General features: G+C 43.0%; 1 protein-coding gene across 3 annotated transcripts; it reads right to left on the bottom strand.

Annotated features, from left to right (window-relative positions):
* Positions 1 to 3592: 3592 nt before the first annotated feature.
* Positions 3593 to 97218, bottom strand: BASP1 (brain abundant membrane attached signal protein 1). Of its 3 annotated transcripts, none has more exons than XM_070056613.1 (2): positions 97081 to 97218; positions 3593 to 5256 (listed from the first exon to the last, which is right to left on the bottom strand). In XM_070056613.1, the coding sequence occupies exon 2, from the start codon at positions 5245 to 5247 to the stop codon at positions 4546 to 4548; it is 702 nt and encodes a 233-aa protein (XP_069912714.1). In that variant the 5' UTR covers positions 5248 to 5256; positions 97081 to 97218; the 3' UTR covers positions 3593 to 4545. The 3 variants fall into 3 exon arrangements, with proteins under 3 accessions (XP_069912714.1, XP_017200147.2, XP_069912713.1); XM_017344658.3 differs by lacking the exon at positions 97081 to 97218 and adding an exon at positions 96565 to 96924; XM_070056612.1 differs by lacking the exon at positions 97081 to 97218 and adding an exon at positions 60567 to 60770.
* Positions 97219 to 109325: the final 12107 nt, after the last annotated feature.

Genomic DNA, 109325 nt, shown 5'->3' with positions numbered 1-109325 from the left:
ATTGGATCTTAAGACTACTTTTGTTCATCCAGTTTCCATTATTGTGTAAATTAAAGCTCAAAATAACTGTACTCTTGCCCTCCAAAATCAACAGATGGATACAACTCTGAGTCTAGAGGTTACATAACAACCAAAATAGTAAAATCTAATCAACTTAATGGACTTTTTCCCCATAAATGAAACGGGACTGAAGTTTGCTATATATAAAAGTGTCGGCCGGCGCCGCGGCTCACTAGGCTAATCCTCCGCCTAGCGGTGCCAGCATACCGGGTTCTAGTCCCGGTCGGGGCGCCGGATTCTGTCCTGGTTGCCCCTCTTCCAGGCCAGCTCTCTGCTGTGGCCAGGGAGTGCAGTGGAGGATGGCCCAAGTGCTTGGGTCCTGCACTCCATGGGAGACCAGGAGAAGCACCTGGCTCCTGGCTTCGGATCAGTGCGATGTGCCAGCTGCAACGCGCCAGCTGTGGCAGCCATTGGAGGGTGAACCAACGGCAAAAGGAAGACCTTTCTCTCTGTCTCTCTCTCACTGTCCACTCTGCCTGTCAAAAATAAAATAAATAAATTAAAAAAAAAAAAAAGCGTCAGCTCTATAAGAATAAGGTAAGACTGGTACCCCAAGAGCTAGCTCAGATAATGAACTGTTACTCTGTCTTAGTGAAGACACTGTTTCAATACTCTGTGTTTCACATAATGAAAATTAAACTTCCAAGATATTTTATGAAAAAAACTGTGTAGCAATGGATTGCTGTGCTGGCAGCAAACGATCTGGATCTTGTCAGTGATGGAGAGTGGACAGCCAAGTCATTACTGCCCACCATGCATGGGTCTTGACCCTAAGGAAAGCCAATGACTTTGTTGGTGCTTGCCTGTGGGGCCATCCTGGGATGCACAGCACACCCAGCTCTTGGGACCAGGTTTCAGTGACCACCCCACACTGGCAGCATCAGCTACTGGACAGAACCTTCAAAGTCCTGGTTAAGAACTCATAACCCTGGTAACCTTGGAAAAATTCATTTGGATTGCTTTAAACTCTTCCTTGCAGTGGGCACAGAGGTACCCAAACAAAATTTCAGCATGGGACCCTTCTTTCTTCATAGTTATGTTGCACATGCCTGAGTTAGGGAAGCAAATATGTGGTAAGTTCCCAAACAGTTCAGACTTATGAGGTTAGCACAGCCTGTGCTTTGTCGTCCCTTCCTTGTAAATCATTCACAAGGAAGGAACAATCTAGGTGAATTCAAAATTAACCTGGGTGCCCACTATTGTTCACTTCCTGGCTGAGCCCATTATGCCTACACCTACTACATTTTCTGATGAACGTAAAAACTACATCTTAAGTTTCTTTCTTAACTATGATAAATTAAAATATCACACACACCATGGTTAAATTAAGATTCCATTTAAGTATTTTGGTGAACACACTTCAGATATTCTTTAATTGTCTGAATACCTAATAAAGTTAAAAAAGAAAATATATATATATATGTATACACATTCATATTTTAATTCTCCCTTACCTGTCCCAACAGCTATGAATATAAATAAACTGGGCAAAATGTCTTTCATTTGTCCTTAAACAGCAACTTAGAGTAATAAATGCTAACCCAGGAAGCATATTTGATTATTCTAATAACCAAAGGCCAGTGAAATGTTTAATTGGGTGCAGAGGAAACAGTGAATATACCACATATTGCTTGCACCATGCAAGAAATGCATGGCATTTGCTGTCAGTAACTAAATAAATGTCCCCCGTGGTTCTAATTTAATCTGTTTTCTCCTCTCCCAACCCCAGGTGGTTTTAGATGTGCTAAGACACATCAGTAGTAAAATGAGCACTCCCCTGCTGCTTTTCTTACCTAAAAGAGTTGCTCTGTGGTTACTATGTTTACATATTTCTCACCCACTGTGCTTTCAAGCATTAAGAGTTCAAATTTATTTCACTATAGAAACAGGAAGCTAAAGTGCCAAAAGATGATCATAGACATGAATTGAACCCAACAGGTGTAACACCGGCTTACTACTCAGTTTCGCCCTTCCTCCTTTAACCAGTGACATCTTGGCTGTGGGGCAGGCTACAGACCACTAGGAAGATATTTGCAAAGGACACTTTTCCTGTATTATGTAACTGTGCATGACGTAACCCATAAGAATGGAACCAGGGTCATGTGCATCCACTGTTATCACTGAGGACCCTCGGAGAGTCGATTCCACTTTAGCAGCTTTCACAAATCCCATGGAAAATTTTGTCATAGTTTTTCAAATAAGAAATGTTTTTTTATTCTGGGTAATTAACTATCACCCTCTGACATTTCATTGATTCTAGAATGAGAAATCTTTGGAGTGGCTAAGGTCAAATTCTTTTTAAAAAACACTTAATATTTTGAAATATGGTTTCTAATATACAATTGGAAAAGGCCCAAATTACTACCAAGAGAGCTGAAAGATGACTGTGTCTTTTGTTAAAGAACTGATATTTATGTCTGGTCATTCCATAAAAGTCACTACCAGAGCTGAATGTTTGGCTTAGCAGTCTAGGTCCTGCTTGGTACGCCTTCATCCCATACAGGAGGGCCTTCCAGTCCTAGCTCTGCATCCATTTCCAGTTTCCTGTTAATGTGCACCCTGGAAGGCAGCTGGTGATGGCTCCAGTAGTTGGGTCCCTACCACCCACATGGGAGATCTGGATTGAATCCCCAGTTCCTGGCTTAGGCCTGACCCAGCCCGGGCTGTTGGGGAGTAAACCTGAAAAAGGGAGGTCTCTGTATCTCTGTCTTGTCTCTACTTCTCTGCCTTTCAAATAAATGAAAAAGAAAACTCACAGCTCACACCAGTTCTTCATCTACAGCACAGATGGAACCTGAGCACATGGGTAATCACTCTTCAAGCTTTGGAAGAGAAATCAATAGTTGGAGGTGACGTCACATGTGTGGGCACATACCTTACCCATCGTTAATAGTATCACTAGGCATTTACACTAAATAGTTCAGAAGTTAAAGGGGCCTTCACTCAGAGTTCATGAAGTCTATGCCCTCTTGTAGGTCTGGAGAGGTTAAAAGTACTTCAGAGCCAGACAACTCATCAGTAGCAAGACCAGGACAGAAATTCAGGCACCATAAAGGCCAGTTCTGTGCTTGCTTTCACAATCGGCTGGCTCACTGTCCACTTCAAAACACACAGGTTCCCTTTTGTGGTTCTATTCTGGATAGGATAAAAATCTAAAGGGTGAGGGAGAGAGGTTAGAAGAATGACCATCAGGGGTTTTACAATTTGCAATCATATGATGTTTCCATAAGATCCTGTCTTTCTTCTCTCCAGCCTTCCCAATCAGATCTGTTTGTTGTCTTTTAATGCATTTTTATTAAGGAAATCAGTTACACCCACACTTTTATAGGATGTGTATCCACAGTAATAAGTTTTCAGCTGAGCCTCTTCCAAGTATTTTACTCACACTGATGCAGCTCTTTTGATAAATAAGGTTCAGAAAAAATTTGAGGACCCTGCAGTATACTTCTACAGCAAGTACGCCATACAGAGTTCTGCTCTCTAATGGGTTGGTTACCAAGGGGAATGGAGGAATCAAAGAAAACCAAGAGGCTTTAGTACTTTTTAATTGTTTAACTTTATTACTGTTGCACCATTTATACAATTACATATAATTTCAATGCATCCATTGTACTTTTTTTTTGTTTTTTTTTTATTTTTTTTTTCCATTTTCCAATGAGTGGAGTGTTGGTGTCTGTGACACAAGAATGGAAGAGAAACTGGAACTGCAATGAACGCAGACTTTTTTTTTTTTTTTCATTTCCACTGACCAATAAACAGAACTACAGGTGCACCCAACCACGGACATGCATTAATTCGTCATGAGAAATCTAGGTAGGCTAAGTAGGATGAGAGGATGTTTGTTACTCCCAAAAATATCTGGAGAGGCAGAATGGAGGCTTGGCATCGAGATACATGTGGACAGCTAGGTGGGCTCTGTCTGAAAGTTGGCATTCATCCACAACGTTAAAAAAATATCAAAATAAGAAAGGCTGTAAATCAAAAAGAAACACAGAAAATACTGCTTTCATAAAGATCTGATTGCCTTGGCACAGGCCCTGCGGGCAAAACCAAACGCATCACTCGCAACTCCCACTGTAGAGGAACAGACACTCGGGTCTCAGGGCGGAGTGCCTGTAAGAGCAGTTCAGCTACAAAGGATGGACTGTACTTTCAGACACTGATCTTTAGCTCCAGGACTTACTGGTAAAGTTGACTGAAGGTATAGTAGATATTTCCCCACAAAAATACTATTTGGATTCTCCCTACCCCTCCCTCCCTTGATGGGACATCCTTATTTTTAATTTTTCCCTTGGGCAATACATATCCTTACTTCCAATTTGAAACAAGTTAGTATAGGACAGAGAGAGAGAGACAGCAAGTGAGAGAGAGGAGAGGGAGGGTGGAGAGGGGGAGAGCGGGGAAGAGAGAGTGAGAGAGACAGAGAGAAAAGAGAGAGATTGTTTCGTTAAGCAGAATTATCTTTCCCATAGGCTGTCCTTGTTCCTACTCCTTCACGGCTACGGTTTGATCCGAATTAGCAGCCGGGCCCTCGGCAGGTTTTAGCTCCTCTGCCGGGGCTGCAGGTGCCTGGGCCTTCGGTGTAGAACTAGGTGCTTCCGTGGCTGCTGGCGTCTCCTGGCTTGAGGCAGCAGCCTCAGTGCTGCTAGGTTTTGAGTCTGAAGCTGGGGCCCCGTCACTTTTCGTTTCCTGGGCGGCGGGAGCTGCGGGAGCCTCAGTCTTTTTGGGGTCCCCTTCCTCCTTGCCTGCGTCGTCCCCGGCAGGGGGCGCCGTGCCTTCCGCCGGCGCCGCCGCCCCGGCCTCGGCAGCTTTGGCGGCCTCGCCGCCGGCAGCGGGGCCGGGGCCGGCCGCGGGCTCCTGCTCGGCGGCCGGGGCGGGCTCGGGCTGCTCGTCGGCGGCCCCCTCCGTCTTCTCGGGCTCGGCCTTGGGCGCTTCCTCCGCGGCCACCGACGCATCTTTGTCGCCTTCCTTGTCTTCGGCCTTGCCCTCGGCCTCCTGGGCATCCTTGTCCGGCTTCTCCTCCTTGGTCTCCGTGGTCTCTGTGGGCTCGCCAGCAGCCTGGGGCTCGCTCTCCTTGGGGGTCCCCTCCTCTTCGGTCCCCGTGCCCTCGGCCTTCTTGTCTTTGTCCTTGGCCTTCTCGTCATTCACATTGTAGCCCTTCTTCTTCTTGCTCAGTTTGCCTCCCATCTTGGAGTTCTGTGGACAAACACAAGACAAGACACAGCGGGTTACTGGTGGAGTGGAAGACCGCAGGCAGGAGACCTGTACCCCAAAAATGAGTAACGAGGGGCACTCTGGGAAACAAGCAGGCTGAGTACCTCTGGCCAGAAATGCTTCCGTTAGTGTTTCAGATATTGTTGAATTCTGGAATATCCTCATAAACCTAATGGGGTATCTTGGTGGTGAGACCCAAATATCCAAAATGAAATTCATGTATGTTTTCATACACCTTATACTCCTGAGGTGTATAAACTCACTGTACACAGTATTTCCAATAACTGTGTGCCCCACACACTACAGATGCAAGCCCCCAGCTCGGCAGCCATATTAGGTCTGTGGCATAGCCAGTTCAGGACTTGATCATTTTAAACACTGCTTGAACAGAAAGCTATAAACTGAAAATGACCTCAAACTTCAAATCTTTTCCAATTCAGTTATGCATAAATATATCTGCATAAGCAAACATGTCTTCAAAGACCCCTGGCAAGTAGGATGCAGTCTGTTTTGATATGAAGAAGGGGCAACTCTAGAAAGCATAGCTTTTGCACTTATATAGTTTGTTAGCTATGTCTGACATATTAATTTTGCTTTTCAAGATATTTTTGGTTTAAAAAGTATTTTCCCAGTAATATAATAGAATTCAAACTACATATGCCAGGTCGGTGAGCACTACAGCCTTTTCCTTTCAAAGTAAAATCTCAGCGCTCTTGAGGCTGCTACTTTCATTCTAGCGGAAGAATCTCAGACTGTTGAATCCTGAATTTTCCTCCTCTGGTACCAAAGTATTAATCCAGATAAATAATAAATACTGAATGTATAAATAATGCATCTAATCCACAATCAATGCCAGACAGGCTCTGTTTTTTCTTCTCTTCAACTGTATTTTCATGGTATCATATATCAGTGAAACCCACTGAAATGCTCTTTTGAGAGAAACTGGGTGTTTTTACTTGATGACGCATAAGAGAAATCACATTTACTGTCCCCTTCCTTCCCACACATAAGAAAGTTCAGTTGCGGGAGACAGCCTTGTCCTGGGCCCCAGAAGAGATTGCAATGTCCTTTCATTTCATGTCAGAAGCAAAGAACTCCCATCTGCTGGCTCACCACTCAGCCCAGGGACAGCCAGGGCTGGCCCAGCTCAGAGCATCCTCCTGGTAGAGCTGTCGAGAACTCCTGGACCAGCCATCTTTCCTTTCTCTTCTCTCTCTCAAAAACATGACTATCCATTCAGAAGAGAAAATGCACTCTTCATTCACTCTTCACTACCTCCCTGAGATCATGAATCATGATAGTGAAATTACACTCATTTGTCTTACTCAACAATCAGATAGAAGAGTACTATTCTTCAGTAAAAATTTATCTCACCACTTGATATGCTAATTCCTTGTCTCAAAAACAGCAAAAAACTGAAATCTGACTAAAATACTGTTCCTATTCTCAAGGAAGGTCTTTATTGTGTTACCCAAGGAAGAATTTCTCTTACATGTCTCTTTTTTAAAAAAACAGAGGCTTTCGGTGATAACCTACTTCAAACAACAGGTTCTACTTGACTCAATATTTCTCTATTTCTCCCTCAGAAGTTGAAGCCAACATATATGAAAAATATACAACTCAATATGATTCTTTCATATAAGCAATCACAAAGCAATAAGTGAAAATATAAAGAAAGGAATTAGACCAATATTTTAAAATGTAATATATAACTCTTTCCTTGAATCCTTCCATTGAATTAGCCAGTATACATGATTGGTCTCTATCAAACATAATTTCAGCTTTGATATTTCAAGAAATGTCATGGCACATTAGGCTGAACTAAGTAATAAAGGACACTTAGCACGTCTGCCTTTAAGAGCTTCTCCCAATTCTATAATAGAAACCCATACACCAACTTAGAAATTCAAGACCATAAGACAAAATGCAAATGTAGTATGCCCTGTGAGCCTAACATAGTGGTGCCACTTTCTAACGCCCACAGCATGAAATTCTATATAGCTATCCCCAGAGGTTACAAGTCATGTTGGCTTACAAAGCTACAATCTGAATTGCTAAAATTGATTTTCTGAAACACAGTTAATACCGCGTTCTATACTTTAAGTGCAGCTGGGATCCCTTTCTGGGTAGGAAGTAAACACACATAATCAAGTTATAAGTAGAAAATGTGTCTCAATCCTGCTTGTTTTGCAAACACAAGGTAAACAGCCCTTGCTTTTTTGCTAATTGACCTGGGTTAGTTACACTGAGGCATCATAGGGAGGTTAATAGAATCCAACAGAACCTTTGAAAAGCTGGGTTGTCTGATTATTTCCCAAGACCTTGCCTATACCCAGAGGTAAATTAAAATTGCAATTTAAAATCTATTAACTGTTTCTTAGGCATCAGGCACAATCTTAATCCTGAACATATTACAAAAGTATTTAACCTCATCCACAGCACCAGGTGGTAGAATACCAATGGTATCCTTCCTCTTCCCATAAGGAAAGTGCAACCAACTGAATTCATGGAGTTGTACCATAAGCAAAAGGCTAAATCCAAAAAATTCAGCGAGGCACCATCTAGGAAGTCAAAGAGAATGCCACTAGGGAACTGGCAACAGGCAAAGCGCCCAGCCCAGCAACATTACCCACCCTGAGTTACAGTTACACTTGGGGTAAGACGTTGAGGGGATAAGGAAGAAATTCAGGAGTCTGGCCCTCTCTACCCTTAAACATTTCATCCTTTATTTGCGAAAGAAACTTTGTATGAAGAACCTTAAGAAACAAGAGAGCAAGGGGCATAGAGTTTCAAGATTTCTCTCATTTGCATTACTTTTAATTTTGAAAGAAATCATTTGGCGTAGAAGATTAGGACTTTTAAGTTACACACACATAGTTTGTAGAAAATGCATACAATGAAAAAATAATGCATAGATTTCAATTTTCTTACACAAAAAGAAATTCATCCTTTAATTCCATTTTTCCACAAACTTTCAGAGGTGCCTTCATACATGTGCATATATATTTATGTTTGGGGTGTGTGTATTTTATATATATACACATATATATGTATATCAACTAATCAACAAGTAATCTATCCTGGAAATCATTTAAAACTAAACCAAAGTGACAATGAAAGGGCTAAGGCTGCCTTTGCACCTCTACATTTATGCACAATTAGGAAATTCACCAACCATTGAGTGGCACAGCAAGAAAACTGAGACCAATGCTGAATGCGCTGACCTAAGCTTTATGTGTTTATATTACAATCAAACTCAAAATTGATCTCTTAGTCATGATATCTTAAAGTAAATTGGGAGTTGTATGCTACAGGTTGAATATGACTTCGTCTCTGGATTCACACAGAACTTTAAACCTGTCAAGTTAAGAGGTACTAAGAGGGTAGAAACAATCCAATTATGGTGTTTGGAGGTAGGGGCCCACTGGCAGGTCCTTAGGTCACTGGGTATGTGCCTTCAGAAGACTGGTTTCACAGAGGTACTGTAAAAGCCAGAGGTCAGGCCCAGTCATTTTCTCTGCTTCCTGATGCACTCCTCCACACACACTGATCCTCCAGCCACACTCTACCATTGCCACCTATCAATTTCATAGAGGGAAACCGAAGTTGTCACCTGATCTTGGATGTGAACCTCCAAAACTGTGAGATAAATAAGCCTTTTCTCTTTATGAAGTTAGCTGCCTCAGGTATTCCATTCTAGTATCCTAAAGCAGTATCCTTCAAAATTTCAAGAAAATTCTATGTGATAAGGCAAAAATATGGCTTGAAATTGAATAGAAATAACTAATAATAAGCAACAGCAAACAGAGATACATTTCACTGAATTTGATATGGTATGTGTTGAAAGAGACTTTGGACTCTGGGTCATGGTTGACTCATAAGATATTGATATGAACCCCAGCTCCACCCCACACCAACCCTGAATCCTTGGACAAGTTATTTAATTCTTCCATGTGTGTGGCAGGAACTCAAGAACTTGAGCCATTATCTGTTGCTCTTGGACTTACCAAAAGAAAGCTAGAAGTAGAGGTGGGACTTGATCCCAGACACTCTGATACAGGGTTTTGAGCAACCGCAGTTGAGATCTAACCCACCGTGCTACCAATCCCTATCTGTATGTCATTAATCCCACTTGGCTATAAAAACTTCTAAAGAAATGTATTTAAAGTTCTGCTTTTGTGCTCCCTTCGGCAGATATATACTAAAGTTCTGCTTTTATTAAAGAGAGGAGAGAAAGTGCTACTCTAGCACTCTGAGATGATCAAAGCAATCTTAGAAGGAAAGTGAGAAGGTAAAAGTTTAGAGGGAGGCTCTGAGGTGGTTATTGATCAAAACTGCCTAGCTCTTTTTTGCATACACCTGTATGTGATCTTACATATTGTCACCACAGCAAACATTAAAAGCAAAGGTTCTTACTACTGAGAACCTAAATTTTATATGAAAATTTCTTTGGGAGACTAAAGGCAAGAAATAATTTTAAATATTGTAATCAAGAAACTCTTAATTGGGATGAGCTCTCTACAGAGTTCTTTCAATTGTTCCTTTCACTTCAGGAGGACTGTCAGGGAACATGGAAGATGTCCCAGTGCCAGCACTGCAGTATAGTGGGTAAAGCCACAGCCTACAGTAGTACTGGTATCCTGTGTGGGCACCAGTCTCAGCTGCTCCACTTCCAATCCAGCTCCCTGTTAATGTGCCTGGGAAAGCAGTAGAAGATGGCCCAAGTCCTTGGGCCTCTGCACCCATGTAGGAAACCCGGAAGAAGCTTCTGGCTCCTGGCTCCTGGCTCTGAACCACACCACCTCTGGCCATTGCTACGTCTAGGGAATCACTGGCCAGAAGATCTCTCTCTCTCTCTCTTTCTCTCTTTCTCTCTGCCTTTCAATAAATACATAAATATTAAAAAAAAAAAAAAAAGATGTTCCTTAGTCTTTCAAATCATCCACACTGTGATTTTGTACACACAATCCCCAGGATATATGGAGCCAAAATCACCTCTGTGCATGCTTAATTATCATGACACTGCATTAAACAATCACAATTCTCACAAACTAGAACATGATCTGGCTGCTTATAGGATCGGCTCATCTACAACCTTCCTAATATGCACTTAAAATTTCTTCTTAACTTAAAATGAACCAATCTATCAGGATACCCAAAAGAATTCAAATGTAGGCTTTCAGTTTGAGAAAATAAAGAAGGAAGGGCAGATGACAAAATGCCATGTAGGAGCAAATCAAACAAATTAGATGATCTTTTACATTGGTATCTAAAACAAGCCATCTAGCCTTCTGCATGAAGTTTGCTAAAAGTGGCAACCACGCTGGTGCTGGTGTCTGCAGTCAACAATTTGTTCTGAGTCTCCAAGTAAGTCACCTACCCTTCCAGGTCTCCAATTCCCTAAAATTTCAGTAAAATGAAGATATTTAAAGTTCATCCTATCTTTTGGATGAAAGTCAATTTTATAAATGTTTACAGCACTAAACAAAATGCTCAGCATGAGAAAAGTGTATTACCAATAAAGTTCTAGTCTTCTGTTAATTATCATCATAAAAATGTTTACCATCTTACACCCTCTATTGACAACAGCTGCTTTATGACTGGATGTTTTTGTATGTGATACCAACATAGGCAAACCTTTCTTAAAGATAGAAACAAATTTTTAAAAATTAGAATAAAACTTTGTAGAACATCCAGATCATTACCAAAGAGTACATTTTGTAAGTTTTCTATTACATTTAGGAAATGTTTTGAGAATAACATGTCAGCCTGTATGTAGTGAGTCAAGATGGAACTGCATGCTTAAAGCACTGCAGATAAAGTCATAACTGTCTCAGAAGTTTCATTAGCTTTCCTCAGACAGAACTGTGTCTTTTTTTAAAGACTTATTTTATTTATTTGAAAGACAGAGTTACAGAGAGGTAGAGCCAGAGAAAGATATCTTTCATTCCACCATTTCACTCCCCAAATGACCGCAACAGCCGGAGCTGAGCCAGTCCAAAGCCAGGAGCCAGGAGCTTCCTGTGGTTTCCCACACAGGTGCAGGAACCCAAGCACTTGGGCCACCTTCTACTGCTTTCCCAGACCACAGCAGAGAGCTGGATCAGAAGAGGAGCAGCCAGGATTCTAGCCAGAGCCCATACGGGATGCCAGCACTGCAGGCTGGGGCTTTAACCCGCTGCACCACAGCATTGGCCCCACCCTTTATTTAGTTTTGATAGGTTGTACACCAACCACTGGTGGTCCTGTTCAGCAAGTCCTGCTCTATGCCCAATCTCTTTGAGCAATGGTGTTTCCTAAAATCTAAACCACTGTTTCCTTTTATACGATGTTAAGAGTAACAGCCTATAGGCATTTTTACATTATCATTTCAGTTTATGAATGTTACATGCTCGAGAAGAAAGATATATAGTACCCTGATTAGAACATTATACAATGTATACATGGGATCCCATAAACATGTGCATGTGCGATTTTTAAGTATCAACTAAGATACTTTTTAATTGGGTGCAAAAAATGATCCTTTCAAATACCGTGTAAGCCCACCCAATGAAGGCTAATTACAATTCTCACCAAAGTAACAAAGAGTTAACATTTTGTGTTATGTAGAAATGGTCAGAAAAAGTGAAGTGAGAAAGGTTCTTAGGCCCAAATTTCTAGAACAATATATCCATCTAACACTTTAAAAAAAAATGTCAGTAACTTCTAACTTAAAATGGAAAGATAACATGAAACAACTGCCAAACCTGAAAAGCTAAATTAAAACTATTTCCTTTTTCTGCTCTATATTGTAAGAAATCCACTTAAATACAAGTATATAAATTCAATTCTTAGTAATTTGGGATAAATTAAGTAATGTCTCCTATCATTAAAATCCACTTACAAAACATAACAAAAAAAACCCTCATAAAACGTGGAAATGATCTTGCTACTGCCACCACTTTCACTACTTCACCCAGAATTAGTTCATATGGTGGACAGTGTTTCCAAGCCCTTCAGGGACACATTCAGTGAAGTAAGATTGTGCTGTTTCACAAGACACTGATACTGAAAGCTTAGCTACATGTGGCCCTCTAACACGTATTTTTGTCTCCCAGAAACCTGCTCTCACCCACGTGCTTCTGGTGAGTAACATCATCTAAGTGATTTCTAGATTTGTTTCTTTTTGAGTCAGTGCTAAAAGTCTCAAGTACCTAACCACAGACTTCTTCGTCACCAAGAGTCTGCAAGAGATATTAAAATATTCAAGGCAGTTTAATTTGCACCTACATTAATTTTCCCAGTGGAAAAAATATATCTTGGGTTTCAAGAAAGGAGATTAAATTCCTGACATAAAATAAATATTAAGATAGGGCATGGTCACAAAAAGGATCTAAATGTTGACCAAAACTGAACGTTTTAATTGTTGACTCATGTCCTTTACTTTGCTTCCACAGGTCACCAATGCTATCACGTACTCTGGGAGGAACCATTTTTTTCCCCTTTGTTTTTAACTGAACCCATGCAGAGAGAGCAATTTCTTCTAAGGAAAAAAAATGTAATTGTTCATAAAGGCCCAAATGCATCTTGCCAAAGATTCTCTAATATATTCAGAATCTTACTAAATAAGCCTTTTTAAAGAAATTCCTATGGATTACTTTTTGTCAAAAATAAAAGGTTAATTCATTTTAGGGTTTACTGTAATGGAAAAGCTACACAAACAAAACAGGACATGTCACTACATTCACAAAGCTGTCAGATGCAACAGTCTTTAAGATTTTGTTTGAAGCTCAGAGGTTTGGAAAGAGTTCCAAGCCAGTTATAGCTTTTAGTGCCAACAGTTTTTGCTTTGGGAATATCAACATGAGGTCATAGTGATTCTGAATACAGTAAGAGTGAAGTACAGTGCCCTCACAAGAAAGAGAACAAGAACAAGAAAGAGAGCGAAAGTCAGCTTCTCATTTTGAGTACATCTCTCTTCACCCTCCTCACACTGCTTTGAAAAATCTCCACCAGACACACTCTCTTCCTGGACTCTTAGCTTAGGAAACTGGAGCCACATCTTCTATCCCTTTAGCTTCCCTTACAGGGTACCATCAGAGACACACACAGTGAAAGCACCCAGCAGCACAGGATTTAAACCTTAACTCCATTCTACCGCAATGCAAAAGCAATGATGATATAAATTAGCAAGCCCAATGGGACTGTTTCCCTTGATCTCCAATGATACAGGAGGGGCCCAATGCTAATAGTGAGTGAAGCCAGGGAGCTGACCTCAGTAGTTAAAAAAACACACCCACTGTGTCCTTACTGAGAACATAAGACATCTCCATCCCTGTAGAAACTGAGTTTCTAGTCCCATTTCTGGTACAAGGTGTAACCTAGGGCCCAGCCCTGTTGTCTGTGCATTCAAGATACAGAATGACATAGTCCTACACATCAGAATAGTATCTAATCAGCATGTGAGCTACCATGGTTGCTGTTCCTATAATTTCCCATTGAATGTAGGGTTTCTAAGAGCTATCTTTTCTTTCCCTTTAAATGAGAACCATATTAAATAGTATGGTTGGGTACAGCTGATGCAGTGAGGGAGAAATGTTGGATCAAAAGAAGTACTGAACAGGAGAAACAACAGCATTGTCATCAACAATTTTAAGAAGATTCCAGTCCCTGGAGGCCATGAGTCTTCCAAGAAGAAGCTCTCTAAAGACCCGGGTCACCCAAACAGCTTTCCAGAGCCCTTCTGCTCGTCAGTAACAAGAAAAATCATTGGCAATTAAATGTTAATGCTTATCCCAGACCATTTGGTGAATCTTAGGTGTTCTCATCTCAAATGATCACAATCATAATTGTTCAATCATCATTTCAGGAGCACTTTGTGATTAAGTCCTTTATTGACTACTGGCCAAATCTTTGGATAAAGAAAAGCATCACCAATTACTGCATTGCACCTCTTCAGAAAACATAACTTTGCATAATGACCCAGCTTCCAGGCATCAACTACCTCAAAATCGTGTGCATTATATGCATTGTGTTCTTGCTATAATCACTAAACACTTCATAACATCCAATTCCATTTCTTGTTAGCATGTTTTCACTTGTAAACGACACAGACCTGTGACAATGAAAATCCATGGTATGCACTATAATTGGAGTATAAAATAAGACAAGGAAATGACATCACATGTCTCCAAATGATCTGATGGTTACTATATCCACTATTCCACATGCTGAACCATTTATGTTATCTTTCTCTGCACTAATATCTAGGCACTTCCTACACAGGACAGTTTGAGTCACACAGAAGTCCCATCCACTGCCAAATTTCTCTTTTGAAAATGCAAATTTGGATTAATTCACTTGCAGGGTACCATCAGAGACACACACAGTGAAAGCACCCAGCAGCACAGGATTTAAACCTTAACTCCATTCTACCGCAATGCAAAAGCAATGATGATATATATTAGCAAGCCCAATGGGACTTCATCTAGCACCAGCAGAACAGTTCTTAAAGAGGGTATCAAATCGATTCAATGAAAAAGATGACTCCAAATCTACAGCAAATTCAATATGAATATGCAATATGAATATGCAGTTTTATGGCCAGCACTGTGGTGTTTTGGGTAAAGCCACTGCCTGCACTCCTGGCATCCCTTATGGGTGCTGGTTCTAGTCCCGGCTGCTCCCAATCCAGCTCTCTGCTATGGCCTGGGAAAGCAGTAGAAGACGGCCCAAAGCCTTGGGCCCCTGCACCCGCTTGGGAGACCCGGGGGAAGCTCCTGGCTCCTGGCTTCGGATCCACACAGTTCCAGCCATTGCGGCCATCTGGGGAGTGAACCAGTGGATGGAAGACCTCTCTCTCTGTCTCTGCCTCTCTTTGTAATTCTTTCAAATAAATAAAATAAATCTTAAAAAAAAGAGAGAGAGAGAAAGAAAAAGAAAGAAAGAAAAAGTTAAAAAAAAAAAAGGAACTACAGTATTATTTCTGGTTTGACTGCAGTTTCAAAATGTGATCAAGATAAGTAATCTTTTGGTTCTGTTTCAATATGTCTGCCTTATAAGAATGCTGCCGGCCGGCGCCGCGGCTCAATAGGCTAATCCTCCGCCTATCGGCGCCGGCACACCGGGTTCTAGTCCCGGTCGGGGCGCCGGATTCTGTCCCGGTTGCCCCTCTTCCAGGCCAGCTCTCTGCTGTGGCCAGGGAGTGCAGTGGAGGATGGCCCAAGTGCTTGGGCCCTGCACCCCATGGGAGACCAGGAAAAGCACCTGGCTCCTGGCTCCTGCCATCGGATCAGCGCGGTGCGCCGGCCGCAGCGCGCCGGCCGCGGCGGCCATTGGAGGGTGAACCAACGGCAAAAGGAAGACCTTTCTCTCTGTCTCTCTCTCTCTCACTGTCCACTCTGCCTGTCAAAAAAAAAAAAAAAAAAAAAAGAATGCTGCCAATGAATCAAAATTTCTCAACCAAGTTTGCTGCAGTATATTAACCATGAATCCTTGGCTAAACCTTTATACAACTAATTCTGGCTGCAAAGCTTCAACAGTTCCATATGTCAGGCAAGCCATACTGATTTTTTCAAAGTAATTTAAAGTTACAATTGACTCATGAGTTGCATCTGCAGGCAGATTCATCACCAGACAAGTTGGGTTTATAATTACTCTGGCTCAAAGAAGCCACACTATTGGTCAAATCTAGCTGAAAGCAAATTCTGGGATAAGGGAAAGACAGAAAAGAAAAAAAATTTATCTTAAGGAAAAAAAATTACAAAGAAACACAATACATACAAAAAGTATTTTCAATAAGAACAAAGAGAAGAAACCTAAAATATTTGGTTATTTCAACAATCTCCATTTTCAACAAATGACTGACTCCTTTCTTTCAAATGGGCAAAATTGTATTCAAAAAAGAACAAATGAAATAAAGATTGTGGAGCCTATGTGTGGTTTTGGTACTCCTACCAGCATGTCACGATGATTTGCTGTCAGGTATTGTCAAGGCTTGGTGATAATTTCCATTGTTAGACCTACTAACTGCTATTAAAGTGTCTAATTCACTCAAAGCCTCAATTCCACAATTCTACCAATACCAGCATCCAGGGGATGGGAATGTCCTCTGGGATGAAAAGTATAATAAGAGTTGTCAACTCATGTATAAGTTTCTTAGGTGAATCTTCTAAAACTGGTGAGTAAAAAAATTTAGGTAAAACAATTTAAAGACAGTTTATTCCCTTGTCACAATAAAAATGTTCAGCATTATAAAAAAAAAAAGGTACCATTAAACATGTATAAGACATTTTAGAGGGAAAGTATACAAAGATACACACACTCATATTTTCTGCAACCCAATTTTCCCAAAGAGGTGACTGAGTTGGATCTACAAAGTCAGGAAGCTCTACAACACAAAAGAAGAGTAGTCACAAGTCACCCTTCCACTTCTTCTTTATGAAGCCCATGCTACCTCTACAGTCTTTGGGGACCTCTCATCAAAAATCTAACACACAAAGTGTCCTTAATAACTTCAGATGTTGATTAGTTAGGCTGGAATAGACTTGATTTTAGTAGTGAGAGATCTTTTGCAAAGGTGTACGAAGAGTAAGACATGTGAGGGGGCCTAAGTGATGAAAATCCCTACTCTAGACTAGCAGGAAGAGACAGACAGACAACTGAAATATAAATAAAAGTAAGTTAAGTGTCAGAAGAAAGGGAAAAATAAGATTTTTTCAGAGATGATTGGTTAGTTGAAGTCAAGGATTCAAGAAACACAGAAGGTAGAGTTTGAGACAGTAAAAAAAAAAATCAATAGTATTTATACATATTGCTCTGCCTAGAATTATTTATCCTGCAAAAACTAAAATACATAAAAGGTCAATACTTACCCAATATCAAACAACTAACCATTCATGGAGTTATGGTATGAACCGAGGCATGAGATCTCTTAAACTTTATGATAAATGTTTTAAAGAGTGGATGACCATTCTACAGAGGAAGATGGGCAAGTGCAAAGTGCCTGAATCAGAGAGAGCAAAGATGTGCTCAGTAGAAATTACCAAAAAGCTCTGTACACATTTAGGAGGTAGGTAACAACTCTCATTTGCCTGGAGTGATGGATGTTGAAACAGAAATCTATTAAGGTTGCTAGATGATGAAAATACCTGTTTTTAGATGGCAGAAAAGCAGCTCTTGAAGGAGAAAGGAACATTACATTTCAGAAATCAAGAGAGACTTTTAGGAAGTACTCTCGAGAAGTCAAATTCTGCTGCAGAAAGGTTAAGAAAGATAACAACAGAGATTGTGCAATTTGACCTCGTGATGAGCTGTCAAAAATTGCCTCTGCACCTTTCTCTGAAGGAGGAAGGAACCTCCACTATGGAAGGCCTTGACTAAATAAGTTCAGAGTTGGTGAACTCAAGAGGCTTCCATAGCCTTGACAGCTCATGGCAAGAGCCTTGGGTGATTACTGACATCATAAATAAGAGTGTCAATTGTTAAATCAACAACGAGAGTCACTGTGCACCTGCTCCCCACGTAGGATCTCTGTCCTTAATGTGTTTTACTATGAGAATTAATGGTAAAACTACTACTCGAACAGTACTCTATATCTTGTGCGGTTGTGTAGATGCAGTCTGTTGAAATCTTTGCTTAGTATATACTATGTTGATCTTCTATATATAAAGATAATTGAAAATGAATCCTGATGAAGAGTGGGATAGGAGAGGGAGTGGGAGATGGGAGGGCTGCAGGTGGGAGGGAGGTTATGGGGGGAAAAAGCCACAACAATGCAAAAGTTGTAGTATTTCATAAATTTACATTTATTAAATAAAAAAAAATTGCCTCTGATGCCTTCCTAAGTTCAGTATAAGGGCAGCAGCCAGAAGAGATCTCCATAATGGTCAGCACCAAAGGATGCAGGTGAACAAAAGATAAAAGTCAAGGCAGGAACCTGAAATTTAGGAAAGATTGGGTTTTATTTGTTTTTAAGAATCTGGAAGAATGAATACACACACATACACAGTGGGGAGTGGGCATTGGGGAGTGGGGAGAGAATAGCACACAAAGAGTAAGAGGGGAAAATAAAGTGGAAAGGTGAAGAAGAAATAATGAAAAAGGTTATGGATTCAGAAAAGTACATTAAGATCAAGATTGATAAAGAAGGACCAAAAGAGAGAGAAAGAAGGAAATGAAGCAAATGTCAACTCCAGTGGTTGTACCTGTCAGCAACATTATTCTCTTTTAAATGCATACACTAAACCTGGATTATTCCAGACCAAAGACTCAATAAGATCTCTATATAGCAAATGTTAATCATGTGCCTTTGAAATTATCATTTACCTTTTAGTAATTTTGGTCTTTGTCCAATTATTTATCTTCTCAGTTCTTTCATGTTATAGGATTTCTTAATTACTGGAAGGAAAGGGACACTTACTAACTAAAATGTTGAAGAACTCATCTAGTAACCACTAACCCCAAGAGCTGTTATTGTGAAACATTTTTTTTAAAAGATTTTATTCATGGCCGGCACCACGCTCAATAGGCTAATCCTCCACCTGCGGTGCCGGCACACCAGGTTCTAGTCCCAGTCGGGGCGCCGGATTCTGTCCCGGTTGCCCCTCTTCCAGGCCAGCTCTCTGCTGTGGCCCGGGAGTGCAGTGGAGGATGGCCCAAGTCCTTGGGCCCTGCACCTGCATGGGAGACCAGGAAAAGCACCTGGCTCCTGGCTTCAGATTGGCGTGGTACGCCGGCCACAGCGCGCTGGCCGCAGCAGCCATTGGAGGGTGAACCAACGGTAAAGGAAGACCTTTCTGTCTCTCTCTCTCACTGTCCACTCTGTCAAAAAATAAAAAAATTAAAAATATTTTATTCATTCATTTGAGAGGTAGAGTTAGACAGGGAGGGAGAGGCAGAGAGAAAGGTCTTCCACCACTGGTTCACTCCCAAATGCAGCCAATCCAAGGAGCCAGGAGTTTCTACTGGGTCCCCCACGATAGTGCAGGGGCCTTTGGCCATCTTCCACTTGTGCAATCGTCTACTTGGACCATCTTCTACTGTTTTCCTAGACCATAAGCAGAGATCTGGATGGGAAAAGGAGCAGCCAGGACACAAATCGGCACCCATATGGGATGCTGGTGCTGCAAGCAGAGGCTAAGCCTACTAAGCCACAGTGCTGGCCCAGATTGTGAAACAAATTGAGGCACAAAAGTAAAGCAAACAGGCTTACTGCATTACCAAACAAAGGGTTTTATGAACTTCTTAGATAAAGATATGCAAGTCAGCATCTAGGCATATATTCTCAACATAAATATAGAAAAGGACTTCAATTTTTCAGAACTTCTTATTCCTTAGCTTGCAATGTTGTCTTGGTCTTTTAGATAAACCATCCATTTTGGTCATTTATCTGTGTCATCATTGTTTGACCATTTTATATTCTGTTGTACTGTGTTAGAAATTCTAGCAGTAAAACTGCTATGACCTCACTTGAATATTGACCTAAAGCCATTCTTCAATATTTATTCAATATCTGCCTGATATCTCCAGAAACAAAGATTTTGTTTTATGGTTGTTCATGTATGATGGGTACTTGATAAATATTGCAAACACCACACACACTCACCACACCATACAATTTTCAAATTACAAACCTATAAAATAAGAGTTAATACAACCATGACTATCAATTCAGTTACGTAAACTTATCTTTCAGTTAGCTACATTATACTAAATTATTAAATTTAATAAAATCAATATTAAATTAAATTATTAAATAATTGGACAAAGACCAAAATTACTAAAAGGTAAATGATAATTTCAAAGGCACATGATTAACATTTGCTATATAGAGATCTTATTGAGTCTTTGGTCTGGAATAATCCAGGTTTAGTGTATGCATTTAAAAGAGAATAATGTTGCTGACAGGTACAGTATTATTAAATTATGCTGCATTAGAACTGAAATTCCCATTACAATCTATAAGAGATGGCCAAGTTATGAGGCATCATCCACAATAGCAATCTCAACTCAGGAGCTATCTCACAATTAAAGTCTAGAATGCACAAATGACTGCAGTAACATTGTCAATTAACATTACTATGAACACACTGTAGAGACCAATTTTTCAAAGTGTACCTCCTAAGTGATTCTGTAAGTTTTAACCAAGAAATCCTGAACCAATGGCAATGATGCCATCCTGAACACGGCAGATGACAGCAAAGCTTCTCTTTGAATATGAAGGTTGACTGATTGTAGACATTAGGCAGACATCTGTTCTCCTTTAATATATCCTGCCACATGCAGCAAACACAATCAGAGACCATGTATTATTCATTCTCATCAATAGTCTAATATGCTTTTAAAGTCCACTGTACATTCACATCATTATTTATTTGCACTTAACTGGTGGTCCTTTCAAAAGCATTGGTTGCAGCATCCTGACATGACTATATGAATCACCTGCTCTTTTAGTCAGTAAAGTGAGTACGTGAACCACAACCAGCACAGGAAACACAGCTGCTGAGATCATTTCTAAACCATTCTCTTTTCCACATACCCAGGAAAGTAATAGGTATGATGACTGCAACTAATATAGAACACTCAAAACAGAATTCAAAATGAAGCCCAGGGAGGGAACTTGCAGCAGTTGAGATATTTTTGCCACTTATTAATGGACTAGAGAGACCATGATGGGCATGAAGCCATAACGGGCTCCCTCAACACTTCCACAAAGACAGCACAGTGACTAAAGACAGGAAACCACACATCCCAGGAAGATCTGCAATTTTATTTCTAGAACTTTCTATCTCCAAATATAAAAGGCAGGTTCACCCTTTTGATGACAACCTAATTTTTTTTTTTGCTGGCATCAACAGCAAATGTAGCATTATATCCAGTCCTAACACCAGCTCTTTAATAATTTCCAATGAAAACCATTCTAAAATTCTTAATATATGCCCTTGATGTTTTAAAGAATGTACTTTTTCCCTTTGAGTCATACTTATTACAAATAGGACTTCAGGGGCTGGATCTGTGGCATAGTGGGTAAAGCCACCGCCTGCAGTGTCAGCATCTCAAATGGGCACCAATTCGAGTCCTGACTGCTGCACTTCCAATCCGTTCATTGCTATGGCCTGGGAAAGCAGTGGAAGATGGCCCAAATCTTTGGGCCCCTACACCCATGTGGGAGACCGGAGGAAGCTCCTGTCTCCTGTCTTCAGATGGGCGCAGCTCCAGCCATTGTGGCCAACTGGGGAGTGAACCAATGGATGGAAGACCTCTCTCTCTCTCTCTGCCTCTCTTTCTCTGTGTAACTCTTTCAAATAAATAATAAATAAATCTTTAAAAAAAAATAGGATTTCAGGAAATGTTGAATAAACAAAATTCATTAAGTCCACAGATGAACACTATTTGTATGCGGTGTATCCATCATCAGAACTCCACCACACTGCTGAGTTCCAGCAACACAGTATAACACTTGGTGCCATTTGACATCAACCTCTCCTTAGAAATGCAAGTGTATCTTTCCCAAACTTTTTTCTTTTTTTTTTTTTTTTTTTTTTGGACAGGCAGAGTGGACAGTGAGAGAGAGAGAGACAGAGAGAAAGGTCTTCCTTTGCCATTGGTTCACCCTCCAATGGCCGCTGCGGCCAGCATACCGCGCCGATCCAATGGCAGGAGCCAGGTACTTCTCCTGGTCTCCCATGGGGTGCAGGGCCCAAGCACTTGGGACATCCTCCACTGCACTCCCTGGCCACAGCAGAGAGCTGGCCTGGAAGAGGGGCAACCGGGACAGAATCCGGCACCCCAACCAGGACTAGAACCCGGTGTGCCGGCGCCTCAAGGCGGAGGATTAGCCTAATGAGCCGCGGTGCCGGCCTCCCAAACTTCTTGACCAATGCTGTACCCCACTCTGTCCATGCCCACATTGCCCCCCTAGTTTTGCTTTCTTCAAATCCAAGCCTCTTGGCCATGTAATGAGGCTCTGAGCAATGAGGAAAAACCCAAGATTAGAGTCCCAGAGTGCTGTGAGATTTAACCACACAACTGAGGATATTTCTTCTCCCTAATCGAACTCCTATATCTTTCATCCCTAGACCTCACACACAATATGAACTCAATACAAATCTTTTTAATGAAAAAATGGGAATTAATAGTAATTTGAGCAACTAGAATTCAATACCAGCTGCCCCTTACTCATGATGTGACTCGGGGCAAGATCACTTCAACTTCTCTTATTTGTCAATATCATGCTAGCAAAATTTGTGTACTTAGGAATCATGTGAGGAGCAGGTAAAAAATGCAGATTGGGAAAGACTTTCCTTCCAGAAATGAATGAGCAGGCTAGATTGGGTCCCAAGAACCTCTGTTTTTTGTCAAGCTGACCAAGGAAAGCTGAAACAGTTTTTACAGGTGCTACTCATAGACGAATTCAGACATATGGAATCTGCAGTGACTTTGAATCAGCTAATGCTTTTGCATCACCTGTAAGACCTAAAACATGAACAGCCTGAAGACCAGTGTGATAACTGAGTCACAAAGCTAAAAAGAAGCATAAGAGAAAATCTAGCCAAGTCTAACCTGGAGGTCAGAGTACACAGATCAGTTCTAGGGAAATCGAACTAAGACACACTGCCTTTGCCGTTTATTTCATCCACAGCCACAAGTAAATTGCAATGATCAGGGCTTATTTTTCCAACCAGAAGAAATTCCCCGGTGACCAACTGCCTTCCCACCCCAACTACCACTCCCCTGCCAACCCCTTCCCCCATAGTGCCCCAGCGTAGCCAGAGAGGTGGACTGTTCTCAGTGGTGGAGAACCCCACTCCTGCCTACACCAGGCCTTGGGTGGCCTCTTCTTCCCCCGAGCTACTTTCATCCCTGGTAGAGAAAACACAGGACAGGCATTACATGGTCTGTAAGCCCCCTTCTTACATAATGTGAGGCTTCCATTGTTCAAGGTTTGTAGCCAGCCCTCCGGGACAATGCTGTTTTCAGAAGCATCCATTTTATGTAAGTAGAGCTCACCTTTCAGAAAACAGGTTTTTCTGTTTTCATTCAAATGGAACTTTGACGGCTTGCCAATAAGTTTTGAACCCTGATCAAATACACTCCGCAAAAAAGGCATATGGGTCACAGGGTCAGCAGACCACGTTCAACTACATAAACTGGGGTAGGGAAGTTCACTTCAGGCAACTTAGCCCACGGAAGAAAAGAGAGGGGCAGAGGCTGTTAACAGCATCCAAGGGAATATCTGCAGTTAAGTTCAGCTCCACACATGATAGGCACTCTGGAAATTTTTTTAAGATTTATTTATTTATTTGAAAGTCAGAGCCACAAAGAGAAAGGAAGAGACAGAGATCTTCCACACACTGGTTCACTTCCCAAATGACCCCAATAGCCGGGGCTGGGCCACATGGAAGCCAGAAGTCAGGAGTTTCTTCCAGGTTTCCCACGTGGATGCAGGGGACCAGGCACTTGGGCCATCTTTTACTGCTTTCCCAGGTACATTAGCAGGGAGCTGGACCAGAAGTGGAGCAGCCCAATCTCAAACCTGTGCCCATAAGTGATGCCAGTGTCACAGGCAGCAGCTTCACCAGCTATGCCACAATGCCCGCTCAGGGAATTTTCACTTACCTTCCATACCTTAGGCCATCTAAGAGCCTATAGTAAATAACACTGAATTTCAAGAGTAAGTAAAATAAGGTGGAACAAATTACTGTACTCACAACTAGAAAACATACAGGAATTGACTTGTTTATAATAATTACCTTCTTTAGCATTTAATTCCTAAGTTAGAAATTGCAGTACCTATTACATAATCTGTAGGGTTTAAGAGCAAGTAAAGGTTACAAAATCAAATTGATAAAAAAAATAATAATAATAAATACCAATCAAAGAACTGAAAAGACTGAGTAAGCACAGCAAATACAGGCAAAGGCTGCAAGGGAAATCAAAAGGGAGAACGTGGCTTAAATATATGTGAAGTCCAAGAGAGATTTCATTGGCCAACCTTGGAAGAGTCTTTTCCAAATTATATTTCCATTTTATTTGTTGTAGGTTGGACTGAGAGACTCTGGCAGAGACCTATGCACCATGCTCTCTTTGGCCTAGTTCAGCTGTTTCGGGGGAAGAAGATGGTCAATAACCATTTTTCAACTGACCTCTCAGTAATATTTTCCTAGGAATATTTTATTTTACATTCACAGCTAGACGTGTACAATTATATACTCAAACACAAAGTAAAATAAATAGTATCAGATAGTCTTCCTCAACTTTAGCATAAAACTGAGGCCAGAAATCAGCCATCACTTTTTTTTTTCCTGCAGGGTTAGAGAAAGCAATTCAAAAAAATCAGATGCCACATCCAGAAGCAGTTTTCTGGGAATTAGGGATGCACTAGGGAATATGCGATGCATGCCAAGCCAGACTGTTATCACGTGGTATTCAGCCTGCCAACCACATGCTAAATGCCAACCCAACATGAAGAATGTAAAATCAGGGCACACAGTAACACCCGTCACTCTCTGTGGAAAATGAGCCAACACCATCCATTGGACATTAATTTTTCAATTTTTATTTGAAAGACTGTTCTTATCTGCTCGCTCATCCCCAAATGCCTAGAATTTTGGATAAGAAAGTTGTTAAAGCCAAGAACTGGAACTCAATCTAAGTCTCCCATGTGGGTAGCAGGGACTCAACTACTTGAAACATCATCTGCTGCCTTCCAAGGTGCTCACTAGCCACAAGCTAGAGTCAGGAGTGGGGCCAGGACTGGAACCCAGGCACATGATATGGGACCTGGGTATCTTAACCAGAGTCTTAATGATTGGGCCTAACACACCCTGAGCTGTGCATGTTAAATAAGCCCCTTTTGTCTCCTCATGTTTGTTATTTCATTTGTAATGTAAATGACTAGAATTATATCCATTAGGTTTATAATAATTAGTCTTTACATAAACATGCAGTAATAATATATATTTAATTAGACTGCATGCAACATTCAAATCCATTTTTTTTATTATTTCAGAAATGACACAACATCCGGCACTGTGTTAGAGGCAGGGCACCCAAATGGAAATGGTTTGACTAGGACTTCCCATAGAACTTTCCACTCTAGACCATAGGAAAAATATGTCTCTTAAAATGGTCAAAGGTAATAGAGCAAATGTTAGCCTGTGAACAGAATTCTGATGGCATGGCTGAAACAAACTTAAGAAGTCAACTACCAACTGTAATTCAATGCATTTTCCAAGAGTCAGCAGAGAAAATACATAGGCAGGGTCCCAAATCCTAATGCAACTTTCTGGGATCTTCTAAAAATGTGTTTTGCGTACTGTCTTTGAATCCAGCCAAGACCAGATCTGCTAAAAGTGGGGTGCTAGAAGTCTTGCAGATAACAAATGAGGAACAAGTGAAGCCCCAGATATCAACAACGGCATGCCTCCAGATTCACTCAGTCAGACACAAATACCTTCAGATTAACTGACCAAGCGTCCTACCAATGGCACTCCACCTAGGCCTCTCCCATGTGGCTCTCTGTAGTGCCCATCTATAAATCCACTCTGCCCCACACAATGTTGCCAAATGGAATATACCTGTGATAGCATAGGTCTTAGGCAACGCTGATGTTGCAACAGATATGTCTGAGGAGCACCGTACTATCTTAATAAGAAAGTCAGAGGTAAACATGTAATTAAGTTAAAACAGGGTGGACATGTTAGAGAAGTATTTAACATGAAACCACTTATCTGACTTACCCAAGCTGCAAAACTCAGCCTCAGGGAAGACTCTGAACACCCACCCCCACCCCCTTCACACCCAGAATGAACTTTGTACCCTATGACTTCTTATGCTATAACACAGTCAAGAGTGGTGGGTTACAAATTACAACATTTCCTGATTGACAGCAGACATCCAACATGGGGCAATGTGTTTGAAAACTTAGAGTGCCCAAGTGCCCAACTCTCAGACGTCAAGGAAAGTACAGAATAGAAGTTTAGCAGGTCATAGTAAGTAATGACTCAGGAGTCTGGTTTAATGGGGAAAACACTAGTGAAGTTTTTAATAGTATGAAGTGGGTAGATTATTTTACTATGTCATTCATGAGACAAAAGGCCCTAAAATAGATTAAGTTGAACCAAAAGGAAGGGGAATCTTTGTTAGAATAAAGGGACCTCTTGTGAGCAGCCTATAGTCCTTGTGTCCCTATACCTGTCCCTCACATCTCTGCATCCACAAGATTTATTCTCCAAAATAAAGGGTTTGGGCTACTTCACCTCTAAAACTTCAAGTATCTAAACCACTAATACAATAAATCAGTACAGGAAAATTTCTATGTCCAACTTTACATATTTGGAACAATGGATCCAAAATAAATAAATAAAATGCTGCTAGTAAGAATGCATTACTATATAACATGAAGGGGAAGAACTCAAAGCCATACCCCTCAGTAAGGTGGAAGACAGCAGAAGGTGAAATAAAGCTACCTAAGACCACCCATAAAAGAAGGAACATTTACCAAGATAAAGATCAGTATGAGATAGTGCTATTTCCTGTGGTGTCAACGGATGCAGGCTGTCCAGCACGGTTTCTATCAAAATAAGGACAGCCAAGAGAAATGGGCTGTAAGCTTTACTCTCTCCATTTTCATACTGGGCCTCTTTTTTCTCACTGAAACCTGAAAGATCTCAGGATCAGAACCAGGGATTGTACAAAGTAAAATCCAAGTATTCTAGGCCATGTGATAGCCATGTGGTGATGACCCAAACACAGGTTTTACAGCTGTTATCAAACTAAAATCTGAAAAGTGTGGCTTTTTGAAAATTCATTGAACATTTCATGGCATATTAAAGAATGATAACACATTAACTGTTTTTATCAACTTATCTCTTCACTTTCTTCACACAGACGGATTCCACTTTTCAGTGCAGCTTCAAAGTTCACAGAAATGCACTTAACAAAAACAAAACAAACAAAAAAACTACACTGAAATCTAAGCCAGGCAAAATTGCCTCTCTCTACTTGGAATCAGTGAAACTTAATTATCGTAGGACATCTTAATAGATCCGTAAGGATTCCTAAGGTCTAGTCTTCTTAATTATTTTAATCAGTCTGACATCAAGAGATTGTTTGCAACAGGAAAAAAATTTTATTCCTTGTCACCAGGATACCCAACAGCAGCATGAAGGCCCACCTGTTTAATGTGCACTCCTGCAGCACTGCAATACACCTAGCCTGCGCAGGAAGGAAAATGCACTTTTTCAAAGAACACAAAGGATGAATTACAATTTTTCTAGCAGAAATTTGCTGTTTCAATTATAAGTAAAGAACTACCAGCTAAAGGAACAGAGAACCTGTCTATGATTCACTTACAAATTAATTATGCTCATCTCACAATCAGCAATGATTACACATAAAACACTAAAGTCCAGCTAGTTTGTTCTCCATTAGGAGAAACAAAAAAATCCTCACAGATGCAGTCAAGTTCAAATTACTAACAATTCTCAAGTATGGTACAAATGAATATTTGCAATTTAAACACAACATAAAACTACCAATTGGCAAATTTTAGTTATAATGCTTTTCTATGATAACCATTCACATATTCTGCATAACACAAACAAAAAAGAGTAGTTAATGTTGAAAGAGTTTCCTGTTCCATAAAGGCCCCTGAATGTGTCAGTCATCCTCTCATCACTGGTGAATAAAACACATCTAAATGCACTAATTCTGTGGCTAGCCAAGTTTTCTATCAACCATAGATTCCAGATTTTGGAGTCCACATACATGGTGAGCAATGTGATCTTCTCAGCTTGGTAATCAACGGTCTCTGAGATTCAGAGGGTAGATGGTAAATTATTTTGAGAGACTAAGAAAGGTCTGATTACTCAGAACTCCATCAAAACTACATCTGTTCATCTGTTCTCCTAAGAAATATCATTATCTTTACAAAAAGATCACTTTAGAAATCCATGTTTTAAATGACTCAATACTTTTAATTCTGGATATCAGAAACAGTTAACTACTTTCACAATTTTGTTGGATGGCTCTACTTGCTAGATTAAAGCCAGAAATTCTAGTAAGCAAACTGGGCAGTCTGCTTGTTATTGAAAATAAAGTTTTATTGGCACACAGCCATGGCCATTCAGTAACATACTGCCCATAAGGGTTTCCACACTGCAAAAGCCAAGATGAGCACTGCCAAGAGAAACCACAGCTGGCAAAGTCCAAAACAGTTGGTCCTTTAAGCAAAAGTTTCTTGACCCTTGTCTAGAGTCTTAGATGAATACTTAACCAGTGACTCAGTTCCTGTGAACAGATGAGAGTGTGATTCAAATCTAAAGGATGCTGCAAAGATTAATCAAACTTTTTTTGGTCTGAAACAATATTACCAGTGAAGAGGAATGTCACATAGGCAGACTTTCAGATTGAGAAAGAAGATAGTCTCTCTTTTTTTTCCACTCTCTAGTCACTTTGTGCATTATGCCTATCTGAGAGCAAAGACACTTGGATTCTAGTAGGAACACACCATTTGAAAGGTCAAAACTCTGTACAAGCTATTCCCCAGGAGGCAATGGTGCTAACAGCACAGAATTCACAAAGACCAAGCCAAAAACCTTGCTTGGCTTCCAAACAAGGGCTCCATCCCTGTCTGTTCTGTGGCACAGAGAGAGATCCCTAACTTATTTCTGTGAATGTTTTTTCATGAGCACAAAATGAAGGTCGTACATGAAACAGAATACAACCAAATAAGACAATAAAGACTTAATGTGCCGCTTGACAAGACCACCAGGTGCTGCCGAGCCCTTGCAATTGTATCACTCCAGCCTTCTCCAAAGTTACAATATTCATCTTTGTGATGCTTTCATAGCAGTACTGTCAAGCCCCCACCTGAGCTCCCCTCCTCTATACACTACCAGAAATGTTCATGGGGTCACCACCTTGTGCCTTCTCCCTGTGGATCATCTTGCTGTTCCCAGGAGATCCACTCACTCGCAGTTTCTCAAGCCCTATGGGATCTGCAGCCCACTGACTATCGTTTTCTGGGTGTCAGTGTTATATACACAATGGTACATGACTGACTGAATATAGATGTCCCTTGGGTATCCCAAACGCAAGATCTCCCCAGGTGAGTGCATCATTACCTTTCCAGCCTACTTGAACCCACTCCTTTTCCTAAGTTTCCATTCAGGAAGCTACAGTCATTACCCACTGCCTGGCAAGAAACATGGGGGAGTCTCTCTGAACCCACCTGCACCACCACCAAGGCTACTCGCACATTCAAGTGCTTATGTTCTTTGCTACTCAAAAATTGTTTATAGAGCTGGCATTGTGGTGCAGCGGGTTAAGCCACCTTTTTTTTTTTTTTTTTTTTTGACAGGCAGAGTTAGACAATGAGAGGGAAAGACAGAGAGGAAGGTCTTCCTTCTGTTGGTTCACCCCCAAATGGCCACTACAGCCGGCGCACTGCACTGATCCGAAGCCAGGAGCCAGCTGCTTCCTCTTGGTCTCCCATGTGGGTGCAGGGCCCAAGCACTTGGGCCTTTCTCCACTGCCTTCCTGGGCCATAGCAAAGAGTTGGACTGAAAGAGGAGCAACAGGGACTAGAATTCTGCACTCCAATCGGGACTAGAACCCGGGGTACCGGCGCCACAGGCAGAGGATTAGCCTAGTGAGCTACAGCGCCGGCCAAGCCACCATTTGACACCAGCATCCCATATCAAAGTGCTGGTTCAGTACTGGCTACTCTGCTTCTGGTCTTGCTTCCTGTTAACGAGCCTCAGAAGGCAGTGAAAGATGGCCCAATTGTTTGGTCCCCCACCACCCACATGGGAAATCAGGATGCAGTTCCTGGTTCCTGGCTTTGGCCTAGCCCAGACCTGACTGTTGTGGCCACTCAGGGAGTGAATCAATGAATGGAAGATTTCTCTCTCTCTCTCTCTTTCTCTCTCTCTCCCTTTCTCCTCCCCTCTCTGCATTTCAAATAATTTTTTTTTAAAAAAAGCAAAAATTTGTTTATGATTCCACTCTAGATGCCAGAAAACAGATGAACTAAAATGTCTCCTGAGTGGATCTCTTTCTGCACAAGTCCTGTTTTTCTTTGCTAAGATGGCTGGAGTTTCAGCAGCTACTTTGGACCATAGGGATAAAATCCAACCCTGAAGATGGAACTGCCACATCAGCCCTGGAACCCATGTCTGGAGTTGGAATTTTATGTAAGAGATAATTAGACTTGTTGCTCATTCAAGCTATTTCAGAATTCTGTTCTACAGAGCAAAATCCAGTTCTAACAGAGAGTAGATTTTTTAAACATCAAAAATCAAATTGAAACATGTTGATACATTTGGTCATGAATGATTCCTATGAACCATCTTCCAAACACAAAACTTTCTGAATTATTAGTGTTCAGAATATAATATACCTTGAAAATATCAAGTCTGCTAAATGAATTCTCCATATAAAATATGTACTGATGCTGTAAAATGAATAGGTTAATATTTAATAATTACTGTAAGGTCAATGCAGAAAATGCAGGAGAAGAACAGACAGAGAAAACACTTTTTATGGAGTACAAAGTTGTTACAAGGAACAAAGTGACCTTTTACAGTTAGGTAGAACATACCCCACTCCACATTAAAACAGAAGATGTATCTTTGTACAGGTAGACAAAACAGCACCAGCTAGAGTCTCAGCAAGACGTAAACGCAGAGAGGATCATAAAAGCACATAACAATGAAAAATTCTTAGGGATGGTCAAGCTGTGGGTTTAAGAAAAAATAATCAAGTAGAAAGGTAGAAAGCAAGCAAAAAGCATGACTGGAAATCGAATGGAGTCTAAACTGAACATTTAACAAGGTAAAGGGCTGCATGCAGCAAGTGACTTTAAGTTAAAAAATACTTATGCTGGGAAACCATGTTTGCATTAACTAAATCTAACTGAGAACATCTCATGGAAGTAGCAACTGCATTTGGCTTTTCAAATTCTCATTGGTTAATCACATCTATTTAGGCTTTTCCAGCCCTACGGCTAAGGGGGAAAATTCAGTGTAGAGGCCCTGAATGCCACAATTCAAAGAGAGAAAAATTCTGACTGCAGGCATGCACAAGAGAGCAGGAGATGCTGTGTCGCAGTTGACCACATTTTCTTCTGAGTAAAAGCCAGAGAAAACCTAACGTTGCAGGAAGACTGAACTCCATACAGGTCAGCCAGAGGGAAGGTTCCTGTAGGCACTGGGTAAAGCTGTCTCAGCTCACAAGGACCCTGGAAAGTACAAAAGTTCAAGACTTCAAAAATAAAACACAACTTCCAAAATACAACAAAGACCTCCAGATTTTAATGAATAAGTGTTTGTCTTCAGTAACAGCTATCCCAATTACCTTCAGCAACTCAGCATATTTATAATTATGCAAGTTATACGGAATTTAGGAAGCAAGTATGTGTTAATATTTAATATGACATGGGCAATGTATCTCCATAATTAAGAGATACTGGAAACCTAAGAATAGTGGTGTATGGGGGTTTGCAAAAGGAAAGCAAGGAGATCTACAAAGATGCACCCGATATGTATAAGTACTAGCTACATGAAAGCACAGTTGGAACCTGGTATTTTTCAAGACATAATGGATTGAAGGGTCATTCTGGGGGTGGATATTTGCCCTAGGCAGTTAAGATTTACACATCCCATGTCCAGTATGGGCTCTAGACCCAACTCCTGTCCTGATTCCAGTTTCTCCCTACTGTAGACCTTAGGAGGCAACAATGATGGCTCAGATAAAGTCCCTACCATTCACCTGGGAGACTTGCACTGAGTTCCTGATTTCAGCCTGGCTCACCCCCAGCAATTGCAAGCATTTGGGGAGTGAACCAGTGGGTGGGAGAGCACTCTGGCACACATACTCATAATTCTCTCTCGTCTCTCTCTCATGCAATTACAATGAAAATGACTGGTGTAAAGCCAAGTCTGTGCCTGAAACAAAAACAATCATTAAAAAAAAATCATCCTGTGCCATCTTGTTTAATGTGGGCGCCCACAGCCTTGCTTGTTTGAGGACGTGGTGCCATGACGACTGTGGGCCGGTCCTTCACATTCTACAATGGGACACAATGGCTTCCATCTGAACCTGAAAGAACACTGCCGTGTTTAAACTCGATTCTATAAATCCTCAAGTTTATGCACTGAGAATGTTCAAAGAATAAACACTGAACTTCTAATGATAATGATTATTAAACATCATCATACCCCAGAGTAATGCATGCCCATCCAACTTGAACCAACACAGATCCTTCTTCCTGGTCCTGCTGCAGTGGCCTCTGCATCTAAATCAATCCAACCTAGCCCACTACAGAAACAATACTGAACATGTATCAACATTCAGGAAAAATTTTAATTACAAAAGCCTTGTCCTGCACACAGCAACAGCCTATTATGCAAAAACAATCTCTAATGCATGACATAATTGCTTTCACATCAGACGAATAGACTGAGCTCATGACAGAGGCCGCCCAGCTAACAGGCATTGGATGTGAACTGGGTCCTTTAATTGCAACAGTTTATAGGCACTGGGCTAAGGGTAGGTGCGAGCCAAAGGGACTGCTGCATTTGTAGCGAAAGTGAGAATTCCGACAAGATACGACTGCCAGCAACCAGCTAAAATATATTCACTGGGATTATGACGAACATGAAGCCATCTGTCCACTACCCCATATCTGAAAGATTCAAGAGTTTTGAACTCAAGTAATCATAAGCAACTGAGAATAAGACAGAAGGTTGATGGGCCTGGAGCTATGCCTAAAACAGTTTCATGGAGGCCTGGCATGCAGATTCGCTCTGTCTCTGATCACCAATACCCTCTTCCAGGAAAGAGGGCCACAATGCTGAAGCCACCACAACAATGTAAATATTTCCAAAGCCCTTGCAGTACTTTTATCCCGTGTGCCTCATAACATGAAGTCTACATAAGTGAAATTACAGATGAGGTGCCAGACATAAGGACACATCCATACTTCATTCCTGCCACAGTCTTATACTGAAAGATGCACAATTTCCTAAATCCAAGTGAGCTGGGCCATGACAGATAGGCTTAAGCACTGGCCCAAGAAGTTCATGGCACACCAAAGACCAACTCCTAAATACCTGCACCTTTAAAAACACAAAGCATTTTTTTTTACAAAGCATTTTTTAAAATAATTTATTTGAAAGGCAGAGCAACAAAAAGAGAGAGACAGAGAGAGACCTTCTATTCACAGTTCATTCCTCAAATGGCCACCACCACCAAGTCTAGGCCAGGCTGAAGTCAGGAGCCAAGAACTCCATCTGGATCCCCCTCATGGATGGCAGGGGTCCAAGCACTTGGACCATCTTCTGCTGCCTTCCCAGGTGCATTAGCAGGAAGCCATGGGGTGCCAGCGTTGGAAGTAGTAGCTTAACCTGTTGTGGCACGATGCCGGCCCCATACCTTCAGACGAATCTCAAGGCCAGAAAGTAGAGTATACAGGAAAGACATCCATGGGCAGGCTGGTAGTCAACCGATTTCTTCCACAACTGAATGAAGACATAACAGCATTTACCATTTTTAAGTCCTCAAGCCCAAATGAGAACACAGTAATGCAGCTGATATTTCCCAAATCAGGATGCACATCCTTAATGCAGCCTTTGGGCACTTTCTCATACTCTGGGCACCTGGATCAAATGCCCAGAGCAGCGGCCAGCAGTCTGTATGTTCAGAACCTTAATGTAAGTATGAATCCGACATTTTGAAATTTGATTATTATTTATAGCTCTCGTCTCTACTCCTGAGGAGCGGTGAGTTTTCTACTTACAACTCTGTTAAATTCTGTATTTAGTGGAGGGCTAAGGTTGTGACTAGAAAGTAAACTGAAAGTACGTCAATGCAAAAATTAAAAAAAAATTTAAAAAGGAGGAGGGAGAGAAATATATGATTCCAACAATTAGAAACCTAAAGGGCTTTTGAAAAATGAACCCTGCTTTCAGAAATCCAAACCACTTTTAGAAGGTGATACAGGAACACTGACAGGAGACAGAGTGATTTGTCGTGTTCACAGCCCCAGAGGCCAGAGGGAGCAAAAACACAATTTCTAAAAAAACATTTTACAGAAAGGCTTCTAAAACAAATTAGGAAAATAAACAGTTGGAAAACAAGCACCTCCTACCTTCAAATTTTGCCAAGTTACACATGGTGTTCTAAGTCTGGACCTTGTCACAAAGCACAGCACTATTTCATTTCTCTAACAATGAATTCACTTAACAAATTTTGAATTAAATAGCAATAACTGAAAAAATAAACAAGATTCCATTTTAAATTGAAAGGCCCCCTCTCAAGTGTGATAGCTTGTATGGGGTTAACCCCTGGCATGTTTCATTCTCCTCTTCCACTGAAAAAAAATACAATTTTAGAGGCTGCAGGTTTGGGAACCTTGCTTCTGCTCTACTAAGTATTCATGCTTTGATGAAATCCCAGCCCCTCTGGCTTACCACTGTCACCATGCAGGCTCAGTTTCCAAGCTGGTTTCTAAAATCTCTACTTTTCCAGAGTCTTCTACAGGGAATATTCTATTCTTGGCAGAACAGTTCCAACTGTCCTCCACAGTCAACTCCATCCCATGGCTGGGACAAGTGGTAGCCATTGCTTCCAGCCAAAAGACCTCCAAATACCATGGAGTATGGGGCACCAGTTCATATGCTGGCTGCTCCTCTTCCAGTCCAGCTCTCTGCTTTGGCCTGAGAAAGCAGTGGAAGATGGCCCAAGTGCTTGAGCCCCTGTACCTGCGTGGGAAAACCAGAAGAAGCTCCTGGGATCAGCCTAGCTCTGGCCATTGCCACCTTTTGGAGAGTGAATAAGCTGGTAGAAGGTCTTTTTGTCTCTCCCTCTCTGTCTCTGTAACTCTCTCTCTCAAATAAATAATAAAAATCTTTTGAAAAATTAAAAATAGTAGTGAACCTGTCAGTACTGATGGACTAACTCTACTGGAACAAACTGGTATCAATAATAGTAACATAAAATCCATCTGCAAACGGGAGAAAAAAATAATTTAACATAATTGATTTGATAACCATGGAAAACATTCTATTTTATCACTGATATTTAAATACATTTTTAAAACTATAATTATAATATTTTCAATGTAAAATAAACAACAAATACACATTTAACACTTATACTTCTATCCTGTCCCACTTTGGTTAAAACATCCTCTAGGATCTGACAGTACACATGATGCCATTGTGCTTGTGGGTAACTCTTAGACCCTTCCGTCTTGGGTTCTCTCATATCCACACTGGGGAGTTAGTGGATGACTCCCAGGGCTCCCCCTGGGCTTGCCCATGGAGTTGCCAACTAGAATGCAGGTCCCCAGACACTCATGGGGAATATATCCTTGGGCTCAAATGTATTTTTTCTGAGTATAGACAACACTATTATGTTTTATTCATGTTTAAGATTCAGTATAATTTTTAACCTGGACATACAAACCCAACAAAAAGTGACACCACACAAAAGCCAGTCTGCAGTTCAAGCAGATCACTCATAAGCACAAATTCAATTACATTGGCATGGGCTAAACTCCTTGTTTGGAAAAAACAAATGATGTTGGGCCAATCTTTTGCCTAATTATTCTGTCCTCAAGACTTTGGGAAGGTATAATGCAGGTATTCTTATGAAGAAGGTGTAGACTGGAAAATTTTGAAGGACAGATTATTACTAAATTGCCTTCCAATCTTTAAGAAACTAAAATATTAGTGATATCTTTAATCCCAGTTTATAGTTTACAAGGTAAAGCTGTATGTGCAAAGCATTACCTTTACCCAACTTCCTACGGTACCCACAACTTATTGCACTTAAAAAGTAGTGCCTGATGAACATCTTGGCAAGAGCTATAGTCTCTATGTTCTCCTTGACGGGAACAAATATCCACTGAGGACCAAGGTGTAGCATGTTGGAGATACAGCCATGCACAAGTAGACATGGAGCCTGGTAGCATAAAGCTTACACTGGAGGCTATTAAAGGAGATGGACAGATTCACCCACAAATAAGACAAGTTCACCAACAGAAGCACATGGTAAGATAGTTCACAAACAAGTAAGACAAATTCACAAAGAAAATAATGACAATTATAAAGGGAAAAGGAATCTAGATTAGAGCGGGGAGGGGAATGGCAGGACAACCACACCTTTTTCAGGGGTTACTGTGTGAATTGCTGATCTTTACAGTAGCACGAGGTGGACATCATCAGTGTCTACTTAGATACAAGGTAAATAAAGCCAAGAAGGTTGGAGGAAGAACTGAAGTCCAGCTGGGTTTATTATCACAGCCTTTCATCATCTAAAAGGTGGGCCTATCTAAGGCAGTATATTATAGATGTTCCAGAACGTTCCCTGTCCCTTGACATGCATCATCTGCTCTGAAATCCAGAGTTTAAGAAAGGGGATGGACAGGCTTATAAAAACATCATTTACAAGCATGTTTTCACTCAAAGATATTTCCTCCCTGCCCCCCAAAAAATCATTTCAAAAGAGAAAAACGCTTACCTTTTTATAATGGAGTTCATTTCTTTTTCTAGATTTGCCTCTACTTTCTAAGGATATTAGCAAGCTGAGCAAGCATGGACCATTACGAATGACATTAACTATGTTTTGTCTTTAATAATGCGAAGCATTACAACTCCTTTAAAAAGATTATAGATTATTAATAGGCATAATGACATAACAAAAGCAGTTACAACCACTTAATCCCCCTTTCATTAAATGAAGTTCTGACTTGGGCATCTACTGAGACAAAGTTGTAACACTATAATGGTAACAGGTCATTATAAATTCATCCAAATGCATAGATGGCAAAATATCAAGAAAGAACTCTCATGTAAGGATGGACTTTAGGTGACAATGATGTGTCAGTGTCAATCATTAATTTTAACAAATATACTACTCTGGTGGGATATGTGGACAAAGGGGGAGGCAGAGGGTATATGGGCAGTCTCTACCTTCTGCTTAATTCTGCTATGAACCTAAAACTTCCCTAAAAATAAAATCTGTTTAAAAAGAGAGACAGAATTCACAGGGACATGCTCACTCCCACTCATTGCAGAAACGGATATGCACGAAAATTCTTATCATTCCTTTTTTTTTTTTTTGACAGGCAGAGTGGACAGTGAGAGAGAAAGACAGAGAGAAAGGTTTTCCTTTGCCGTTGGTTCACCCTCCAATGGCTGCCACTGCTGGCACACCACGCTGATCTGAAGCCAGGAGCAAGGTGCTTCTCCTGGTCTCCCATGCGGGTGCAGGGCCCAAGCACTTGGGCCATCCTCCACTGCACTCCCGGGCCACAGCAGAAAGCTGGCCTGGAAGAGGGGCAACCGGGACTGAATCCAGCGCCCCAACTGGGACTAGAACCCAGTGTGCCGGCGCCGCAGGCAGAGGATTAGCCTACTGAGCCACAGCGCCGGCCACATGTCTTTTTATTAACAACTGAGTCACTGATAAAATTTATAAGAAAAAAGGGAACAATGCATTCACTGTAGTTGATAGTAATTGCTAAAAATACTAATGGAAGGTATCAAAGAATGCCTTCTTAGTCTAAGACACTGCTTAGTACAATAGCAGGATTTATTTCTTTCTTGATCACTCAAGAAGCATACAGTATGGCAGTGAAAGGACAAAGGTGTTTTCTTTAACAGATTTCCACTTAAAACATCACCCAGTTTGCATTCTATACAGACACAGGATGGTTCGGTATCCCAGTTAAGAGTCCTCCCACCCCAATTTAAATTAAAAAAAAAAAAAGTTTAAGTTTGCATCTCTGAAAACCCCAAGTTTGGTTGCTGGTACCAGGCACTAGTTTGGCAGCCTAGATTCAAATCCTCCAGCCCTTGCTTGGCCCTCCATTTTGCTTTTGTGAACTGTCCCATAAGCCTGACTCCTGCCCAGAATAGTCCAAGAGAACAGAGGAGAAGGCATCACATCATGAAACACCGTGACGGTTCACACTGGCTCCACGCCAGCTTCTTCCCAGATCTGTGAAAGCTTCAGGGCTGCCTTCATTTCCCGCAAGTGCATCTAAGTCCATAAAAAGGTACTCAAACTGAAAGCAACAAATTTAAGTTTTATTGACTGGAATGCAAAACCATGAATGAGACTAAGATATCTTGGGTCACTCTGGCTCTAATATCTGTCATTTATTTCTTTATGTCCCAGTTCCCTCATTTGTTCAATGTGGTAACAATTATACGTACCTCATCAAGTTGCTATTATTTTAAAATGCCAATCTCTGCACTGCCTGTGGGCACACAGCAAGTGGATGTGAGTCTGTGTTCAGGAGACTAAAAGGTTCTGTTTTGCAGTCACCTTTCCCTATCTGCAAGTTCCACGTCCACAGATTCAGCCGAGGGAGGGCTGAGTTACAAATTTACAAGATCATGACATGCATTAAAGTGCCATTTAAAAAGTAAATCTTTGTCTATTTCATGTTCCCTATAATGATGGCTTTATGTTATCAATTTAGAATTGAAATTACATCAATCCGGTCTTCTTCTTCAGTAGGTTATCTCTGTGCATTCCTTCTGCTACAACATATAACTTACACTAGATAATTTATAGATAATAGAAATTTGTTTTTCACAGTTCTGGGGGATGAAAACCCAAGACTAAGGACAAAGTGGGACTACGACATCCCCATCAACCTGTTTTACAAGAGTACTAACCCCATTCATGAAGGTGCAGCTCTTGATGTAATCACCCATATCTTTTTTTTTTTCTTAAGATTTTTTATTTATTTATTTGAGAGGTAGAGTTACAGAGAGAGAGAGAGACAGAGAGAAAGGTCCTCCCTCTGGTGGTTCATTCCCCAAATGGCCACCACTGCCAGCACTGCGCCGATCTGAAGCCAGGAGCCAGGTGCTTCCTCCTGGTCTCCCATGGGGGACCCACATCTTAATACTATCACATTGGGTATCAGGTAACAACACAGGAGTTTTGGAAAAACACACAAAACCAAACACATTCATTCAAATGGATTTTAAAGTTACATCTCTAGAATCAGTTCTAACTACAGAAGCATAGACCAATGAAGAGAAACAGTAAACTTTACCACATTTCCAAACACTATACTATGGTGGTGACCAATAAACAGGATCTTCACCTAATAAAACTTCACTGATTTTAGGGGGAATCCACACTAGCAGTTTCACTAAGACAAGTCTGTACTTTTAATGATGAAAGGATGTTATCATATGCAAATATGCCTTACATCTTAACTCCTCATTGGGTCCTAATTAGAATCAGTTTTACTTGGTAAGGCCCTGGAAGAAAGAGAACCCAAGATGTCCTACAGGATTGGTGACCTTGGCTACCTGAACACAGTCTTCAGGACCCCAGGGGGAAGGTCAACAGCTATTATCAAAGACATAACCTTCTGCTACAGGTATAACACTGACCCATTTTATTTGGACCTTGAGTTCAGTGGTCTCAGAAATGATTTACCACAGTGAATGAGAGGACTTTTCATATTGGCCAAACTTTGTTTCAGAAAGAGCTAAAGGGTAGCATTTACTGAAGTGCTGACTGACTTCAGGCAAAGGAAAGAGGTGTGCTGCTGTATTTTCCAGTTCAATTGCACTTTCTATTAGATGAACCAAGCTAACCACGCTTCATACCTGACTAAAAGGAGCACTAAACCAACTCTCCTATCCACCTATCAGAAACCTCAGGAGTTCTCACTTGAGTGCAAAAGCATTAATGTGAAAAGTTTACCAAAGATAACCAACAGAAAATAGACAACGAATAAATGACACTCAAAAAGAAATTTCCATGTGCTTTTTGATAAGTCATGAATACTCAAATACAAATCAAAATGAGTCATAACATTTCTGATATACATCAGATAATTATCAGAAATTATGAACAGTTCATGGTGCTGGAAAGGACGACACACTGGGGACAGAGAGGTGGCGGGAGGTGAAGAGGAAAAGGTGTGCAGGCTCAATTTGCACTGCTGTGGCTGCATGTCGGGACATCCAGGTGTGACTATGCGGGGGCCAGGTAAGCATTTTGATCCCCGCTTTCCTGGGTTCAAACAAGCACTTGTATCAAACACTCAATACAGAATATTAAAGGTTTCTCTGCATTGTTCTGAAGCTTGACATTAGTCTCCATTAACACTTAACTACATGTCTCATCAAATAAACATAAAATTATTTCCATGATAAACATCAGTAGGTGTTACTTGAAAGGAGGAGGAGGGAAGCCCAGGCTTCTTCCGTTCCTTTGAAGTTTTATTTTGGTTTCAATAAAAACTCGGGTAGCCAGCTGTGCAGACAGGGATGTCTCAAGACACTGACCATATTTCCTGCATAGTAAGAGGGCCAATAGGATGAGAAGAACCAAACGAATCTGTAAAAAGTTTAAGGAGTCCAGTGCTGCACTGAAAATGGGAAGCAGTTTAAACAGAGGAAAAAGAATAGCAAGGCAGTCAGGGAATAGAACAAGTACCATTCACGAAAATACCTGGGGGTGCAACCAAGCTGAAGGGTGAGCACATGTACACCAACTCAGATGAGAAAGTGTGACTGCAAACAGGGAGAAACAAGAACCCCTCAAATAAACACTGATATAAGGCCTCCTATGGCACACACTCTGCTTCACTCTGGCTTCGTGACATAAGGGACTACAAGTAGCCTGACTTTAGACAGCAGTGTCAGAAGATACCCACCTGCACTGGGTTAGAGAACTTGCTTAAGCACTGCATTGCCAAAGACCAACATCTGCAAGGTTTGCAAATCCAGCCACCAATCTCAGCAGTTTGTCTTCTTCACAGCGAAGCTGTTCAAGTCATTCAGGCTGTGAGGAGCCCCCTGGGCTGCGTGTTGATTCAGACAAGCTCCCCAGATGAGCTCAAGGAGGTTCCTCAGGACCCTAACTGCACAGCCTTATCAGTTTTCCTTCCAACACCTCCAGAAGGGATTCTCGGTTATTTACTGCAGTGTGGGCTGAAGGATTCCATTAGCAAGCTTTCAGGGTACACAGAAAAATTCCAGAGGAATTACACAGTAGTACAAGTAGCTCTTTTTGATGTGCAGAATTAACTTTTATTTCAATCAAGACTACCGACTAAGAATTCTTAAGCTATGAATCTAATTAGAAGAGAACGTGATTCGCCACATTTGAACCATTCAACTTGTAGACATGAAGGCCTTGATATAAATCTTCCATTCCTATTAGTATTTTGGCAACAATCACATATTAAGTAAACCCTTAGGACTTACTCTCAGGAAATCGCCAGAAGAGAATACCCAGAGTGAACACTTCATTCCCATTTGTCCACCAGGAAAATATATCTCTGACGATCTACTGGAGATCCCCACAATTCACCACTGATGTTAATAGATGGAGTAATAAATCGTTTTTGCTGTCCTTCCTCCAAAGCATAATAATCTCTAAGATTAATGCACTAATTCATATTGAGCAAATACCCTATTACCAGTTACTGACTGAGGTTCTAAGGAAACAAAAATCAGGCAGGCAGGAATCCTACACGCAAAGAATTTCCTTGTGAGGTCAATCATCCTTGGACAACAGTAGGTTAAGCCACTACCTGTGACACCACCATCCCATTTGGGCGCCGCTTCATATCCCAGCTGCTCTGCTTCTGATCCAGCTCCCTGATAATGTACCTGGGAAACTAGCAAAAGATGGTCCAAGTACATGGGCCCCTGAACCTGTGTGGAAGACCCAGATAAAGCTCCTGGCTCCTGGCTTCAGTCTAGCCCAGCCCTAGCTGTTAGGAAGTGAGCCAGCAGATGGAAGAACTCTCTCTCTCTCTCTCTCCCTAATTCTGACTTTCAAGTAAATAAATGAATTAAAAAAAAAAAAAAAAAGATTTGGGCCGGCGTCGCGGCTCACTAGGCTAATCCTCCGCCTTGCGGCGCCGGCACACTGGGTTCTAGTCCTGGTCGGGGCGCCGGATTCTGTCCCGGTTGCCCTCTTCCAGGCCAGCTCTCTGCTGTGGCCAGGGAGTGCAGTGGAGGATGGCCCAAGCGCTTGGGCACTGCACCCCTTGGGAGACCAGGAGAAGTACCTGGCTCCTGCCATTGGATCAGCATGGTGCGCCGGCCGCAGCATGCCGGCCGCAGTGCGCCAGCCGCAGCGGCCATTGGAGGGTGAACCAACGGCAAAGGAAGACCTTTCTGTTTCTCTCTCTCACTGTCCACTCTGCCTGTCAAAAAATAAAAATAAATCAATCAATAAATAAATAAATAAATAAAGATTTGAAGGATCTTGCAAACTAACCCTGAAGGCGGGAGGCCTAGCAAATCTTCCCGTTTCTCAAACTTTAGGGTTTGCCTGACCACAGTTAAGACTGTCTGGAGGGAACACCAGATGAAGCCATTGTACCGAGTAGTGGTTCATGGAAGACCTGGGATTCAAAGCCCATTCTTACCATGTTTTAAGAACCAGCTCCTTTTGAGTTTCTCTTCATTTATAATCCCAAATCACTGGGTTTAAAGAAAAGCTTAAGATATGTAAATATATTTTCTTCCATCTAGTAATTAAAACCTTTGGATTAAACATACTGGCTCCTGAATTCTCCCATATTCTCTAAAGTGGTATTTACATAAAACTCTTTAAATAACAGGCAATTGCATTGTATATCCCTGGCTTAGACAGTGAAAAGAAGTGAGTCTACTGACAGAGCAGCAGAAAAGTGAGAAGAGTTGATGACTGAGCCAAGCAGTTCATGTGATGACTTTGCCAGCTGACGTCTCTACCCATGTACTTACAGCCCAACGCATGCCTCACTGTAAGTACGGCTGGACTTGATTGCCTTCGCCAACTCTAAGATGCTTAAAGGAAGTTAACAGGTCCTTGCACCTCCCAGCTCCATCAGTAACAAATATTAATTCTGCAATATTGTGATGTAGTTTGTATCATCCTAGCTCTAATTTAATTAAATAGATACAGCTCATGTCAGCTGCTCCTTCATGTAAAATAAAAACACTTTTTGGGATGAGCATTGTAGTGCAGCAGATAAAGCCACTGTCTGCAATACCAGCATCTCATAAGGGCACCAGTTCATGTCCTGGCTGCTCCACTTCTGATCCAGCTTCCTGTTAATGGCCTAGGTGTTTGGGTCCCTGCCACCCATGTGGAAGGCCCAGATGAAGCTTCTGGCTGCTGGTTTTGGCTTGGCCCAGCTGCAGCCATTGTGGCCATCTGAGGAGTGAACCAGCAGATAGAAGCTCTCTTTAAATTAATTAATCAATTGAAAAAAAAAACACTTCTCAAATTAATAAGAAAGCATCCTAGTGCTACTTGAAGATTTTTTAAAAGCTTAGAAATATGCTTACAAACAATGGAATTATCACAAAACCAATACTTGCATCTTTCTAAACAAATATTTAAAGCAGATATATATGTACGTGTGTGTGTGTGTGTGTGTGTGTGTAAAGAGAGAGAGAGAGAGAGAGAGAGATCTTCCATCTGCTGGTTCACTCTCCAAATGACAGCAATGGCCAGGGCTGAGCCAGGCTAAAGCCAGGAGGCAGCAGCTTCTCCCATGTGGGTGCAGGGGCCCAAGGGCTTGGGCCATCTTCTTTCTGCTGCTTTCTCAGGCACATTAGCAGGGAGCTGGATTGGAAGTGAAGCAGCCAGGACTCCAACCAACACTATGGGATACCAACACTGCAGATGGAAGCTTAGCCTTCAATGTCACAGCACCAGCACCAATAAGTTGTTTGTTTTTTTTTTTTTTAATTTATAGTGCCAAATGTTAAGTGAGCATGGTGTTCATCCAACCCAACAACATACTGAGAGAGCAGACACAGAAAACTCTTCACACCACTGGAGATCAGGGAAATATGCACCTGTGATTGCAGAGGACTCAGGCTGTTTTCTCAGAATGTTTTCTCGAGTTGGAAGACACGGAACTAAACATGGATTCCAATCATGCCTTGGGCTTCCTCATTGTGGTCATAGTAGATTTTCTGTTTGTATTCCCCTATTTTAAAACCAAAATGACATCATCACCATCATCAGCAAGTCAAGTCACATCTGAAGGTTAAAAAAAGGAAGAAAATCAGGGCCAGCATTGCAGCACAGTGAGTAAAGCTGCCACCTGCAATGCTGGCCTCCAATATGGGCTCCAGTTTGTGTCCTGGCTGCTCCACTTCCAATCCAGCTCCCTGCTAATGGCCTGGGAAAGCAGCAGAGGATGGCCCAAGTACGTGGACCTCAGCCAGCCACCCATGTGGGAGACCCAGACGAAGCACTTGGCTCCTGGATCCTGCCTTCAGCCTGGCCCAGCCCTGGTGGCTGCAATGGAAGATCTGTCTCTCCTCTCTCTCTCCCTCTGTGTAACTTTGACTTTCAAATAAACAAATAAATCTTAAAAAGGGGGGAAAAGTGGGAGGGAATCATCTGCACGGAAACACATGTCAAATGTGTATCAATCACCCAGGTACTCATCTGTGCTATAAACTATTGCTCAGTCATCGACACCATGTCATTCCAGCTAATCACATATTACAAGGATGTAATCTACAACATGACCCCAGGCTTCCACATAAGGCACGAAGCTCAATATGTGAGAAATCAGGAGGCAGCATAATGAGTCTGGGATGCTAAACAATGCTTAAGATAAAAATTTAATTGCAAAGAGCTCTCACTGCCCTTTCTATTCAACCACTCAGTGAAATCAAACTGATTTGACCCAGTGGATTAGGTGATCCATACCTGTGCTCTTTCACTTTTTTTTTTTTAACATTTATTTGTTTGTTTGAAAGTCAGAATAACAGGAGGGGGAGGGGGACAGAGATCTTCCATCTGCGGGTTCACTCCCCTGATGGCTGCAACGGCCAGAGTTGGGCCAGGCCTAAGTCAAGCCAAAGCAGAAGCCAGGAGCTTTATGCAGGTCTCCCTGTAGATGGCAGGGATCCAAGCACTTGGGCCACTTTCTGCCACTTTCTCAGGCCATTAGCAGAGAGCTGAATCGGAAATGGAGCAGCTGGGACCCAAACCAGCAGTCACAGGCAGTGGCTTTACTAGCTATACCACAAAGCTGCTTCCCTATGGATTACTTTAGAAATCAATTTCATCTTTGGAACAAAGACACAATTTGAATTTAATAAGCATTTCATCAATAGGAATCGTCTTAGGAAAACGAGGCCTGGGGCAGGCATGTTGGTACAGCTAGGACACTCTTTGGGATGCTTGCATCTCACATCAGAGTGCCTGATTCAGATCCCAGATAGCCCTCACTTCCAACCCAGCTTCCTGGTAATGCACCCGAGAGGCTGTAGATGTGCCTGGATTCCTGCCACCTATGTGGGAGACATGGAGTTCCTGGATGCTGGTTTTGGCCTGGTCCAGCCTTGTCTGTTGTGGATATTTGGGGAGTGAACCAGCAGATAGAAGATAACTCCCTCTCTTTCTGCACTGTTCCTTCAGTCATTCAAATAAATAAACAAATCTTTATTTTTGAAAAGAAAGAAGAAATGAGGCGCTGACTTGATGAGAGATCTTAGGAGGACAAAACATTTATCTCTGAGAATCTTGGTTAGAACTAAGACCAATGACACTAGGAGTGAGATTGGAAGGTGAATGCTGACCACTCATCCAGGAGTATGTGAAAACGGAGAAGAAGGGGGAGAAAGTCACAAACGTCTTAACTGGGCTCTCTCCCACCAAAACAAAAACAAAAACACTGTGATGTTCATTGAAGGTTCATTACAAGCCAGTTCTTGGAAGTGGAAGTAAAGCAAAAGACACCATTCTAAAATGCACCCTGTTGGTCCAGCAGGAGGTCACTTGACCATGACACATGCTCTTCAGTGCATCCAGTCCTTTACTGGACTGCAGGCTCGGTGCTAGAAAGGGTCATCCAAAAATTAACAAAGCAAGGTCCTGGCCTCACAGAACTCAGAACACAGAATCAGAGGTAAATTATTTCTTAATTCATTAGGTTTATAATTGATTAATCTGAAAAGATTTCAAATCACATGCTCCTCTAGCATATGATACTCCTGACTTCACAAAGGCTGTAAGGCTGTTACTAAAATATATTGGTTAAGTGGCTCAATAATGATTGATCTGAGGCAGACCAACAACATTCAATGATTTGGAAGAGCAAATCACTGGGAGGTGGGAGGGCTGGCAAGAACTACCATCAGCCCCAGCTTTGACTCACTGTGTTGTATTTCTGAGAAGTTTCCACAGTGTAACACCATGTGCTTCCCACAAGTAATATAAAATTTCATTCTTCCATTTGAGATTCTACCTTAGGAGGCCCAGATGCATGAGCCATCAGTTCTAATTACCTGTAATGTCTCAGGGCTTTAGAACAATTACTACTAAGGTTACTGCCTGGAAACAGAATAATCACACTAATTGGAATTCATCAGCTATTCATCTTCATAGTAAGCAGAACTGATGTGGTGAAACTTGGTGTCCATATATGGAAGTCACGTCAGCTGCCAAAGGCAACTGTTAGAAGTCATGTGCTCCCCAAGAATATGATATACTGTGCACCAACAGAGCACTTGGTATACATCAAAAACTGTTACAAAGCACTGCTATTGGTCAACAAAACCCCCACATCCCTGCCTTCTAGGGGATTTAACCTAAGAATAGAGGCAGTAAATAATCATCAGCTTATTAAGTGCAGAAACAAAACTGCCCATGCCATGACATGGGCCCTCTTTGGGAAAGAGTAACTTCCACAGTAGGGAGAAAAATATTCCAGCCTGAGGAGTGAACTGGGAGTAACTCTGACAGGAGGCATGAGCTTGGGACATGGGAGCACAGAAAAGTCGCCGGTGTGACTGTGACTGAATAAGACCGAGCAGATGAGAAAACAAGTAAGAAAGGAGGGTGGAGAGGAAAACGCAGAATCAATGTGCAGGACGCCTTACAGATCAGCCAAGGACCCTGAACTTCATTCTAGATGGAACAGAGAGGAATGGCATGCTTGGACTTAGGAGAGTGTTAAGGCAGTGATGCAGGAGAAGGACAGAAGCTTCAGTTAAATTCATGACTTAGAACACAGGGAAACAGACATACGTGAGACAGTCAAACTCTGTGGCCCAGGAAGAGTCAGGGAGGACACTTTGGGGAGAAACGTGCAGTTTTCTGGACTTATAGAAGAAAATGCACAGAGAGACCATTTTCAACACCAGGTTGAAAACAGGTGTTGTATAAAGACAATAGTTCATAATTCTGTAATAACTCATATCACATGTTTTATGCAGATTCATAAGTAAAAATTTTTTTATGAAACATATTAAACAATATCAATAATTTTAGGGCCAGTGGTTTGTCTATCTGGTTAAATTAAATTTTTACATTCGGGGCCAACACTGTGGCATTGGGGATTGAGCCTCTGCCTGTAGTGCCAGCATTCCATTTGGGCACAGGTTCAAGTCCTGGCAGTTCCACTTCTGATCCAGCTCCCTGCTAATGGCCTGAGAAAGCAGCAGCAGATGGCCCAAGTGCTTGGGTCCCTGTACTTATGTGGGAGACCCAGAAGAAGTTCCTGGATCCTGGCTTCAGATTCCCCCCAGCTCCAGCCATTGTGGCCATTTGGGGAGTGGACCAGCAGATGGAAGACCTCTCTCTCTGTCTCTCCCTATCTGTAACTCTGCCTCTCAAATAAATAAATAAATAAATCTTTAAAAATAAATAAATTTTTATATTCAATTTCACTGTGGAGTAATGCAGTAACAGTTCTACAAGTACTACCATAGTTAGCACAGCATGAAGAAACTTGAAATCTGAAGCAACAACTGAATTGCTTCAGAGCATCCCCAAAAGTTGTAATTTGCTTTTTCAAAAGATCCCCGCAAACGTGTTAAATGTCAGTTTCCCCACAGCCACATGTGTTGAGAATGTCCCTCCAGGAAAAACCCTGTGAGTATTATTACCTACTTTGTTGCCTGGAAAGGCCCCAAACCTCATTAGTCTTGATTTTTGTGGTCATTAAGCATCTCACGGTTCCTGGCACCCTTACTTCCTGTCCTCAGTGTTGCACTACATCATAAACCTCTGCAAGGGCCAACCACTCTTGCTATTATTAAAGTCCCTGTCTTCTAATGGCTTGAGCCCCAAGTTTCTATCCAATAAAACTGGCCTCTCAATAAAATTTTGTCTGGTGAATCCTTACCAATAAGCAGAGATGCTAGGATAGGATTTAAAACAGGCGTGCACATCTAGTCAGCTCTTCCCTCTAATTAGAAGGATTCTATCAGCACCACTGTTGGCAGATTTTAAAATTCATTTCCCCAGAGTTAATTCCATTCTAATTTAGAATATCTCTTTATATGATATGCACTAAGCATATCCAACTCTCTTTCTCTAATCACTCTCTTAAAATAGTTGAACATGTAGATAGCCAAACGGGAAAGTCTTCAGGCAGAAGGAAAGCATCATAGCACTCATACAGTGTCCAAGTGAAAAACAGCCTCACTGTGCAACAGTCTCACCAAGGTGGCAGGTACCTAGGGCACTGCACTGAGGATTCTGATGTCTCTTTCATGTGCTCTTGTTCATGCTGAGTACAAGGGAACTGGACCTTCCCTTGCCATCCTCGGGAGGATAGAGACACAAAAACCTGACTTTTGGATCCTGTGCCAGGCTCTGTCTCCCAGTGATGCGGATTTTACAGAAATTAACATCTTTGTATCACACGTATCAAAGAGGAGCCTATGGTTGCCTCACCTGGCTTCATGACGGCTAAACCAAAGCTCTGAAGTTGTCAACTCTGCCTTCTCTCTGCTTCTTGAGAGCAGGGGCCAGTGAAGCAGCATTTTGTTGAGTTTGACTTTGTTTCCTAATATTTAACAGGGATTATCATGTGCTCAACTGCATCCCCCAAAATTCTTATGTTGAAGCCCTAACCCCTAGTACCCCAGAATGTGACTGCATTTACAGATGGGATCTTAAAACAGAAAGTTAAAAAATGAGGCTGACTGGTGTCCCAATAGGAAGACACCAGAGATTCACACACACACACACACACACACACACACACACATATGGGGCGTGGAGGCTTCAAAGAAACAAAATCTGCTGAACTTCATCCTGGACCTCAGCCTTCAGAACCATAAAAATCTATTTCTGGGGTGGGTTTTTAGCCTAGGAATTAAGACACCAGTTAAGATGTCACATCCAACATCGAGGGTCTGGGTTCAAAGCCGGGCTCTGTTCCGAACTCCAGCTTCCTGCTAATACAGACTGTAAGAGGCAACAAGGACATCTTAAGTGATTGTGTCCCTGCAACCCCCACAGGCAACCTGGAAGGAGTTCCTGGACCCCACGTTTGGGCCAGGCCACAGCCAGAGGATATGTGGAGTGAAGAGCAGACGGGAGCACACATGCGCAGGCTTGTTCTCTCAAAATTTAAAAAAAGAAAGCAAGCAGGTACCTATTATTTAAGGCATGGAAGCTGGAATCTCTCCCACTTCCATGCCTGCAAGTGCGTCTCCCACCTTCCCTTCCCTGCCTCCCATGGCTCCTTGTCCTCCTCCCGCGTAAACGAGGTCACTGCCGATCTAAAACCATGCAACTCTGCTTCTGGTACGGTACTTACCAGGAACAGTGACCACACGGGGGAATCTAGACGCTCCCAGGAACAGAAAGGAAGGGAAGTCCCAGGAACACAGCAGCAAAGGCACCAACCTCGACCTCCCCTTAAGGCCAGCCATTTCCCTCTTTACAGAATGACTTCACAAATGTCAAATTTTAACAGGAAACGCAACTGTTCACACAGAGCTCTTCTCTCCAGACTGGAATTGTGGAATTAGCTAAGGAGGTAGTTCAATGCGTTATCAGAGCTAGACTTAAATGGAAACGCATCCCCAACCAACTTAACCTCACACTAACCAGGGTGCCTCTAAGTGTTCTGAAGCGTGGGTCGGTCTCTTGCCTATTTCTCCACCAGGTGAAGTATGCAAACTGTTGACATGCCAGGGCCTGCTGGTTTGCCTGGCTGTGTGTTGCTAACATTAACTACTGTCTTAACACCAAAGGGTGTTTTTTTAAAGCTCTATCTCCTCCATTTCTCACCCTCTTCCTACAGGAATTGCACCCAACTCAAAACTGCCTTCAGTTTTTTTTCCTTGCCTTAGAAGCAGCGGTTAACATTTTTGCAGTATTACATCATGCCGGACTCCTTTGCCCTTTATCTGGGGTTCCTGCCTGGCTCATTCCAGAAGTGACAGAGGCTCCTCTTTTGGTGGTGTGCCTAGCCCATGGGATTAACACACAGACAAGGACCCCAACTAGTGGCTCCTATCCTAATTTGCCCATTGTCCCTTCTGGCCACCAATTTCTTCTCTCCTTAACAGGGAAGTTGTTGCTGGAAACAAAGGTACAATCAAAGAATCTGTTGCTTACCAACAGCATTGAGGTTGAAATTTCAGCAAAGCTATTAGTGTGAAGTGATCATTAATATGACTTTTGGTGAGGTAGGGAGATGTGAAACCTGTTGACTTTTACATTTGCCTTTTTGTTAAATTTTCGGCATTCAGAGCTGGCATTAAATTAAACAATGTATCTTAGAAGCATTGACAAAACTCCTTTCTCACAAGAGTCCATTCCATGTAAAACCGTGAGTCTTACCTTGATGAAATCTCTTGTTAAAATCCCACTGTATAGCTACTTTTCTGCATGTGCAGGAGGTTGAGTTCTAGAATGTGCTTCCTCCCTGCCACCCACATAGAAGGGTTTGGTACAGACAAACTCAGAGCTAAGCTCTGGATGGTAGAAACAAAACCAGTTAGAACAGAAAGACAGAGGTGAATGGTGTGCACTATGAACATTGTGCTTTTCTATTTTTATCTCTTCCACCAATGTGAATGAGATTTTTCATCAGTTAACCACTGAGGTTGGATGAGGGAAAACCCTAACATTAAGTTGCAAGCCTGAGGAGGAAACACACACCTGAAAAGCCAACACCCACCTGGTCTTGACAGCTTTTTGCAGTGAACGGGTGCAGACACTTGTTGCTATTTGTCTGAACAAATACTAACGTTTCTGAAACCAGGCTTCTAAAGTCCGATTGGACAGCCTCTGCTGTCAATAGAGTGGCACTTCCCACCCCTTTCACCCAAGGCCCACAAGCCTTTGTCACCAATTGTCAATGGAGATTCTTTCCTTTATCCTTAGGAAAATGAGTCAGAGAAGATTCCAGGAACCTTATCTAATCAGAGGAAAGCCTTTAGAAATTACCTAACTGGTCCCTAGCTCCCCCTGTCTTTTCCCTGAACAGTAGGATGAAGAAGGAGCCATGTCAGATCCGCCCACTTGGAAATCAGATTCGTCCAGGTTTTCCTTTTCTCCAATAATCTGAAATATGCCTAAGAAAACACAGTTGAGCTTGTCCACTACTGAAATGGCTGAGAGCATTTGTGAAAGTCAAAGTCAGTCAATGTTCCTACAGCCCCTGCATTCTCCAGGGCAAGCTCAAAGCAGCTGAGGGACAGAACTCAATCAAGATTCAAGAGTTGAGGGTTTCTTCTTAATATCTTTAGGAAACAGTGCCATTCCCTCTGTTAGTACATGGTTACAGTTATTCTCTTTTGATACATTATTTCCCCAATTAGTTCCTGTTACTATTTAAGTTGGCTCTTGTATTAGTCTATGTGGTAATAGTGTTTTGAATGGACTGCCAATGGCAAAATAAAGTGGGTCTTTTCAAAAATCACCATACCCAGCAAACCAGGAAACTTGTAATTCAGGAAGTTCAACCAGGAGAAGCTTTTCTCTAGCATCTATTTCCTCAAAAACATAAAAAGTAGCTTTCATTTGGGTTTATTTTAAAATATATCCACTTCTGAATTTATCTATCTAATAGTCAAAACCATTATAAAAATTGGGAAGTCATTTGTTACAGATTTTCTGGGAAAAAAATATAAATTCATCAAAGCTCCACTTCACTGAAGCTTCTAAATAGATCATTTTAAATACATTTTAAATAGATCATTTTAAAACTGCATCCAACCTAAAACTAAACTCAACAGAGTTTACCCACAAACAAATGCTTATAAACAGTTTCGATTGCGAACATCAGTTTCAAACATTCCAATACCGAGCTTTACGAAGTGTGTCAGTAACTAAGTACGGAAGTTCCCTAGTTTAGGGACTACTTTGGAAACTGACAGCTCTTTTAAGTGCTCTAAACCAGCCCAAATACTGTAAATGGTAACTCTAAAGAAAAGGGATTAAACTCCTGTTTCATACAGCTCTCAAGCCAGTAAGCCAGATGACACTAGTACTCAGCACAGAAGTCCTCTGCAGCCATCACCTGCCCACAACAGTGGGCACAGGGACCTCCCAAGAGGCTCCTGAGCATTTCTGGGGCAGGATTTTGACTGTCCCACTTGCTTTGCAGCCCCAAAGTCTCAAGTTCTTTTCAATCCTGCACCCACCATCACATGCTCCTAACCCTGCACCACCACCGCTCATTATGGAACAAAGACACAACACTAAAATGTAGTTTTTTGAGGAAAGTCACTTGAGTGCCTGCCATGTATTCTTCAGCATTTGAAGGAAATCATGTGCATATAATGTAATTTCAAAGCGAAGGCTGGCAGGTGGAGAGAGCAGTGGCAGGCAGTAACTGGGGACTTCCCACGAGAACATGGATGAAAAGGCAGAACAGGTTCCCTTCAAGGGGGATGGCAAGACAGGCATAAGATTGGACTGGATTTTCAAAAACTGATACCAGGGGAAAGACTGGGGGGAATTTTTAAAAATGTCCAGGCTTCTCTCTGCCCCCCTCCGAAGGGAGGGGGTAGCAGGAACAAGGTTTTCTTGAAAAATAACCTGGGTTTCTGCTCAGCCACTAAGCCAGCTCTTAGGGCCTGCAGCAAACCACTAACTGATCTAAGACCCTTTTGTGTTCCCAAATAAGTATCTTAGCTCTGGGCTTTGAAACATCTTGCTACAATGACACAACTATTCAAAGGGACCTAGACTGCAGTTAGGATAGATGTTAACAAACTTACAACTCAGTTTATTTCTACACAGGCAACTCTAACTACATAGCTGGAAATGGATCTACCTAGTACCTGAGTAGTATCTCAAAAGCTGAAATACAGGTGAGGCATTTGGGATATGATTTCCAACACTGAAGTATAAGGAGGAACCAAAAAAGAGGCCAAACAAGTCCACATCCACGGACAGTCCTTAATCGCAGAAAATCATCATCATCATCATCATCAACTAGAGAAGGTGCCACTTAAGGATGCTGCCCACGTTCACTATGACAAAAAGCACGTCTGACCCATACATAACCTAGTATGCTTTTAATTATTATATATTCAAATTGTACACTGTATCTTTTCCATAATTTTTATTGAATAACTACCACCTTCTCTAAATAAATATTAAAGATATTAATATGCTAAAAGATCACCATGTTATCCTCAAGGCTTATAGAATGTACATGAATGCAGCATTAGTGAATGGGATAGGTTGAAAGCTAGCATACATGAATTCAAATGTTACCACTTCCTATTAGCTCTAAGATCTTAGGTACATTATTTAACCCTCTCTTTTCCATTTACTTATAGGTAAAATATATTTCACAATTTAATTGAGACAATAAAGTTCAATAATAACCTTTATAAGACATAAAGGTCAATAGTGTCCATTTTCATCCTTTAATTCTCCCAAATTAAATTATAACTTCCCTTCTGAATCTATAAGATTTAAAAACTTATTTTAAGAAATTATTTAAAATAATTTTTCTATAATAAGAATGACTTTACCTTTGCTAAAGAGCAAAATCAATTGTCCAGAGGACAAAATTAAATCATTTGGGCAAATCCTTGAATTAAATACCTGAAATGTTAAGACCAATTCCAGGACTGATCCACCCCAAATATCTGAAATTCCAAAGAACTTTCTTTTTGTTTTGAAAAGGCCCTGTGACTAAGGTCTCCTTGGGGATAATTACTTCCAAAAATTTATCAACTGGTGACAACACCTTTGCATTCCTAAAGACTACAAGCAGCAAGTTTATTCCTAATACGGAGTTAAGTAAGAATGTGGGAAAGAGAAAACAACAACACCGTGTGTATATGTGTGTGTGGGTGGGTGTGGGTGTGTGTATGGCCAAGTTGGAATGTCACTAGATAACACATAACACAGAATTTGAAATATCTAAATCGGTTTATCACTCTTAGTACTAATGACTAAGAGATTTCTCTCAAATGCTAATGAATGCACCTCCATTCAGGACACAAGAAAGCCAAGTATTTTCAAGAATCTTAATGAGTTTTGCCTATTCCCAAGGTCATACAACTAATCAAGTTGAGTCCAGGGCTCAACAGATCAGAACAGTGAGCCTTTCTTTCTCTAAAGGTCTCTGAAGTTCCAAGGACTTTTCACCTTTTTTTTCTTTTCATTTAAAACAATAGTCACAGGGCTGGCGCTGTGGCATGGTGGGCTAAGCCCCAGTCTGCATTGCCAGCTTCCCCTATGGGTACCAATTCAAGTCCCAGCTGCTCCTCTTCTGATCGGTTCTATGGTATGGCCTGGGAAACCAAGTGCTTGGGCCCCAGCATCCACGTGGGTGACCCAGAAGAAGCTCCTGGCTCCAGATTGGCTCTGCTCCGGCCGGCCGTTTGGGGAGTGAACCAGCAGATGGAAGACCTTTCTGTCTCTACCTCTCTGTGTTTGTAACTCTCTCTCTCAAATAAATAAATAAATAAATCTTAAAAAAAAAAATAAAATAAAACAATAGTCATTTAAGAGGCAGACTGAGAATGTTAACCTTCTACTCACTGTGGGCTTATGAAAAATAGTACAAGTGTTCTGACAACATAGTCAAGGTATCACAGCTACACCTGGAGGATTTTTCTAAATAACAGAACTCAAAATTCCAACCAACCACTGTGTAAGGCACCACCATTGGTCTGTCTTGCAATAATCATTTGGTTGAAACAAGCTTGTGAAAAGCTGTAGACATACCGGAGTAGAGGAAACTGGAATTCTTATCACTTTAATGGTGAATGTGATTTATAAAGATACACTGAGTATGTATGAAGCATTATCCTAAGTGCTTGACAATTTCACTTAATTCTTAGAATAACCTTGTATTACATTCCTTATTTTATAGGTAAGGATCGGAGCACAGAAGAACTAAGAAATTTGCCATGTCTTATACAGTTAGCAAATGGCTGAAACAGGATTCCACTTGTGAATCTGACTCCAAAATCCGATCAACCAACCTAACCCTACAAAGTTGGCTTCCTAAATACCATACTCCCTACGGAATAGACGAACAATTGCCAAAATATACATTCCAAATAGATGCTATATGAAATACGAAATTGAGTCCTTGCTTCCTCATCCAAAATGAGTCAATAAAGTTTTTAAAATGTTCAACCGATAAGGGGGAGATCTTGTGAATGTTTTGCCTTCCCCACCGAACACCATTTTCCAATATTATCCTGAAATGTTTCCTTATGCCCTGGGCCCCTGTTGTGCTTACAGATGGTTTCTATTTCTAAATCTCTAAAGCTTTCAGGAATGTCTTCCTGGACTTTCAAGCCAGCTCAGTTGCAACTTCTCAGCACTGAGGGCCCTGGCTAGTTGAACAAAAACCTCTGCTTCCCCAGGATTTGTACTTAAATCCTTAAGGTGCAGAGAAATAAACAGTCTGGTGTTCTCTGCCACCCATTTCATCCCATTTCTGACTTGCGCAGGGAAAAAGAGAATTCTGTTTTAATCATAGCTTCTTAGGCTTGTGTCTCCTCAGGATCACTCAACTATGTTCTGTTGAGAATGACTCTGCATGGCCATCTTTTCTCTTGAGAGAGCACACCAGACCATTCTTCTCGGTGACACTTACCTAGAGGTCTGCCTTCATAGCTGTGAAGGGAATGGCACGTAACAAAAGCCTTCCTTGGACAGGCTGGCAAAGGCTGTGGTTTTAAAAGATTACCCCTGTATTTTCTTAAAAGAATTTAAACGCCACCTCTTGAGTTAGTAAGCAGCCCTGGGAAACTCAAGGAGGGTGGCCATGCTGACATCACATAACCCCCTTCTGGGCAAATTCCCACACAGCACCTCCCAGAATTTCAAACGCGTTTATACAAAAGGACAAATGTGGGGAATTATGACATTTGGGCACCTCTGAAATTAAGATCTGCCTGAATATCCCTGAAGTTCTCAGATCTGTATTAATTATCCTGGCATAAAAATACAGCTGCACATCCACAAATTAGTGATGTCAATCACACTGACCCTGCTGAAAAACACAGGCTGAGAGGCTGAGCTGCCCTTAAGAACCAGCCATGGTACTTGTTCAATTTCAGACAGTATGTGTGGTCCTTATTATAACCTGAAAATAGGAATTACTATCCCATTTTACAAGCGGGAGAAATGGAATTCAGCAAGAATTGATGTCATTCCCCCATGATGCCCTGGGAAATCTCCCTCCACCACAAACCTCCCCAACACATAAAGAATATTTTTTCTTTGAAAAATTTCTAACTATTGAAACGTCACAGTTATTTCCTGATATTTGTCCACCATCATTAAGTTAAAGGGTAAAACTCATATTGAATGGATTATCTAACACCTTAATAGCATAAATTGTAAAGGATTATATGAATTTTTAAAAACTAGGAAAAAATGACAAAGATTAGGCACATATTCCTCAGGAATGTTCCATTTGTCTCTATACCTAGGGCTTTTCCTTTAGCAGTTGCCTGGGTTCCACTTTACCAGCTAAGACACTCACTGAGAAGATAAAGAAGGTGTGAAATGAGTAGGTAAAAACTACTTAAGCAGGATAAACACTTAAACAAATCAAAGCATTTTTTTCAACAGAATCAGATACCAGAGGATTTGGTAAATCATAGTTTACAAGTCTTTTATGGGTATTTTTAAAAATAATTTACAAGAAAAATAAGACAGAAAAATTTTATTAATTCTTTATTTAGTAAGCATTGTTTATCCCAGCCTTTAAAGCTGAGTAATGCTTAAAATACGTGAACAACTTAGCTTAAGATACTCAATGCAGTTCGTTTATCTTGGGGAAACAGTGGGAGAAGTTGAAAATGAAATTATCAGTAAACTAGGTAGGCTTTCTCTTTTCAGTACATATTTAGAACAGAAATTGCTTATTTTTCAAAGATCAACTAGGTTAATGTCATGAATAAGATTTTATTTTATGGCATATGTGTGTATAGGTATATGAATGTCTTAATTGCTTTTAGAAATTATTTTTTTATTCTGCTAATTTTTTTTTACAAAACTATCATTAATAACACAATCATCCATTTCACAGTAATCAAATCATAAGTTTTTCTCCGATGTCACAATTCTCTTATCTTGACCATGGAATGTTTGAAATAATTGTCCTTAATGTGAAACTTAAAACTAAAGAGACAGCAAATAGCACATATTAGATCACAATATGGCTTGTTCTGATATATCCAGGTGGTTTCTAAAGAGGTCTCCAACGTTAAGAAGCCTAACCGCTTAGGGCTTTTCTATTGGATATTTACAATAGGGTGAGATGAGGCGAGCAAAGATTCTCTTCTACACGTCACAATGGCTGCCTGAACACCAGTTAAAGAAGAGAAATGACTGTCCATATAATCACTGTTGGTGCACTGCATCCAAAGCTTAATTAGAAGTCTTTGGCGAAAGACCAGCAGGCCAAAGGAATAAGGCAAGTCACAATAATTTTGTAATTCAACTTAAAAATTATCTTGTTCAAAACCCTAAGAGTCATTGAAATGTGTGTGTGTGTGTGTGTATATATGCTATTGATATTGGGCTATATTCCAACATATCCCCCCCAAAAAAAGACCACCACCTAAAGGAAAAGAGAAAAGAAAAAAACTATAAGTATACAGATAGCCTTTTAAACCAAAGTAAGCCACTCAACACCGAGTAGAGGGTATAACCTACATAAGCTAGAAGGCAGCCACACACAGCGGCCTTAACAAGAATAGGCCCTGATACACAAAACATGGTCATTGTCAATATCGAATTTTTATGAGAAGGGATAAGAGATGATTTCCATCTGCTGCCATGTGTTCTTCCACAAGGATGTACCTGAGGACAAATTCTTTTCAACAAAAACAACCAGTGCAAAAATAAAACATTTAGCTGGTATTTCATAAATGTGGTTAAATCCCCATATGAGTGGTAAAAATAAAGTAGCCCTCCCTCCCCCCAAAAAATCTCAAGGACTATCACTTGGAAAATCAATCATTTGAAAGAAAATTATACTTCAAAGGTATTTCGTGGCTTTTGCCAGGTTTGGGGGTGGAGGGAGAAGAGGAAGGCAGTGTGAACTCTATCTGCCTACCACCTCCTCCTTCCCCTTGCCTGCATGGCTGTCCCCCCAGGCTGAATGAGGTAAGGAGTGAAAAGAAAAGAGAAAGGGATCCTGGCCAGGTAACCATTTTCTAGCTCTGGATTTTGTAGGCCATCTTGTTCACACGAATGCCAAGATGTCTTCATTTTTCCCAAGGAGTGTCACCAGGGGCAACACCCACTGTCAGTCTGAGACCAATGCCCCTTCATCAAATGACCAACAACAAAGATGTGCCAGGCAAACGGTGGATTGATGCAAATGAAGAAAGCCAACATCCCCGCAGAGGTGTGTTACAAGAAAAAGAACAATGGACAGTATCAGAAAGAAAGAAAGAAAAAAAAAAAGCAGTGTGCGGCTAAAAAAAATTATTGAATCCACAATTCGTCCTCATCAGAAAAAAGCTACTCTTATTTTTGGTCAATTGAAATCTATCAGAAAGCAAAAGATGAACCCCTAGAAATGAAGAAACGGACACACAGGGGAGACACTGTCATTTGTGGGCAGGGTTTCTCTCCACATTTAGGGCAAACGCCTTTGTTCCTCAGCTCGCGAGGGGAGCGGGTGGGTGGATGATGGGGAGATCAGACCGGGCGGCTGGGCCTTCCACACCCTGCTCTGCGGCGCATGCGCGAGGCCAAGACAAAGGAATAGGTAATTACAGACCCGATTCATTCATTTTGCCCGCAGTACTGGGGATGTGTGCGCCCAGGCTGGAATCCTGGGGTCTTGGAGAGGGGAGGCAGGTTCCACACCCCCGTAGTAGAAGACGACCTCGAGGCCAGTGTTTGCTCCTCGCCGCCCCCACCCCTGCACAAGTGCCAATGCGGGGACAGAGGTGTGTCAACCCCGCACCGCGTATGCCAAAAAAGCACCCATGTGCGCTGCGCTCATTTCTGCACAGCGAAAACCACTGGGGCCAGCGCTGTCCACCCAGCTCCCTTCGAGGCGGAAATGTCTCTGGGGAAGCAGATAAGGAGCCCTGCCAAGCGTTCGATGAATATTCATGAAAAGAATGCGGTTCCAACCACGCAATATGTGTGCAAGCGGATCCGTGGGTTCTGCAATTTTTATTTTTCTGAGCGGTGGGGGTGGGGCTGAAGGGGCTGGGGAGAGGACCAGGGAGGGGCAGTAGGGACTGGACGTCGGGTTTCAGCCTTGAAGCTGGAGGCACAATCTGTTGACCCCCGCCCCCCACCCCCAAGCCCGGGCTCCAGGCGGGGCTGGGTGCGCACTCCGCCGCGCGCGCTGTCAGGGTCAAGCTCACTCCCCCAGGAGGGGCAGCGGCTGGAGGCGCCCTGCGCCTTCTCCCAAACGAAGGCTCGAAACCAGAAAACGCTGCGGGGCAGCTCGCAGGGGAGCAGGCGGGCGATTCGGACACGTACTTGCGGCCAGGCTGGATCTGCTCGGGATGTGCTGCTGGACGCACGTTGTCTCGTGTGCCTCGTGGCCGAGGGCTGCCCCATCCAGGACCCAGGAGGCCCGCGGGGAAAGGGAACCCAACCCCCATCCTCCGGATCGGGCCAGGCTTGCCGTCTTCTTTCTCCCCTCATCCTCGCCCCGCCCCGGCCCCTCCATCTTCTGCCGCTGCGCCCCTCGCGCCGGGCGCTTTCTTCCCGGCCGTAGATGGCCCCGGGGACGACCACGCTCCCTCCAGCCCTCAAAGCCGAGTTTGCTGGACTCCCACGCGCTCCAAGGAGTTCGCATTGGGCGGTTTCCTCCCTCCACCAGCAGCCACCCCCTCCCCCCAAAAACTTCGCTCCCCCACCCCACCGGCCCCCTCGGCCTCCCCACCCGACGAGTGCACCCCGTTCCTTAAGTGCGACCTGGCCCCAGACTTGGGGGGGGGCTGCAGCCCGCCGCGCCGCCGTCTAACCCGGCCCCCTCGTCCCAGCTGCTCGCCGCGCGGGGAGAGCCCAGGGAGCTCCGGGGTGGGGCGCGCAGGCCCCGGGGCCGCGGTGGTGAGGGCTCACCAGGCGCGCCTCCTTACCGGCTCTGGGTGTCTGTGCCGCCCCTGGTGAGCGCGGTGCCGCCGAGGGCCCGGTCGCTGGCTTCGTCCGCCCGGTGCCTGGCCGCTGGCAGAGGCTCTCTCCCGGCTCGACGGCGCAGCCCGGAGCGAGGAGCGAGCTTGGAGCGCTGCCGCCGCCGCCTCGCCGCTGCTGCTACTGCCGCCGCCGCCGCCGCCGCAGCCTCTGCACCGCTCGCGCTCCCCCTCCCCTTCCGCCCAGCGCCCTCCCCCGCGCCCGCCCAGCCTCCCCGCGCTCGCCGACCCCGCCCGCCGCTCGCCCCTCCCCTGCGACCGCGCCCCGCCCGTCGCCCCCAGCCCCGCGGTCCGCGCGCCGGCGCCCCGCGTCTCGCCCTGCCCGCCCCTCCTGCGGGCGTCTCCCCTCGCTGCCCTCAGACCAGGACCTTGCGCTCTCCCGGACCCCCTTCCCTGTCCCCTCCCCCACTCTCTCTCGCCCCTCTCTCTCTCTGACTTGGAGCTGTGATGAGGAGCGCTGGAGCTCTCGCTCCCGCTACTTCAGGGGCTGCGACGAACGACGCCCCCCAGCTCCGGCTGCGGTGACAGCAGCCGCCTTCGACGGAGGAGAGAGTCCGAGAGCAGGGCAGGCAGCGCCCTGGGCGCGTCGGGACAGAAGCCTGTGGGGTTCGGGCTGCGCTCTGAGGACCACACGCGTACCTCGGGCGGCGCCTGCAAGCGCGGGGCTGAGCCCCTGGGGCGGCCGGCTGGACGCGCGGCGCCGCCCCTCCGAGGATGCTAAGGAGACTTCAGAGAGGAAGGAGGGCAGAGAAGAGCCCGAGGAATGGGGCCGTCGACCCTCTGATGTCTGCGTTCGCACGCAGGCCACCAGGTCTCTCGGAAGCGCATGGCTCCAGGCTGCGCCACCGCCGAGCCCGGGGCCCTGGGGAACAGCGAGGCGCAAAGTCGCCGCCGGGGTTGGGAGATAAGTTCCCTGACGCACCTGTTGGCAGGAGGGAAATGGAAAATAAAATAAATAGTAATAATTAATAACGTGACATCGATGACAACCGTGGCTCTTTCATTAGACAAAAGCCAGTTTTACCTTCCCGCAAAAACCCCATGCGGACCAAGGGAAGTTTTATTTGCTGCACTTGGGCGCCCTCTGGCTGTGCCCGCCTTGCCCGTCTGCACCACAGCACAGAAAAACGAGTGCCTTTCAGATCATTCTCCAGGAGGGTCTGCACCCTGCAGACCCGAGCGCGGATGTGGGGCAGGGCTGCCCCCCGGATTCGGGGGACGAAATGTAACCTTAGGAGGGCGGCAGCCGCCTACCGTAAGCGCGTCGTATTCAACGGCGGAAAGGTAAGTGCATTTTCGCTTCACAGGAAAATAAACTTACCAGAACTTCACTCCATTTAAATTGTGAGGTGACAACGGCAACCCAGTAGCTACACCCACAGTTCTGCAGTGGGACACGAAGGGCAAGCTGAACACGTTTTGCAGTTTATCAGAGGCTGTGTCGTTACATCAAGGCATGCAAGCTGGGCATCTCCCATTGTAACCAAAGAGGGCTCAGAGAAAGGGGAGGGGGAATTGTTTGTTTTCCCTTTTGGCCATTGAGATGAAGTAAGAAATAAGCATAATGTCAGAACAGGGAAGCCAGTTATGAATAAGGTTGTCGCCAAAGCATTTTGTTAGTTGCAGCATTTCCCCCCCTCTCATAACCAGGACAACATCAGTGAACCTGCATATTGGGGGTGGGATAATTCTTTTCCATAGGGTGCTGTCCTGTGCGTTGTAGGATGTTTGGTGTCATTGCTAACCTCCACTAGTGACTAGTAGCATGCTACACACACACACACACACACAGCATTGCCACCACCACCAGCAGCAGCATGGCCACCAGTTCTAACAACCAAAAATGTCTCCAGTTATGCCAAATATCACCTGGGAGGCAAAATCTCTCCAAGTCGAAATGACAGGACTGTAAAAGATTAACCTTTACGAGTGAGCCTCTAGGTTTTTATTCTCTGGAAATAAATGAATATTTGTCATTTTCTGCTCAAGACATTCATGAAGTCTGTTAGAGGAGTTGAACAGTTAATCATTTAGCCTTAGAGTTTTGTTCTCTGTGATCTTCCAGACATGTAAATAATCTTAAAACTATTAAATATATGCTCCCATTGTGTTTGCACAGTAAACCTGTGGGTGCTCTCCTCTTTGTATATTCACTTTTTCTAGAAAAAAAAATCAAAATTTATGTTCAATATCTTCAGTGCTTCTGGGTAAATTTTCATGATGGAGAAAACCAGCCTTTCAAAGGTGTGGTTGGAATACAGATCACAGGTTACTATAGAAACTGGAGGCAAAAGCTTGCTGGTCCACTCATTTGCGTCTTCCATCAAATTTAGTTGTTCTCTTAAAAGGTTTTCAAAAAATGAAATTCTTTAATGAAATAATAATGCAACTGACTGGCAGTACTCTTAACTCCTAAAAATAGAAGCTTTTCCAGAATTTGTAGACATGTAGTAAATGGTAGCCAAAATGTTACATCCTGCAGTGCAACTGCAAGACTATATAAAATTCAATTGGATGATGCTTTTAGACTCATTTTTAATTGTTCATCTAACATGTCACACTCTCAGAGGGCATGCTCCTAGAAAAAAAAATCTAACACACATCCTTAGGGAATTAGTGAATAAGCATGTGAAGCTCTGGAGTTTAGAGAACTGTTAACATTGACCATTGTGGATGTCATGTAGTTGTTTGGATTATAGACTAATGAACTCGGGAGCATATGTTAGGGTACAATTTCTCACAAATTTAATTAGCTTTCACCATCACTTTCATGAGAAGGAGAGAGCTTCACTCACCAAAGGAAATGAATATTATCAGTAAACAAAGCTGGACTTTGTGGTTTATAATCTGAATTCCATTGTCATGTTTAATTGCCTGCATAATTTATGAATATATTTATCAAAAAGATAAATTATCTTATGGTTTAATTCTTGCTAAACGACTTACCATGGAATTACTTGAAATATAATGGATTCATTGTCAGTTGACAAAAGCTTCCATGTGTGTGCTGCTCTTCAAAATACACCTGCTGTGTCAGCACAGACCTCGTGTCACCGCCAACCTCACTGAGGTCGCCCCTCCTCCCACTAAGGCCTAGCATCTTCCTCATCTCCCCATCCTTTCCTCCTAAATGGTTAAACGAGGGTTAATATCTCAAATAAAGGGCAGGTACGGTGGGAAGAATCACTATGTTCCTAAAGTTATATTTATGAAATGCATGAAGTTTGTATACCCTAAATAAAGGGTGTCTGGGGAAAAAGAATAACGTGGAAAGAAAACTTAAAAAAAAATGTAGAGCAACATGGATAAAGCAAAAGCCTGGTGACAGTGGTGTCCCCAGTGTTACCCCAGCCACCTTTGCTGGACAGTTTTTTGGATGGTTGCCACTGATTGATGCCTACCGAATTAGCCCAAACCCTCAGAGACCCATTTAGAGAAGTTAAAAGTAAATTCTGCTCCACTGTTAAGTTTTGGGTGCAGGATTTGTTTGCCAATCTCTTCCACAAACCAAAAGCAAAAAAGGCCATACAGCCAGGAATAAAAACATATGTTTTTTTTCCCCTTGAATAGGAACATTCCAGAAAGATGGCGAGTAAGGGTCGCTGGGTGACATGGTCACAGGCTTTTGCAGTAATGGCATGGCAGGGGAAGGATGAAAGATGAAGGAAAATACACAGAAGTCAGTATTTTCCTCCCCCCACCCCCACCAATGCCATCATTACAATCTCACCTTGCACATAGTGAAAGGACTCCCTTTGTTTAAATCAGGGGTCCCCAATGGGTTGGGGACTGTCTTGCTCCCCAGAAGACATCTGGCAATTCCTGGAGCTAGTCTTGGCTGTTCTGCTAGAGGGATGGGGTGGGGAAGTGTTGTGAGCATTTAATGGGTAGCTGCCAGGGATGCTGCTGAACCACCTGCTATGCAGAGGACACAGACCCGCAGCAGATCATTATCCACTCCACCATGTCGGGGACGAGGAGGCCGCGACACCCTGCTAAAGGAGCATGACATTGTGACCAGTTGGAAAAGACTTGGTTTTTTAAGAGCCTGGCTGTGGGGGAAGCTGCCCCGCTGAGGTTCAGGGTGTCTTCAGCAGGACAGCAGGTGTGGTTTCTGGCAGACTTCCCTTTTAACAGGGGCCTGCAGGGTACATCACCTTTGCTGACTCCCTCATCCCCTGGAACAGGAAAGCCACGGCAGCTGCAAGAGCGATGCCAAAGACTAAAATCCAGGATTTTGAATCCCATTCCCCATTCCTATCCACTGAGTAGCCGGAAGAAGAAGGCTTAAGCTCAGTTCCCCTTTTCCCCTTCCTCTTCATGCACTGTAAAAGGATACCTGGGAAGCCTGAGCAAACTGCTGTTTGTATGAAGCACTAGACTTGAAACAGAAGGCCGGCCTGGCCTTGGTGCCACACTAGGAACATCTGCCCACGATGGAAGCAGACTAAACAAACTTTCGGCTGCCTGCATGGTCCTCTCTCCTGACTCCCTTCTCCCTTGCTGAGCCTATATCTGTCCTCTGGGTCCAAAGCACTTTTCTACTCCCCAGCATTTTCTACTGAGAAAATGCATAAAACTATGGTAAAAAGTATATGTGCCTCCTTAGACATCGAGGGCTTTTTCTAGAGTACCTTTCTGTAGAGACACCAGGCAAAGTTCAAGTTCAGGGACCTCAGTATTTCTTTTTTTTTAACTTTTATTTAGTAAATATAAATTTCCAAAGTACAGTTTATGGATTGCAATGGCTTCCCCCCCCCCAATAACTTCCCTCCCACTTGCACCCCTCCCATCTCCTGCTCCCTCTCCCATTCCATTCACATCAAGATTCATTTTCAATTATCTTTATATACAGAAGATCGATTTACTATATATTAAGTAAAGATTTCATCAGTTTGCACCCACACAGAAACACAAAGTATAAACTACTGTTTCAGTACTAGTTATAGCATTACCTCACATTGGACAACACATTAAGGACAGATCCCACATGAGAAGTAAGTACACAGTGACTCCTGTTGTTGACTTAACAATAATAATAATAATAATAATAAATAAACTCTTGTTTATGGCGTCAGTAATCTCCCTAGGCTCTAGTCATGAGTTGCCAAGGCTATGGAAGCCTTTTGAGTTCTCTGACTTCGATCTTATTCAGACAGGGTCATAGTCAAAGTGGAAGTTCTCTCTTCCCTTCAGAGAAAGGTACCTTCTTCTTTGATGGCCCCGTTCTTTCCACTGGGATCTCACTTGCAGAGATCTTTCATTTAGGTCTTCTTTTTTTTTCCCAGAGTGTCTTGGCTTTCCATGCCTAAAATACTCTCATGGGCTCTTCAGCCAGACCTGAATGCCTTAAGGGCTGATTCTGAGGCCAGAGTGCTATTTAGGACATCTGCCATTCTATGAGTATGCTGTGTATCCCACTTCCCACATTGGATAGGGACCTCAGTATTTCTTTGGTTAGATCACCCACTAAACCTATCAGTGCACAAGTTACTTTACTATGGTGTAAACAATGTGCAATAAGTCACGTGACCCTGCTTTTGAATAAATGAGACTGCCAGGCTCCAGTGTTGAATTGTGTGAGCATTAAATCTTGCTCTCACTAACTGCATCTACTCTTAGTTCAGCCTCTACCAGTAAGTAAAATATTTTATTTTAAAAAAAGATTTATTTAAAAGGCACAGTGACAGATCTCCCATTCTCTGGTTCACTCCCCATGGCCGGCAACAGCCAGGGCTGGGTCAGGCTAAAGCCAGGAGCCAGGAACTCTATCTGTGTCTGCATGTGGGTGGCAGGGGCCCAAGCAGTTGGATTGTCATCTTCTGCCTTCCTTAGTGCATTAGCAGGGAGCTGGATTGGAAGTGGAGCAGCCAGGACACAAACCAGTACTCAGATATGCGATACCAGGGTTGCAAGCAGTAACTTAACCCACTGCACCAAAATGCTGGCCCTAAAATATTTTACTTTAACTCCAATGCAAGGAATGGTGCCTAAAATAAATCAGCGAATGTGAGAACTAGTTGCTGAGCAGACTACAATGGATGCATTTGTTATCATTTAGATGCTGCTTCGTCTGCTGCAAGTGCATGTCCTGTCCAAATTCCAGCATCTACCTAAACCTGTGCTTCTGATAGAAAGTCTAAGGCTTCTGAACAGTTGCAAAAACTCTCTTACTTCTCAGACCTAGGAATCCTCTGCACAGCTAAGCTCAACCCAGTATCATGGAGAGTGATTTCTCTCCAGATAACAAAGGTAAGAAATGAGAGCGCACAAGCCGGCGCCACTGCTCAATAGGCTAATCCTCCACCTTGTGGCACCGGCACACCGGGTTCTAGTCCCAGTCGGGGCGCCAGATTCTGTCCCGGTTGCCTGTGGGGAGCAACTGGGAGCAACTCGGACTAGACTAAGTTACTGGAATTAAGACTTATTCTATGCATCTGCTCTCCCACAATATGGCGCTGAGAAGGGAAACAGCTTCTACACAGCTGCCTCCAGTTCAACCAATAAACTGTGGGACCTGCTCCTGATTGGAGGAGAGCAGCGTACTCGGCGTGTGGGTAGCAGAGTTGGGATTGGTGGAAGAGGACTATAAAGGAGGAGAGAGACGGCATGCACCAGGAACATCTAAGGGGAACACCTAAGGGGAACACCTGTGCAGCCCCCGGGAGAGCCGGCCGGCGGTGTGCCACTCCCCCGCGGAAGTGGGGAATGTGGCAGGGGGAACCGCCCTTCCACGGAGGTGGAAGGGATGGTAGCCAACCCGGGAAGGACCAGCAGCCAACCCGGGAAGGGTCGGTAGCCAACCCGGAAAGAACCAGCAGCAAACCCGGGGAGGGCCGAGCAGACAGAAGAACAGAGCAGGGTCCTGTGTCGTTCCTCCACGAAGACGGGGAGCGACAGTTGCCCCTCTTCCAGGCCAGCTCTCTGCTGTGGCCAGGGAGTGCAGTGGAGGATGGCCCAAGTACTTGGGCCCTGCACCCGCATGGGAGACCAGGAGAAGCACCTTGCTCCTGGCTTCGGATCAGTGTGGTGTGCCAGCAGTGGCGGCCATTGGAGGGTGAACCAACAGCAAAAGGAAGACCTTTCTCTCTGTCTCTCTCTCTCACTGTCCACTCTGCCTGTCCAAAAAAAAAAAAAATGAGAGAGCACAAACTAAAGTGTATTTAAAAAGATATCTGGTATAAACAGTTGAAGGGATCAAAAAAAAAAAAAGTAAACTAAGAAGCAAGCCAACTGCTGTGTCTGTTGTTTTAAGGGGAACCCAATGCCATGCATAAAAATGACACAGATGATCACAGTGATGGGCCAGGACACACCCAGAAAATCACATATAGATTCTTGAAGAATCTATATTTCTGGGAGACTTGGGAGGAAAAAGAAATTTTCATTGTAGTTAAGATATTAATCCTATCAAAATCAAACACAAGGAAAGGTGTCACAATTTCTTAGGCACCTAAAGCAAACTGCTGAACAGCAGGAATAGTATGGATGCATTTATGTTAGAAATTAACACATGGGAAAATGCCTGCAGGAGTTGACCCCAGAATGCTAACTGTGGATCCCACCGGGAATTGGTCCTATTTCAGAGGCAGGGTAGAAGGCAGCTTAGCTTTCTCATACCACGTTATACAATTCTGTGTTGAATGAATGTTTCTGCAGTGACCATTTATCACCGTGGTAATTAGAATCTACAATTAGGGATGTTTCTGAGGACCTGCTCAAGGCTGAGGAATCACTTCTGGGAGGCAGGCTTCCAGTCAGTGTTCCCCGGGCTGCATTTTTAACACCACACTTCTGCTTCTTGGATTTCTGCTGCTTCACTTTTCAATGACTGGCCCCATTGAGAGGGAGAAGATGGCCTCGATTCTGCCACTTTCCTTTTGGCTTTGTCCTCATGTTGAGGTAGTTGATCAAATGAGGAACAAGAAGATTGGGGCCTACTGTTAGCCCTCCCTAACCCTTGCATATGTGAACTCACTTTTCCATCAACGGACCCATATCACACACACCAAGTTCCAGTTTCTATGTGACATTAACTATTGTTTGTTTCTGAACAAACTTCTATTATACAGCCTTACTGCTAAATCAAAATCAGTTAATCATTTTGTCTTCTGCTAGAGGCCAATTATCTTCCCTTGTATTTTTTACACCTAATATTGTTGCTATGACAGCTTTAAGCACTGCAGTTTTCACCTTGTGAGATATCACGTCAGTTTAAGTTTGTAGAAATGGCTCCATCAATCAATAGTGTGCAGATGTTAATGGTTTTGTCCCCCAATAACATGAAACAAATGCAGTGCAACCAAAAGAACCTGTGTCCCCAGAGCTCCAACAATACCACCTTTCCTTAGATACAGAATGGTTATATGTATATATTGTATGCACATATTTAATTACTGATAACATTAGGCTGTTTTCCCAAGGTTGGTTCACTGTTGGGTGTTGCCTGGTGTAACAATCTCAGTCTCTTATGGAAGTTCTGTGAATAAGAGCCTTGTGTCAATCCTCTTCATCATACTCTCAATGGGAAAATGTATTCTGTTCTTGTAGAGCCTTTCTCGTTGACACTTGTTTACCTCCATTGGAAAATGACTTAGGGAGATGGCAGGTAAAGTGAACAAACTTGGTTGTCAGATAGCAATGGGTTGAAGTCCTAACTTTGCCTCCACTTTCTAGTTCTGTGATTTTGAACAAGTTTACTCACCTTTTGTAGTATTAATCTTTTCTTCTAGTAAATAGTAATATTACCTGCCTCCTTGGGTTATTCTGAGGATTATATACTGAAATGTGTGCCAAGTTCTGAGCTGATTCATAAAACACACTGAGAACATGTGTCCTAATGAAGGTGATTGTGCAGCACAGCTCAGAGGACCATTCAGGAAAGGAGAGAACAAAAGCTAAGCACTGAGTCGGGGAGGACAGAAGGCAGACGTAACTGGGGAGCACGAAGCAAGTCTCTGTGTTCACACGAGGAATATGGCTGTCTGCTCCCTGGTACCAAAGACTAAATTAAATAAATACGTAAATATTTAACTGTCAGTAGCTACTAAAAGGAATCGGTCTCCCTGTGTCAGGAAGGACAAATCTAGAAATCCACACTGAGAGGGCTGTATTGATACATTCTTTTGGGCAAAAGATACTGAATTTTTAAATATTTATTTAAAGTTAGAGGGACACATAGAAGAAAAAGACAGAAAGTGATCTCCCATCTGCTGGTTCACTTCCCAAATGTCTGCTTTAGTTAGGACTGAGCCAGGCTTAAGGCAGCAGCCAGGAACTCCATCCTGGTCACCCACATGGGTGCCCATCCTCTGCTACCCCACCCCCCAGGTACATTAACAGGAAGTGGAATAAGAAGAAGAGCAACTGGGACACCAACCAGCACCGTAACATGGCATGCAGGCATCACCAGCAGGAGCTTAACACACCGGGCTGCAACACCGGTGACAGGATACTGAATTTCTTCATGGGAAAAATTGTTTAATGAAGACATTTATTAGAAATACAGAAACTCTCTGACAGGACCATTTATTTTATCAACCCCCAAGCTGCAGAAACTCTCAGTTCCACGAAGGCACTAAGGCATTTTTATCTTGGTGGGTGATCTCTTGTTGCTCACATAGGCAATTTTGTGCTGGAGGCCATTAGGAAACTCCTGGCAGGTGGAAGGGCAGCAACCCTCTCCTTGGATGGTGCCAGCATTTCCACTGGGGCCACAGAGTCTCTGCAAAATGGACTTCCCCAGTCTCTGTCGCTGCCTCTCTTGAGTCTCAAGCAGAGCTTTTCAAACCTGGGGACCCCCGATTCCTGGGGATTTAGGGAAGGATGTTGGGAGTTCTTGGCTGCCAACCCCCTCAACCCTGGACCCAAAATTCTCTGCACTAAATCACATACATTTATGTATGTTGTGAACATAAATTAAAATGTTAAAGAATATCTCATAATTATGTAAAATTTCTGTGTGTCAATTAAAAATTAAAACATTTTAACATAATGATATGGTCCTACTAAAACCAGCCCTAAACTATAATAAAGTGAGTTTGAAGCTTTCTTTCAGAAAAATCGAATTCCTTGAATTTAAGTTATCTTATTTACTTTAGAATTGTATTCAGGGTCAACAAATAAATAAGTAAAAGAAGCTCTCTAATGTTTTTAACATTTTGTCTACAGAATTTCATGTGACTATTTTTATATTCTCAGATCATTATCTTTTCACTAAAATAACCCCCTGCACATTCTTTTATGTATTCAAACCCATTCAGTTGGTTTTTTTCATACACTGAAAATATTTATGATCATCTGCCACATAAGGTGATAAAGATTTGAGTTTAATCCCAATTTTCATTAATAAGGGCTTACACTGCATTCTGATATTTATTTAACTTCATGCATCTCATGTTATCCCCACAGTCAAAATATAGCATGAAAAATTTACCAATCTAAACTGGAATTATCTCCTTGTAGAGAAGCAAAGGGTGAGAAAAGAAGCAAGGAAAGCCACCCACTAGAAGAGACACAGAGGTAACTCATGCTAGGGGAAGCACAGCAAATACCAGAGACAGTGCAGGAAATCTTTCTGAAAAGAACACTTTAAGCTACTACACATCAGAAAGTTTTTCTCAAGATATACAATATCAAATGAATCTGAAATAAATTGGTGCAGATCTGTTTTCACTTAGATAAATTTTTAGAGATTGCAGTTTATAATTTCAAGTCTGTGTTTATTTCTTATTCCATCATTTAATGTCAAGAATCCTTTAAGGGTTTACGTCTAATTCAAATCTATAATTCAGTTGAAACCATAATGTTTTGACAGGCTGTGTTTTTGAATCACTCTTTGACATACTGTCAAAGAATCCATATTGTCCAGAAATACACAGCTCCAGAGCCTACATATCCAGGGTAAATACTGACAATCAATCAATATCAAGTCATCGGAGCATTCTCTCTGTGGACAAAATTTCTTTGTGATACTATACCCCAGTTACTGCAGCCAATTAATCCAATCTCACCCCAATCATCATCTCCAGTATAGTTATCTCCATGGAGTCATCTCCAATATATATATATTCATCATCTCCAGTTAGTCCAATTCCCTCATTTCACAAATCAGGAATCTAAGTCACGTTAAGGTTAAAGGATTTCCCTGAAGTGCTTAATGTGATTCTCCAGTCAATTCAATGTGCTTCCTTACTTCTGTTTTCAAAATAGCAGATTACCCATAGCCCAGAACACGGCAGGGGTGACAATCATTGCCAACAACTCCTAGACACACACAAGCTAAACGCATCTATAGAGCAAGTACTGAATGCTGGGGTTCAGCAATCAAAGCAGATGAGCTTCTGGTGGGCACGAAGGATAAAAAGAATAAGGCCCCTTCGGGCAGTGATTGCTAAGAATTCGGTGGGTGGAAGAGCAGCTCTGAGCCCCTAGGACTTGCTGGAGAGAGAGAAGGCACTCAACTGTGTTCTGTGCTGAGAGATGAAGACAGAAGGGGACCAGGGGCCTGGGTGCAGTGTGTGGCCTGGGGAAGAGGTGACAGAGGCGGCCCTGGGTTACAGTGCGTGGAGTAGAGATGCAGACAGCACATACACACAATTCTTTTGAGAAGTTTTACCATGACAGAACCCTGAGAAACTCAGAATTAGCTGGAGAGGATTTCTGAATGGGGAAAGTTGTTGTTGTTTAATGAAGGACACTACAGCATGGGTGCAAGGGGAGGGAGCGATGATGATAGAGAAGGAGGGGACAATACAGACGCAAAGCCTTTGAGACCTTAAGAAGGCCTAGAGAATAGAGAAAGGAAAGGGCTGACTCTTACAGAAGCAGTATGTTTTGCCCACCGGTAGCAGGAAGAATTGTGGGGAAGACGGGCACACATATAGGTTGGGTATTAAGTTGACAGGTTGATGAAGGTGGACCATCTCTAAATATTCACTCACATATACAAGATCTTACGCTATAACATGTTATTTCTGGAAGGCTGTGGAATTTTGTCCATTGCATTCACTATTGCAGGCTCTGTGCCCAGGACACAGTAGGAGTACTTCAGGCACTCAAGTGAGTATTAAAGGCAAGGTACTGCCATGCATTTGTCTTGCCAAACTGGTTTTCCGTATGACCACAAGGTGGCAGGCTTGTTCAAGAAAACTCAGTGTCACATGGTTTACCTGATTTCTATAGAGTAATAATTAAATCCAGAGAAAAGATGACTTTTTCCATGAATGTTCTAATAAACTGGATAATGAATTACAGCAGTAGAATGTGCATGTACCTGTTTGTCTTGTGACAGACAAGACTTCATGTAACCATACGAAAAGAATTAAATGCAAGGATGGGGTAGGCACCCAAGGGCTTCACATGTGCTTCCAGTCATGTGAATTATTTCCTCTTTACAATTATTTGCCCTTAAAAAGTACTTCCTGTCTCTCAGCTATGTCTTACATTCGGCAAACGTCGAAGTCACATGATGAACGGAAACCACTAGAAAACTCCCAAAGTGAAGCACGATCCTGAGAGCACTTAGCACATCTGAAGTCTGGATTTTAGAACCTGTGTTGCATTTCCATAAATAATATTAGCCTGGCCCTTTTGAAACGAGGTCTCTTTGAGTTACTCCCCATAGATATCATCTTAAATGTTTTAATTTGCTTTTCCAACTCTGCCTTGGAATAATAACATACAGGTGAAAATACTTTTCCCTGTTTAGGAAAGTAGCATACAGGATTTGATCCTAACACTTCTGCAAGATCAAGTTGTCGACACAGTGTTTTTATTTTGCTGTGCTTGTGTTTTTATCTCCCAGATATTGAAATCAACTGCTGTCTTATGGGGTTTGAGAATTGGATGGCATCTTTCCCTTTCTTCATTTTCCCATCTGCAACATGCAGATGATGATGATAATATCTGCTGTGGAGTGGATTACCCAAAACAGGTGTTGCCCCTCCTTGGTGGACAATTGTATTTCCTCTTCCATTAATATCAGATGTGGTCGTGTGGATTGAGACACACCTCCAGATAATGAGATGGGTCCTCCCTCCATGGAGGTCAAGAGTGATGATGTGACTTGCTTTGGCCACTGAATCGAGGGGAGACATAACATGTGCCACTTCTGGGTAGAAGTTTAAGAACCAGGCTATGGTTCCCCATCTCTCCTTTCTCTTTACCTTGAGTCAGCCAATATCTACCCAGGTGCTTCCCCATCCATCTTCTGGGCTCCTAGAAATACAGCCCCACCACGGGCGCATCATGCGGGTGGAGAGGTAGAGTGAAGGTGGTACACATCTGAGATTAGGAGACTGGTTTTCACTGTAACAAAACTTAATGTAAGTTGACTGATAGGGGCCAGCACTATGGCGCAGTGGGTTAACGCCCTGGCCTGAGGAGGCAGCATCCCATATGGGCACCGGTTCGAGATCCGGCTGTTCCACTTCCTATCCAGCTCTCTGCTGTGGCCTGGGAAAGCAGTACAAGATGACCCTGCACCCATGTGGGAGATCTGGAAGAGGCTTCTGGCTCCTGGCTCCTGGCTCCTGGCTTCAGATCAGCACAGCTCTGGCCATTGCAGCCAGTTGGGGAGTGAACCAGCGGATGGAGGACCTCTCCCTCTCTCTCTCTCCCTCTCCCTCTCCCTGTCCCTCTCCTCTCTCTGTGTAATTCTGACTTTCAAATAAATAAATAAATCTTTTTTAAAAAGTTGACTGATAGGATATTTTATATGGTGACTATGAGAATAAGTGAGCTGACATCTATAAAAGACTTAATCTTTCGTGTGGTATATCCTGAGCAATGAATACGTGTTATTAATATTAGTATCCTCTGCTGGTGCCGTGGCTCACTAGGCTAATCCTCCGCCTGAGGCACTGGCACCCCGGGTTCTAGTCCCGGTCGGGGCGCCAGATTCTGTTCTGGTTGCTCCTCTTCCAGACCAGCTCTCTGCTGTGGCTTGGGAGTGCAGTAGAGGATTGCCCAGGTCCTTGGGCCCTGCACCCGCATAGGAGACCAGGAGGAAGCACCTGGCTCCTGGCTTCGGATCAGTGCAGTGCACTGGCTGCAATGCACCAGCCATAGCAGCCACTTGCGGGGTGAACCAATGGAAAAAGGAAGACCTTTCTCTCTGTCTCTCTCTCTCTCTCTCATGGTCTAACTCTGCCTGTCAAAAAATATATATATATCAGTATCCTCGATCATTATCCATGCACTCATTTTATCTTCAAGCTGATGATAAAAATATTTAAACATTGCTTAATGTCCTTTCTTAGCTTTTGACATCATTCAGGGGTTTAAAATGACATTTAGATTCCATTAAAGAGGCCAAGACATTCTGGAAACACGTGGAAAGCAATGAAAAATGCAGATGATTAAGAGCTATCCATGGGACACATATAGTCAAGAATATTTATGGGTCAATTAGTGTTAATGTTTCTGATGCCATTACTCAGCCATTGCGGCCTCTGCTATTCAGAAGCTACACATTTCTTTGACTGCTAAATACAAGCAATAAGAAATTTAAACTGAGATACTCTAATTTTTAAAATTCAATTCCAGTGAATAATTTTATTCTTCCACTTATGAGAGTGAGTTCTTGGTATCTAAGGAAAATGCACATTCTTCTACCCATGTTAGGACAGAGTAACAAAGCAAGGCCTAGCTGGGGCTGGATTAGAACTATTTTACAAAGCTTTTGTTATCTCTGCAAGATTCATTTTAGTATTCCAAAGAATTCAAATTTACTTTCAAGCTGCTGTGAACAAAGTGTTGGTAACACAATTTTGTGTGTTTGCATGCGTCCAACAAACTGCTCAGGTGTCCTGGATTCGGACCTGCAATTCTCATTGATTCCTTCAGCCAAGAACAAGCATCACAGACTCGACCCCATGAGACAGCTCACAGAACTCCTTCACCTGCCCCTTGAATGAAAAAGATAATAGCTTTATACTGTAATTGTTTCAGTAGAACTTGAAAGCCAAATGGGCTACAGAACCTAAGAAAGGGCCGCCGCCGCAGCTGAATAGGCTAATCCTCCACCTGCGGCGCCAGCACACCAGGTTCTAGTCCCGGTCAGGGCGCCAGATTCTGTCCTGGTTGCCCCTCTTCCAGGCCAGCTCTCTGCTGTGGCCTGGGAGTGCGGTGGAGGATGGCCCAAGTGCTTGGGCCCTGCACCCCATGGGAGACCAGGAAAAGCACCTGGCTCCCGGCTCCTGCCATCGGATCAGCGCGGTGCGCCAGCCGCAGCGCGCCGGCCGCAGCAGCCATTGGAGGGTGAACCAACGGCAAAGAAAGACCTTTCTCTCTTTCTTTCTCTCTCACTGTCCACTCTGCCTGTCAAAAAAAGAAAAAGAAAAAGAACCTAAGAAAGGTCCAGGAAATACTCAAAGGTCCCAGGGGTTCTCCCCCTACTGTGCAACAGAGGCAACCATGGCTCCCTGACTCCAGCCTTAACTGGAAATGTACCCAGAGAAACTGACTGCAAGAGGCGCCAGACTAATGGATACTGAAGAGTAGCAGAGAGGAGAGAGGGTGAGGCACACACCTGCAAATAGGGGAGGAACTGAAGTCAGCCTGCTGATGATACCTGTTCATCCCATTTCCTACAAGTTGAACCAGGAAGACTGAAGCCAGGAAAATCCTTGCCCTCAACAGACTAGAGGCTTCTCTGGGGACCTGACTCCCTTATGAAAAGGCCAACTAGGAGCCAGCGCTGTGGCACAGCGGGTTGACGCCCTGGCCTGGAGTGCCAGCATCCCTTATGGGCACCGGTTCGAGATCCAGCTCTCTGCTGTGGCCTGGGAAAGCAATGGAAGATGGCCCAAGTCTTTGGGCCCCTGCACCCATGTGGGGGACCTAGAAGAAGCTCCTGCCTTCAGACCGGCACAGCTCTGACCATTGCAGCCAATTGGGGAATGAACCATTGGATGAAAAACCTATCTCTCTCTCTCTCTCTCTCTCCCTCTCCTCTCTCTATGTAACTGTGACTTCCAAATAAAAACAAATAAATCTTAAAAAAAAAGAAAAAGCCAACTGACCCCTCATCAAAATTTATTTGACACCTACTGTGAAGCCCACTTGTCCACAAGCTTTGCCCACAGACCTGGAGTTTGCATTTTGCTTTTAAGCATCTTAGTCTTCGTTACAAAAGGACAACCAAGGATCATTAGGTATTTGAGAGAATTGGCAACATGAACTGGAGATGGGTGGTAAGAAAGAAGGAAAGAATTAAGAAGGACTCTAAAGTAAACTGATGAGCAAGAACTGGAGATGTGTACCCAACACCAGCACCCTCAGAGCCTAAGAGAATGTTTTCATTAAATATGAATAGGAAGATAGGAAAGCAAGCATCAAGGAGCAAGGGAGATTCCTTAGGAATTACAAACATTCTATAACCCAGATATAAATTTAATAAATGGTTAGAAAAACTATAAAGAAAAAAATAGAAAACAAGGCAGAAGAGAAGAGAGGGGGCGGCCACTGAAGTCATTGTTTGTGATGCCCACATCGCATACTGGAATGCCTGAGATCCAGTGCCACCTTTGCTTCAATCCAGATTCCTGCTAATGTGCCTGGGAAGGCAGAAGATGACGGCTCAATTATTTGGGTTCCTGCTAACCATGTGGGATATCCATCCAGGCAGAGTTCCTGGCTCCTGGCTATTGCCTGGCCCAACCCTGGCTATTGCTGGCATTTGAGAAGTAAACTAGCAGATGGAAGATCTCTCTCTTTGTCTCCATCTCTGTCTCAGTCTATATCTCTCTGTTACTTTATGTTTCAAACAAATAATTATTTAAAAAAGATTAAAATTCAAACCAAAAAGTGCAAAATTTCTGAAATTCCATAAAAAAAGAAACAGAGAAAAAGAAATTATCAAAGAGAAGATAGAAAATTTTCCACAGGACTGAGGCACACACACTGAGAGTCATGCATGAAAATGATCACAGCAGAGCACAACGTTATGAAATTTCAGAAGCTCGGAGATGAAGACAAGATGCCACAGTTTCCCAAAGAGGAAACAAATAGAATCAGGAATCAGAATGGGAATGCCAGGCGTAACAAGATGAGATTTTAAAATTCTAAAGGAATATTGTTCTCCAGCTGGGATTCCATATGCAGCCAATCTATTCATCAGAAGGAAGGGTAAAATAGACATTTTCAGACTTTTAAGGGCCTCATCAGAATGAAAGTCAAAACCAAGAGGGGGTGACAAGGTCCAAAATGAGTATCTAACACCAGGGAGCATCAAAGAAAGGTCCTAGTAGACCATCAGTGCTGCCAACCCAGATACCAGTGGTCCAGATCAGAGCAGGTAAACACAGCTCACCAGAAGGTCTCCCAGCAGAAATTGAACCAAGAGATTATATAGTACATTTGAGAATTTGGAAAATAGTACCAACACATAATTAGATATAAGACATGATCACAGGGGCAGTGTTATGGCCACCTGCAATGCCAGCATCCCATATGGGCACTAAATCCTTTCCCAGCTGCTCCACTCCTGATCCAGCTCCCTGCTAATGTCCCTGGGAAAGCAGCCGAAGATGGCCCAAATGCTTGGGTTCCTGAACCCATGTGGGAGACCTGGAAGAAACTCCTCGTTCCTGGCTTTGGTCTGGCCCAGCCCTGGCCATTGTGGCCATTTGGAAAGTGAAACAGCAGATGGAAGATTCTGTGTGTGTGTGTGTGTGTGTTGCCCTCTCTCTGTGTGTAACTCTGTCTTTCAAATAAGTAAAATAAATCTTAAAAAAAAAAGGATGTAATCCTAGTTTTAGGGACAGCAAAACAAATGAGAAAGACAAGTTGATAGAAACTATACAAGTATACCCTGCTTGGCTCAGCAGCATATCCTATTTGTATAGTCATAACAACACAAATCCTGATGAATAACAACAAATTATAATATTTTAGGAAAATGCGAGAGTTGAAAGGAGGGAAAAGGAATTTGGAGGGGGAATATCAGAACACTTTATACTCATATCTCATAATAGAAATTTGGCTGGTAATGTCTACAAGTGATGATTCAAGAACTACAGAAAGACTGGTAAAATATGGCAGAACTTGCCAGGAGAACCAACTAAAAATTGAAGGGAAAACCCCCTTAGAAAGGAAGAAAAGGTGGGAAGGAATGCGTAGGGGAATGGTGTTTTTTTTTTATTTTAAAGATTTTATTAATATAAACAAAACAGATTTCATGTATTTCATAGATATAATTCTAAGATAACCATGCTTCCCCCCTCCCTCCCTGAGTCTCCCTCCTTTTTTAATTCTTTAATTTTTTCAATAATATAATTTCTTTTTGTGTGTGTTTTTTTTTTCTCATTCTCTCTTCCCTCTCTCTGCCTTTTTTTTTTAACTTTTATTTAATGAATATAAATTTCCAAAGTACGATTTATGGATTACAATGGCTTCCCCCACATACCGTCCCTCCCACCCACTACCCTCCCCTTTCCCACTCCCTCTCCCCTTCCATTCACATCAAGATTCATTTTCGATTATCTTAATATACAGAAGATCAGCTTAGTATACATTAAGTAAGGATTTCAACAGTTTGCTCTCACACAGAAACATAAAGTGAAAAATAATAGATGATTTTTTTTTAAATGAAGATGAAATCAGATCAGACCTATTGTCATGTTTAATCCCAGTGAGAGTCAAGTTGGGAGTTGATAATTTCTTTTTTTTTTTTTTTTTTTTTTTTTTTTTGCAGAGGATCAGTTTAGTGTACATTAAGTAAAGATTTCAATCGTTTGCACCCCCATAGAAACACAAAGTGAAATATATTGTTTGAGTACTCGTTATAGCATTAAATCTCAATACACAGCACATTAAGGACAGAGATCCTACATGAGGAGTAAGTGCACAGTGACTCCTATTGTTGACTTTACCAATTGACACTCCTGTCTATGGCATCAGTAGTCTCCCTATGCTCCAGTCATGAGTTTCCAAGGCTATGGAAGCCCTCTGAGTTCTCCGATTCTTATCTTGTTTAGACAAGGTCATAGTCAAAGTGGAGGTTCTCTCCTCCCTTCAGAGAAAGGTACCTCCTTCTTTGAAGACCTGTTCTTTCCACTGGGATCTCACTCACAGAGATCTTTTGCCAGAGTGTCTTGGCTTTCCATGCCTGAAATACTCTCATGGGCTTTTCAGCCAGATCCGAATGCCTTTAGGGCTGATTCTGAGGCCAGAGTGCTATTTAGGACATCTGCCATTCTATGAGTCTGCTGAGTATCTCACTTCCCATGTTGGATCACTCTCCCCTTTATTTATTCCATCGGTTAGTGTTAGCAGGTACTAGACTTGTTTATGTGCTCCCTTTGACTCTTAGTCCTTTCATTATGATCAATTGTGAACTGAAATTGATCACTTGGAATAGTGAGATGGCATTGGTACATGCCACCCTGATGGGATTGAATTGGAATCCCCTGGTATGTTTTTAACTCTACCATTTGGGGCAAGTCAGCTTGAGCATGTCCCAAATTATACATCTCTTCCCTCTCTTATTCCCACTCTTATGTTTAACAGGGATCACATTTCAGTTAATTTTTAACACTTAAGAATAACTGTGTATTAATTACAGAATTAAACCAGTCATATTAAGTAGAACAGACAAAAAAACTACTAAGAGGGATAATGTATTAAGTTGTTCATTAACAGTCAGGGCTATGCTGATCAAGTCACCGTTTCCCATAGTGTCCATTTCACTTCAGGAGGTTTCCTTTTTGGTGTTCAGTCAGTTGTCACCGATCAGGGAGAACATATGGTATTTGTCCCTTTGGGACTGGCTTATTTCACTCAGCATGATGTGTTCCAGATTCCTCCATTTTGTTGCAAATGACTGGATTTCGTTGTTTCTTACTGCGGTATAGTATTCTAAAGAGTACATATCCCATAATTTCTTTATCCAGTCTACCGTTGATGGGCATTTAGGTCGGTTCCAGGTCTTAGCTATTGTGAATTGAGCTGCAATAAACATTAGGCTGCAGACCGCTTCTTTGTTTGCCAATTTAAATTCCTTTGGGTAAATTCCAAGGAGTGGGATGGCTGGGTCGAACGGTAGGGTTATCTTCAGGTTTCTGAGGAATCTCCAGACTGACTTCCATAGTGGCTTGACCAGTTTGCATTCCCACCAACAGTGGGTTAGTGTCCCTTTTTCCCCACATCCTCGCCAGCATCTGTTGTTGGTAGAAAAGGTGGGAAGGAATGCGTAGGGGAATGGTGTTTGTTTTTTTTTTTTAAATAAAATGATTGACTTAATTATTTGAAAGTAAGAGTTACACAGAGAGAAAAGGAGAGGTAGAGAGAGAGAGGTCTTCCATCCATTCACTCCCCAACTGGCCGCAACAGCCAGAGCTGTGCCGATCTGAAGCCAGGAGCCAGGAGCTTCCTCTAGGTCTCCTGCATGAGTGCAGAGGCCCAAGAATTTGGGCCATTTTCCACTGCTTTTCAAGGCCATAGCAGAGAGCTGGACCAAAAGTGGAGTAGCCGGGACTCAAACCAGTACCCATGTGGGATGCTGGCACTGAGGGCAGTGGCTTCACCTGCTATACCACAGCGCCAGGCCCCAGGGAAAGGTGTTTTGCACTGCAAGCTTCTGTGTACTGATGACATTTTAAATGTGTTCATACTATCTTGAGTTTTTGAAGTTAATTATTTTTTTAAAAAATGATAAAACACAGGCTCATCATTAAGGAAATACCAGTTAAGTCAGGGAGATAAGATACAAGGATATAAAAATAGAATGAGAATAATAAAAATAACAGTTAAAAAAGAAAATAGAAGATAAGTCACCAGGCAGTGTGACTAATTGCCAAAAGAGTATTTCCCAGAGCAGAGAGGAGAACTGCTGAGGTTGCATGGGAAGACTTTTTGGGGAGGTGAGATTTGACCAGGGTTATTTTGCAAAGGCAGATTCATGAGGGGGGGACAGGCCAAGGAATTCTGTGGAGGCAAAAATAAGACATGCTGTGGGTGGGAAGGGGCAGTGAGAAAACCATTTAGGTGGAGGACTAACTGCTTCTGTCCAGGCTGGGTCCTGTAGAAGCCATCTGACCATCCTACCAGGAAAGGCTACTGGAGCTCTGGCTTGAGTCTTAGAAGCCAGGCCAAAAAAGTGCAGACTTTGTCTGTAGATGGTGGTCCCCCAGGAAATGCACATCTACCCTGAAGTTGGACAAAACAGGAGATAGCAAGAGCATATTCCAACACCAGACATGGACATAGTCACTATGTCCGCATTCAACATATGTCAAACAGGCAATGAATGCACGCGTTTACCCTAAAGGGATGGACACATGGGGCTCCTCCCCACTTCTTCACTACCTATTAATGGTCACATTTTGCAATGCAGATGGCTTCTGTTCTATCTTAATTAACCCTCGATAAAGGGACAAGTGTCTTTGGGGCCAGCGCTGCGGCATAGCAGGTAAAGCCTCAACCTGCAGTGCCAGCATCCCATATGGGCATTAGTTCAAGTCCCAGCTGCTCCACTTCTGATCCATCTCTATGCTATGACCTGGGAAAGCAGTAGAAGATGGCCCAAGTCCTTGGGCCCCTGCACCCACATGGGAGACCTGGAAGAAGCTTCTGGCTCCTGGCTTTGGATCAGCCCAGCTCCAGCCTCTGTGGCCATTTGGGGAGTGAACCAGTGGATGGAAGACATCTTTCTCTCTATGTCTGCCTCTGCCTCTCTGTAACTCTTCTTTTCAGATAAATAAATAAATCTTTTAAAAAGACACTTGTGTCTTTTTAAATGTGTTCATACTATCTTGAGTTTTTGAAGTTAATTTTTTTTAAATGATAAAACACAGGCTCATCATTAAGGAAATACCAGTTAAGTCAGGGAGATAAGATACAAGTATATAAAAATAGAATGAGAATAATAAAAATAACAGTTAAAGAAGAAAATAGAAGATAAGTCACCAGGCAGTGTGACTAATTGCCAAAAGAGTATTTCCCAGAGCAGAGAGGAGAACTGCTGAGGTTGCATGGGAAGACTTTTTGGGGAGGTGAGATTTGATCCGGGTTAAAAAGACACTTGTGTCTTCTTAAAAGATTTATTTATTTATTTATCTGAAAGGCAGAGTTACACGGAGAGAGAAGGAGAGGCAGAGAGACAGAGAGAGAGGTCTTCCATCTTCTGGTTTACTCCCCAACTGGCCGCAATGGCCAGCACTCAGCCGATCCTAAGCCAGGAGCCGGGAGCTCCTTCCAGGTCTCCCATGCAGGTGCAAGAGCCCAAGGACTTGGGCCATCCTCCAGTGCTTTCCCAGGCCATAGCAGAGAGCTGGATCAAAAGTAGAGCAGCCAGGGCATGAACCAGCACCCATATGGGATGCTGGCACTGCAGGTGGTGGCTTTACCCAAATCGCCACAGCACTGGCCCCCCTACAAGTGTCTTCAAAAGATTCCAGGAGGGGCAGTTTCGTGGTACAGGGTGTTAAGCTGCTGCCGGCAATGTGGGCTTCCCATATGAGCACTGGTTCAAGTTCCAGATGTTCCACTTCTGATCCAGCTCCCTGATAATTCACATGGGAAAGCAGTGAAAATTGGCTCAAATACCTGAACCCCTACCACCCACATGGGAAACTTGGATGCAGTTCAGGCTCCTGGTTTCAACCTGGCCCAGTCCTAGCTATTGCACCCATGTGGGGACTGAACCAGTAGATGAAAGATCTCTCTCTCTCTCTCTCTCTCTCTCTCTCTCCCCCTTCTCTTTCTCTCTCTCTTTCTCTCTATCTGTACCTCCCTCTCCCTCACTCACATCCCTCTCCCTCTCCCTCTCCTCTCTACCACCCTTTCTCTGTAACTTTGATTTTCAAATAAATATACATCTTAAAAAGAAAAACAAGATTCCAGGAAATCAATGGCAGATTGAACCCAGTACAAATGAAGAAAAACAGACAAGCAACAAGGAAATAAGCAGAGGACTCAGTGTGCACCTTAACACAAGATGAAAACAACCGCAGTCAAATCACCTCTGACGAAAAAACAATGGATGTTCAAAATTACCAGAAAGATGCATTATAATGAGGATTTGCATCTATTGTTTATAGGATTTATTTATTTGTTTATTTTTCCCCAGAAACATTTTATACAAACTTCATGCATTTCATAAATACAACTTTAGGAACAGCGATTCTTCCCATTCTGTGTTTCCATGCCTTCAGGAATTCCTAAGACCTGTATGTTGGGTCATTTGACAGTATCCTGCATATCTCCCAACAGTGTTTTTTAGTTTTGTAATTTCTTCTCTTTTTGGTCTGATTGTGAAATTTCCAGAGATTTGTCTTCTAAGTTGGATATTCTTTCTTCTGCCTCATCAAGTGTTGTTAAGGCTTTCCACAGCATTTTTTATTTGATCTATTGAATTCTTCATTTCCAATATTTCATTTTGGTTTCTCTTTAGAAATCTCAGTTTCATGGGAAACATGTTCATTCATGTCATGTATGGATTTCTTTAATTCATGGGTTTGCTTCTGATTGCTTCTAGATAATCTTAAAATCAATTTTTTGAATTCTGTATCCAGCATTTCTTCAATCTCTTGGTTTTCACATTCTAGTATTCAAGTGTTGCTGTGTTCCTTTGGAGGTATCATCTTGTCTTCCTTATATAGAATCCATCCTATTTGAGCTTAAACACATTCTTAAAACATTTTTGATTGCATACTTTTACCATGTAACATGATTAGTATAATAATATTTGCAGATTATTCATGTGATACATATTTTTTTTTCACTGAGTGTGCAGAATCAATAACTTCGAGGCTCCTGCTGCAGATTATGGAAACTTCTAGATGTCTTGGAACTGCAGAAGGTTGTGTTCAAAATTTCACGAGAGAGAAAAGACTTAGTCATGTGGGGATGGTCCCATGAATATTTCCAGTAGTGCTTGTATGAAGCAACAATGAGCCGAATGAAATTAATCGGTCAACCTTTGAATTGCGATGATGGAATACAATGGGGAACTACTACAAAGAACCAAGGAATGAGATGGGGCCACTGGTTTAATAAAAGGTGGTCCTTATCATTGTGCTCCCTGTAAAATCCAGCTATCAACAACATCAGCACAGTGATTAATACTAGCTCTGTGGCTACTTCATTCCTTGAGTGCACATAATTCTCAAAACTCTAAATCTGGGGCCAGCGCTGTAGCGCAGTAGGTTAATCCTCCGCCTGCAGAGCTGGCATCCTATGTGTGCGCCAGTTCCAGTCTCAGCTAATCCACTTCTGATCTAGTTCTCTGCTATGGCCTGGGAAAGCAGTAGAAGATGGCCCAAGTGTTTGGGCCCCTGCACCCATGTAGAAGACCTGGAAGAAGCTCTTGACTCCTGGCTTGGGATCAGCTCAGATCCAGCCATGGCCACCATTTGGGGAGTGAACCAGCATATAGAAGAACTCTCTCTCTGTCTCTCCCTCTCTCTGTAATTCTACTTCTCAAATAAATAAAATATCAAAAAAAAAAACCACCTCTATTTCCAGGGTCACCTAAAGTATTCATCTAGGTGCACTTGCTTGATGATGCCCTTAGCACAAGGAAGAAACAAGGTTATAAAAATTCAGTCCCTCCCATTTTTAAGGACTTTTCACACTAGTTTGATGTTTAAATCATAAGCATATAAACAATCATGAACACTTTTAACGCTCTTATCTTGTCTCAGGTGTTGTTCTCAGAACATTCCAAATATCACCTCACTTAATCCTTGCCAAAAAACTTAATGATAAAGTATAATTATTGGATCCATTTCACAAATGTGTAAGTTGGGGCCCAGAGCATATAAATAACTTGATAAAGATGGATTCCAAATCGAGAAATTTCCATTGGTTGAACTCTTTACTTAATACAGAATTATTCATAGGTGTTTAAATTCAATTGAAACTAGATCCCAGTAAAAGATAAGAGTGGGAATAAAAGAAGGAAGAGATGTACAGTTCAGCATACATTCTAATGGACTTACCCCTAAGGGTAAAGCTAAAAACTTGGCATGAGACTCCAAATCCCATTAATCTGAGTGGTACTAATGCCATCTTACATGTTAAAGTGATCATATTAAGTGTTTAATTGATCATATAGATAGGATTAAATGTCACAGGTTCACATAAATAAGACCAAGTGTCTGGTAATAACAGTAGATAGAATTAAAAAGGAGAGAATGATCCTATGTGGGAAGCAGGCCACATAGCAGAGTCATAGAATGACAAACGCCCTAAACAGCACTCTGACCTCAGAATCAGCCCTTAAGGCATTTGGATCTGACTGAAAAGCCCATGAGAGCATTTCATGCATGGAAAGTCAAGACACTATGTCAAAAAATGACCTACATGAAGGATCTCTGTGAATGAAAGAAGGGGCCATCAAAGAAGGATATACTTTTCTCTGAAGGGAGGAGAGAACTTCCATTTTGCTTAATGGCCCTGTCTAAATACTGACAGAGTTTGTGGACTCAAAAGGCTTCTGTAGCCTTGACAGCTCATGACAAGGGCGATCACTGATGTCATAAATAAGAGTATCAATTTTTTTTTAATAGTTTTTTTTTTAATTGCTAAAATAGTGTGGTCCTCAATAGCTTTTTTTTTTTATCTTTTATTTAATGAATATAAATTTCCAAAGTACGACTCATGGGTTACAATGGCTTTCCCCCCCATACCGTCCCTCCCACCCACTACCCTCCCCTTTCCCACTCCCTCTCCCCTTCCATTCACATCAAGATTCATTTTCGATTATCTTTTTTTTTTTTTATCTTTTATTTAATGAATATAAATTTCCAAAGTACGTCTCATGGGTTACAATGGCTTTCCCCCCCATACCGTCCCTCCCACCCACCACCCTCCCCTTTCCCACTCCCTCTCCCCTTCCATTCACATCAAGATTCATTTTCGATTATCTTAGTATACAGAAGATCAGCTTATTATACCTTAAGTAAGGATTTCAACAGTTTGTTCCCACACAGAAACATAAAGTGAAAAATAATAGATGATTTTTTTTTAAATGATGATGAAATCAGATCAGACCTATTGTAATGTTTAATCCCAGTGAGAGTCAAGTTGGGAATTGATAGTTTCTTTTTTTTTTTTTTTTTTTTAACAGAAGATCAGTTTAGTGTACATTAAGTAAAGATTTCAACAGTTTGCACCCCCATAGAAACACAAAGTGAAATATACTGTATATACTGTTTGAGTACTCGTTATAGCATTAAGCCTCAGTGTACAGCACATTAAGGACAGAGATCCTACATGAGGAGTAAGTGCACAGTGACTCCTGTTGTTGACTTTACAAATTGACACTCCTGTTTATGGCATCAATAATCTCCCTATGCACCAGTCATGAGTTTCCAAGGCTATGGAAGCCCCTTGAGTTCTCCGACTCTTATCTTGTTTAGGCAAGATCATAGTCAAAGTGGAGGTTCTCTCCTCCCTTCAGAGAAAGGCACCTCCCTCTTTGAATACCTGTTCTTTCCACTGGGATCTCACTCACAGAGATCTTTTTGCCAGAGTGTCTTGGCTTTCCATGCCTGAAATACTCTCATGGGCTTTTCAGCCAGATCCGAGTGCCTTTAGGGCTGATTCTGAGGCCAGAGTGCTATTTAGGACATCCGCCATTCTATGAGTCTGCTGAGTATCTCACTTCCCATGTTGGATCACTCTCCCCTTTATTTATTCTATCAGTTAGTGTTAGCAGATACTAGACTTGTTTATGTACTCCCTTTGACTCTTAGTCCTTTCATTATGATCAATTGTGAACTGAAATTGATCACTTGGAATAGTGAGATGGCATTGGCACATGCCACCTTGATGGGATTGAATTGGAATCCCCTGGTATGTTTCCAACTCTACCAATTGGGGCAAGTCAGCCCGAGCATGCCCCAAATTATACATCTCTTCCCTCTCTTATTCCCACTTTTATGTTTAACAGGGATCACATTTCAGTTAATTTTCAACACTTAAGAATAACTGTGTGATAATTACAGAATTAAACCAGTCATATTAAGTAGAACAGACAAAAAAAAATACTATGAGGGATAATGTATTAAGTTGTCCATTAGCAGTCAGGGCTATGCTGATCAAGTCACCATTTCTCATAATGTCCATTTCACTTCAGGAGGTTTCCTTTTTGGTGTTCAGTCAGTTGTCACCGATCAGGGAGAACATATGGTATTTGTCCCTTTGGGACTGGCTTACTTCACTCAGCATGATGTGTTCCAGATTCCTCCATTTTGTTGCAAATGACTGGATTTCGTTGTTTCTTACTGCGGTATAGTATTCTAAAGAATACATATCCCATAATTTCTTTATCCAGTCTACCATTGATGGGCATTTAGCTTGGTTCCAGGTCTTGGCTATTGTGAATTGAGCTGCAATAAACATTAGGGTGCAGACTGCTTTTTTCTTTATCAATTTAAATTCCTTTGGGTAAATTCCAAGGAGTGGGATGGCTGGGTCGAACGGTAGGGTTATATTCAGGTTTCTGAGGAATCTCCAGACTGATTTCCATAGTGGCTTGACCAGTTTGCATTCCCACCAACAGTGGGTTAGTGTCCCTTTTTCCCCACATCCTCGCCAGCATCTGTTGTTGGTGGATTTCTGAATGTGAGCCATTCTAACCGGGGTGAGGTGGAACCTCAATGTGGTTTTGATTTGCATTTCCCTGATTGCTAGTGACCTTGAACATTTTTTCATGTGCCTGTTGGCCATTTGGATTTCCTCTTTTGAAAAATGTCTATTGAAGTCCTTGGCCCATAAGAGTATCAATTGTTAAATCAACAACAGGAGTCACTGTGCACTTACTTACTGTGCACTTATTTCCCATGTAGGACCTCTGCCCTTAATGAGTTGTACTATGAGAATTAACAGTTAAACTAGTCTTCAAACAGTACTCTATACTCTGTGTGTCTGTGTGTCTGTGTGGGTGCAAACTATTGAAATCTTTACTTAGTATAGAGTTGGTCTTCTGTATATAAAGATAATTAAAAATGAATCTTAATGAAGAATGGGATTGGAGAAGGAGCAGGAGGTGGGATGGGAGTTGGAGTGGGAGGGCGGGTATGGGGGGAAGGACTGCTGTATTCCTAAGGCTGTACCTATGAAATCTGTATTCCTTAAATAAAAGCTTTCTAAAAACAAAAAGAAAGAAAGAAAGAAATTGGGCTCCAAATTGCACACTGACTTATGAGAGAATAGAATTAGTGTAACTGCTCAAAAACACCTTGAAATAACTCACGTTTCCTTTTGATATGTCAAATATCCAATTCTAAGAAGTTTTGCAACCTTTTGTTCCAAAATTTATGAGTTAGACATAAACCAATTTATTTCCTGTTGACTGGCAAAGATACAATATTTCTAATTCTAGACACAGCTCAGAAATTGGCAAATCAAATGTAGTGAACAGAATATATAAAAGACAGAAATTGACCACCTCAAAAGTAGAGTAAAAGTTGACAGTTGGAAAATGCCATTAAGTAAGGGGATAATGACTCACTGACATTTCTAGAAAATGTGTTTAAAATAAGCTTAGAGGGGTTGGCACTGTGGCGTAGTGGGCAAAGCTGCCACCTGCAGTGCTGACATCTCATATGGCACTGGTTTGATTCCTGGTCGCTCCATTTCTAATCCAGCTCTCTTCTATGGCCTGGGAAAGCAATGTAAGATGACCCAAGTCCTTAGGCCCCCAGGTGGGAGGCCCAGAAGAAGCTCCTGCCTCCTGGCTTTGGATCACCCCAGCTCTGGCTTTGCAGACATTTGGGAAGTGAACCAGAGAATGGAATACTGACTCTCTCTCTCTCCCTTTGCCTCTCTAATCAATAAATCTTTAAGAAAAAAGAAAGAAAGAAAAGAAAATTGGCTTAGTATATTACAGATTCAGTGTTCTGTAGCTGCTAGGACACATTCCCGCAAATTTAATAACTTAAAATGAGAGACATTGACTTTCGCCCAGCTCTGGAGACAGAAGTCCAAAATCAAGGTGTAGGCAGGGCGGTGCTGCCTACAGAAGCCCTAAGGGTGCATCTTTCTCTGTCTCTTCTAGCTTCTTGGAGCTGTCAACATTTCCAATTCTTGTCTGCATTCCCTGCTTGTGGCCGCATCACTCCGTTCACTTCCTCTACTTTCACATCACCTCCTTGGCGTGTCTTTTCCATGTGCGTCTCTCCTAAGGACATGTCATTGATTTAGAATCCACCAGGATATCTTCAGGGGATTTCTTCATCTCGCTATATTTAAGTTACTTATATCCGAATCCAAGGCAGCACTGCTCATGTTCTGTCTTCTAGGATTGGATGTATTTTTTTTTGGGAGGATCATCACTCTACCCACTGTGGAGACCCTATCCTACACCAGCAAACTAACTGAAATAGTTGAATAATTGAAATACACAACTGATCCCAATGGGAAATTCAAACAAGTATGAGGTGGGATGCATTGGCTTTCATAGCCATTCATCCATTCATTCTACGAATGTAGAAATCATTTAAATGATCAACAGCTATCAGATGCTGGAATATTGTGGTCCATGCAAAAACAGAATTAAATTTTGGAGGAAAAAAAAGTCTTTGTAAAACAAGGCCTTAAAAGAAAGGATAGGCTGGCACCACAGCTCACTAGGCTAATCCTCCCCCTTGCGGCACCGGCACACCGGGTTCTAGTCCCAGTTGGGGTGCCGGATTCTGCCCCAGTTGCCCCTCTTTCAGTCCAGCAGCTCTCTGCTGTGGCCCAGGAGTGCAGTGGAGGATGGCCCAAGTGCTTGGGCCCTGCACCCGCATGGGAGACCAGGAGAAGCACCTGGCTCCTGGCTTCGGATCAGCGCAGCGTGCCAGCCGCAGCGGCCATTGTGGGGTGAACCAACGGAAAAGGAAGACCTTTTTCTCTGTCTCTCTCTCTCACTGTCCACCCTGCCTGTCAAAAAAAAAAAAAAAAAAAAGGATATACAATTTGAGTCTGAATAAGAGAAAGCTTGGAAAATCATAGTACAAGGGCAAGTAAAGTGGGTAAAGTTTTCCAAGAAGGAAACATTGGCTTTTCTTCATCTCAAGGCAGGAGTGGGGATGCTAAGAGGTTAACACTGCATCTCGGGGTGTGGGGTGAGGTCTGAGGCTGTGCACCCCTGTGTCTCAGAGGACTGAGGTGTGACCCTGGGCATCAGACGACCACAGCCCACTGCACCCACCGTCTGAGCTGCATGTCTCTGTTCTGGGCGGCAGCAGTGGGCTGTGTGGACCCTCCAGAGTACTGCTGGCCCTTCCAAACACAATGTCAGCAAACCCCTGCATGCCCCTTGTCTCTTGGAGGCCAATTAGAGACTTTGGGGGGAAAAAGCAACCAGACAACTCTCCACCCAATCCAGCTCCACAGCACTAATTCTTAGGGTCTGTAAATTTCCTATTTGAGAGCTGCATTCCTGAGTATTGGAATGCAGTGTACAGGGAGGCTTTGAAATCCCTCCTCAGAGGCCCAGAAAGTGAGGGTGCGTTTCCTCCTGTCCACAGTGATTTATGGACAGTTCTGCCCTGGACCACAGGAAGCACCTCCCCTCAGCTCCCCTCAGTCCCGGCTTCCCCAGTACCTCTGAGTGTCATTTGCCCTCCACAAGAAACAAGTCCTATGACTCAGGAGAGAAAAATCTCTCTCCAAGTCCAGCTACTTCCACAACAATGTCATCCTGGGTCTTGATTTCAAAGAAATAGCTCTGAGGAGCTCTCTCCGAATCACAGCATAGAACTTGAAGTTCAGGGGCAAAGTCCTCACACCAATCTCCAAATCCCAGGCCAGGGGCCAGCACTGTGTCCTAGCCCACACACACGCACAGATGCCTACATGTATACATGTGTTCTTTTTCTGGCAAGACACGGCTTTTCTTACAAAATTATCTTACCTTTTATATTAACTTGTTCTATCTTTTCAGATGGTGACTGGTGGTGGTAGTTTGCTATTCAATAATTTATTTTTAATGCCATTATTTGGAAGTGACTTTTTTAAATGATTTATTTTATTTGAAAGGCAGAGTTAACAGAGAGAGGGAGAGCCAGAGAGAGAGAGAGCTTCTATCCACTTGTTCACTTGCCAAATGGCCACAATGGCCAGGGCTGGGCCAAGCCCAAGTCAGGAGCCTGAAACTCCAATCAGGTCTCCCACGTGGGTAGCAGGGTCCCAAGTATTTGGCTATCTTCTGCTGATTTCCCAAGCACTTTAGCAAGGACTTCAATCAGAAGTGGAATAGTTGGAACTTGCATCAGTGCACATATGGGATGCTGGTGTCACAGGCCATGGCTTAACCTGCTGTGCCAGAATGCTGCTCCCAAAAGCAAGTTTTAAGTTTTTAAATAGTTTCAAACATCCTCCCTTAAAAGCTTTCCTTATCTGTTTGTGGGCTTGCAAAATCTCAAAGTCTGGGAATCTGGACAGTAGCTTTATAATTACTTTTGAAAAGTCTCAAAGGGGCTGGCGCTGTGGCTCACTTGGTTAATCCTCCACCTTGCGGCACCGGCAATCCCCATATGGGCACCGGGTTCTAGTCCTGGTTGCTCCTCTTCCAATCCAGCTCTCTGCTGTAGCCCGGGAGGGCAGTGGAGGATGGCCCAAGTCCGTGGGGCCCTGCACCCACATGGGAGACCAGAAAGAAGCACCTGGCTCCTGGCTTTGGATCGGGTAGTGCCGGCCGTAGCGGCCATTTGGGGGGGTGAACCAATGGAAGGAAGACCTTTTTCTCTGTCTTTCTCTCTCAATGTCTATAAATCTACCTGTCAAAAAAAAAAAAAAAAAAGTCTCAGGACCCTGCCAAAGCTATGCCCCACACAAGACAATCCTGGCTGGGATCCCTTCACTCTGCTGCCCTGTACTTTCCCAGAAGCTACTGTGCAAGCAACTGAGGTGAGGACCTTCACCTCCACCTCTCTTACTGACCCAGTGAGAACATTTCCTGCCTGTTCTTAGCTGAATGTGGTGGGGATAACGTCACCGGCAGGACCTCCGTGCAGAGCGGCAGGAAAACGGCATTTCTCCAAGCACCTGCCAGTCCCTTTACCGCCCCCTACACACACACACACTGGTCACAAGCCCTTTAGCACCACATAGATGTCAAACTCTCACTGATTATATTAACCCCCTTTTCTCCTTCAAACTCTTCTCTCATCAGATGAGGATGTGTGCAGAAAACCACATATGAACAATTAAAGGATTATACACAATTTAATCATGTATTGAAATGAACCTTAATTGGGGAAAAATAGGGATCTCTTTACACAACGAGTGCTTAAATTGCATTTTTATATATTTTTATAAAAACAAGCCCTGAGACTCATGTGTAGCTTAAATTGGCCACAAGGGGGCACTGCAGTAAAAGCACCCAGGAATGGACTCAAAACACTTGTGTAAACTCGGATTATTTTATTGATACTGTCCAAAGGGAATTGTTTAAGCAGAATGACAGGCCACTGGTTGTTTTTTTTTTTTTTTCCAGATATGATTAGGCAAAACTTGCACAAGGCACATTTTGCTGAAGGGAAAAAAAAATCTTTTCTGGCAGCAGAAGCTAAAAAGTAGCTGACTGGCATCTAGAATTGGCCGTGTACTAAGGTCAATACTATGTGCTCAGGAAATCTGAACCCACACAAGAATGTGGGCCAAGACGGCAGGGCCAGAGATAACACAGAGGTCTTGTAAGCATCAACCTTGGTTTGCTCTGCTCAGCTGAAACTGTTCTCTTGTCTCCCCCACCCCCAACCCCATCTCCCATGCCGATAGTAACACACAAGAAGAGATAGGGCTCATGGCAGCCTTCAAATAAGATGTAAGAGTGAGGACATTGAATTTCATGCTGCATCTGCTGTCACCAGCTGGCTGCAGCTGAGTTCGGGCACAATGGCATCGCAGGGATCACTGTGTGCTGCACAAGGTTAGCTGGTGCCTCCTTGCGGCTGGAGCAAATGAAAAGAGCAGGCAAGAGGCGACAAACATGCTTTGTTCCTGTTTTTGAAGCAGTTGACTTTTTTTTCCTTTGACCTAATCATTTCTTAAAAAAGCATTTTATTATTTAAAATGGAAATAAAATAAATTTGAGGGGCTGCTAAGAGAAACTTCCCCAAAGGTCCCATCGGGGCACCTACGACACACTGTGGGCACCTCAACCTCTTGCTCTCTAAGCCTGCCCTGTGAAGCTGACCTCAGGGAGGTCATATCCACAGAAAACATATCAGTTTCCGGGCTGCAGGACAAAATGAGGATTTCTTTTTCTTTTTTTTTTTTTACTTGCTCACTGTGATGGGTTGTGCCCTCTCCCCCAAAACCACGTTGCATGTCAAGGTGACTTCATTTGGAAAGAGGGGCTTTGCAGATAGAACCAAGTGGTTCTCAATCTGCTCTCTCTGCAAGGAGAAGAACTCTGGATAGAGGTGCATCAAGCAGTCGCCACAGAACCATGGAGGCACAGGTGGGGGTGGAGTGTCCAGAGGAACATGAGTAGTGCTGATGGGCAGCGTCCACAGGGCAGGGAAGGGCAAGGGCAGCCTCCTCCCTCGGAGCTCCCACAAGGAACCAGCCCTGCCCACCTGTGATTTTCGCCTCCCAGCCTCTGCACCTGTGAGAAAGTAAATGTCTGCTGTGCCCAGTGTGTGATGTTCGTTACAGCAACCCTAGGACACTAGTATACCCCAACTCAGAAGAGGCAGGCATAATCCTGGGAACACCGTGAAGATACATCACCGAGAAAGCACATGGCTTTAAGGATTGTTCTGTTTTCTTCCTTTCTCCCTTTTTCCTCTGTCTTCCCAGCCCCAACATTCTAACTTTCCTATAAAATATTGTTTTATTTCTCTCTAAATGCATAGCTCTTCATGAATCCTGGAGACCCATCCACTTTTTTTCCCCGAGTGCATTTTTAGTTCTCTGCAAATAGCTAAAAGCTTCACAATCCAGCCAGCATTTGAGTTTGTAGAATCGAATATGTAAAATCGAATATGTAAAACCTTGAGTTGCTGAAAGTATTTGCTACAAACATTCCCTTATTTCTCATGACAGCTTAAAAAGAAAAGATAAGAAAGCCAGCTATTTTCAACCTCAAGAAACACAAAGGTTAAGCATTTTGTCCTAAGCCACACCATCTTTCAGTAGAGAACAAGCTTGGAAGACAGATCTCCCAACTTCCTATAGAGCTGCTTTACAATGTCATCCTACTGTATTTTATTCTCAATTATCCATCTGTAAGAGAAGAAGGAACAAATCCTCAAAAATGATGATTAATCGTTGCCTTTCAAGGGACACACATTTGGCAGAGACGTTAAGACATTGCTTAGGATGCCTGCAACCCCTATTGGAGATCCTGAGTCCCAGTCCTGGCTCCGCTTCCAGTTGTAGCTTCCTGCTAATGTGCACTCTGGAAGGCAGTGGTGATGACTCAAATGCTTAGGTTCCTGCCACTCACTTATGTGGGAACCTTCTCAAGTTCTGAGATCCTAGTCCTGGCTGTTGCCAACAACTGGAGAGTGAACCAGCAGATGGAAAATTCTCTCTCTCTCTCTCTCTCTCTCTCTCTCTCTCTCTCTCTTTCTCTCTCTCTCTCTCCTAGTTGCACATGTCACTGGGGCACACATCTTAGCTTATTCTGACTTCCTCTGTATACCACTGTCATTCAGGAAGCCTTAGACAGCCACACACTGAATCCTTCTGCCACCACCACTCTGCCTCTCTAAGATGGATGCCTTTTAAAGGTCTTTCCTGAGCCAGAACCAAATCCCTAGTAACAACCTCCTTGGATAGCAAAAATCCCTTACCTGTGCAGAGTTCAAACAGACTGCTGAAAATACGAAAGAAAAATTAAAGGGAAATCAAAGAAAACCCTGGAAGCCCAAAATAAAGCCAAGTTTGTTCCTCAGCCTGCACGTTCTCCTGGACCCTTGAACCAAGCTCCAAGCTCACACACTCAACGCAGGTGATGAAGACCCCTTGTGACCTCCTTGCTTCCAAGATACTGAGTTACTGCTGCATCAAACATGTCACTTCACCTCCTTGCTAAACTCATATCCCTAGAAAACTCACCCCAATAATGGACACCCCAGATAAATCTCCATGTGACTGAGTGATGGTCAGCCTCTCCACCTGAGCTGTGGAGGGCCCAGGCACTAGGAATGGAGAAGCCCTACAGAGACCCTTATACTGGAGGAATTATGGAAAACATGGGCACAATGAAAGCAAACACTCTGACCATCGTCCAACAGTTCCAGGCCAGGGCTGCAGATGGCAAGGATCTAACGGACTGCAAGGAAGTGACATAGGCAGGGAGAAGCAGGTCGGGTGAGGAGGACACCCAGACAAGGAGGTGGGTTCCAGAAAGCAGGACAGGCATACGATGGAGATGCCTGTCCCAGCAGTGAGGGAACAGGAACATGTGTGTAGTTCCAAAGGACACCGCAATTTCCCAAGATCATGGTGAATTTGGGAAGGAAAGCAAGCAGGTCAAATCTGATCACAGTAAACGTGCATCGTTTAGGCCAGAAAGATGCTAACCACTCAACACAAATCTTCTCATTTCATCCACAGCACCCTATGCAGCAGGAAGCGCTGCTATCCTCTGTAAGCGAACAAGTCTCTGCAGTTAAGGAACTTGGCCAAGGTCACAGATGAGTACAGAGTGGATAGTGAGGATGAAGGTGTGGGGAGGAAAATCATAGACTATGAAATACTCAAGAGGGAATTTTTTCAAGAGGAGAAAGAGTAACCGTTTGCAAATGATCACAAAAGTGTTAATGCAATGCTGAGTCTCCAGCCCAGCAGGTGCTATGTGGAAGGGAAGAAACCGGGGTGTTGTGGAGAGAGAAGGATTTCAGGGAGGGTGGCTGCTCTCTGAAGACTGCAGACACAGAAGAGATCATCCACCAAGGAATCATGACCCCCGACAACACAATGGAACCAGTAGTATGGGAGGAAAGGAGTGGCAGCGTCCACGGGAAGGACCCAGGGGCAGCAAAGGAGACATTACCAGAGGGCCAGGCTCCTCGGTGACGACAGGATGACAGGCCACGTGGAACTTGCCGGTCTCCAGGGTCCCCACACGCGTCCTGTTGTTCTCCTGTCCTCTGAGCTGCCAAGGCACTGGGACGCTTGGCCCGTGGTCAGCTGTCACCACACCAGGTGGAATCCTTGGGGCCACAGGTAAGATGGAGGAGGAAGGAGCTGTGCTGGGCGCTGCTGGCGGCTGGGAGCTGCCTGGCCTTGCAGGAGCATTAGCTGATCTAGGAAGCTTACTCTGGCATGACAAGGGAAGTCAGTAATCTCCTAAAGGGACATTCCTCCTTGCCCCCTGGAAAAGCTGACACAGAAATACTTTGCTTTACGCATCGTGGTATGTGCTGCCTGTTGGGAAGCGGTGAGATGAGGCACTCCCCCGAGCAGCAAGACCTGTGGGAATTAAAGTGTTTTAGGACCCAAAGCTCTATCTGTGGCCCTAGGTGCAGCAAGAATTATGTGGCAACCATGTGAGTAATCGCAAACTCACCACTTCCAGGCTGGTTTTCTAATCCTCCACCCTCTTTTTCGGTCATATTTCTATTTGGAAAATTCTCCACCAGGCACAAGCTGTGTCATAGACTTGCCCAACCTTCTTGTACTCCTGCCATCCTGGACCCCTGCAGGGCTGGATCATTAAAACAATTTCTGAGTTCCAGAAAAACACTTAAAAAAAAAGCCTCCTAGGAAATAAGTTTGAACTTACTGTAATTTCTGCTTCTGTTTAGTGTTCTGTGAAGACTCCTTCAAGCTGAGAACAGCCCAGTGCTTGAGCCATAATCATTTCTGTTTCCTTTTTCTTCTTTTCATTAGGAAAAGTTCCAAACATGCACAAGAGTATGGAGGGAAGAACGAAGATGCTCTGTGGATCCATCACCCAGAGTCAACATTTGACAGTCATCAACTCATGTTCACACTATTCAGTAGAAGATAGCAACCAAGGGAGGAAGGAAGAGGAGAAGAAATAAAAGAAAAAAGAAACATAAAACGTGTTGTACAAAGTTAGAGCATATTCCCTGCTCCCCGTGTATTTTCCCTGACTTTGGAACCCATGTTAGAACAGTTCTCAGTGCAAATTACATAGAATTGGTTTGGCAAAACTCCTCCTAGATTTTGAATTTCAATTACGATTTCAGGGAAATCATTACAAACCTTGTTAAGAGAGGACTCTGTCGCATTGTAGCTTACTCTTCTGAATGGGACTCTAAAACAAAACCGATTATTTATGCTAAGCTCACAATTTACTTCTTGGGGATTTTTAACCACATGCAGCAAATTCCAGTAAGAAGCTTAAAACATTTTCCCAGCTAAAAAAATACTGGGGGGAGGGGGGTACAAACAATATTTGATTTCTGAAAACTCCAGCCAAGTCGTGAAATGTGAAATTCCACATTTCAGATGGCTTAAAGCAGAACCCATAATGGGTTATCATTTTAGGATAAACCAATGGAGACAATTCCAGAGGGAGTCAGAACTGGCCCCTAAGTAGACAGGAGAAACATCAGCCAATCTGTTGGGAGCTTAGAGTATAATTCATTCTCTCTCTCTCTCTCTCTCTCTCCCCATCTCCCCTCCTTCTCCCTCTCTCTTCCTCTCCCTCTTTCTAAAACATGACTGATTGAGAACAGGAGAATATCTGGCATCAGTATTAACAGTCACACAGCCTCTTGCTCAAGTCCTGTTTTTGTTAGCAGGTGAAAAGGAAAGGGAAAACAGGAGCAGTGGGTACCAATTTTAGCTCAAGATCTAGACCATGTCATTTATTACAGAGTCATCTGAAACTGCCCATTGTGGCATTTGGTGAACTTAAGTGACTGCCCCAAAATACTGACCACGTCTACACGCAGCAAACAGGGCTTGGCGAGACATTCAGCAAGCAGGGTCTGAGATCTTGGCCAGCAGCATCTCTACCTCCACGTGGAATCCTCAATAGAATAACATACTTACGGCAGACACATCTCTGAAATGACTGCAGGTACACAGAGGAAGGGTGTGTGCATAGCTTTCACGTGCACACACACCATACACAAACGGAAATTAGGTGAGCCAGTCTCAAAGGGCCTGAATGCCTGGTGGGGGTGGAGGTGGGGGTAACAACTGCTTCATCACCTTGCCCTGCCCTCAAAGGTAAGTCAGATATCCAGGGATAGAACAGCTTCCTCAAGGTCTGCATTCCCCTGGGACAAACTCCCATTCCTGGCCATCTGCAAAAGCACAAGAGCAAAAACACCGTCCTGCGGAGAGTTAGTGGCCTGGGCTTTGTCCCCACTGCATCAGGAATGAGCAGTGCTTTAGGTTGAGGGCCTCATTTTCTTCCAGTCTGACATAAAGAGAGGAGGTAGAACAGATCATTTCTGAAGGTCTTAAGACAGCTCAGCATTCACAATGAATCCTAACACACAGTAGGGTCTTGCATCAGCCAGCATGAATTCAAATCTCAGCACTACGCATCTAAGCTCTGTGACTCTATGAATGCCATCTGACTTCTCTAGACAGAGGAAATCCTACAGCACAGGTTCTTACAAAGATTGTAGTCTTTGAACATCTAAAATGCTTGACTTGAGGCATAGCTCATGATGCTAAACCTTCCCTTCTATAATGCTATGGTTTCAAACCTCATGAAATCTGAGAAGTTTGCTTGTCTGCAACACTACTAGATAATTTAGCCTAAAATATTTTCTACTGGGGCTAGCTCTGTGGCCTAGTGGGTAAATCCTCTGCCTATAGTGCCGGCATCCTTTATGGGCACTGGTTCGAGTCACAGCTGCTCCACTTCTGTTCCAGCTCTCTGCTATTATCTGGGAAAGCAGTAGAAGATGGCCCAAGTCCTTGGGCCCCTGTACCTGTGTAGGAGACCTGGAAGAAGCTCCTGGCTCCTGGCTTCAGATTGGCCCAGGTCTGGCAGTTGCAGCCATTTGGGAATGAACCAGCAGATGGAAGACTCTTTCTTTGCCTCTCTGTCACTCTGACTTTCAAATAAATAAATAAATTTTTTAAAAAGTATTTCCACTGTAACTCATTACGCACTAAAGCACAGAAAGAATGCACTTTTACATCAAACCTCATACAAGTATTGCATACTCCATGCCTTATGTGAGACATTTTAGGAAGCTTTTCCCCCTTTTGTTCCAAGACACTTAGAAACAAAAGCAATGGTGCAAGTTACATTAAGTTGGGAAAGTGAAATCTTGACAAAGTTTATATTGCTAATTGAATTAAGTGTTTTAGCAGATCAAGGATGAATAGCTGAGTTCAACAAAATATTTCCTTTGATCTCAAGGTTTTCTACTTCAAAGTCTACCCAGGAGGGTCAGGCAGGCAGCTGCCAGCAGTCAGTTCCTGCTTTCTCTGCAATGAGAGGCTCCCAGGGAAGAGGGAATTGCAAAGAGTCTGCTCCCAAGCTGTACGAGTGCCTGCCACAGTTGGCCCTGTGCAGGCCTGATGCTGGTATGAGGTGTCCCTGAGAAAGACAAATGAGTCAGAATGTGTGAGTGCAAGGCTTGAGTCTGTCCCTTAGCCACACCCCATGAGAAAGTCCCTTGACATCAGTCTTCACATTCTCCAATGATATATGGGACAACACCCAATGTATTTATCTCATTGGTTTGATAAAAACACAAGGCTAGGTCTTTGGATGCACCAAATGCAGAAAGAAAATTAAGAAGTAAAGTTCCAGAGGGATGCTCAAGTAGTTGCCTCTTCCTCCCAGGACAAGTTTTTCCACTCTCGCCTCTGTGGTGCTTAGCACCTTGTGGGAGTTCAGTAACTCCTTGCTGGATGAGTGAAGGGGAGAATGAAGACTGCTGTGAGGGATAGTCCCAGGGATTGTCTGTCATTGTACTCCTACTTCTTGTTCCCTCCTCTTGGATTACCCCATTATTTTGCCATTGTAGCCCTGCCTCCACTGAATTTTAAGTTGCAACAACACAAAAATATTGGTGTCAGGGAGGGCAAAGAGTAATGGGAAAGGTGGGGATGGGAGAGAAGAGCCTCCTTGGAGCAAGTCATGGGGAGGGAAGAAGGCTGACTGTACCACCTTTGAGTGGGAGCCTGTCCTATCTCCCAACGCAATGTATCTCATGCTATCTGGGACAAGAGGTCTCAGCACGACAACCTTAAGTCCACGTTTGCCTCTGACTGAATGCATTGAACATTCATATATTTCCAAATTTTCATAAGCCTGGACAGGCAGGCCTTCATCTCACCACAAATACAACTTCAAGTCATCCCAAATTCTTAGTCATAAAAGGGAGAGTTAAGTGCTGGGGAAACCCAGACACTGACTACGTGTTGAGAATATAATGAGTAACCAGAGTGCAAACTCTAGGACTGTGCCCCACAGCCTTCTAGAGAAGTGTCAAAAGTCTCCCTCTACCTTTGAGCTTCAGATTCCTATGATACTTATTTCAGAGTCAGAAAACAGGCAAATGCTCAAAGGCTGAGTTTTGCTGTTTTGCTCTGGGGTGGTGCACGGATGGAACCCCCCTGTCGCCTTCAGTGTTGCAACATCAATGTCTGCCTGCCTTTGATGGATTGCTCTTTGGCATTGGAACAGTTTCCCAATCCATGTCTGCAATCAATCAGAGCACAGAAGAGAAGTGATTTGGTTGGGTGCTCTGGATAAAAGAGACACATTCAAAGGGACTGGATGTCGAAGCGGGTATTTTGCCTAGGGGTTAGGATCCCTATGTCCCATTTTGGAGTGCCTGGATTGAAAGCCAGCTCCTGACTCTGGCTTCCTGCTAATACAGATCCTTACAGCAGCAGTGATGGCTCAAGTAATTGGATTCCTGCCACCCATGTGGGAGACCTGATAGGATCCCTGGCTCCAGGCTTTGACCCAACCCTACCATTGTATACATTTAGGGAGAGAACTAGCAGATGAGATCTCTCTTTCTCTTCCTCTCCCTCTCCCACTCCCTCTCCCTCTCCCACCCTCTTCCTCTCTCTTCCCTTCTCAAATTCAAAAAGAAAAGAAAAAGATATCGGCATCTCTTAGGATCTTTGAAGCTGTAAATCACAGGAATCCCAGTCTAAAGCAGCTCGGAACATAAGGGTGTGCATAAACCTCACACAAGAAGTCTAGAGCCAGGTGACTCCAGAGTTTGCAGCTTCTCCGCCATCCTCTTGGTTCTAGGAAGGAGGTACAGGTTGCTGTAGTGAGGAACACAGCCTGTGCCATTGGTCTTTGGAAGTTCAAGTCCCAGCTCTGTGCATCTTTCCTGTGGGACTTTTCACAGGTTACTTCACCTCTCTGTGCTTCCATTTTCTCCTCTATAAAATGAAAATAACAAGTTTCTCCCACGATTTTTGTTAGCATAAAATTCACTCATACATGCAAACTGCCTAGCCAGGCCTGGCATGAAATAAGCACTATACAAGAATTGATTCTTGGGGCCGGCACTGTGGCATAGTGGGTAAAGCCGCCACCTACAGTGCTGGCATCCCACATGGGTGCCGGTTCGAGTCATGACTGCTCCATTTCTGATCCAGCTCTCTGCTATGGCCTGGGAAAGCAGTGGAAGATGGCCCAAGTCCTTGAGCCCCTGCACACACGTGGGAGACCTGAAGAAGCTCCTGGATCCTGGCTTCAGATCAGCACAGCTTCAGCCATCGCAGCCAATTGGGGAGTGAAACAGCAGATGGAAGACCTCTCTCTCTCTCACTCTCTCTCTCTTTCTACCTCTCCTTCTCTCTGTGTGTAACTCTGACTTTCAAATAAATAAATAAATCTTTAAAAAAATTGATTCTTGGGATCGGTGCTGTGGCATAGCAGATAAAGTCACCACCTCTAGCGCTGGTATACCGTATGGGCACAAGTTCAAGTCCTGGCTGCTCCACATCCAATCCAGCTCCTTGCTAATGTGACTAGGAAAGCAGTGGAAGATAACCCAAGTCCTGGGGCCCCTGAACCCATGTGAAAGACCCAGATGAAACTCCTGGCTCCTGGTTTCAGCCTGGCACAGCCCTGACTGTTGTGGCCATTTGGAGAGTAAACAAGTGGATGTAGATCTCTGTGTATGTGTGTGTCTCTCCCTCTCTCTGTAACTCTGACTTTCAAATAAATAAAATAAATCTTTTTAAAAAAGATCTCATTAGACTTCAAGTTTATCATGCTGTCTTCTCCAAAGATCAGTCTCCCTTACACACAGGAACCCAGCTACTTGATTCTGACCTAAGTAGTTTTAGTTACTAATGGACAAAAACGATCCTCCAGCCTGCCTACATCCTGGACCTCACCCTAGCATTGTAATAAGGCTGTGAATTACCACACTGATGCTGCCTATTTGTGTTGCCACTGTATAAAATGGGGCAGTCAGAGCCATATTCCACTCCACATCATCACTGAGAGGCACATGTAAAATAAGCTAGAGTCCTTGGGAAAGCACTACATCTGCAAAATGTGGCAACGATGGGAACAACCTTGGCTCACCTAGGGCCTCTGGGGAACATAAGAGTCCTTAGGGCTCCTCCATGTTTCTGAGAAGGTGTTTGGTTGACTGTGGCAGGAAGGCAGTGGAGTAAGAGGAATAACAACCAACGTGTAGTCCTGCTGAACTATGTATCAGGCATTTGCCTAAGGTCAGGAAGTGGCAGAGTGTCAAATCCCAGGCTGTCTGCATTCTTCCGCCCTGGGAATTGGATGAATAAGCTCTTTGGGAATTAGATGGAGCAACGGTCCTCAAATCTGACCGTACATCAGAGTCATCTGGAAATCGTGGTAAAACGCAGATTGCCGGGCTGGTCGCATGTGGGAACAGGCTCCTATTACCAGCTCAGGAGAGCTGCTGTGCACATCTTTTCCTGGCTGTGTTCAACCGCATCACACTGCTGCCATGAAATCACTCCTGGTGAGAGATGTTAAGCCAGGAGAGTTAGCAGCTCTACACCTCTTGCTCCCCAGAGAGCCACTTCTTAAACGCTTCTACCAGCACACCTCTGGCCAGTTCCCATCTTCAGAGTCTCTCAGACGGACGGGGACAAGTGCCCTGATGGTTCTGATTCTGCTAGTGCAGGGAGCACACTTTGGGAATCACTTGGAAGAACATCTTAGAGAGCCCTTATTCAGACGACAGATTCTTCCCTCCTGACTAAAACACAAGTGGTCACTGACGAGAAGGTGCTGGTGATCTCCTCAAAGAATGTTGGCTGTGGATGAGCAGATACCAAATCAATACCAACAAGGGCTCACGCTAACAGAATGTCGACCACAGACCAGCTACAGACCTAGTCCTCCCAACAACCCCAGGAAGTGGGTTCTGATACTATAGTTGAGGCCAAAGCACAGAACAGTCAAATGACTTCCTCAAACATGGGTTGCTGGGCCAGTCATATGCTGGGGCAGGCTCCTCCTATCAGCCAGGAGAACTTCCTCCCTATGTAGTGGAGTCACCAAGATGTGAACATGAGCAGTCTGGCTCCAGAGCTCATGAATTTAACTGCTGTGCCACAAATCACACATAAGCTCTGACTGTAGTTCTGCCAAATATAAATCTAGTTGCACTTTCCTTGAAAGAAGAAAAAAAGAAGTTCAGAGAATTCAGAGAAAGCACACAGAAAAGAACTTTTTTTTTTTTTTTTTTTTTTTTAGACAGGCAGAGTGGGCAGTGAAAGAGAGAGAGACAGAGAGAAAGTCTTCCTTTTGCCTTTGGTTCACCCTCCAATGGCCACCATGGCCGGAGCACCACACTGATCCAATGGCAGGAGCCAGGTGCTTCTCCTGGTCTCCCATGGGGTGCAGGGCCCAAGCACTTGGGCCATCCTCCACTGCACTCCCTGGCCACAGCAGAGAGCTGGCCTGGAAGAGGGGCAACCGGGACAGAATCTGGCGCCCCGACCGGGACTAGAACCCGATGTGCCAGCACCGCAAGGCGGAGGATTAGCCTAGTGAGCCGCGGCGCCAGCCCAGAAAAGAACATTTGGAGTTGTTTGCCCTAACTGGACTTGCAGAAAAATAGAGACCTTTTCATTCCCTCTTACTGCCTTTCCTATACCACTGTGACTGTACAGAAGATCATGTCAAAGACTAGTTGATGTGAAAATCACTCTCTCAGAGCAGGGATTGGTAAATTTTTTCTGAAAAGTACAAGAGAGTGAATATTTTAGACTTTGCAGGCCATGCAGTCATCACTGCAACTACTCAACTCTGCATTTGTAGTTTAAAAGTAGCCATAAACGGCCGGCGCCACAGCTCACTAGGCTAATCCTCCGCCTGCGGCGCCAGCACAGCGGGTTCTAGTCCCGGTTGGGGCGCCGGATTCTGTCCTGGTTGCCCCTCTTCCAGTCCAGCTCTCTGCTGTGGCCCGGGAGTGCAGTAGAGGATGGCCCAAGTGCTTGGGCCCTGCACCCGCATGGGAGACCAGGAGAAGCACCTGGCTCCTGGCTTCAGATCAGAGCGATGAGCCAGCTGCAGCACACCAGCCACAGCGACCATTGTTGGGGTGAACCAACGGCAAAGGAAGACCTTTCTCTGTCTCTCTCTCTCACTGTCCACTCCGCATGTCAAAAAAAAAAAAAGAGTTAAACAAATAATAGATGAAAATCTAAATATACAATATTTACAATAAGACAGATACATGGATGCATAGATGAAAAATAGACAAGTAGATGATGTAGCAATCTGCCAGACAGAGCTAAAATATTTGAAAATGATTTCAGACAAGACATTTAACCTCTCTTTTTCTTTATCCCTCTTTATTTGAACATCAAACAATAATAAGGGTATTGTCCTACAAAACTACAACACCATTATTACATCTCAAAAATAATTCCCTAATGTTCAGTGCACATTCAAATTGCTTCAACTTTCCCCCAAATCTCCTTTTTTAGCTGTGTTTAAAAAGCCATATCCCAACCAAATGTCAACCACTGCCTCCAGTCTGTTATTCCCCCTCGCATGTGTTTGTTTCCATTGCATTGATTTCTTAAAGCAAGAAAGCTGGCTGTCTTCAATAGCAGCCTACAGTCTACACTGATCTTATTGTCTCCTTATGGTGTCACTTAACTTGTCATATAAACTGAAACCTAAGTCAGAACAGTCTATATAGTCTATATTCAGATTAAGCATGTGAGTCCAGAGTATTTCACAGGAGATGTGTACTTCACGTTACATGAGGTGGTACATACTGTTGGGTTGTCATTTTATTGGCGATCCTGGGTTGTTTAAAGGGGTGACTACACAAGCTCACCATTAAAAACAGTTTTCTACTTACAATTAGCCAGGAACCTGTGAGGTGATGATTTTTCTGGCACATAATTATCCTGTTTCCCCAACACACTGACGATCCTGCCTGAAAGAATTATTTGAATTAGAATTGCAAAATGGTCATTTTTTAACTTTTTTATTAAGATACAATTTATATACAGTGAAGATTCATCCTTTTTACAGTTTTGCTAGTCATGACAAACATACGCATTTAAGCAATCACCACAACCATTAAGATATAGAAAATAGTTTGATCACGTCTCCTCAATTTCCCCAGGTCCCATTATAGTTAACCCCTCATCCCTGGCCCCTAGTAGTCACTGGTCTGTTTCCTCTGTTTTCTATCCCTTTAGATCTGCCTTCACCACATTGTCACATACCTAGAATCACACTTTGTGCAGCTTTTGAGTCTGGCTTCTTTCACTTAGCAAAAGGCATTTGAAATGCACCCATGTCGTTGCATATATCATGAATTCTTCCTTTACATTGCTGATTAGTATTCCATTGCATGAGTGTATTACACTTTCTTTACCTGTCTCAAAACTGAGGAAAGCTTGGGTTGTTTGCTGTTTGGGAAAATTATTATGCATCAACAAAGTATAATAAAGCCCATAAAAATTCTTATGTATATCTTTATGTGAACATAGTTTTCACTTCATTTAGGTAAATACTTAGAAACAGGATTGCTGGGCATGTGACACATCCAATATCAGGGTGCCTGAATCAAGTCCCTTCTAAACCAGCTTCTAGGTATTATGTGGCCAGGGAGGCAGCAGATGATGGTCCAAGTACTTGGGTCCCTACCACCCTTGTGGGAGAACTGGGAGGAGTTCCAAGCTCCTCGCTACGACCTGTCCCAGGCCTGGATGGCTCTGCCTTTCAAATAAAATGCAAATTAAAAAATAAAGTTAAGTTAAAAGGAAGTAAAACTGCTAAGAATATAGTAAGTACGTGTTTAACTTTATAAGAAACTGCTAAATTCTTTTCCACAATGGTTATACTATTTTACATTCCTACCCCACCATATGAGATTTAAATAGTGCTTTCTAAATTCTATCATCCTTCATATTTCTTGCTTGGCATTCTCCCAGAATGAAAAGCATTTCCTCATTATCTTAAGATGAACTACAGTTCTGTTTATAAAACAGAGTAAATACTAATTCTTTCCACTTCATTACTAATTTCTAGAAGAAAGGGAAAAGTAGTCATCTCCAGGGGTAGCAAGAGATCGCTTGCTTTGCCATTCTTCTTTGCTTTTTATAACTACAGATCTATGAATTTTTGTTTATACCATGTTTTATAATAAATAGTAGTTACCATTTTTAGATCCTCAAATGGTCCTAAATTTAACTAGTAGGAGCACAGGCAAGCTGGCTGTTGACTTCCTGACATGACTTCATTGGCTTTGGACCCATTTTTGCTTTCTGGCACAATGATTCCCCTTCCCACCTTGAATCTGTCCTGAACTGAGCCTAGAACCAGCGTTGCTCTAAGAAGCCTGGTTCCTTCCAAGGGTATTTAGAAACCATGTCTGGGCAGCAGATATTTCATGTCTGGAATGTCATCACTTCTAGGTTCTTTCAGTAGAAATACACAAACACACACACTTTAAATCAAGAACTAGGATATATATGTATATATGGGGGACTTAAAATCACAGAAAATTAATATTATAAAAACCATATACAAATTTCAAAAGCTTTTAGTACCACAATAAACTTATCTTTAAATTCCAGTTTTCAGTGAATGTTTTTAAGTACCTTCATACATTTAATCATGAACTCATACCAATCAAAGTTAACCAACTGCAGTACTTCTTTTTTAAAAAAAAATATTTATTTATTTATTTTGAAAGCTAGAGTTACAGAGAGAGAAAGAGAGAGAGAGAGAGAGAGAGAGAGAGAGAGATCTTCCATCTGCTGGTTCACTCCCCAGATGGCTGCAACAGCCAGCACTGGGGCAGGCCAAAGCCAGGAGCTAGGAGCTTCATCCAGATCTCTCACAGGAGAGGCAGTGGCCCAAACACCTGGCCATATTCTGCTGCTTTCCCCAGGCCATTAGCAGGGAGCTGGATAGGAAGTGGAACAGCCAGGACAGAAACTGGAACCCATACGGGATGCCAGAATCACAGGCAGCTTTACCTTCTATGCTACAGTGCTGATCCCTAAAGTACTCCCTGCCTTTAATACTTTTGTTTGTACTCTTCTCTCTTCTATCAGAAATTTTGATTCTTAATAAAAATCAGTGTATTTACAAACTTGCTTTGCCTCCTAATTCAACTAAAATAATTTCAAAGTTAAAATGCCAGTCTTACTGCTACAAATAAAACTGTTAAGGGAAGTTTAAGATTTCTTTGCAGTTCTTTTTATCCTTGCATTTCCCCTTAATGAATGCTGTCAAACTACTGAGTTCAAAAGTCATTGAAATAATCCTTTCTCTGTGTTGGTTATCTGTTCTGTGTGGTGCAGTGAGGTACGTTCGTTTCCATTGTTTTCAATTTTAGGGTCCGGTCTGAATATGATTGTGAAGTTCCCCAGGGTACTCCTGTGTGCATCCCACAGGTGAGAAACACACAAGCTCTCTGCTTTCCCTTGCCCTGGAGCGGCTTCTCATCTGACCCTTCTCACTGAAACACAGGCCCTTCTTTCAGGCTTCCTCCCTCCCTCCACAGAACTTTCTTTGATCTCATGAGTCAGGAGAGGCATTTCCCTCCTCCAGACTCCAATGGCTTCTTAACCATTCTTGATAGGGATCTTAGAATATTCTACCTTACTTTACATCCCTTGTGTCAAAGGTTAGTGAGCTTTCACTGTAAAGAACCACATAGTAAATAGTGCAAGCTTGGGGGCCACATACGTCTCTGTCCCACACTCTTCTGTATTATAGCTGCTAATACTCTTAGCTTGCAAGCCTAGCAACACAGCTGGTGTTCTGAGTTGCGCCTTTGGGTCACAATGCCTACCAAAACAGCTGGTGACCTGAGCTGTACCTTTGGGTCACCATGCCTACCTTATGTCATCCTTCTATTTTAAGTACCTTAGGGACAGAAAAATACCTCTGCCCATCCCTGAATGCCCCATTTAGAGCTGAGCACTTGGGAAAAGACACCTTCTAAGTGCTTGTTCAATTCATGAGATGATACCATTGCTCTATGGAATACTTTCAAGACTTTCTTATTACTCCAGAAAATTGAGCTATATAAAACTATCAAAACACTGTGCATACACACAGAGCATGAGTTATAGACAGCATCCTATGGGTAATTCCAACCTGTATGTGCAGTTGCTCACTTAACCTTTGTTCAGGGGACAGAAGAGGATTTTAGGAGCTGTGGCAGCCAATCACCACACACGTGAGAACTCTTGAGATTCAACACAAGTGCCCAGGGGAGAAGTCACAGCTACAAATGTATAGAAGCAGAGGTGAGAGTAATGAAACTCCCTTCCTATGACCTAGAAAATAGCTCCTACCTCTTATAAAGATATAAGTTGAGTTCTTATCCAAGATGCTTGGCATCAGAAGTGTTTCAG

This window comes from Oryctolagus cuniculus, chromosome 14 (assembly GCF_964237555.1).
Source record: "Oryctolagus cuniculus chromosome 14, mOryCun1.1, whole genome shotgun sequence".
Lineage (NCBI taxonomy): Eukaryota > Metazoa > Chordata > Mammalia > Lagomorpha > Leporidae > Oryctolagus > Oryctolagus cuniculus.
Note: the sequence above shows the minus strand (reverse complement) of the source record. Positions and strands in the feature narration are given on the sequence as shown.

Excerpts from the sequence above, each read along its gene's own strand:
- BASP1 (XM_070056613.1), bottom strand. The coding sequence starts at position 5,247 with ATGGGAGGCAAACTGAGCAAGAAGAAGAAGGGCTACAATGTGAATGAC.